This window comes from Oncorhynchus masou, chromosome 32 (genome assembly GCF_036934945.1).
Source record: "Oncorhynchus masou masou isolate Uvic2021 chromosome 32, UVic_Omas_1.1, whole genome shotgun sequence".
Classification (NCBI taxonomy): Eukaryota; Metazoa; Chordata; class Actinopteri; order Salmoniformes; family Salmonidae; genus Oncorhynchus; species Oncorhynchus masou.
Window position 1 is genome coordinate 79931942 of NC_088243.1, and position 144179 is coordinate 80076120.

The 144179-nt window shown below is 46.1% G+C and overlaps 5 protein-coding genes across 8 annotated transcripts in view; 2 read left to right on the top strand and 3 right to left on the bottom strand.

Annotated features, from left to right (window-relative positions):
• LOC135527277 (mucin-2-like) overlaps positions 1–4922 on the bottom strand; it is a 13523-nt gene extending 8601 nt beyond the window's left edge. The window contains exons 1-2 of the mRNA XM_064955869.1: positions 4489–4922; positions 366–2769 (exon numbers count right to left, since the gene is read on the bottom strand). Of these exons, the coding sequence (XP_064811941.1) occupies positions 366–2769; positions 4489–4922 (2838 nt within the window). The remainder of the gene's footprint in view (positions 1–365; positions 2770–4488) is intronic.
• An 8178-nt stretch (positions 4923–13100) lies between these two features.
• LOC135526658 (E3 ubiquitin-protein transferase RMND5B-like) lies at positions 13101–25632 on the top strand. Of its 2 annotated transcripts, none has more exons than XM_064955194.1 (10): positions 13101–13151; positions 14428–14600; positions 15247–15389; positions 15572–15709; positions 15837–15937; positions 16650–16816; positions 19639–19804; positions 21523–21625; positions 23445–23599; positions 23724–25632. In XM_064955194.1, the coding sequence occupies exons 2-10, from the start codon at positions 14462–14464 to the stop codon at positions 23785–23787; spliced, it is 1176 nt and encodes a 391-aa protein (XP_064811266.1). In that variant the 5' UTR covers positions 13101–13151; positions 14428–14461; the 3' UTR covers positions 23788–25632. The 2 variants fall into 2 exon arrangements, with proteins under 2 accessions (XP_064811266.1, XP_064811267.1); XM_064955195.1 differs by lacking the exon at positions 13101–13151 and adding an exon at positions 13158–13831.
• Positions 25633–27461: 1829 nt separating this feature from the next.
• On the bottom strand, positions 27462–92370 carry LOC135526660 (NEDD4-binding protein 3-A-like). Of its 3 annotated transcripts, none has more exons than XM_064955197.1 (10): positions 92184–92370; positions 47144–47434; positions 45818–45995; positions 39113–39322; positions 37684–37805; positions 35572–35758; positions 35406–35498; positions 34884–35135; positions 32825–33080; positions 27462–30886 (listed from the first exon to the last, which is right to left on the bottom strand). In XM_064955197.1, the coding sequence occupies exons 2-10, from the start codon at positions 47401–47403 to the stop codon at positions 30414–30416; spliced, it is 2031 nt and encodes a 676-aa protein (XP_064811269.1). In that variant the 5' UTR covers positions 47404–47434; positions 92184–92370; the 3' UTR covers positions 27462–30413. The 3 variants fall into 3 exon arrangements, with proteins under 3 accessions (XP_064811269.1, XP_064811268.1, XP_064811270.1); XM_064955196.1 differs by lacking the exon at positions 92184–92370 and adding an exon at positions 69362–69695; XM_064955198.1 differs by lacking the exons at positions 27462–30886; positions 92184–92370 and adding an exon at positions 69362–69914 and having other exon boundaries at positions 32073–33080; positions 47144–47436.
• Positions 92371–100411: 8041 nt separating this feature from the next.
• On the top strand, positions 100412–107659 carry LOC135526661 (forkhead box protein I3-B-like). The gene is made up of 2 exons (XM_064955199.1): positions 100412–101243; positions 105949–107659. Exons 1-2 carry the CDS (start codon positions 100652–100654, stop codon positions 106518–106520), a joined length of 1164 nt encoding a protein of 387 aa, XP_064811271.1. The 5' UTR covers positions 100412–100651; the 3' UTR covers positions 106521–107659.
• Positions 107660–131914: 24255 nt separating this feature from the next.
• Positions 131915–144179, bottom strand: part of LOC135527278 (uncharacterized PPE family protein PPE62-like) — a 37342-nt gene continuing 25077 nt past the window's right edge. Inside the window, exon 3 of the mRNA XM_064955870.1 lies at positions 131915–131967. Coding sequence (XP_064811942.1) covers positions 131915–131967 — 53 coding nt within the window. The remainder of the gene's footprint in view (positions 131968–144179) is intronic.

The following is a 144179-nucleotide window of genomic DNA, read 5'->3' on the forward strand; positions in this document are numbered from 1 at the left end:
TTTCCTCCAGGTGAAGCCCTGCGTTCAGGTGAGTAGGCAGGACTCTTTACTCCAGGTGAAGCCCTGCGTTCAGGTGAGGGGCCAGGACTCTTTACTCCAGGTGAAGCCCTGCGTTCAGGTGAGGGGCCAGGATTCTTTACTCCAGGTGAAGCCCTGCGTTCAGGTGAGGGGCCAGGACTCTTTACTCCAGGTGAAGCCCTGCGTTCAGGTGAGGGGCCAGGATTCTTTACTCCAGGTGAAGCCCTGCATTCAGGTGAGGGGCCAGGACTCTTTACTCCAGGTGAAGCCCTGCGTTCAGGTGAGGGGCCAGGATTCTTTACTCCAGGTGAAGCCCTGCGTTCAGGTGAGGGGCCAGGATTCTTTACTCCAGGTGAGGGGGCTGAAGTGTTTAGCTCAGATGAGGAGCGAGCAGCTTCTACTCCAGGTGAGGGGGCTGTGTACCCAAGCAGAGGTGAGGGGGTTTTATATGTTGGATAAGGTGAGACAGTTTGACTCTTCAGAGGTGAAGGGGTTTTATACTCAGGTGAGAGGTTTTTATATCTGGGTGGCTTTGGTGATGCAGCTATTTCTCTAGTCTCAGGAGGATGTACGATAGAGCTGTATATCCCTGTAATCTCAGGTGAGGAGTTGGTACCTCTGCTTCCAGGTGAGGAACCTCTACCTATGGAGTCAGGTGAGAGACGGTTCCATCTGTTCTCTTCGGTAGGGGTGGTGCTCTTCCTCTCAGGTGACAGGTGTGTTCTGCCTTGTGGCTCAGCTGAGGAGAGGAGACCATTGATCTCAGGTGTTGACACCAAGACCCTGGCTTCTGGGGAGAGGATGGAGTAGGTGATACCTGAGACCTGGGTGGAGGAGGAGTTGAATCGAGGGTCCAGGGACTTGGCCTTTACCTGTCCAGATACCTCAGGTGTGAAGTCTCTTCTCTTGATCTCAGGTGTGGAGGATGTGATTCTGATCGCAGGTGACTGCGCTGAGCTCCTGGGTTTTATAGGGGGGCTGGCATACCTTACTTCAGGTGAGGGGGTTCTTGATAGGGTCCTATCATAGCGTGTTTCAGGTGAGGGGGTTCTTGATGGGGTTCTATAGTACCTTGTTTCAGGTGAGGGGGTTCTTGATAGGGTTCTATAGTACCTTGATTCAGATGAGGGGGTTCTTGATAGGGTTCTATAGTACCTTGTTTCAGGTGAGGGGGTTCTTGAGGACGTTTTTATCCAGGTGTCTGAGGATGAGGAGGAACCTGAGTGGTATGAGCTAGTTGGGGAGGATGGATCTGATTTCAAATCAGGTGTGAGACTTGTTGACCTGAGTAGTTCAGAACTAGATGTGATACTAGCAAAACTGACTTCAGTTGTGACACTGGCTGACCTGAGTTCAGGTGTTACACTGGTTGATCTCAATTCAAGTGTGATGCTGGCTGATCTGAGTTCAGGTGTGGTACTGGTAGACCTGAGCTTAGGTGAGGAGGTGACAGGTTTAGGAGGGGTGTACCTGGGGGCAGGTGTTGAGATGGTGCTCTGGGCTTCCTCTGAGGAGCGCAGGTCTCTCTCTGCAGGGGACAAGTGAGGTATCAGCTCAGGTGTACTGATGGAGTCCACTAACTCAGGTCTACTGATGGAGTCCACTAACTCAGGTGCACTGATGGAGTCCACTAACTCAGGTGTACTGATGGAGTCCACTAATTCAGGTGTACTGATGGAGTCCACTAATTCAGGTGTACTGATAGAGTCCTCTAACTCAGGTGTACTGATGGAGTCCACTAACTCAGGTGTACTGATGGAGTCCACTAACTCAGGTGTACTGATGGAGTCCACTAACTCAGGTGTACTGATGGAGTCCACTAACTCAGGTGTACTGATGGAGTCCACTAACTCAGGTGTACTGATGGAGTCAACTAACTCAGGTGTACTGATGGAGTCCACTAACTCAGGTGTACTGATGGAGTCCACTAACTCAGGTGTACTGATGGAGTCCTCTAACTCAGGTGTACTGATGGAGTCCACTAACTCAGGTGTACTGATGGAGTCAACTAACTCAGGTGTACTGATGGAGTCCACTAACTCAGGTGTACTGATGGAGTCCACTAACCCAGGTGTACTGATGGAGTCCAATAACTCAGGTGTACTGATGGAGTCCACTAACTCAGGTGTACTGATGGAGTCCACTAACTCAGGTGTACTGATGGAGTCCACTAACTCAGGTGTACTGATGGAGTCCACTAATTCAGGTGTACTGATGGAGTCCACTAATTCAGGTGTACTGATGGAGTCCACTAACTCAGGTGTACTGATGGAGTCCACTAACTCAGGTGTACTGATGGAGTCCACTAACTCAGGTGTACTGATGGAGTCAACTAACTCAGGTGTACTGATGGAGTCCACTAACTCAGGTGTACTGATGGAGTCCACTAACTCAGGTGTACTGATGGAGTCCTCTAACTCAGGTGTACTGATGGAGTCCACTAACTCAGGTGTACTGATGGAGTCAACTAACTCAGGTGTACTGATGGAGTCCACTAACTCAGGTGTACTGATGGAGTCCACTAACTCAGGTGTACTGATGGAGTCCTCTAACTCAGGTGTACTGATGGAGTCCACTAACTCAGGTGTACTGATGGAGTCAACTAACTCAGGTGTACTGATGGAGTCCACTAACTCAGGTGTACTGATGGAGTCCACTAATTCAGGTGTACTGATGGAGTCCACTAACTCAGGTGTACTGTTGGAGTCCACTAACTCAGGTGTACTGATGGAGTCCACTAACTCAGGTATACTGATGGAGTCAGGGACCACGGATTCAGATGAAGGGCTGGAGTACCTATTCTGTGGTTTAGGTGACAAGTGGGTTTCTCTACACTGTGGTGAGGGGGCAGGTAAATGCTGGACCACTGATGAAGCTGAAACTCTACCTTCAGGGATAGTTGTTGTGGTGTTACTGTAGCCAGGTGAAGGTGTTGTAGTATTGCTGTAGCCAGGTGTAGGTGTTGTAGTATTGCTGTAGCCAGGTGAAGGTGTTGTAGTATTACTGTAGCCAGGTGAAGGTGTTGTAGTATTGCTGTAGCCAGGTGAAGGTGTTGTAGTATTGCTGTAGCCAGGTGAAGGTGTTGTGGTGTTACTGTAGCCAGGTGAAGGTGTTGTAGTATTACTGTAGCCAGGTGAAGGTGTTGTGGTGTTACTGTAGCCAGGTGAAGGTGTTGTAATATTTCTGTAGCCAGGTGAAGATGTTGTGGTGTTACTGTAGCCAGGTGAAGGTGTTGTAGTGTTACTGTAGCCAGGTGAAGGTGTTGTAGTATTGCTGTAGCCAGGTGAAGGTGTTGTAGTATTGCTGTAGCCAGGTGAAGGTGTTGTGGTGTTACTGTAGCCAGGTGAAGGTGTTGTAGTATTACTGTAGCCAGGTGAAGGTGTTGTAGTGTTACTGTAGCCAGGTGAAGGTGTTGTAGTGTTACTGTAGCCAGGTGAAGGTGATGTTGTGTTACTGTAGCCAGGTGAAGGTGTTGTAGTGTTACTGTAGCCAGGTGAAGGTGTTGTAGTGTTACTGTAGCCAGGTGAAGGTGTTGTAGTGTTACTGTAGCCAGGTGAAGGTGTTGTGGTGTTACTGTAGCCAGGTGAAGGTGTTGTAGTATTACTGTAGCCAGGTGAAGGTGTTGTAGTGTTACTGTAGCCAGGTGAAGGTGTTGTAGTGTTACTGTAGCCAGGTGAAGGTGTTGTAGTGTTACTGTAGCCAGGTGAAGGTGTTGTAGTGTTACTGTAGCCAGGTGAAGGTGTTGTAGTGTTACTGTAGCCAGGTGAAGGTGTTGTAGTGTTACTGTAGCCAGGTGAAGGTGTTGTAGTGTTACTGTAGCCAGGTGAAGGTGTTGTAGTGTTACTGTAGCCAGGTGAAGGTGTTGTAGTGTTACTGTAGCCAGGTGAAGGTGTTGTAGTGTTACTGTAGCCAGGTGAAGGTGTTGTAGTGTTACTGTAGCCAGGTGAAGGTGTTGTAGTGTTACTGTAGCCAGGTGAAGGTGTTGTAGTGTTACTGTAGCCAGGTGAAGGTGTTGTAGTGTTACTGTAGCCAGGTGAAGGTGTTGTAGTGTTACTGTAGCCAGGTGAAGGTGTTGTAGTGTTACTGTAGCCAGGTGAAGGTGTTGTAGTGTTACTGTAGCCAGGTGAAGGTGTTGTAGTGTTACTGTAGCCAGGTGAAGGTGTTGTGGTGTTACTGTAGCCAGGTGAAGGTGTTGTAGTATTACTGTAGCCAGGTGAAGGTGTTGTAGTATTACTGTAGCCAGGTGAAGGTGTTGTAGTGTTACTGTAGCCAGGTGAAGGTGTTGTAGTGTTACTGTAGCCAGGTGAAGGTGTTGTAGTATTAAAGATAATGCTAGGCACCTCAGGTGAGGAGTCATCTGTCCTCCATCCAGGTGTTGGTGCTGTTTTTCCTTGTTCTAGTATTGGGCTGATGTTCTTAGATGTCCACGATGATGATGAGTTGTTTAGTGCAGGAGCTAATGCTCCTGACTCCCAGCCTTCAGATAAATTATAACTATTCTCCCTCTGCGTTGGAGGACTGAGCTTCTCTGTAGAATCCTCAAGTCTCTCTGGTGCTGTGTGGTAAGAACTTGTCGAGTCGTTCAGCTCATCCACCACGCAGGGCAACACTGGGGGCAACTCTGAGCTCTGCCCTGGCCCTGCTGCCTCCCTCCTGGGTGGGGGGACGGGAGGGTGGACGAAGGCCCCTGTAGCTGGGCTACCGGAGAGTGACTCACAGTCGTCCCCAAAGATGTCACAGAGGCAGGTGGTCTCAGAGATGGCTGAGCGTTGGCTGGGGATGTTGGTGATGTCAAAGATCTCCACGTGGTTCGGGGTTCCGTCACGGTGGTGCAGAGAGAAGACACGAGGAGCGCTGCTGCGGAGGAAGGAGTAGCTGTCCCCCCGTAGGGTCCAGCTGTCCATCTCTACACCACTCAGGACTCACAGGGGACCAGACAATTTCTCCTGTGGTGTGTGTGTGTGTGTTTGTGTGTGTGTATGCAAGGGGGAGGGGCAGAGATACACAGTTTTGTTTTGTTTTCAAAGCAGCATTACCAACGTACTCACATACACTAGTAATTATCATACAAGTTACAAGCTATTCGGGTGAATTTGTAATTGAGAGGATACACATACAAATATTCATAGCATAATTTGAACTCATTTTGCCATTTTAATCATTCCATGAGGCCAATGAGGACCTAATCATTCAAATGTCACACTAACTTACCGGCTAACCAGTAAGTTAACTTAGTCATGTGTCTCAGAGAGACAGGCATGCACACATGCGTGTCTGGTTGGACATATGTATAGATATATGGGTATCTGTATAATTTGAAATAGCCTACACATTTAAAGTAATAACTAACTTTAGTAGAAAATAGCGATGAATGATTGTTTCATCAAAGTGTAATAACATTGTCATTCAGTATTTTTTAGCATTAGGACTTAGCAATTAGCATTGTTCAACCATAGAGTTCATTCAGGCATGTGCTCTTCTAACAGCTAGCATAGATCTCTGTCACACATGCTTCTTTTACAATAAAATGAAAATGAACTTCTTTCTGCAAGCATTTTGTAAAGTAATCAAGAGTTACAGGCAATGGAGAGTAATAATAGGCTACATGCTAAAAAGGTACCGATACATAAACGTTTTTGCTCTGTTTCATACATACCTTGTATCTAGTTTCTCCTCATTGCCATGCCCTGTGGCTGCACTCAGCTAGCTCACTCCCTCTCAGTATGTGTGTCACAGAGATTCTTCAGAGAAAGCCAGAGGGATCGCTACTGTACCTTTGGCTGGAGATGTCTGGGGTTCTCCCTTCCTAGCATGAGTTCTTCTGTGTTGGATTAACTCCCCTCATTCATTTCACTGCATCTATTCCACCTAGTCTAGTCAGTCCAGTCAGTCCAGCAATACTGCTATATAACTACTGCCTCCACCTTCAACATTATAGAGCTGCTGTTTCTGCTGCTGCAATACTGTGCTCTACCTTAATCCAGTACAGCCCAGTACAGTCTAGTACAGCCCAGTACAGCCCAGTAAAGTATAGCCCAGTACAGCCCAGTAAGGTACAGCTCAGTACAGTGCAGCTCAGCCTGAGCTGGTCTGAGCACAGACACTTCATAGACTCATAGACTCCAGATGAATTATAAAGAGACACTTATGAAAAGAGCAACAGGAGAGCCACCACTCTCTCTGCCCCTCTCTCTGCCCCTCTCTCAGCCCCCTCTCTCTGCCCCTCTCTCTGCCCCCTCTCTCAGCCCCCTCTCTCTGCCCCTCTCTCTGCCCCTCTCTCTGCCCCCTCTCTCAGCCCCCTCTCTCTGCCCCTCTCTCTGCCCCCTCTCTCAGCCCCCTCTCTCTGCCCCTCTCTCTGCCCCTCTCTCTGCCCCTCTCTCAGCCCCCTCTCTCTGCCCCTCTCTCTGCCCTTCTCTCTGCCCCTCTCTCTGCCCCTCTCTCAGCCCCCTCTCTCTGCCCCTCTCTCAGCCCCTCTCTCTGCCCCTCTCTCAGCCCCCTCTCTCTGCCCCTCTCTCAGCCCCCTCTCTCAGCCCCTCTCTCTGCCCCTCTCTCAGCCCCCTCTCTCAGCCCCCTCTCTCTGCCCCTCTCTCAGCCCCCTCTCTCTGCCCCTCTCTCTGCCCCCTCTCTCTGCCCTCTCTCAGCCCCCTCTCTCAGCCCCCTCTCTCTGCCCCTCTCTCAGCCCCCTCTCTCTGCCCCTCTCTCGGCCACTCTCTCGGCCTCTCTCCGCCCCTCCCCTCCGAAACAACTCAAGGATAAGGAATTGATGAGTCCAACCTTGATTTCTTAAATTGTTCCCCTCTCTCTAACAGGCTGGGGTTGGGAGTTTTGGTTTGGCAGCAGCTACCCTGTCTGATTCCGGTAGAGGGGAGGGGAGTAATAGTTAGCAGCAGGTGCTGTTCCAGCCAGGATGGGTGCCTCTGGAATCTGACACTTTGAGCCAGCTCAGTCACAGGGTCCTGGGTTATATATAGACCCACACTACCAGGAGGAGATGGTAGGGTACGTTTAGCTGCCTGGGGGCCAAAGTGACGGGACAAAGGGGATAGAGAGTAGAGAGAAAATGGAAGAGATGGGAGAGGAATAGAAAAAGGAAAGAGAGGGGAGAAGAAGAGGGAATGGGAAGAGAGGGGAGAAGAAGAGGGAATGGGAAGAGGGGAGAAGAAGAGGGAATGGGAAGAGAGGGGAGAAGAAGAGGGAATGGGAAGAGAGGGGAGAAGAAGAGGGAATGGGAAGAGAGGGGAGAAGAAGAGGGAATGGGAAGAGAGGGGAGAAGAAGAGGGAATGGGAAGAGAGGGGAGAAGAAGAGGGAATGGGAAGAAAGGGATGGAGAAGAGGGAATGGGAAGAGAGGGGAGAAGAAGAGGGAATGGGAAGAGAGGGGAGAAGAAGAGGGAATGGGAAGAGGGGAGACGAAGAGGGAAAGGGAAGAGAGGGGAGAAGAAGAGGGAATGGGAAGAGAGGGGAGAAGAAGAGGGAATGGGAAGAGAGGGGAGAAGAAGAGGGAATGGGAAGAGAGGGGAGAAGAAGAGGGAATGGGAAGAGAGGGGAGAAGAAGAGGGAATGGGAAGAGAGGGGAGAAGAAGAGGGAATGGGAAGAGAGGGGAGAAGAAGAGGGAATGGGAAGAGAGGGGAGAAGAAGAGGGAATGGGAAGAGAGGGGAGAAGAAGAGGGAATGGGAAGAGAGGGGAGAAGAAGAGGGAATGGGAAGAGAGGGGAGAAGAAGAGGGAATGGGAAGAGAGGGGAGAAGAAGAGGGAATGGGAAGAGAGGGGAGAAGAAGAGGGAATGGGAAGAGAGGGGAGAAGAAGAGGGAATGGGAAGAAAGGGATGGAGAAGAGAGAATGGGAAGAGAGGGGAGAGGAATGGGAAGAGAGGGGAGAAAAATGGGAAGAGAGGGGAAGAGAGGGGGATACAAAATGGCTACCTGGCCTACTAGACTCTTTGGTCTTTCAGGATGTTGGGTGCGTGTGTGTGTGTGTGTGTGTGTGTGTGTGTGTGTGTGTGTGTGTGTGTGTGTGTGTGTGTGTGTGTGTGTGTGTGTGTGTGTGTGTGTGTGTGTGTGTGTGTGTGCGTGCATGCGCGTGCGAGATGTGTGAGAGAGAGGTGAGAGGAAGTTTGTAGCCTCAAATGACTGGTTGGGTGTCAGCCAGCCAGGTCAAGGGTTAAAATTGCAGACCACCCAATGGCCGCTGTGTCACAGGCAGGCATCTTATGCACTGTGCTTGTGTGTTAGTGAGACTGTTTGGTTAACATTATCTGCAGTATGTTCACATGGTGTGTTTAGGTTCACATGTTGCACTACATGTTCAGCTGTCTGTTGCTGCTTTGCTTGGAAACCCAAGTTAATAACACCCCTCATGAGGTATTTCAGTTTTGAGATTTAAGTTGTGGCCAGTGAGAGATTTTACTTGGGAAGTTTCTACTCGTAGCTAGAGAGAATGTATAACAAGGTGTGTCAGTGTGTGTGTGGTCTGCCTGTCATGTTGGGGACAATCAGTGGTCCCTCTGGGACTAACCCAATAAAGCACCGTCCTCTTACTGATTCAGCACAGCCAGTAGAAACTCCTTGATCGCTGGTCTCACTCAAGACAACATAATGACAGTGGGCTTTAGTACGAAAAGGCACCCTAGTCCTTATATCGTGTACTACTTTTGATCAGAGCCTGTTCCATAGTAGTGTACTAATTTTGATCGGAGCCTGTTCCATAGTAGTGTACTACTTTTGATCAGAGCCTGTTCCATTGTAGTGTACTACTTTTGATCAGAGCCTTTTCCAAAGAAGTGCACATATTTTGATCACAGCCTGTTCCATAGTAGTGCACTAATTTTGATCAGAGCCTGTTCCAAAGTAGTGCACTACATAAGGAATAGGGAGCCATTTGGAATGCACAGTGACTGAGGGAGCATTATAGCAGTAACATTATGTCAGGGGGCAGAGAGATCTCATTCCCCTGGACATCTGGGCAGACTCTGTTTCTAACCACAGGCCTAGGATCAGTTTACTCTTCATCAGCTATGGACTTAAACATTAGGAAGCAAGTGCAACTGATCCTAGATCATCACTTAAGTATAAGCGGCGATGTCATCCTACACCCCTAACTATCCTCTCCAGCTATAATTTTATTCTGGACCAGCGACCTCAGCAGACAGACAGCCAGGAGACAGCAGTTGGTTTGGTTGCCATGGTTTGTCAGATTCTCCTACAGTAAACTGGCGTACATTATTTTATGACACATTATAAATACACATAGATATCACCAGGCAGAAGTTACACATAGTGTTAGAGAACAGTGAGCTCCTGTCACTATCTGACACAACATGGGAGGAACAGTGAACCACTGTAACTATAACACACAACATGGGAGGAACAGTGAACCACTGTCACTATCAGACACAACATGGGAGGAACAGTGAACCACTGTCACTATCAGACACAACATGGGAGGAACAGTGAACCACTGTCACTATCAGACACAACATGGGAGGAACAGTGAACCACTGTCACTATCAGACACAACATGGGAGGAACAGTGAACCACTGTCACTATCAGACACAACATGGGAGGAACAGTGAACCACTGTCACTATCAGACACAACATGGGAGGAACAGTGAACCACTGTCACCATCAGACACAACATGGGAGGAACAGTGAACCACTGCCACCATCAGACACACCATGGGAGGAGCAGTGAACCACTGTAACTATAGTACACAACATGGGAGGAACAGTGAACCACTGTCACTATCAGACACAACATGGGAGGAACAGTGAACCACTGTCACTATCAGACACAACATGGGAGGAACAGTGAACCACTGTCACTATCAGACACAACATGGGAGGAACAGTGAACAACTGTCACTATCAGACACAACATGGGAGGATCAGTGAACCACTGTCACTATCAGACACAACATGGGAGGGACAGTGAACCACTGTCACCATCAGACACAACATGGGAGGAACAGTGAACCACTATCAGACACAACATGGGAGGAGCAGTGAACCACTGTCACCATCAGACACAACATGGGAGGAACAGTGAACCACTATCAGACACAACATGGGAGGAGCAGTGAACCACTGTCACCATCAGACACAACATGGGAGGAACAGTGAACCACTATCAGACACAACATGGGAGGATCAGTGAACCACTGTCACTATCAGACACAACATGGGAGGGACAGTGAACCACTGTCACCATCAGACACAACATGGGAGGAACAGTGAACCACTGTCACTATCCGACACAACATGGGAGGAACAGTGAACCACTGTAACTATAACACACAACATGGGAGGAACAGTGAACCACTATCAGACACAACATGGGAGGAACAGTGAACCACTGTCACTATCAGACACAACATGGGAGGAACAGTGAACCACTGTCACTATCAGACACAACATGGGAGGATCAGTGAACCACTGTCACTATCAGACACAACATGGGAGGAACAGTGAACCACTGTCACTATCAGACACAACATGGGAGGAACAGTGAACCACTGTCACTATCAGACACAACATGGGAGGAACAGTGAACCACTGTCACTATCAGACACAACATGGGAGGAACAGTGAACCACTGTCACTATCAGACACAACATGGGAGGAACAGTGAACCACTGTCACTATCAGACACAACATGGGAGGAACAGTGAACCACTGTCACCATCAGACACAACATGGGAGGGAAATTGTGAGCCAGATAACTGTTTCCCCCTCAGACAGTAAACTCATATGGCTCTGTTTATTTCCTGTGCTCCTATCTTTGGGTTGTGATGCTAAACCAAGGCCAAGTCTCATGAGAGGGTATTTTAGAACCAACCAACCCCTTAGTGTTCATGACAAACAGGACTGAATAGAGGGTATTTAAGAACAAACCAACCCCTTAGTATTCATGACAAACAGGACTGAATAGAGGGTATTTAAGAACAAACCAACCCCTTAGTGTTCATGACAAACAGGACTGAATAGAGGGTATTTAAGAACAAACCAACCCCTTAGTGTTCATGACAAACAGGACTGAATAGAGGGTATTTAAGAACAAACCAACCCCTTAGTGTTCATGACAAACAGGACTGAATAGAGGGTATTTAAGAACAAACCAACCCCTTAGTGTTCATGATAAACAGGACTGAATAGAGGGTATTTAAGAACAAACCAACCCCTTAGTGTTCATGACAAACAGGACTGAATAGAGGGTATTTAAGAACAAACCAACCCCTTAGTGTTCATGACAAACAGGACTGAATAGAGGGTATTTAAGAACAAACCAACCCCTTAGTGTTCATGACAAACAGGACTGAATAGAGGGTATTTAAGGACAAACCAACTCCTTAGTATTCATGACAAACAGGACTGAATAGAAGGTATTTAAGGACAAACCAACCCCTTAGTGTTCCTGACAAACAGGACTGAATAGAAACCAGCAGGGTTACATTTCAAATCTGTCCTTTTTTCAACTGCCCTAGTTTGTTGTTCTTTTTGGGGTGTAATTGTGGTTTGTGAATCTGTCACCTAACTTGAAGCAATCCAAGTGTGTGTAAGGATTTATGTGCATGACTGTAATCTAGCCTATTGGGAGTTTCATTGCACCTTCTAGAAAGATCCCATGCAAAAAATCCCTCCAATCGTCTGTTGTGAAGTGTGATTATGCATGTTTAGATCATAAGGAGTGAAAGACTAGATCAATTGGAGTAAATTTGACCTGTACAGATATCCTAATGTCATGATAACATATGCCATTTAGCAGACACTCTTATCCGAAGCCATTTACAGTCAAGCTTGCATCAATGTTTACATATGGGTGGTTCAGGGAATCGAACTCACTGTAATGGCGTTGCAAGAGCCGTACTCGACCAACTGAGCTGCAGAGAACAACACTTATCTTACTTACTAGTGCTTCTCTAATCGGTGGTACACCCCTTGCTTGTATGACCACCATGCACCTACAGAAAAGTAGCCTCATTAATGTTTTAATCAAAATTACGGATTGCCTCTTATCCGCTCGTCGTCCCCTTATGCCATAGTTTGTACATCTCAATTGTCAGTAGAAACTGCATTTGTTTAAGCAAGTCAGTCATATCAGCTGTGTTTTTTTGAAAGGCAGTAAATGAGGCTGAATGAACTGTTTCGCTGCCAGAGAAGATTCCGCTGATAGCCAGGTGTAGCGGTGGTAAGGGTTCACTCCAGGTGTAGCAGTGGTGAGATGTTGGCTTTATGTAGGCACCGTTTGTCACTGTTATAGTGCCTTAATGTATTGTTTAGTGTTGTGTAGTGGCTTTGCTGGCAGGCATCTAAAAACAATTGGGGGAGTTTGCCCCACCAAGATTTACATGCTAAAATCGTCACTGATTAGCTTGATCACGGAATCCCTAGTGCAAGACTTTTCTTTATTCTCATACACTCAGTATGTGGTAATGCAAGTTATTGAAGTAACGGAATTGAGACCTTGAATTTATTGATTACATGAATAATTGAGACATGTCTTATGAGTGACTTTCAGTAATCTACATGCTTAATTGTGGTTTGTTTGTGTGTGTGTGTGTGTGTGTGTGTGTGTGTGTGTGTGTGTGTGTGTGTGTGTGTGTGTGTGTGTGTGTGTGTGTGTGTGTGTGTGTGTGTGTGTGTGTGTGTGTGTGTGTGTGTGTGTGCGTGTATGTGTGTGTTTTACATCAATGCTGGTCTGGGGTCATTACCAGATAGTTATATCACAGGTGGGAAATCCCCTGGGCAGCTCCAAGCCACACACCTGTCTTCACCATAGGTCTGCAATCTGGCCATAGATCTCCATTCATAACCGTCCATACAGCACCACCTGGGGTTCGCAATGAAGTTGTAGGCTATTGTGAGGCAATTTAATATTGGAATCATATGCTATCACTTTGAAACCTACATTTTACTTGTTTTATAGGCATACATGATTATGTATTAGAGGATGGAACTCTGAAAATATAGTATCTTTACACTCTGTAAAAACTGAAACGTTGAATCAAGTCTAAGAACCGTACATTCATGGGTAAAGTAACTACAGTACTTTTATTATGAAAATCCGAGACATGCTACACAGGAAGGAAGTTCCGCAGATCGAAGGACGACTGGTGGAGAATAGCTGTCACGACAGGCAAGTGGTGTTTATGTTGACGTTTTATGTTGTTATTTTAATGTATTTTGATATTTTCTGACATGTCGTTGATATATTTGAGAATTGAAAAAAGTATTTGGACAATCTGGCTATCTTTCTAACTATACAATCAATTAAAATACACCATTATAGACAAGTCAAACAAACAGCTTCGGTCCATGCTAGGTTTACATTACCGTTAGCTAGCTGTTTGTTTACGTTATGCGACAAACGTAGCAAGCTAACTTACTCAACAACATGTCTCAGTTGCCATTAGGATTTCTCGCTGTATGATAATCGCCATTGTAACTAAGTGGTGTTTGATATGACGTCTTATACAGCTAGATAACCAGCTACGCTAGCTGGCTTGGTACTGTTCATATTGTTGTGGATATAGCTAGTTAGCTTAGCTAGCGTAGCTAACTTGATATTTGCTACCATAGCTGTTATCAGAGATGTGTTGTCAGTTATGAGTAAGTAACAAGAACATTGCTGGTTATATTGATAGTCTTTAGCTAGCTACTTGACTCAAACAAAGTGTCAGCAAACGATTTGACTAGTAGCATACCGTTCAAACTCTGTTTTGCAGTCGAATGTCATTGTTTGAGGGCTTGAGGCTATGGACAGGGCCTATTAGCTTCAGCGAGCAAAGCAGTTCCAAAAGGAGCCACTGGTTTACAGTAGGTTTAGCTTCGTACTATAGCTTTTTTACATTTGTCAGATGAAAAATGAAAATGAAAAGTTTTTTTATTTTAGGAAGAGAAGAGGAAAGTTGCTAAGCAATGTTTTTCAAATGTATACAGCAGGAATGCCTAATTTGTCAATCAGACCAACACATCCAGGCCTAACAACTGTTCTGCACTTGTTGATTTAGAATAGACTGTTCTTCTTTCATATTTTCTGTTGCCTGTCAATGATTATGAATACTGTGCCATTGCACACTTTAGGCTCTAGCAAATCTGATTCAACTAATAAAGGATTAGTTAGGATTAAATCAGGTATACCAGTAGTGAAACAAAACTGTAGGGGTTATGGGAGGATTGCAAAATGTTGAGCTATTGTCTGTGACCTTGTTCAGTGGTTCTCAAACCTCTACTCGGGGACCCCTAGTTGTTCTATGTATTTGCTATATTCCAGAGCTAGCACACCTGATTCAACCTGTCAATGAATCATCAAGCCCATTGACTAGGTGATTCAGGTGAGCTGGTTCAGGGCTACAACAATATTGTGAAATGTCTGGTGTCAGGCCTAGTTCCATATGTCTTGTCTCTCCCAGGTGGTAGTGAATGTGGTAGAGTCCCAGTCTAGGTATGGAGCAGTGTGCGTGTGTGGAGAGGGAGCTGGAGAAGGTACTCCATAGGTTCGTCATGTACGGACACCAGTCAGAGGAACGTCTGGACGAACTACTACGCAGCGTCTGTGAGCTACGGGGACAGCTGGTTACATTCGGTAAGGCAGAGCCAGCTCCACGCTCTAGTTTAGAAGTAGTGTCCACTCAAGTCATCAAGTCATTTGCAGGTGCATGGTGCTAAATGAAAGAATGATAGATACCTGCACACACTGTTACAGGCCCCATATTTGAGGAATTTGATGCAGGAGTACAACTAAAGCACTTCAACAATATGCAATTGAAGTTATTTAAACAATTTGGCCCTAGAGAAATGAAATATTGTTTTGCTCCGGTTGCGTGCCTTGCGAGGGTTCCGGCACAGAATTGATTCATAGGTTTCTTTATGTGCATTCAACAGGACTGCTTTTAGCATTTTTTTTTAACCTTTTAATGTTCTGATTTGTTTGAACCTGATTGCTGTCTCCTTCAGAGCAGAGACATCACTTGAGTATCTTTCTAATTCTAGACATTCTGTTACATAGCATTGTTAAAATGTTCCCATGTAATGGGGTCGATAACCATAGAAATATGTAAGGGATAATCAACGAGGGTCTATGCATTCAAAAGCAAATATTCAACCATGGCATGGTGTAAGTCATTATATTTCTACGGCGCCAACATGGCTGCCATAGAGTTTTGTGTCATGTCAATCACAATGCAGAAACCTCAATGTACCAACTCTCTAAATATATGGCTCTCCTTCAGGGGTACAAGATGCAGATCTTTCGGTGCTATCGCAGACGATGGCCCAGTGTTGTAAGAACATTAAAGAAACGGTACAGCTGCTGGCCTCCAGACACAAGGACATCCACGGCAGTGTCTCCAAAGTCGGCAAAGCTATCGACAGGGTAACATTTTCCCAATAAATACTTTCATTATAGAATCTTTACATTTTTAGAAAAGATGAATGATGACACAACTCCCTTGCGGTTTATAAAATGTACCTTAAGCACACAAAGGAGAAATTTCAGTAGATTCTGTGTTTTATTTCCGGTTATCCTTTGGTTGTTTCCTGGTTGTGTTTCTGTAGAACTTTGATGCAGAGGTGAGTGCAGTGGTGGCAGAGACCGTGTGGGACTCACCTGAGAGACAGAAGTACCTGAGTGAGACCATTGTGGAACACCTGTACAGACAAGGCATGCTGAGTGTGGCAGAGGACCTATGTCAGGTAAACAACTGAGATGAAACAAAAGCCTGCACACCCTGTTGGTCCCCAGAACCAGAATTAAAGACATTTGGTGTATTTCATATGCATTAAAACTGCCTGGCTTCTCTGTTGTTTGTGTGTCTCACAGGAGTCTGGAGTAGTGATTGACATGAGCATGAAGCAGCCTTTCTTGGAACTCAACAGGATCCTGGAGGCCTTGAGGATGCAGGACCTCAGACCAGCACTAGAGTATGTCCTGTACCTCCTCTCTGTTATATACTGACCTCAGACCAGCACTAGAGTATGTCCTGTACCTCCTCTCTGTTATATACTGACCTCAGACCAGCACTAGAGTATGTACTGTACCTCCTCTCTGTTATATACTGACCTCAGACCAGCACTAGAGTATGTCCTGTACCTCCTCTCTGTTATATACTGACCTCAGACCAGCACTAGAGTATGTACTGTACCTCCTCTCTGTTATATACTGACCTCAGACCAGCACTAGAGTATGTCCTGTACCTCCTCTCTGTTATATACTGACCTCAGACCAGCACTAGAGTATGTCCTGTACCTCCTCTCTGTTATATACTGACCTCAGACCAGCACTAGAGTATGTACTGTACCTCCTCTCTGTTATATACTGACCTCAGACCAGCACTAGAGTATGTACTGTACCTCCTCTGTGTGCAGTTGAATGTGAATCAAACCCCTCTGATCATTTGCAGCCATTCAGTAACTGATTAACTTTAGAGTAGTGAACACAATTGAGATCTGAAATGCCAGGGTTCAAGGTCAATTAGAATTTCAGTTGACTTCCTGAATTGATTGAATTGGGGTCTATTCACTAGGAGCCAAACAGAAGGAAACGGGGAGGGACCTAACTGAATTTGTCCAATAGAAATTATTGTTTTCAATTTACAACTGTTTGCTACGGTGTTCACTAATGATTACAATCCAGGTGGGCAGTAACAAACCGGCAGCGCCTGCTGGACCTGAACAGTACCCTGGAGTTCAAGCTGCACCGCCTCTACTTCATCAGCCTGTTAAACGGAGGCATCACCAACCAGCTGGAGGCGCTACAGTACGCCAGGCACTTCCAGCCCTTCGCCTCACAGCACCAGAGAGGTAGGAACACAGACAGCCTGGCCCCTGTTCAGGTCAGCAGGGTGGGACAGATAGAAATTTAGGCAGCAGATATATGATGGTCTGAACGTAGGCACTAACAGTCCTTCACCTCAAAGCACCGGAGGTAGGGACAGACATACCCTGGCTGGGGCCTCCTGGTGGTCTTGAAGAGAGGTAGGGACAGACATACCCTGGCTGGGGCCTCCTGGTGGTCTTGAAGAGAGGTAGGGACAGACATACCCTGGCTGGGGCCTCCTGGTGGTCTTGAAGAGAGGTAGGGACAGACATACCCTGGCTGGGGCCTCCTGGTGGTCTTGAAGAGAGGTAGGGACAGACATACCCTGGCTGGGGCCTCCTGGTGGTCTTGAAGAGAGGTAGGGACAGACATACCCTGGCTGGGGCCTCCTGGTGGTCTTGAAGAGAGGTAGGGACAGACATACCCTGGCTGGGGCCTCCTGGTGGTCTTGAAGAGAGGTAGGGACAGACATACCCTGGCTGGGGCCTCCTGGTGGTCTTGAAGAGAGGTAGGGACAGACATACCCTGGCTGGGGCCTCCTGGTGGTCTTGAAGAGAGGTAGGGACAGACATACCCTGGCTGGGGCCTCCTGGTGGTCTTGAAGAGAGGTAGGGACAGACATACCCTGGCTGGGGCCTCCTGGTGGTCTTGAAGAGAGGTAGGGACAGACATACCCTGGCTGGGGCCTCCTGGTGGTCTTGAAGAGAGGGAGGGACAGACATACCCTGGCTGGGGCCTCCTGGTGGTCTTGAAGAGAGGTAGGGACAGACATACCCTGGCTGGGGCCTCCTGGTGGTCTTGAAGAGAGGTAGGGACAGACATACCCTGGCTGGGGCCTCCTGGTGGTCTTGAAGAGAGGTAGGGACAGACATACCCTGGCTGGGGCCTCCTGGTGGTCTTGAAGAGAGGTAGGGACAGACATACCCTGGCTGGGGCCTCCTGGTGGTCTTGAAGAGAGGTAGGGACAGACATACCCTGGCTGGGGCCTCCTGGTGGTCTTGAAGAGAGGTAGGGACAGACATACCCTGGCTGGGGCCTCCTGGTGGTCTTGAAGAGAGGTAGGGACAGACATACCCTGGCTGGGGCCTCCTGGTGGTCTTGAAGAGAGGTAGGGACAGACATACCCTGGCTGGGGCCTCCTGGTGGTCTTGAAGAGAGGTAGGGACAGACATACCCTGGCTGGGGCCTCCTGGTGGTCTTGAAGAGAGGTAGGGACAGACATACCCTGGCTGGGGCCTCCTGGTGGTCTTGAAGAGAGGTAGGGACAGACATACCCTGGCTGGGGCCTCCTGGTGGTCTTGAAGAGAGGTAGGGACAGACATACCCTGGCTGGGGCCTCCTGGTGGTCTTGAAGAGAGGTAGGGACAGACATACCCTGGCTCGGGCCTCCTGGTGGTCTTGAAGAGAGGTAGGGACAGACATACCCTGGCTCGGGCCTCCTGGTGGTCTTGAAGAGAGGTAGGGACAGACATACCCTGGCTGGGGCCTCCTGGTGGTCTTGAAGAGAGGTAGGGACAGACATACCCTGGCTGGGGCCTCCTGGTGGTCTTGAAGAGAGGTAGGGACAGACATACCCTGGCTGGGGCCTCCTGGTGGTCTTGAAGAGAGGTAGGGACAGACATACCCTGGCTGGGGCCTCCTGGTGGTCTTGAAGAGAGGTAGGGACAGACATACCCTGGCTGGGGCCTCCTGGTGGTCTTGAAGAGAGGTAGGGACAGACATACCCTGGCTGGGGCCTCCTGGTGGTCTTGAAGAGAGGTAGGGACAGACATACCCTGGCTCGGGCCTCCTGGTGGTCTTGAAGAGAGGTAGGGACAGACATACCCTGGCTGGGGCCTCCTGGTGGTCTTGAAGAGAGGTAGGGACAGACATACCCTGGCTGGGGCCTCCTGGTGGTCTTGAAGAGAGGTAGGGACAGACATACCCTGGCTGGGGCCTCCTGGTGGTCTTGAAGAGAGGTAGGGACAGACATACCCTGGCTGGGGCCTCCTGGTGGTCTTGAAGAGAGGTAGGGACAGACATACCCTGGCTGGGGCCTCCTGGTGGTCTTGAAGAGAGGTAGGGACAGACATACCCTGGCTGGGGCCTCCTGGTGGTCTTGAAGAGAGGTAGGGACAGACATACCCTGGCTGGGGCCTCCTGGTGGTCTTGAAGAGAGGTAGGGACAGACATACCCTGGCTGGGGCCTCCTGGTGGTCTTGAAGAGAGGTAGGGACAGACATACCCTGGCTGGGGCCTCCTGGTGGTCTTGAAGAGAGGTAGGGACAGACATACCCTGGCTGGGGCCTCCTGGTGGTCTTGAAGAGAGGTAGGGACAGACATACCCTGGCTGGGGCCTCCTGGTGGTCTTGAAGAGAGGTAGGGACAGACATACCCTGGCTGGGGCCTCCTGGTGGTCTTGAAGAGAGGTAGGGACAGACATACCCTGGCTGGGGCCTCCTGGTGGTCTTGAAGAGAGGTAGGGACAGACATACCCTGGCTGGGGCCTCCTGGTGGTCTTGAAGAGCTTTTTGACAAGGATGTTCATTAGGCACCAAACATACATGCATATATATATATATATTATTGAAACAGGGAGGAACAACCTGTCCAATAAGAAACCCTCATTTATGTTTTCTTGATAGCTTTCTTACAGGACTTCATAGCTTCTTTCTCTTACCAGCTGAGTAATGATCTGTTCCAATAGTCTGTGAATGGACACCTTCCTTCCTCCCTCCTCCATAACCCCTGTCTCCCCCAGACACCCTGAATAACACTGTCTCCTCTCCCCCAGACACCCTGAATAACACTGTCTCCTCTCCCCCAGACATCCAGATCCTCATGGGTAGTCTGGTATACCTGAGGCACGGCATAGAGAACTCTCCCTACCGCTCTCTGTTAGAGACCAACCAGTGGGCTGACATCTGTAACAGCTTCACCAGGGACGCCTGCGCTCTGCTGGGGCTGTCTGTAGAGTCACCTCTCAGTGTCAGGTTAGACACACACACACACACACAGCAGTATAACGCTGATAGTAAGATTCCTTGTCATTGTTTTTCACTGCATTATGTACAGTTGAAGTCGGAAGTTTACATACACTTAGGTTGGAGTCATTCAAACTCGTTTTTCTACCACTTCACAAATGTCTTGTTAACATACTATAGTTTTAGCAGGTCGGTTAGGACATCTACTTTGTGCAGGACACAAGACATTGTTCCAACAATTGTTTACAGACAGATTATTTCACCGTATCACAATTTGAGTGGGTCAGAAGTTTTACATACACTAAGATGACTGTGCCTTTAAACAGATTGGAAAATTCCAGGAAATGATGTCATGGCTTTAGAAGCTTCTGATTGACTGAAATGATGTCAATTAACCTATTGGAGGTGTACCTGTGGATGTATTTCAAGGCCTACCTTCAAACTCAGTGCCTCTTTGCTTGACATCATCGGATAATCAAGAAATCAGCCAAGACCCCAGAAAAAAAATTGTAGACCTCCACAAGTCTGGTTCATCCTTGGCAGCAATTTCCAAATGCCTGAAGGTACCATGTTCATCTGTACAAACAATAGTACGCAAGTATAAACACCATGGGACCACGCAGCTGTCATACTAGACTGTCTCCTAGAGATGAACGTACTTTGGTGCGAAAAGTGCAAATCAATCCCAGAACAACAGCAAAGGACCTTGTGAAGATGCTGGAGGAAACAGGTACAAAAGTATCTATCGACAGTAAAACGAGTATTATATCAACATAACCTGAAAGGCCACTCAGCAAGGAAGAAGCCACTGCTCCAAAACCGCCATAAAAAAGGCAGATTATGGTACGCAACTGCACATCGGGACAAAGATTGTACTTTTTGGTGAAATCTCCTCTGGTTTGATGAAACAAAAACAGAACTGTTTGGCCATAATGACCATCGTTATGGTTGGAGGAAAAAGGGGGAGGCTTGCTAGCCGAAGAACACCATCCCAACCATAAAGCACGGGGGTGGCAGCATCATGTTGTGGGGGTGCTTTGCTGCAGGAGGGACTGGTGCTCTTCACAAAATAGATGGCTTCATGAGGCAGGAAAATTAGGTGGATATATTGAAGCCACATCTCAAGACATCAGTCAGGAAGTTATAGCTTGGTTGCAAATGGGTCTTCCAAATGGACAATGACCACAGGCATGCTTCCAAAGTTGTGGCAAAATGGCTTAAGGACAACAAAGTCAAGGTAATGGAGTGGCCATCACAAAACCCTGACCTCAATTCTATAGAGAACTTGTGGGCAGAACTGAAAAAGCATGTGCGAGCAAGGAGGCCTACAAACCTGACCCAGTTACACCAGCTCTGTCAGAAGGAATGGGCCAATATTCACTCAACTTATTGTGGGAAGCTTGTGGAAGGCTACCCGACACGTTTGACCCAAGTTAAACAATTTAAAGGCAATGCTACCACATACTAATTGAGTGTATTTAAACTTCTGACCCACTGGGAATGTGATGAAATAAATCATTCTCTCTGCAATTACTCTGACATTTCACATTCTTAAAACAAAGTGGTGATCCTAACTGACCTAAGACAGGGAATTTTTACTAGGATTAAATGTCAGGAATTGTGAAAAACTGAGTTTAAATGTATTTAGCTAAGCTGTATGTAAACCTCGGACTTCAACGATATCTGTGATTTCCATGTATGTCTCTCTGTGTTGAATTCTTTGTCAGTTTTGCGTCAGGCTGCATGGCTCTGCCCGTCCTGATGAACATCAAACAGGTGATTGAACAGAGACAGTGTAGTGGAGTCTGGACACACAAGGACGAGCTGCCTGTAAGTCTCCCTCTCTAAGCTCTCTGCTTTTCTCTCATGACTTTCTCTGGGTGACTTTCTCTGGGTGGTGAATCCTCAGACTATTTATTAGCATTTAAAAGCAAGAATGTAAATCATAACTATTTTGAACTATTCATGAAATAGAAAATAAATCCAAAATAACATGTATAATAATACTACACTGCTCAAAAAAATAAAGGGAACACTTAAACAACACAATGTAACTCCAAGTCAATCACACTTCTGTGAAATCAAACTGTCCACTTAGGAAACAACACTGATTGACAATAAATTTCACATGCTGTTGTGCAAATGGAATAGCCAACAGGTAGAAATTATAGGCAATTAGCAAGACACCCCCAAAAAAGGAGTGGTTCTGCAGGTGGGGACCACAGACCACTTCCAGTTCCTATGCTTCCTGGCTGATGTTTTGGTCACTTTTGAATGCTGGCGGTGCTTTCACTCTAGTGGTAGCATGAAACGGAGCCTACAACCCACACAAGTGGCCCAGGTAGTGCAGCTCATCCAGGATGGCACATCAATGCGAGCTGTGGTAAGAAGGTTTGCTGTGTCTGTCAGCGTAGTGTCCAGAGCATGGAGGCGCTACCAGGAGACAGGCCAGTACATCAGGGGACGTGGAGGAGGCCGTAGGAGGGCAACAACTCAGCAGCAGCAGGACCGCTACCTCCGCCTTTGTGCAAGGAGGAGCAGGAGGAGCACTGCCAGAGCACTGCAAAATGACCTTCAGCAGGCCATGTGCATGTGTCTGCTCAAACGGTCAGAAACAGACTCCATGAGGGTGGTATGAGGGCCCGACGTCCACAGGTGAGGGTTGTGCTTACAGACCAACACCGTGCAGGACGTTTGGCATTTGCCAGAGAACACCAAGCTTTGCAAATTCCCCACTGGCGCCCTGTGCTCTTCACAGATGAAAGCAGGTTCACACTGAGCACATGTGACAGTCTGGAGACGCCGTGGAGAACGTTCGCTGCCTGCAACATCCTCCAGCATGACCGGTTTGGCGGTGGATCAGTCATGGTGTGGGGTGGCATTTCTTTGGGGGGCCGCACAGCCCTCAATGTGCTCGCCAGAGGTAGCCTGACTGCCATTAGGTACCGAGATGAGATCCACAGACCCCTTGTGAGACCATATGCTGGTGCGGTTGGCCCTGGGTTCCTCCTAATGCAAGACAATGCTCTACCTCATGTGGCTGGAGTGTGTCAGCAGTTCCTGCAGGAGGAAGGTATTGATGCTATGGACTGGCCCGCCCGTTCCCAGACCTGAATCCAATTGAGCACATCTGGGACATCATGTCTCGCTCCATCCACCAACGCCACGTTGTCCAGGAGTTGGCGGATGCTTTAGTCCAGGTCTGGGAGGAGATCCCTCAGGAGACCATCCGCCACCTCATCAGGAGCATGCCCAGGCGTTGTAGGGAGGTCACACAGGCACGTGGAGGCCACACACACACTAATACACACACACACATTTTGACTTGTTTTAAGGACATTACATCAAAGTTGGATCAACCTGTAGTGTGGTTTTCCACTTTAATTTTGAGTGTGACTCCAAATCCAGACCTCCATGGGTTGATAAATTTGATTTCCATTGATCATTTTTGTGTGATTTTGTTGTCAGCACATTCAACTGTGTGAAGAAAAATTAATTTAATAAGAATATTTCATTCATTCAGATCTAGGATGTGTTATTTTAGTGTTCCCTTTATTTTTTTGAGCAGTGTATAACCATTTTATAATGGATTATTAATGAAGGTTGTCATAGAAGGGTAATGAAGCGGTCCTGTCTCCCCTCCCTCCAGATTGAGATAGACCTGGGAAAGAAGTGCTGGTACCACTCTGTGTTCGCCTGTCCCATCCTCCGCCAGCAGACGTCAGAGAGCAACCCTCCCATGAAGCTCATCTGTGGACACGTCATCTCCAGAGACGCCCTCAACAAACTCACCAACGCTGGAAAGTGAGTCTGATCCAGGTTGACAGACAAACAGGCACTCAACCATTGACAGTCAGACCTGTGGAACTCTGTGGTTAAACTCTCCTGCCGGTCTGTATATGTCTAACTCTGTCCTCCATCTCCTCAGACTGAAATGTCCCTACTGTCCCATGGAGCAGAACCCGTCAGATGCCAAGCAGATCTTCTTTTGATCCCCCATCCTGTTTCCTGAAACCCCCTGGAAACCCCCAGGCAAAGTGGAGCTCCTTTGAGCTACGGTAGCGACCTGCTACCCCAGGACCCCTGTAAATCCCCCATCCTACCTCCTAAGAGAGAGAGATCTCAAAAGGATCATTCATTCATTGACACTCATTTGCAGCTGCCCGCAGAACTTACTATAGGCTAATTCTTGTTAAGGATGTGATGATGCGTTTATCATGGGGTATCAAGTTGAGTTGTAGAGTTTTTGGACGACTGCTCTGTTCCTTGTTTCTTTCCTCTATATATCCATCTGTAGGCTTTCCTCAGAACACAGAATCCTCTATATATCCATCTGTAGGCTTTCCTCAAAACACAGAATCCTCTATATATCCATCTGTAGGCTTTCCTCAAAACACAGAATCCTCTATATCCATCTGTAGGCTTTCCTCAAAACACAGAATCCTCTATATATCCATTTGTAGGCTTTCCTCAAAACACAGAATCCTCTATATATCCATCTGTAGGCTTTCCTCAAAACACAGAATCCTCTATATATCCATCTGTAGGCTTTCCTCAAAACACAGAATCCTCTATATCCATTTGTAGGCTTTCCTCAAAACACAGAATCCTCTATATATCCATTTGTAGGCTTTCCTCAAAACACAGAATCCTCTACATCCATCTGTAGGCTTTCCTCAACACAGAGTCCTCTATATATCCATCTGTAGGCTTTCCTCAACACAGAGTCCTCTATATATCCATCTGTAGGCTTTCCTCTGAACACAGAATGGTCGGTTGAATGGATGTTAGGTGATGTGACATTATGGTTTTTAGGAAGTTGTCTGATTTCAGGAGAGTATTTAAACTTCTATATTACAGAGGTAAAGCCAAGTGGCCTCTGAGAAAGTATATTCACATATATATTGTATTGAGAGGTTGTGATTGGCTGATAGGTTGAGGTGACCGTGGTTACAGTTTGTGAATGGAACACTGATTGTAAAAAAAAGAGTAAAATCTTGCCTATTGGCTATGATGTAATAAAGGCCCTGATTGGTTGAAAGTCACTATGGGTTACAGTACATGTATGTGTGATGATCAGCAGTTGTGATCATGGAGAGGTCGAGGGTCAATTGGCTGATTGATTTTGCAACTGCCTCCAATAACAATAATTTTCCTGTTTCTTGTTCTGTGTAGGCCGATCTATTTAACAAAAACAAATTCTACTACTGTGAAGTCTGATTTTGTTTTTATTTATCATCGCTAGAACCAAGTCTCCTGTAAAATAGTGAAACCTTAAGTAACTTTATACCTTTTTATGAAATATAATTCTGCCACAAAATAGCAACATCAGTATTGGATCCATGATCAAATCCTTCTCATTGGACCAAACAGATAGTTCCCAGCCCATGAAATGGTGATGTCATACCAGCCCATGAAATGGTGATGTCATACCAGCCCATGAAATGGTGATGTCAGCGAGGTCTGCACCAGCATATCTTTAACAGCCGACACATGGTAGCAGTCAGCCATTATAGCAACTCTGCACTGATCTCCAGTCAGAATGAATGATGGTGACAGGTCTTTATTTGTGCGTACACGTTCTTTTGTGTTTAGTTGATTTGACATTTTATTTCCTGCTTTTGGTTGACAATCATTCACCTCCTTTCCCAGAATAAGATCTGTTATGGCTTCTTCCTTGGGTTCTTTTTCTTGTCCAGCAGTCAGAGTTATTGAGTTGTCTGATAGGTTTGCCTTTTACCTGCTTCTTTATTCAAGTTTTATTGTACATATTTATTCTCTAACATGTTTCATATTATACTTGCATCTTGAAATGGAATAAAGACTTTATACTCCAACTCTGTTTTTATGTTTGTGAAATGTATCAGAGTTTGGTTGTTTTTCTGTTTGGTTAGCTGCAGTAAGATGTACTGGGTAGTTATTTTTTGGTGACAGCCAATACGAGCTACTATTATTGACTCACATGCTCTTCCTGCAGATGCCACCAGATGGCGGCCTTACCACACCAGATGACTCCATACTAAACAACGTGTCTCAGCCTGAGATTTTAGTTGCAGAAACATCTCCACCTGGGCGAGCTGTATTCACTTCACGCAAAAACTATCCTGTTGACTTGAACTAGCGTGTGGTATAGTTGTAAGTAATACTGTAAGCTGCCTAACATTGAATGCTTGAAATCCGAGCAGTGAGGGTTGCATGTGTAGAGTCCCTCCTACATACCGAGCAGCAACACAGAATCATGAGTTAATATCGTTCATCAACCCACACTCAGAAGACAATCGCCCTCTCACAGCCACCTATATGAGTTGTGGAGTTATATTAAGCCCTGGTTTATATAATGTTAGATGGAGGTTGGTGAGTCAGAGGGAGAGATGGTGTTTGGCTTGACCCCCCCCCCCCCCTCCCGGGAACATACACGTCAAGTCTAAAACAGGGCTGTTTGCTAAGTGCTCAAACCATGAACCTGGCAACTACACAAGTCAAATATGCTTGAGAGTGGGTGGCAGGAGGAGTCAATAATGGCTGGGATGGAGTGAATGGAAACCAGGTGTTTAATGAGTTGGATGCCATTCCATATATTCCGTTCATGCCATTACTACGAGTCCGTCCTCCCCAATTAAGGTTGCACCAACCTCCTGTGGTACATACAGATATTTTTCCATCAGGATTCTAAAAGAACACTGGGTGTTGGTGTGTCCAGCACTCAACTTCACAAAACCACACAGGGCAGCCACTCCCCTTCTCTTCAGCTTACCTTGTCTGGCTCCCATGGAAAGACCTGTTCCTTACGCTAACAAAGATCCTCCTCTGTTCACATCTAGGCTGACCTCTGCCCTCTAATGTCCAAACTCAGGGAGGGGGTATGTAAGGGCCAGGTTTGTACAGGGGAGTGACAGGGTGTGTGGTGATAAGGATCCAAGGCCGAGACATTGTAAAGGGGAATTTCCTAGCAGATTCCTCCAATCTGTAGTTCAGAGGGGCCACAAAAACTAATCTCTCAGTTAATAGTCTCCTTCACTACAGATATTGGGAGAATCTCAGTTGCATACTCCTCGTGTCCTCTCCACCTTCTCAAAACCCATTGGATGAATAAGCCAGGAGTCCTGCCCCTCTAACCTTCTCCTCCAATGGGTTTTGAGAAGAAGGCGAACAGTAGGCAATTGAGAGATTCTCCCATTGTCCAGTCCTGCACACAACAAATAGGTATTTAAAGTCCCAGGAGGATGGGGGAAAGGTAACCAAGTCTGAGAGGAATGTAGAGTTAAAAAAGGGGGTGTAAAAATGACAGAGTTGACATAACCCAGGATGAGTACTAACAACAAGGGGACTTTTTGTCTTGTAAAAATTGTTTAAAATTATGCAGTAATTGCAGTGTAAATTCAACTCAATTCAGTGGAATTAAAAAAATATTATTACACGTGTGTGAATTGTAACATCAAATTGACTCTGAAAATCTGACACTACTTGTAGAGTAACTTTAACACTATGTAGAATGGGACCAAATGTTATCTGAAACAGTGTTGAATTCACTCTTAGGAGTTAAATTAACACTTTTATGTTTACTGTGTAGTACAAGACTCTATGTTACCGGGTTCAGTGTCGTATAGCATAGTACAGTACATTATAGTATAGTATACCCTACCAGTGAATTACTACAAGGTGTAGATACAGGTTGTACTTTTTATTTAACCAGGCAAGTCAGTTAAGAACAAATTCTTATTTTCAATGACAGCCCGGGAACAGTGGGTTAACTGCCTGTTCAGGGGCAGAACGACAGATTTGTACCTTGTCAGCTCGGAGGTTTGAACTCACAACCTTCTGGTTACTAGTCCAACGCTCTAACCACTAGGCTACCCTACAGCCTCTACACTCTAACCACTAGGCTACCCTACAGCCTCTACACTCTAACCACTAGGCCACCCTACGCCCTCTACACTCTAACCACTAGGCTACCCTACAGCCTCTACACTCTAACCACTAGGCTACCCTACCCCCTCTACACTCTAACCACTAGGCTACCCTACCCCCTCTACACTCTAACCACTAGGCTACCCTACCCCCTCTACACTCTAACCACTAGGCTACCCTACAGCCTCTACACTCTAACCACTAGGCTACCCTACAGCCTCTACACTCTAACCACTAGGCTACCCTACAGCCTCTACACTCTAACCACTAGGCTACCCTACAGCCTCTACACTCTAACCACTAGGCTACCCTACAGCCTCTACACTCTAACCACTAGGCTACCCTACGCCCTCTACACTCTAACCACTAGGCTACCCTACAGCCTCTACACTCTAACCACTAGGCTACCCTACAGCCTCTACACTCTAACCACTAGGCTACCCTACCCCCTCTACACTCTAACCACTAGGCCACCCTACCCCCTCTACACTCTAACCACTAGGTACCCTACAGCCTCTACACTCTAACCACTAGGCTACCCTACAGCCTCTACACTCTAACCACTAGGCTACCCTACAGCCTCTACACTCTAACCACTAGGCTACCCTACGCCCTCTACACTCTAACCACTAGGCTACCCTACAGCCTCTACACTCTAACCACTAGGCTACCCTACAGCCTCTACACTCTAACCACTAGGCTACCCTACCCCCTCTACACTCTAACCACTAGGCCACCCTACCCCCTCTACACTCTAACCACTAGGCTACCCTACAGCCTCTACACTCTAACCACTAGGCTACCCTACAGCCTATACACTCTAACCACTAGGCTACCCTACCCCCTCTACACTCTAACCCCTAGGCCACCCTACCCCCTCTACACTCTAACCACTAGGCTACCCTACAGCCTCTACACTCTAACCACTAGGCTACCCTACAGCCTCTACACTCTAACCACTAGGCTACCCTACCCCCTCTACACTCTAACCACTAGGCCACCCTGCCGCCTGTTTTTATTACTTAGGCAACTGCTAACGTAAAACAAATAGCCCTCAAAGAAACTCTCCCACCACTTGATACATGTTTATTATAGAAATGTAGAACCAACATATATAATATTTATATATATATATATATATATTTATTTAACTCCAGTGGTTTAACACAAGTCACAGTACAGTATTTATTTTTCCCTAAACAAAACGTTGCTGTCAGATGAAAAACTATTTTTGCCATATATATATATATATATATATATTTTAACATGTATTGAAAGCAGTAACTCCCGTCAATGAACTCTGAATATTTAATGAATCTAGGACCAATAAAATGTATTCAAAATAACTTGAGAAAAGTTATGTAATTGTATGTTTGTTAATGGGGAAAGTATGGCAATTTTCTTCCATTTGCTGAAAAGTATCCGTTTAAGGTGATGAGGTTTTTTCTCCGACAGCAACAATAGATGATCAGTAATTAGTCCAATGGGATGCAGAATAACGGCCAGCGCTGTAATATCAGTCTATTCAGGCTATTTCCTCAAAGAGTACATGCTTCTGCAGCATTAGTATATCTAACTAACAACTATATACAGATCACAATATAGTGATTTGGGGACAGAAAATAGAATCACATGACAATAAATATAAATTTAAATATAAATTCCATTAAATGTCCTGAATACAGTATCACTACAGTATTACAGGTTTTCTTAAAGGGTCATTTTCCAACAACAAAAACAAGACTACAATTCCCCTTGTTGTTAATGGCAGAGCAGCAGCATCCGTGTGTTGGCCTCTGATGGTGGAGTGATGTTGTGTTTCTCCTCTGAGCCCAGCTCCCTGGACGCTCCCTGAATGAAGAGAGATGTTCATGTCATTTACATTAGGCCTACTCTACACACTACATACTTATTATCCAGTGACAATGACCGTACCTCACCTCACCGGGACAAAACCCAAATCCCTTTAGATCCTTTGGACAACGTTCTAGGTTGCATCTGAAACGGCTCCCTATTTCCTATGTAGTGCACTACTTTTGACAAGAGCCCCAATGGTCCTGGTCAAAAGTAGTGCACTATACAGGGTATAGGGTGCCATTTGGGACGCATACCTACCCTTACTTTCCCCCAGTCAGTGTTTGAACTTCAAGCCCACAGAACGGCTGTGCGGATCGGAACTATCAAACACACTGGTTTGATTATATACACACAGGACAAAATTTGAATAAGTAACATTTACAAATAGGTTTATTATTATTATTATTATTATTATTATCCTTTGTACATACAAGCAGCCCTCTAAAGTGAGGTTTAGTCGGTGTCGTGCTTGAAGGATTGTAAAGTGTTCTCGACTCTAATACGCTGTCATTGATTGGTGGACTGAAACAGGAAGTTGTCATTTATTGGTGGATTGAAACAGGAAGTAGGAAGTGGAACTTCCAAAAAACAGTACCAGAGAGGGTATCATTGTATTGCTGATTATATATGCACACTATTCAGTCTAGTTTACACAGGTATAGGAGTGCAGTGTTGTTTTGGAATTGGAACTGGGCCATCCACAAGGAAATAAAGATAAGGGGTGAGGATTTGGTTTGGAATGGGGCCCTCCTGTCCTTTAAAGTCTGTAAGAAGCCTGAGTATTCATCAAGGAGATAGGAAGAGGGGTTGAGTGTTTGGTTTGGAATGGGCCCCCCATCTAGTGTCCACTCAGTCAAATCTCAGACGACTCTATCCTCTCTATCCAGGGAAGACCAGGAGGAGGTATGATGTCTTCCTCTCCTCTTTCTCTCTCTCCTCCTCCTCTTCCTCTCCTCACCTCCTGCACTTCCCTCTCCAGTGACTCGTTACTGTAGTCTCCCATCTCTCGCCCTCCTCCTTCTCCTCTTCCTCCCCTCACATCTTGCAGTTCCCTCTCCAGTGTTCCTCCTCCTCCTCTTCCTCTGAGCAGGTATAGTTCTCTCTCCAGTGTTCCTCCTCCTCCTCTGAGCAGGTATAGTTCTCTCTCCAGTAGTTGGTTGTGGTGGTACATGTCCAGGTAGCTGGCCTGCAGCTCTCTCTGGTAGCAGATGACTTTCTCCTTCTCTGTCTGCCACGTCTGTCTCTCCTGCTCGAAGGCCGTAGCCTGGGCCTCGCTCTGACAACGCTCTAACAACAGCTCTGCTCGCAGACGCTCCTCTGTAGGACCTGGAGATAAAGAGAGGGAGGGAGAGAGAGAAGATAAAGAGAGGGAGGGAGAGAGAGAGGGGAAGAGGAGGAAGAGAAAGAGAGGGAGAGAGAGAGAGAGAGAGAGAGGGGAAGAGGAGGAAGAGAAAGAGAGAGAGAGAGGAAGAGGAGGAAGAGAAAGAGAGGGAGAGAGAGAGAGAGGGGAAGAGGAGGGAGAGAAAGAGAGGGAAAGAGAGAGAGAGAGAGGGGAAGAGGAGGAAGAGAAAGAGAGGGAGAGAGAGAGAGAGGGGAAGAGGAGGGAGAGAAAGAGAGGGAGAGAGAGAGAGAGAGAGGGGAAGAGGAGGAAGAGAAAGAGAGGGAGAGAGAGAGAGAGAGAGGGGAAGAGGAGGAAGAGAAAGAGAGGGAGAGAGAGGGAAGATAAAGAGAGAGAGGGAGAGAGAGAGAGGGGAAGAGGAGGAAGAGAAAGAGAGGGGAGCAGAGAGAGAGAGGGGAAGAGGAGGAAGAGAAAGAGAGGGGAGCAGAGAGAGAGAGAGAGGGGAAGAGGAGGAAGAGAAAGAGAGGGGAGCAGAGAGAGAGCGAGAGATAAAGACAATGTAATGATCACCAATTATCTTATTGGTCAACACAGTAACATTAGTCACACAAACACATGACAATCAAACATAATGTAACATAACTATCAAACATAATGTAACATTACAATCAAACATAATGTAACATAACTATCAAACATAATGTAACATTACAATCAAACATAATGTAACATAACTATCAAACATAATATAACATTACAATCAAACATAACATAAAAATTAAACACAACAATCAAACACAACAATCAAACACAACAATCAAACATAACATTTACATTTACATTTAAGTCATTTAGCAGACGCTCTTATCCAGAGCGACTTACAAATTGGTGAATTCACCTTCTGACATCCAGTGGAGAGACATCCCTCTCTCTCTCTCGCCCTCTCTTTCTCTTCCTCCTCTTCCCCTCTCTCTCTCTCTCTCTCTCTCCCTCTCTTTCTCTTCCTCCTCTTCCCCTCTCTCTCTCCCTCTCTTTCTCTTCCTCCTCTTCCCCCCCTCTCTCTCTCTCTCTCTCTCTCTCTCTCCCTCTCTTCCTCCTCTTCCCCTCTCTCTCTCTCTCTCCCTCTCTTTCTCTTCCTCCTCTTCCCCTCTCTCTCTCTCCCTCTCTCTCCCTCTCTAACATTAAATAACAATCAAACACACCAATCAAACACAACAATCAAACACACCATTCAAACACAACAATCAAACACAACCATCAAACACAACCATCAAACACAACCATCAAACACAACAATCAAACACACCAATCAAACACAACAATCAAACACAACAATCAAACACACCAATCAAACACACCAATCAAACACAACAATCAAACACAACCATCAAACATAACAATCAAACACAACAATCAAACACAACAATCAAACACACCAATCAAACACAACAATCAAACACAACAATCAAACACAACAATCAAACACAACAATCAAACACACCAATCAAACACAACAATCAAACACAACAATCAAACACACCAATCAAACACAACAATCAAACACAACCATCAAACACAACCATCAAACATAACAATCAAACATAACACAACCATCAAACATAACATAACAAAACAATCAAACATACTGTAACAATCAAACATACTGTAACAATCAAACATAACATGAAATTACAATCAAATATAACATAACATAACAAAACAATCAAACATAACATAACAAAACAATCAAACATAACATATAAAACATAACATGATAATAAATTATCTTTAACAGACAATTTTTATCAAAAGCGACTAACAGTCATGCTTGCATACATTTGAGGTATATGTGGCCCCAGGAATCAAACCCACAACCCTGGCGATGCAAGCGCCATGCTGAGCTCCAGAGGACCACATATCTATACCTGATGCCCCTCCTGATCCTCCAGACTCTCGTGTTCCACTCTCCTCTGCTCCACCTTTCTCCAGTTGTTGAAGTTGCGCCCCCTGTAGGGCTGTCTGCAGCGTGTCTATCTGTCCATCACGGCTCTGCAGCTCTCCTCTGGTCTCTCTCAGCTGGGTCTTCAGCTGGAACAGCTCTGACAGCTTGCTGGTCACCTCCGCCTGGGAATCACGCAGCTGTTGCTTCAACAACGAGATCTCACCCGACTTCTGACACACCTGAAAGGTAAGGAGGGAGGAGTGGTGAAAGAGGCTGTTAAATAAACCCTGCTCTTCACCAGCATCCCTCAGTCAAATCCTCCTCTCAATTCAATTCAATTCAAGGGGCTTTATTGGCATGGGAAACATGTGTTAACATTGCCAAAGCAAGTGAGGTAGATAATATACAAAAGTGAAATAAACAATAAAAATTAACCTATGCCTGTCCTCCGTCCTCTTAGTTCACGGACCCATCTCTATGTTTTTACCTTTTACCTACCTACAACTCTACATCCTCCGAACCCCTCACCGACCCCACTACATCCTCCTACCCCCTCACCTTCCCCACTACATCCTCCTACACCCTCACCTTCCCCACTACATCCTCCTACCCCCTCACCTTCCCCACTACATCCTCCTACCCCCTCACCTTCCACACTACATCCTCCTACACCCTCACCTCCCCCACTACATCCTCCTACCCCCTCACCTTCCCCACTACATCCTCCTACCCCCTCACCTTCCCCACTACATCCTCCTACCCCCTCACCTTCCCCACTACATCCTTCTACCCCCTCACCTTCCATACTACATCCTCCTACCCCCTCATCTTCCCCACTACATCCTCCTGCACCCTCACCTTCCCTACTACATCCTCCTACCCCCTCACCTTCCCCACTACATCCTCCTACACCCTCACCTTCCCCACTACATCCTCCTACCCCCTCACCTTCCCCACTACATCCTCCTACCCCCTCACCTTCCACACTACATCCTCCTACACCCTCACCTCCCCCACTACATCCTCCTACCCCCTCACCTTCCCCACTACATCCTCCTACCCCTTCACCTTCCATACTACATCCTCCTACCCCTTCACCTTCCATACTACATCCTCCTACCCCCTCACCTTCCCCACTACATCCTCCTACCCCCTCACCTTCCCCACTACACCCTCCTACCCCCTCACCGTCCCTACTACATCCTCCTACACCCTCACCTTCCCCACTACATCCTCCTACCCCCTCACCTTCCCCACTACATCCTCCTACCCCCTCACCTAACATACTACATCCTCCTACCCCCTCACCTTCCATACTACATCCTCCTACCCCCTCACCTTCCCCACTACATCTTCCTACCCCCTCACCTTCCATACTACATCCTCCTACCCCCTCACCTTCCCCACTACATCCTCCTACACCCTCACTTTCCCCACTACATCCTCCTACCCCCTCACCTTCCATACTACATCCTCCTACCCCCTCACCTTCCCCACTACATCCTCCTACCCCCTCACTTTCCCCACTACATCCTCCTACCCCCTCACCTTCCATACTACATCCTCCTACCCCCTCACCTTCCCCACTACATCCTCCTACCCCCTCACTTTCCCCACTACATCTTCCTACCCCCTCACCTTCCATACTACATCCTCCTACCCCCTCACCTTCCCCACTACATCCTCCTACCCCCTCACTTTCCCCACTACATCCTCCTACCCCCTCACCTTCCATACTACATCCTCCTACCCCCTCACCTTCCCCACTACATCCTCCTACCCCCTCACCTTCCCCACTACATCCTCCTACCCCCTCACCTTCCATACTACATCCTCCTACCCCCTCACCTTCCCCACTACATCCTCCTACCCCCTCACCTTCCATACTACATCCTCCTACCCCCTCACCTTCAATACTACATCCTCCTACCCCCTCACCTTCCCCACTACATCCTCCTACCCCCTCACCTTCCATACTACATCCTCCTACCCCCTCACCTTCACCACTACATCCCCCCACCTTCCCCACTCCACCCCCTCACCTGCCACTGAGTCTCCTCCAGAGTAGGGCTGGTTCCCTTCAGACTGCCCTGACCCTCTCTCTGTCTCCCCCCTTCCAGAGCTTCCAGTTCATCCTGCAGCCTGTTCTTCTCCTGCTGGGCCTTGTGCAGCTGCAGCTGCAGTGCATGCTGGGAATGCTGAGCATGCTGGGAAACCTGACGCAGCTTGGCGGCGTACAGATGCTTCAACTCCTCCAACTCCTTCTCCCACAGACGCTGTTTACCTTCAAACACCTACAGGGAGGGGGGGAAGGGGAGAAGGTGAGAGATAAAGGGGGGGAGAGAGATTGAGTGAGGGTGAGATAGAGGGGGAGGGTGAGAGAGGGGGGAGGGGGAGAAAAAAAAAGTAAGACAGTTATAGACGCACAACCACATGCCCGCCCACTCACACACACACGCATACATGCGCACACACGCACGCGCACACACACTTACACACACACACACTTACACACACACACACTTACACACACACACATACACACAAGCTGGTCTACTCATAACCTGTGCAATGGCTCCTTCACTCTCATCCAGGTTCCTCCTCATCTGTTTCAGCTCGTGTTCCTTCTCCACCAGCCTCTCCTCCAGATCACGCACCTGGACAGTCAACCAACCAATCAGTCATTCAACTAATGAAATCAACCAACTGATCCATCCATCACTCACTCACCACCTCCTCTACGGAGAACGACAGTTCGTAAGGGGGCGGAGCCTCCCCTCCGTATGGCGCCAGGCGGCTGAGCGTTGCCATGCTACGACACGACATGGCCATCTCCGTCATAGCAACCCCCGACGACCCCGCAACCTTTGATGCTCGGTCCAGAGAGCCAATGGTGTTGATGTGGCTCATGGAGGCACTGAGGGTGGTAACATACATCTTCATCATCATCATTACCATTATCATCGTCATATATATCCTCCGTTTCATCATCACTGATCTACAGAGAAACACACAGACACAGAGAGAGACACACAGACACAGAGAAAGACACACAGACACAGAGAGAGACACACAGACACAAAGAGAGACACACAGACACAAAGAGAGACACACAGACACAAAGAGACACACACACAGACACAAAAAGACAGACACACAGACACAGAGAGAGACACACAGACACAGAGAGACACACACACAGACACAGAGAGAGACACACACAGACACAAAACGACAGACACACAGACACAAAGAGACACACACACACAGACACAAAGAGACACACACACAGACACAAAAAGACACACACACAGACACAAAAAGACAGACACACACACACACACACACAGAGAAAGACACACAGACACAGAGAGAGACACACAGACACAAAGAAACACACAGACACAAAGAGGCACACACAGACACAGAGAGAGATACACGGGCACAGAGAGACACACAGAGACACAGAGAGAGAGACACACAGTCACAGAGAGAGAGACACACAGTCACAGAAAGAGACATACACACACAGACACAGAGAGAGACACACAGACACACAGAGAGACACACAGACACAGAGAGAGACACAGACATATGCACAGAGAGAGACACACAGACACAGAGAGAGAGACACAGAGAGACACAGAGAGAGACACACAGTCACAGAGAGAGACACACAGAGAGACACATAGAGAGACACACAGACACAGAGAAAGACACAGAGACACATAGACACAAAGAGACACACACACAGACACAAAAAGACAGACACACAGACACAGAGAGAGACACACAGACACAGAGAGACACACACACAGACACAGAGAGAGACACACACAGACACAAAACGACAGACACAAAGACACACACACACACACACACACAAAGACACACACACACACACACACACACACACACACACACACACACACACACACACACACACACACACACACACACACACACACACACACACACACACACACACACACACAGAGAGAGACACACAGACACAAAGAGACACACACAGACACAAAGAGGCACACACACAGACACAGAGAGAGATACACGGGCACAGAGAGACACACAGAGAGAGACACAGAGACACAGAGAGAGAGACACACAGTCACAGAAAGAGACATACACACACAGACACAGAGAGAGACACACAGAGACACAGAGAGACACACAGACACACACAGACACAGAGAGAGAGACACAGACATACACACAGAGAGACACACAGACACAGAGAGAGAGACACAGAGAGACACAGAGAGAGACACACAGACACAGAGAGAAACACACAGACATGGAGAGAGACACACAGACACAGAGAGAGACACACCGAGTGACACACACAGACACACAGAGACACAGAGAGACACAGACACATAGAGAGACACACAGACACAGAGAGAGAGAGACAGACACAGAGAGAGACACACAGACACAGAGAGAGACACACCGAGTGACACACACAGACACACAGAGACACAGAGAGACACATAGAGAGACACACAGACACACATAAAGAGACACACAGACACACACAGAGAGAGACACAGACATACACACAGAGAGAGACACACAGACACAGAGAGAGAGACACAGAGAGACACAGAGAGACACACAGACACAGAGAGAAACACACAGACATGGAGAGAGACACACAGACACAGAGAGAGACACACAGACACAGAGAGAGACACACCGAGTGACACACACAGACACAGAGAGACACAGACACATAGAGAGACACACAGACACAGAGAGAGAGAGACAGACACAGAGAGACACACAGTCACGGAGAGAGACAGACACAGAGAAACAGGAGTTGACCTGATGTGAGCCAGCTGTGGTCTGAAGGGAGGTCTGTATGGAGGAAGACTGTTCATGGAGTTATGACCAGAGTCTGACAGGTTCTCATCCTCCTGACTCAGACCACGCACTGAGGCCACCGCCTGTATCACAACATTAATACCAACTGTTATCATCATCATCACCAGCATCATCATCACTGTCATGATTACCAGCATCATCACCAGCATCATCATCACTATCATGATTACCAGCATCATCACTATCATCATCATCACCAGCATCATCATCACTATCATCATCACCATCACTATCATCATCATCATCACTATCATCATCACCAGCATCATCATCATCACCAGCATCATCGTCACTATCATGAATACCAGAATCATCACCAGCATCATCACTATCATCATCATCACCGGCATCATCACTATAATCATCATCACCGGCATCATCACTATAATCATCATCACCGGCATCATCACTATAATCATCATCACCAGCATCATCATCACTATCATGATTACCAGCATCATCATCACTATCATGAATACCAGAATCATCACCAGCATCATCACTATCACCATCAATATGAAGTATCATCATCACCAGCATCATCACTATCATCATCATCACTATCATCATCATCACTATAATCATCATCACCTGCATCCTCACTATCATCATCACCAGCATCATCATCACTATCATGAATACCAGAATCATCACCAGCATCATCACTATCATCATCACCAGCATCATCACTATCACCATCAATATGAAGTATCATCATCACTATCATCATCACCAGCATCATCACTATCATCATCATCACTATAATCATCATCACCAGCATCATCACTATCATCATCACCAGCATCATCACTATCATCATCATCACTATAATCATCATCACCGGCATCATCACTATCATCATCATCATCACTATAATCATCATCACCGGCATCATCACTATCATCATCACCAGCATCATCACTATCATCATCATCACTATAATCATCACCACCAGCATCATCACTATCATCATCACCAGCATCATCACTATCATCATCATCACTATAATCATCATCACCGGCATCATCACTATCATCATCACCAGCATCATCACTATCATCATCATCACTATAATCATCATCACCAGCATCATCACTATCATCATCACCGGCATCATCACTATCATCATCACCAGCATCATCACTATCATCATCACCGGCATCATCACCGGCATCATCACCAGCATCATCACTATCATCATCACCAGCATCATAATCACTATCAATATGAAGTATCATCATCACCATAATAATCCTGGTACATTGGACAGTATTGATACAGTCCCTTCCAGGCGTTTTTAAAGAACACTAGTAACAGACACTGTACAGGTTTCAGGACCAGACAGAAATCACCAGACTAAAACGGGCACCTTGGTTCCGCTGGAGGTGGGTCCTCCATGGCGGGAGGGTGAGGAGGAGGAAGAGGAGGTGGAGACAGCTCTAGGTGTGTGTGCGTAGGCCCGGTGGAGCCCATTGGACAGGCCCTGGTCTGAGTCCTCCATCTTAGCAGGGTAGAGGTTCTGCATGGAACTGAAGTTCTTGGGTGTGACAGGCTTGAAGGCAGACGGCCTGAGAAGAGACTGGAGGGAGAGAGGAAGACTAGAAGAGTTAGAAGGTGAAACTGTCAGGTAAGAGAGAGAGAGATGCAAGGTAGAGACAGACAGGTAGAGATGTATAGAGAGACAGACAGGTAGAGAGGTATAGAGAGACGACAGGTAGAGAGGTATAGAGAGACAGACAGGTAGAGAGGCATAGAGAGACAGACAGGTAGAGATGTATAGAGAGAGACAGGTAGAGATGTATAGAGAGACAGACAGGTAGAGAGGTATAGAGAGACAGACAGGTAGAGAGGTATAGAGACAGACAGGTAGTGATGTATAGAGAGACAGACAGGCAGAAAGGTATAGAGAGACAGACAGGTAGAGAGGTATAGAGAGACAGACAGGTAGAGATGTATAGAGAGACAGACAGGTAGAGAGGTATAGAGAGACAGACAGGTAGAGAGGTATAGAGAGACAGACAGGTAGAGAGGTATAGAGAGACAGACAGGTAGAGATGTATAGAGAGACAGACAGGTAGAGATGTATAGAGAGACAGACAGGTAGAGAGGTATAGAGAGACAGACAGGTAGAGAGGTATAGAGAGACAGACAGGTAGAGAGGTATAGAGAGACAGACAGGTAGAAAGGTATAGAGAGAATGACAGGCAGTGATGTATAGAGAGACAGACAGGTAGAGAGGTATAGAGAGACAGACAGGTAGAGAGGTATAGCGAGAGACAGGTAGAGAGGTATAGAGAGACAGACAGGTAGAGAGGTATATAGAGAGACAGGTAGAGAGGGGAGATGGTATGGATGTCATAAGGTGAATTCACCAATTTGTAAGTCGCTCTGGATAAGAGCGTCTGCCAAATGACTTAAATGTAAATGTAATGTATGCTGGAGGTATAGAGAGACAGACAGGTAGAGAGGTATAGAGAGACAGACAGGGAGAGAGGTATAGAACCAGGCAGGTAGAGAGGGGAGATGGTATGCTAGAGGTATAGAGAGACAGACAGGTAGAGAGGTATAGAGAGACAGACAGGGAGAGAGGTATAGAGAGACAGACAGGTAGAGAGGGGAGATGGTATGCTAGAGGTAGAGAGACAGACAGGCAGAGAGGTATAGAGAGACAGACAGGTCGAGAGGTACAGAGAGACAGGTAGAGAGGGGAGATGGTATGCTAGAGGTATAGAGAGACAGACAGGTAGAGAGGGGAGATGGTATGCTAGAGGTAGAGAGACAGACAGGCAGAGAGGTTTAAAGAGACGGACAGGTAGAAAGGTATAGAGAGACAGACAGGTCGAGAGGTACAGAGAGACAGGTAGAGAGGGGAGATGGTATGCTAGAGGTATAGAGACAGACAGGTAGAAAGGTTTAGAGAGACAGACAGGTAGAGAAGTATAGAGAGACAGACAGGGAGAGAGGTATAGAGAGACAGACAGGTAGAGAGGTATAGAGAGACAGACAGGTAGAGAGGTATAGAGAGACAGACAGGTGGAGAGGTTTAGAGAGACAGACAGGTAGAGAGGTTTAGAGAGACAGACAGGTAAAGAGGTTTAGAGAGACAGACAGGTAGAGAGGTATAGAGAGACAGACAGGTAGAGAGGTTTAGAGGGACAGACAGGTAGAGAGGTATAGAGAGACAGACAGGTAGAGAGGTATAGAGAGACAGACAGGTAGAGAGGTATAGAGAGACAGACAGGTGGAGAGGTTTAGAGAGACAGACAGGTAGAGAGGTTTAGAGAGACAGACAGGTAAAGAGGTTTAGAGAGACAGACAGGTAGAGAGGTATAGAGAGACAGACAGGTAGAGAGGTTTAGAGGGACAGACAGGTAGAGAGGTATAGAGAGACAGACAGGTAGAGAGGGGAGATGGCATGCTGGAGGTATAGAGAGACAGACAGGTAGAGAGGTATAGAGAGACAGGCAGGTAGATGGGAGATGGCATGCTGGAGGTATAGAGAGACAGACAGGTAGAGAGGTATAGAGAGACAGGCAGGTAGATGGGAGATGGCATGCTGGAGGTATAGAGAGATAAACAAGTAGAGAGGGGAGATGGCATACTGGAGGTGCAGAGAGACAGACAGGTAGAGAGACACAGACAGGTAGAGTATTAAAGGACATTCTCTGTCTGGATGTCCTTTTAATGAGATTTTTTAAAGAAGAGTCTAATGGTAAAATGTGTTATTGTTGTTAAAATAATGGATAAAAAAAGATAACTGCAGATGTACGTGTTTATTCCTATACAGTATGTTGTCGCAGTGATATCATACCTATACAGTATGTTGTTGCAGTGATATCATACCTTTACAGTATGTTGTCCCAGAAATATCATCCCTATATGTTGTCCCAGGGATATCATCCCTATATGTTGTCCCAGGGATATCATACCTATACAGTATGTTGTCCCAGGGATATCATCCCTATATGTTGTCCCAGGGATATCATCCCTATATGTTGTCCCAGGGATATCATACCTATACAGTATGTTGTCCCAGGGATATCATCCCTATATGTTGTCCCAGGGATATCATCCCTATATGTTGTCCCAGGGATATCATCCCTATATGTTGTCCCAGGGATATCATCCCTATATGTTGTCCCAGGGATATCATCCCTATATGTTGTCCCAGGGATATCATCCCTATATGTTGTCCCAGGGATATCATCCCTATATGTTGTCCCAGGGATATCATCCCTATATGTTGTCCCAGGGATATCATACCTATACAGTATGTTGTCCCAGGGATATCATCCCTATACAGTATGTTGTCCCAGGGATATCATCCCTATATGTTGTCCCAGGGATATCATCCCTATATGTTGTCCCAGGGATATCATACCTATAGAGTATGTTGTCCCAGGGATATCATCCCTATATGTTGTCCCAGGGATATCATCCCTATATGTTGTCCCGGGGATATCATAACCAAAGAGTATGTTGTCCCAGGGATATCATACCTATACAGTATGTTGTCCCAGGGATATCATCCCTATATGTTGTCCCAGGGATATCATCCCTATATGTTGTCCCAGGGATATCATCCCTATATGTTGTCCCAGGGATATCATCCCTATATGTTGTCCCAGGGATATCATACCTATATGTTGTCCCAGGGATATCATACCTATACAGTATGTTGTCCCAGGGATATCATCCCTATATGTTGTCCCAGGGATATCATCCCTATATGTTGTCCCGGGGATATCATACCTATAGAGTATGTTGTCCCAGGGATATCATACATATACAGTATGTTGTCCAAGGGATATCATCCCTATACAGTATGTTGTCCCAGGGATATCAACCCGATACAGTATGTAGTCCCAGGGATATCAACTCTATATGTTGTCGCAGTGATATCATACCTATACAGTATCTTGTCCCAGGGATATCATACCTATACAGTATGTTGTCCCAGAAATATCATCCCTATATGTTGTCCCAGGGATATCATACCTATATGTTGTCCCAGGGATATCATCCCTATATGTTGTCCCGGGGATATCATACCTATAGAGTATGTTGTCCCAGGGATATCATCCCTATATGTTGTCCCAGGGATATCATCCCTATATGTTGTCCCGGGGATATCATACCTATAGAGTATGTTGTCCCAGGGATATCATACCTATACAGTATGTTGTCCCAGGGATATCATCCCTATATGTTGTCCCAGGGATATCATCCCTATATGTTGTCCCGGGGATATCATACCTATAGAGTATGTTGTCCCAGGGATATCATACCTATACAGTATGTTGTCCCAGGGATATCATCCCTATATGTTGTCCCAGGGATATCATACCTATATGTTGTCCCAGGGATATCATACCTATATGTTGTCCCAGGGATATCATCCCTATATGTTGTCCCAGGGATATCATCCCTATATGTTGTCCCGGGGATATCATACCTATAGAGTATGTTGTCCCAGGGATATCATACCTATAGAGTATGTTGTCCCAGGGATATCATCCCTATATGTTGTCCCAGGGATATCATCCCTATATGTTGTCCCGGGGATATCATACCTATAGAGTATGTTGTCCCAGGGATATCATACCTATACAGTATGTTGTCCCAGGGATATCATCCCTATATGTTGTCCCAGGGATATCATCCCTATATGTTGTCCCGGGGATATCATACCTATAGAGTATGTTGTCCCAGGGATATCATACCTATAGAGTATGTTGTCCCAGGGATATCATACATATACAGTATGTTGTCCAAGGGATATCATCCCTATACAGTATGTTGTCCCAGGGATATCAACCCGATACAGTATGTAGTCCCAGGGATATCAACCCTATATGTTGTCGCAGTGATATCATACCTATACAGTATGTTGTCCCAGGGATATCATACCATTAAAGTATGTTGTCCCAGGGATATCATACCTGTACAGTATGTTGTCCCAGGGATATCATGCCTATATGTTGTCCCAGTGATATCATACATATACAGTATGTTGTCCCAGTGATATCATACCTATACAGTATGTTGTCCCAGTGATATCATACATATACAGTATGTTGTCCCAGGGATATCATCCCAATATGTTGTCCCAGCAATATCATACCTATAAAGTAAGTTGTCCCAGGGATATCACACCTATACAGTATGTTGTCCCAGGGATATCATACCTATACAGTATGTTGTCCCATAAAAATCACCCCTATAAGTTGTCCCTGTGATATCATACCTATAAAGTATGTTGTCCCAGGGATATCATCCCTATATGTTGTCCCAGGGATATCATACCTATACAGTATGTTGTCCCAGGGATATCATCCCTATATGCTGTCCCAGGGATATCATACGTATACAGTATGTTGTCCCAGGGATATCATACCTATACAGTATGTTGTCCCAGGGATATCATCCCTATATGTTGTCCCAGGGATATCATACCTATAAAGTATGTTGTCCCAGGGATATCAACCCTATATGTTGTCCCAGGGATATCATCGTTCCAGGGATATCATTCCTATATGTTGTCCCAGGGATATCATTCCTATACAGTATGTTGTCCCAGGGATATCATACCTCTACAGTATGTTGTCCCAGGGATATCATACCTATACAGTATGTTGTCCCAGGGATATCATACCTCTACAGTATGTTGTCCCAGGGATATCATCCCTATATGTTGTCCCAGGGATATCATTCCTATACAGTATGTTGTCCCAGGGATATCATACCAATACAGTATGTTGTCCCAATGATATCATACCTATACAGTATGTTGTCCAAGGGATATCATCCCTATACAGTATGTTGTCCCAGGGATATCAACCCTATATGTTGTCCCAGGGATATCATCCCTATATGTAGTCCCAGGGATATCATACCTATACAGTATGTTGTCCAAGGGATATCATCCCTATACAGTATGTTGTCCCAGGGATATCAACCCTATATGTTGTCCCAGGGATATCATCCCTATATGTTGTCCCAGGGATATCATACCTATACAGTATGTTGTCCCAGGGATATCATACCTATATGTAGTCCCAGGGATATCATACCTATACAGTATGTTTTCCCAGTAATATCATACCTATACAGTATGCTGTCCCAGGGATATCATACCTATACAGTATGTTGTCCCAGGGATATCATACCTATATGTTGTCCCAGGGATATCATACCTATACAGTATGTTGTCCCAGGGATATCATACCTATACAGTATGCTGTCCCAGGGATATCATACCTATACAGTATGTTGTCCCAGGGATATCATTCCTATACAGTATGTTGTCCCAGGGATATCATACCTATATGTTGTCCCAGGGATATCATACCTATATGTTGTCCCAGGGATATCATACCTATACAGTATGTTGTCCCAGGGATATCATACCTATACAGTATGCTGTCCCAGGGATATCATACCTATACAGTATGTTGTCCCAGGGATATCATTCCTATACAGTATGTTGTCCCAGGGATATCATACCTATATGTTGTCCCAGGGATATCATACCTATATGTTGTCCCAGGGATATCATACCTATACAGTATGTTGTCCCAGGGATATCATACCTATACAGTATGCTGTCCCAGGGATATCATACCTATACAGTATGTTGTCCCAGGGATATCATTCCTATACAGTATGTTGTCCCAGGGATATCATACCTATATGTTGTCCCAGGGATATCATACCTATATGTTGTCCCAGGGATATCATACCTATACAGTATGTTGTCCCAGGGATATCATACCTATACAGTATGTTGTCCCAGGGATATCATACCTATACAGTATGCTGTCCAAGGGATATCATCCCTATACAGTATGTTGTCCCAGGGATATCAACCCTATACAGTATGTTGTCCCAGGGATATCATCGTCCCAGGGATATCATACCTATACAGTATGCTGTCCAAGGGATATCATCCCTATACAGTATGTTGTCCCAGGGATATCAACCCTATACAGTATGTTGTCCCAGGGATATCATCGTCCCAGGGATATCATACCTATACAGTATGTTGTCCCAGGGATATCATTATTCTTCTTACCTTGTCATATTTCCCTCTCATGGGCAGTGAGTTCTTTGACACGTCCACCTCAGTTCTGTCTTTGTGGTAGATCTTGATGTGTTCCTCCTCATGTCCATGCTCTCTCTTCATGGACTGCATGCTGGAGAAGATGTCCTTCCTACTGCTGCCTGGGCCACTACCCGCTTTGGCCTCTTTCCTGGTGGGGATCATTATAAAGGTTTTCATTCAGGTTTCAAGTCAATTGATAACCTGTTCTCCTGAGCGATAACAGCTTGTTATGAAAAGTATTTATATTTGAGTGTGCAAGAAAGGTATTTCACTGTACTGAGTGAGGCATTTGATATTAAAACTTGAAACAAATGAAAATGATTTTGATTTCATCAAGCTACAACTATATTGTAATAGCCTACTTCCCAAATATAGTCAAAACCTCCTACCAGCTCACTGTGTGTGGCACCCACCTGGCAGTAGCACTAACACCACTATGGAATCACAGGTGATGTTATTACCCAAGAGCATCATTAATGCCTTCTATTTGAAACAGACAACTCTTTACCGCTTTGTCTGCACTTTATGGAATACATAGACTCTCTTACTATAAAACCCATCTGGGTGATGAAACACGGCAGCTATGTTATACCTATCAGAGAGCTCACTAACCTGGTGATGTTGATGAAACACAGCAGCCATTTTGTGCCTATCAGAGAGTTCACTAACCTAGTGATGTTGATGAAACACAGCAGCCATTTTGTGCCTATCAGAGAGCTCACTAACCTGGTGATGTTGATGAAACACAGCAGCCATGTTGTGCCTATCAGAGAGTTCACTAACCTGGTGATGTTGATGAAACACAGCAGCCATTTTGTGCCTATCAGAGAGCTCACTAACCTAGTGATGTTGATGAAACACAGCAGCCATTTTGTGCCTATCAGAGAGTTCACTAACCTGGTGATGTTGATGAAACACAGCAGCCATTTTGTGCCTATCAGAGAGCTCACTAACCTGGTGATGTTGATGAAACACAGCAGCCATTTTAAGAGCATCAGAGAGCTCACTCACCTGGTGATGTTGATGAAACACAGCAGCCATTTTGTGCCTATCAGAGAGCTCACTAACCTGGTGATGTTGATGAAACACAGCAGCCATTTTAAGAGCATCAGAGAGCTCACTAACCTGGTGATGTTGATAAAACACAGCAGCCATTTTAAGAGCATCAGAGAGCTCACTAACCTGGTGATATTGATGAAACACAGCAGCCATTTTAAGAGCATCAGAGAGCTCACTCACCTGGTGATATTGATGAAACACAGCAGCCATTTTAAGAGCATCAGAGAGCTCACTAACCTGGTGATGTTGAGGTAGTTGAGCAACTCTCTCTGGTTGAAGCCTTTCTTTAATATCCTGTTGGTCTGCCTGGGTCCCACCTGGGGCACGGCCCGGCTGCCTTTAGCTGGGGACGCGTCTGGGCGCTCCACTAGGCTGCCTACACTACCCATACTGAACCGGTCCAATAGGGCTGTGGACCGGGTAGGGGTCGAGATGGGATCACGGAATGTCTTGCTGGGGTTGCGGGTCAGAGGAAGGGTTTGGACCGACGTTGCCATTGGTTACAGGACAGGGTGGCCCCGCGGGGAACTCTTGAGGTAGAGGAGAGAAGAGGAAGAACGAGGTTGAAAAACAGAGAATGGATATAAACCAACTGTCATCTGATTCAGAACCCTGTAAAATAGCATAAACCATTATCACCATGACAACTTACTATTCACCTTCTAACTGTACTCTGTAATATCTTATCTCTGTAATATCTTATCTCTGTAACAATAAACCATCTTAACTAAGACCAAGTTGTTTACAGTATGTCTTTAGCTGTCTGTCTGTCTGTCTGTCTGTCTGTCTGTCTGTCTGTCTGTCTGTCTGTCTGTCTGTCTGTCTGTCCCATTCCCTCTGTCTTCCTCAGTATTTCCCTGTAGCCTTTCCCCTAGTTACCAGTCTGTTGTTGATGTGCATTCCAGTCATACTCCTCCTGTATTTTCCCCTGTCTGGCTTCATATCTCCTCTCTCAGAGCGTGACTTGACATGTGGCTCCTCTGTGATCAGCTGTGTGTGTGTGTGTGTGTCCCGAGGCAGTTTTGTGCAGTCAGTGACCCACCTAAAACCTTTAGAATAAACCCACCTAAGCTGTGATCTAGTCTTAATAAATGAGTCCCATAGTGCAAAGCCACACAGCACAACAACCGTATGGTTCAACCACGCTCAACTACTAGCTTATCAAAGAACCAAAACACTTTCCTAGTTATTAACACTTCAACATCCCAAATAATGCATCAACCTCCTGCCAGAGACACCTCATGCATTTTTGAAATTATAAAAATGAGAAGTAAGCTAAAAGAGAAGATCACAGATGTAGAGTGTAGTATGTATGTGTAATGTGTGGGTAGAGTGTGTGTGTGTGTGTGTGAGAGAGAGCCTCTTGGGGAAGAGGTGCAGATAACGTATGCACCACCAGAAGACTGTTATGTAACTATGTGTGTGTGTGTGTGTGTATTCACCCTCCGTGATGCTACTGACTACAGCAAATCCTAATCGTCTGATGAAGAGGCAGAGTGCTTTGAATCAGGCAGCAGGGAGAGACGAGGATGTTCCTTTATAATCAGGCAGCAGGGAGAGACGAGGATGTTCCTTTATAATCAGGCAGCCGGGAGAGACGAGGATGTTCCTTTATAATCAGGCAGCAGGGAGAGACGAGGATGTTCCTTTATAATCAGGTAGCAGGGAGAGACGAGGATGTTCCTTTATAATCAGGCAGCAGGGAGAGACGAGGATGTTCCTTTATAATCAGGCAGCAGGGACGGACGAGGATGTTCCTTTATAATCAGGCAGCAGGGAGAGACGAGGCTGTTCCTTTATAATCAGGCAGCAGGGAGAGACGAGGATGTTCCTTTATAATCAGGCAGCAGGGAGAGACGAGGATGTTCCTTTATAATCAGGCAGCAGGGAGAGACGAGGATGTTCCTTTATAATCAGGCAGCAGGGAGAGACGAGGATGTTCCTTTATAATCAGGGCAGTCCTGTAGTATCTACTTAATTCATTATTACCCTTCTGCTTTCTGATCCATTCAGTCAGTGCATCTTATTGACCTTCTAATCTACAGCCAGAACAGTGTAACCTACTACAACACACTGTGGTTATTCAGTGGTCATATTAATGACTATACAGAACAGTGTAACCTACTACAACACACTGGTTATTCAGTGGTCATATTAATGACTATACAGAACAGTGTAACCTACTACAACACACTGGTTATTCAGTGGTCGTATTAATGACTATACAGAACAGTGTAACCTACTACAACACACTGGTTATTCAGTGGTCGTATTAATGACTATACAGAACAGTGTAACCTACTACAACACACTGTGGTTATTCAGCGATCATATTAATGACTATACAGTATGTCATGCTTTAGTGAAATATGAGAGAGAGAGAGAAGCGAGGATGGAAGGAGGGAGAGAGAGAGAGAAGCGTGAACAGAGGGAGGGAGAAAGAGAGAGAGAGAAGTGTGAACGGAGGGAGAGAAGTATGGACGGAAGGAGGGAGAGAGAGAGAGAGATGTGTGGACAGAAGGAGGGAGAAAGAGAGAGAGAGAGGTGTGAACGGAGGGAGAGAAGTGTGGACGGAAGGAGGGAGAGAGAGAGAAGCGTGGACAGAGGGAGGGAGAAAGAGAGAGAGAGAAGTATGGACGGAGGGAGGGAGAGAAGTGTGGATGGAAGGAGGGAGGGAGAGAGAGAGAAGTATGGACGGAGGGAGGGAGAGAGAAAGAAGTGTGGACGGAGGGAGGGAGAGAGAAAGAAGTGTGGACGGAGGGAGGGAGGGAGAGAGTGAAGTGTGGACGGAGGGAGGGAGAGAGTGAAGTGTGGACGGAGGGAGGGAGAGAGAGAGAAGTGTGAACAGAGGGAGGGAGAGAGAGAAGTGTGGACAGAGGGAGGGAGAGAGAGAAGTGTGGACGGAGGGAGGGAGAGAGAGAGAGAAGTGTGGACAGAGGGAGGGAGAGAGAGAGAGAGAAGTGTGGATGGAAGGAGGGAGAGAGAGAAGCGTGAACAGAGGGAGAGAGAAGTGTGGACGGAAGGAGGGAAAGAGAGAGAAGCGTGGACGGAGGGAGAAAGAGAGAGAGAGAAGTGTGAACGGTGGGAGGGAGAGAGAAGTGTGTACAGAGGGAGGGAGAGAGAGAAGTGTGGACGGAGGGAGGGAGAGAGAGAGAAGTGTGGACGGAGGGAGGGAGAGAGAGAGAAGTGTGGACAGAGGGAGGGAGAGAGAGAAGTGTGGACGGAAGGAGGGAGAGAGAGAGAAGTGTGAACAGAGAGAGAGAGAGAGAAGTGTGGACGGAAGGAGGGAGAGAGAGAGAAGCGTGGACGGAGGGAGGGAGAAAGAGAGAGAGAAGTGTGAATGGTGGGAGGGAGAGAGAGAGAGAGAGAAGTGTGGACGGAAGGAGGGAGGGAGAGAGAGAGAGAGAAGTGTGGATGGAGGGAGGGAGAGAGAAGTGTGAACAGAGGGAGGGAGAGAGAGAAGTGTGGACGGAGGGAGGGGGAGAGAGAAGTGTGAACAGAGGGAGAGAGAGAGAGAAGTATGGACGGAGGGAAGGAGGGAGAGAGAGAGAAGTGTGGACGGAGGGAGGGAGGGAGAGAGAGAAGTCTGGACGGAGGGAGGGAGAGAGAGAAGTGTGGACGGAGGGAGGGAGGGAGAGAGAGAAGTCTGGACGGAGGGAGGGAGAGAGAGAGAAGTGTGGATGGAGGGAGGGAGAGAGAGCGAGAAGTGTGGACGGAGGGAGGGAGAGAGAAGTGTGGACGGAGGGAGGGAGAGAGAGAGAGAGAAGTGTGGACGGAGGGAGGGAGAGAGAAGTGTGGACGGAGGGAGGGAGAGAGAGAGAGAGAAGTGTGGACGGAGGGAGGGAGAGAGAGAGAGAAGTGTGGACGGAGGGAGAGAGAGAGAGAGAGAAGTGTGGACGGAGGGAGGGAGAGAGAGAGAAGTGTGGACGGAGGGAGGGAGAGAGAGAGAAGTGTGGACGGAGGGAGGGAGAGAGAGAGAGAGTGTGGACGGAGGGAGAGAGAGAGAGAGAGAGAGAGAGAAGTGTGGACGGAGGGAGGGAGAGAGAGAGAAAAGTGTGGATGGAGGGAGGGAGAGAGAGAGAGAAGTGTGGACGGAGGGACAGAGAGAGAGAAGTGTGAACAGAGGGAGGGAGAGAGAGAAGTGTGGACAGAGGGAGGGAGAGAGAGAAGTGTGGACGGAGGGAGGGAGAGAGAGAGAGAAGTGTGGACAGAGGGAGGGAGAGAGAGAGAGAGAAGTGTGGATGGAAGGAGGGAGAGAGAGAAGCGTGAACAGAGGGAGAGAGAAGTGTGGACGGAAGGAGGGAAAGAGAGAGAAGCGTGGACGGAGGGAGAAAGAGAGAGAGAGAAGTGTGAACGGTGGGAGGGAGAGAGAGAGAAGTGTGAACAGAGGGAGGGAGAGAGAGAAGTGTGGACGGAGGGAGGGAGAGAGAGAGAAGTGTGGACGGAGGGAGGGAGAGAGAGAGAAGTGTGGACAGAGGGAGGGAGAGAGAGAAGTGTGGACGGAAGGAGGGAGAGAGAGAGAAGTGTGAACAGAGAGAGAGAGAGAGAAGTGTGGACGGAAGGAGGGAGAGAGAGAGAAGCGTGGACGGAGGGAGGGAGAAAGAGAGAGAGAAGTGTGAATGGTGGGAGGGAGAGAGAGAGAGAGAGGTGTGGACGGAAGGAGGGAGGGAGAGAGAGAGAGAGAAGTGTGGACGGAGGGAGGGAGAGAGAAGTGTGAACAGAGGGAGGGAGAGAGAGAAGTGTGGACGGAGGGAGGGAGAGAGAGAGAAGTGTGAACAGAGGGAGAGAGAGAGAGAAGTATGGACGGAGGGAAGGAGGGAGAGAGAGAGAGAAGTGTGGACGGAGGGAGCGAGGGAGAGAGAGAAGTCTGGACGAAGGGAGGGAGAGAGAGAAGTGTGGACGGAGGGAGGGAGGGAGAGAGAGAAGTCTGGACGGAGGGAGGGAGAGAGAGAGAAGTGTGGATGGAGGGAGGGAGAGAGAGCGAGAAGTGTGGACGGAGGGAGGGAGAGAGAAGTGTGGACGGAGGGAGGGAGAGAGAGAGAGAGAAGTGTGGACGGAGGGAGGGAGGGAGAGAGAGAGAAGTGTGGACGGAGGGAGGGAGAGAGAGAGAGAGAAGTGTGGACGGAGGGAGAGAGAGAGAGAGAGAGAAGTGTGGACGGAGGGAGAGAGAGAGAGAGAGAGAAGTGTGGACGGAGGGAGGGAGAGAGAGAGAAAAGTGTGGATGGAGGGAGGGAGAGAGAGAGAGAGAGAAGTGTGGACGGAGGGACAGAGAGAGAGAAGTGTGGACGGAGGGAGGGAGAGAGAGAGAGAAGTGTGGACGGAGGGAGGGAGAGAGAGAGAGAAGTGTGGACGGAGGGAGGGAGAGAGAGAGAGAAGTGTGGACGGAGGGAGGGAGAGAGAGAGAAGTGTGGACAGAGGGAGGGAGAGAGAGAGAGAAGTGTGGACGGAGGGAGGGAGAGAGAGAGAGAAGTGTGGACGGAGGGAGGGAGAGAGAGAGAAGTGTGGACGGAGGGAGGGAGAGAGAGAGAGAAGTGTGGACGGAGGGAGGGAGAGAGAAGTGTGGACGGAGGGAGAGAGAGAGAGAGAGAGAGAGAGAAGTGTGGACGGAGGGAGGGAGAGAGAGAGAAAAGTGTGGATGGAGGGAGGGAGAGAGAGAGAGAAGTGTGGACGGAGGGACAGAGAGAGAGAAGTGTGGACGGAGGGACGGAGAGAAGTGTGGACGGAAGGAGGGAGAGAGAGAGAGAGAGAAGCGTGGACAGAAGGAGGGAGAGAGAGATAGAGAAGTATGGACAGAGGGAAGGAGAGAGAGAAACGTGGACGGAGGGAGAGAGAAGTGTGAATGGAAGGAGGGAAGGAGAGAGAGAAGCGTGGACGGAGGGAGGGAGGGAGAGAGAAGCGTGGACAGTGGGAGAGAGAGAGAAGTGTGAATGGAAAGAGAGAGAGAGAAGCGTGGACGGAGGGAGGGAAAAGCTACCAGGTTTAGAATGCCAATACCAAAGTAAGTAATGATCCAAGCCCTGTGCTCGTTGATGGAGTTTGTGTGTGTGTGTGTGTTACTGATGTCTACTGATGCAATAACTTGAGGGGGTAGGTGGTAGGGTAAAAAATCCTTTTAGGCCTTGGCCACAAATCTTGTGTGGACTGGATAAATGTTCCGTCCAGTTGTTTTCAGTAATTGGCCTCTACTTAATGTGCCTGGGCAAAGCCAGGAGGCAAACACAGATTTACACCCATCGGCTTCCCAAGGCAGGGTCCTTGACACACACACTCATATTCTCTCTCTCTACAACCTGTAGGCTCGTCTGTGTCTGGCCCGAAAAACCAGTTTGTACTGTAACAGAATAGTCCCCTGTCCTCTACTACCGCTATAACATGTCTCCTTAGAACTAGTGGACTATTATTTTCTCACACACACACACACACACACACACACACACACACACACACACACACACACACACACACACACACACACACACACACACACACACACACACACACACACACACACACACAGCTTCTAATTAACTTGGAAGGTTAATTGAAAGCTACAACATTGATTTATGTTCGTAACAAACTGTGTTGTTTTCGTTTCAAGGGTGTCAACTTTGGCAAACATGAACAGAACATCAAAGTTCAGTTGGTGGGGAGCTATAGGTAGAAGTAAAAAATGATTATTAGGTTGAGGTTAGGCTCTGTTCTCTACCAAACGGTGACGCACTGCAGTCTGTTGTCTCATTTGTTTGTTACTAGAGGAGAAGATGTTTCAAAGCTGAAAGATTGAAATTGATTCAGCAGCACCCTACTACATACCACTACTGGCTTGCCTCTGAAGCTAAGCAGGGTGGATCCTGGTTGGTCCTGGATGGGAGGCGGGCCAGTAGGAGGCCACTTAGAATTTCTCACATGGAATAGCCTTAATTTCTCAGGACAAGAATAGAATGACTAGTTTCAGAAGAAAGGTCTTTCTGGCAAATGTTGAGCCTGTAATCGAACTCACAAATGCTGATGCTACAGATACTCAACTAGTCTGAAGAAGGCCAGTTTTATTGCTTCTTTAATCAGAACAACAGTTTTTAGCTGTGCTAACATAATTGCAAAATTGTTGTCTAATGATCAATTAGCCTTTTAAAATGATAAACTTGGATTAGCTAACACAACTTGCCATTGGAACACAGGAGTGATGGTTGCTGATAATGGGCCTCTGTACACCTATGTAGATATTCCATAAAACATTAACCGTTTCCAGTTACAATAGTCATTTACAACATTAATAATGTCTACACTTTATTTCTGATTAATTTGATGTTATTTTAATGGACAAAAAATTTGCTTCTTTTTCAAAAACAAGGGCATTTCTAAGTGACCCCAAACTTTTGAACGGTAGTGTATATATATCCCAAAGCCCCAGGGCAGGGATTGGGGACATTGCCCAGTGTAGGGTGCTGTCTTTAAGATGGTATGTTAAACAGGTGTCCTGACTCTCTGTGGTCACTAAAGATCCCATGGCACTTATTGTAAGAGTAGGGGTGTTAACCCTGGTGTCCTGGTTAAACTCCCAATCTGGGAATTCCCAACCTAATACCATGGTCACCTAATCATCCCCAGCTTACAATTGGCTCATTCATCCCTGCAACTATTCCTCAAGTCGTTGCTGTAAATGAGAAAGTGTTCAGTCAACTGACCTGGTTAAATAAATAAAAAGCCTTGAAGAACGCTTCATTTCTGTTGGATGTCCACTATGATATGATTACACCTGACTGACCCTCCTATGTGTCTGTCTGTGAAAATAACATCCAGTTAAACACTTATACAACCACTTGAATTGGGGAAAGTCAACCACTACTAGCCAGTTCACTACTGCTGTATAAGACAGACTGAAGCAGAGAGAGGAGATCGGACAAATTCCAGAGATGCTTTACACAACACAAGCTCAGACATGTCCATTACCCACGTACACAGACTCAAAGCCTGGTTTATACACAGACTCAAAGCCTGGCTTATACACAGACTCAAAGCCTGGCTTATGCACAGACTCAAAGCCTGGCTTATACACAGACTCAAAGCCTGGCTTATGCACAGACTCAAAGCCTGGCTTATACACAGACTCAAAGCCTGGCTTATGCACAGACTCAAAGCCTGGCTTATACACAGACTCAAAGCCTGGCTTATACACAGACTCAAAGCCTATCCTATACACAGACTCAAAGCCTGGCTTATACACAGACTCAAAGCCTGGCTTATACACAGACTCAAAGCCTGGCTTATACACAGACTCAAAGCCTGGTTTATACACAGACTCAAAACCTATCCTATACACAGACTCAAAGCCTGGCTTATACACAGACTCAAAGCCTGGCTTATACACAGACTCAACGCCTGGTTTATACACAGACTGAGAGCCTGGCTTATACACAGACTCAAAACCTGTTCACATTAGTGGGCATACTGTAGCATGGCCTGCTTTGTGGGTCACATCTAAAACAGCCCCATACACACTGATATGTTTTCCCTCTTACACACGCACAGGCACACGCTGCCAGCCAGCCTGCTGTGAGATGCTGTGGGTCCACTGGGGTTTGACTCAGCAAGGCACTCCTCTTTGCCAGCTGTCACATACAAACCTGAGGAAATTACATACTGGAGCTGTAATTAATGACAGTGGATGTCACATTAGAGGTGTACATGGAAAATTTCAGCTCTATAAAAATGAGATTTTCCTCTTTGTATATCTGGAAGTATAACTGTTTCTCTTGTGGTAAAAAGTGATGTCAGAGAACCTTGTTAGGCATCAGAGTAACATACATATCTACTAGAGGTCGACCGATTCATCAGAATGGCCGATTTCAAGTTTTCCATTTTTTTTAAACAATCGGAAATTGGTATTTTTGGGTGCCGATTTGCAAAAAAAAATAAACAACACACATATCTACCCTGCATCAGAGTAACACACATCTACCCTGCATCAGAGTAACATACACATCTACCCTGCATCAGAGTAACACACATCTACCCTGCATCAGAGTAACACACATCTACCCTGTATCAGAGTAACATACACATCTACCCTGTATCAGAGTAACACACATCTACCCTGCATCAGAGTAACACACATCTACCCTGTATCAGAGTAACATACACATCTACCCTGTATCAGAGTAACACACACATCTACCCTGCATCAGAGTAACACACACATCTACCCTGTATCAGAGTAACATACACATCTACCCTGTATCAGAGTAACATACACATCTACCCTGTATCAGAGTAACACACACATCTACCCTGCACCAGAGAAACACACATCTACCCTGCATCAGAGTAACACACATCTACCCTGCATCAGAGTAACACACATCTACCCTGCATCAGAGTAACATACACATCTACCCTGTATCAGAGTAACACACATCTACCCTGCACCAGAGAAACACACATCTACCCTGCACCAGAGAAACACACATCTACCCTGCATCAGAGTAACACACATCTACCCTGCATCAGAGTAACACACATCTACCCTGCATCAGAGTAACATACACATCTACCCTGTATCAGAGTAACACACACATCTACCCTGCACCAGAGAAACACACATCTACCCTGCATCAGAGTAACACACATCTACCCTGCATCAGAGTAACACACATCTACCCTGCATCAGAGTAACACACATCTACCCTGCATCAGAGTAACACACATCTACCCTGCATCAGAGAAACACACACATCTACCCTGCATCAGAGTAACACACACATCTACCCTGTATCAGAGTAACACACATCTACCCTGCATCAGAGTAACACACATCTACCCTGCATCAGAGTAACACATCTACCCTGCATCAGAGTAACACACACATCTACCCTGCATCAGAGTAACACACATCTACCCTGCATCAGAGTAACACATCTACCCTGCATCAGAGTAACACACATATCTACCCTGCATCAGAGTAACATACACATCTACCCTGCATCAGAGTAACACACATCTACCCTGCATCAGAGTAACACACATCTACCCTGTATCAGAGTAACATACATATCTACCCTGCACCAGAGTAACACACATCTACCCTGTATCAGAGTAACATACACATCTACCCTGCATCAGAGTAACACACATCTACCCTGTATCAGAGAAACACACATCTACCCTGTATCAGAGTAACACACACATCTACCCTGTATCAGAGTAACACACATCTACCCTGCATCAGAGTAACACACATCTACCCTGCATCAGAGTAACACATCTACCCTGTATCAGAGTAACACACATCTACCCTGTATCAGAGTAACACACATCTACCCTGCATCAGAGTAACACACATCTACCCTGCATCAGAGTAACACACATCTACCCTGTATCAGAGAAACACACATCTACCCTGTATCAGAGTAACACACACATCTACCCTGTATCAGAGTAACACACATCTACCCTGCATCAGAGTAACACACATCTACCCTGCATCAGAGTAACACATCTACCCTGTATCAGAGTAACACACATCTACCCTGTATCAGAGTAACACACATCTACCCTGCATCAGAGTAACACACATCTACCCTGTATCAGAGTAACATACACATCTACCCTGCATCAGAGAAACACACACATCTACCCTGCATCAGAGTAACACACACATCTACCCTGCATCAGAGTAACACACACATCTGCCCTGTATCAGAGAAACACACACATCTACCCTGTATCAGAGTAACACACATCTACCCTGCATCAGAGTAACACACACATCTACCCTGTATCAGAGTAACATACACATCTACCCTGCATCAGAGAAACACACACATCTACCCTGTATCAGAGTAACATACACATCTACCCTGCATCAGAGTAACATACACATCTACCCTGTATCAGAGTAACACACATCTACCCTGTATCAGAGTAACACACACATCTACCCTGTATCAGAGTAACATACATCTACCCTGCACCAGAGTAACACACATCTACCCTGTATCAGAGTAACACACATCTACCCTGCATCAGAGTAACACACATCTACCCTGTATCAGAGTAACATACATCTACCCTGCACCAGAGTAACACACATCTACCCTGCATCAGAGTAACACACATCTACCCTGTATCAGAGTAACACACACATCTACCCTGCATCAGAGTAACACACATCTACCCTGCATCAGAGTAACACACATCTACCCTGCATCAGAGTAACACACATCTACCCTGCATCAGAGTAACACACATCTACCCTGCATCAGAGAAACATACACATGTACCCTGTATCAGAGAAACACACATCTACCCTGCATCAGAGTAACACACATCTACCCTGCATCAGAGTAACACACATCTACCCTGCATCAGAGTAACACACATCTACCCTGCATCAGAGTAACATACACATCTACCCTGCATCAGAGTAACACACACATCTACCCTGCATCAGAGTAACACACATCTACCCTGCATCAGAGTAACACACACATCTACCCTGTATCAGAGTAACACACACATCTACCCTGTATCAGAGTAACATACACAACTACCCTGTATCAGAGTAACATACACAACTACCCTGTATCAGAGTAACATACACATCTACCCTGTATCAGAGTAACACACACATCTACCCTGCATCAGAGTAACACACATCTACCCTGCATCAGAGTAACATACACATCTACCCTGTATCAGAGTTGGTCCGCTCAGATGTAATATGGCCGACAGATGGTTGAGCAGTGTCTAATGGTGTAATGACTGAGTCTGTATACTGACTGTGTAGTGCTGCAGGGCACAGCAGGAGAGATCAGAACACAGCACTAACCCTCTAATCAGCAGGTTAGTCATTATACAGTAGATGGGAGACATAGACTGCATCCCAAATGGCACCCTATTCACCAATAGGGCTCTAGTCAAAACTAGTGCACTATATAGGGAATAGGGTGCCATTTGGGACACAAAACAGACATATGTACATACTGTCACAAATCCTTTTTCCATTTACTGAATGTGAAGGATGACATGACAGGCTGGTATGTGTCTGTATCCAACTTGGTCATTTAATAAATTGCCTCTATTGTGTAAAATAGGACCCATCATTCTTAATGTGTAATATTGTATTGTCAAAACTATGTAAAATAGAACCCATAATTCTTCATGTGTAATATCAGGGTCAGAACAGCCTACTATGTCTTATAGCCTATAATTACAACACAGCAGTCTTTCTATACAGACTCCCCACTGAACTGTCTGCTTCAATCCAGCTGAGGCTCAATGGGCCCGATTCTCCAGATACAGGCTCTATTGCAAGGCTTGTTCAAGTCCACACTGGGACTATTCTGCTGGAGACACACACACACACACACACAGCAAATACCCATCACACACACACACACACACACACACACACACACACACACACACACACACACACACACACACACACACACACACACACACACACACACAGAGCAAATACCCATTTGCTTTGTTAATGTCAACATATGTATCCCAAGCCAATACAGGACATTGAATTGATACTCTTTCCCAGACACACTGACACATTTTCAAATTCTATTGGTGGAATTATTAATGGATCCTTGTATTGTTTGACCATTGTGGTCCAGGCTGAGCATGATCCAGTCTCTGTGGAAACCAACTGAATTATTGGAAGCCAGAGAACAGTACTAACGAGACAGGGGTTAACCAGGGTAAAGGGCTCCATGACCAGGCTGGAATCATCTATTGATTACTATCTGACGGCGCAAACACACACCGTACGGACACACACATGGAAACACACACACACACATTGATTGATGGCATTTGACTGATGTTTTACTTAATAATGTTTTACAGAGATACAAAGAGAGAGTGTAAAAACACTGTATATATATAATATGACATTTGTAATGTCTTTATTGTTTTGAAACTTCTGTATGTGTGATGTCTACTGTTAATTTTTATTGTTTATTTCACTTTATATATTATCTACCTCACTTGTTTTGGCAATGTTAACACATGTTACCCATGCCAATAAAGCCCCTTGAATTGAATTGAGAGAGAGAGAGAGAGAGAGAGAGAGAGAGAGAGAGAGAGGAGAGAGATTGAATTGAGAGTACAGAGAGATTGAATTGAGAGCGAGAGAGAGAGAGGGAGAGAAAGAGAAAATCCCCTGCATTATCATTAACAACAGACTTGTACATTTCCTCAATGAAAACAGTGTACTGAGCAAATGTCAAATTGGCTTTTTGCCAAATTACCGTACAACAGACCATGTATTGACCCTGCAAACCCTAATTGACAACCAAACAAACCAAAACAAAGACAACATCTTCTCATGCTTTGTTGATTTCAAAAAAGCCTTCGACTCAATTTGGCATGAGGGTCTGCTATACAAACCGATGGAAAGTGGTGTTGGGGGTAAAACATACGACATCACAAAATCCATGTACACAAACAACAAGTGTGCGGTTAAAATTGGCAAAAAACACACAAATTTCTTCACACGGGGTCGTGGGGTTAGACAGGGATGCAGCTTAAGCCCCACCCTCTTCAACATATATATCAACGAACTGGCGCGGGCACTAGAAAAGTCTGCAGCACCCGGCCTCACCCTACTAGAATCCGAAGTCAAATGTCTGCTGTTTGCTGATGATCTGGTACTTCTGTCACCAACCAAGGAGGGCCTACAGCAGCACCTAGATATTCTGCACAGATTCTGCCAGACCTGGGCCCTGACAGAAAATCTCTGTAAGACAAAAATAATGGTGTTCCAAAAACGGTCCCTAGAACACACAAAAAACTATACATACCCTGGCCTAAACATCAGCGCCACAGGTAACTTCCACAAAGCTGTGAACAATCTGAGATACAAGGCAAGAAGGGCCTTCTATGCCATCAAAAGGAACATAAAATTCAACATGCCGATTAGGATCTGGCTAAAAATACTTGAATCAGTCATAGAGCCCCTTGCCCTTTATGGTTGTGAGATCTGGGGTCCGCTCACCAACCAAGACTTCACAAAATGGGACAAACACCAAATTGAGACTCTGCATGCAGAATTCTGCAAAAATATTCTCAGTGTACAACGTAAAACACCAAATAATGCATGCAGAGCAGAATTAGGCCGATACCCACTAATTATCAAAATCCAGAAAAGAGCCGTTAAATTCTACAACCACCTGAAAGGAAGCGATTCCCAAACCTTCCATAACAAAGCCATCACCTACAGAGAGATGAATCTGGAGAAGAGTCCCCTAAGCAAGCTGGTCCTGGGGCTCTGTTCACAAACACAAACACACCCCACAGAGCCCCAGGACAGCAGCACAATTATACCCAACCAAATCATGAGAAAACATAAAGATAATTACTTGACACATTGGAAAGAATTAACAAAAAAACAGAGCAAACTAGAATGCTATTTGGCCCTAAACAGAGACTACACAGTGGCAGAATAGCTGACCACTGTGACTGACCCAAAATTAAGGAAGCTTTGACTATGTACAGACTCAGTGAGCATAGCCTTGCTATTGAGAAAGGCCGCCGTAGGCAGACATGGCTCTCAAGAGAAGACAGGCCATGTGCACACTGCCCATAAAATGAGGTGGAAACTGAGCTGCACTTCCTAACCTCCTGCCCAATGTATGACCATATTAGAGAGAATTATTTCCCTCAGATTACACAGATCCACAAAGAATTAAAAAACATATCTACTGGGTGACATTCCACAGTGTGCCATCACAGCAGCAAGATTTGTGACCTGTTGCCACAAGAAAAGGGCAATGTTGATTAACACATGCTACCCATGCCAATAAGGCCCCTTGAATTGAATTGAGAGACAGAGAGAGAGAGAGAGAGAGAGAGAGAGAGGATGGGGAGGAGGGGGGAGGCAGAGAGAGACAGAGAGAGAGAGAGAGAGAGAGAGAGAGGAGGGGGAGGAGGGGGGAGGTAGAGAGAGAAAGGGAGGATACAGAGAGAGAGAGACAGAGAGTGAGAGAGCGGGGGATACAGAGAAAGAGAGATAGACAGGGAGAGAGAGAGAGAGAGAGAGGGGGATACAGAGAGAGAGAGAGAGAGGGGGATACAGAGAGAGAGAGAGAGAGGGGGGGGGGCAGAGAGAGAGAGAGGGGGTGAGATAGAGAGAGAGGGGATACAGAGAGAGAGAGAGAGAGAGAGAGAGAGAGGGGGGGCAGAGAGAGAGGGAGAGAGAGGGAGAGAGGGGGATACAGAGAGAGAGACAGAGAGAGAACAGAGCAGAACAGAACTCAGGGGAATCGTCCACTAGTTCTTGGGGAACATTTCTGCTGTCTCATCTCTCAGTTTAGGGGTATTATGCTTCCAACACTCTGACAGCATCACTGAGCAAAATGTTACGCAGCATCATCTGGATATGTATGTAACAAAAGATCAACATTCCCCTTCTACTACCATTTCTGTCAAGCCGTCTACACATACAGTTTGATGCATACGTTGGAAATGAATGTAATTCTGGTGTACCAAAATGCAATGACACTGTCAGTGTGTTGGAAACCTTAGAGGACAGGAAACTATTCTGTTACAGTACAAACCGGTTTTAGGACCAGACTCACAGACGAGCCTACGGGTTGTAGGACCTGTGTAGAATGACTGGATTTCTCGTTAACACTACTTTTACCACTCAGAAATGTAGGGAATGTGACTTCACCCCTTCACCTATCACACCTCTCTACACAAACAAGCGAGGTCTACCTCTGAACTCCTGGGTGTGTTGAACATGGCTTTACTGAGGTCTGCATATATCGAAATAGTTTACAAACACAATGATATGGTGCTGTTAATGTGACTACAGGACTAACACAATGTGATGGTGCTGCTGTTAATGTGACTACAGGACTAACACAATGTGATGGTGCTGCTGTTAATGTGACTACAGGACTAACACAATGTGATGGTGCTGCTGTTAATGTGACGACAGGACTAACACAATGTGATGGTGCTGCTGTTAATGTGACGACAGGACTAACACAATGTGATGCTGCTGTTAATGTGACTACAGGACTAACACAATGTGATGGTGCTGCTGTTAATGTGACGACAGGACTAACACAATGTGATGGTGCTCCTGTTAATGTGACTACAGGACTAACACAATGTGATGGTGCTGCTGTTAATGTGACTACAGGACTAACACAATGTGATGGTGCTGCTGTTAATGTGACTACAGGACTAACACAATGTGATGGTGCTGCTGTTAATGTGACTACAGGACTAATACAATGTGATGGTGCTGCTGTTAATGTGACTACAGGACTAACACAATGTGATGGTGCTGCTGTTAATGTGACTACAGGACTAACACAATGTGATGGTGCTGCTGTTAATGTGACTACAGGACTAACACAATGTGATGGTGCTGCTGTTAATGTGACGACAGGACTAACACAATGTGATGGTGCTGCTGTTAATGTGACGACAGGACTAACACAATGTGATGGTGCTGCTGTTAATGTGACTACAGGACTAACACAATGTGATGGTGCTGCTGTTAATGTGACGACAGGACTAACACAATGTGATGGTGCTGCTGTTAATGTGACTACAGGACTAACACAATGTGGTGCTGCTGTTAATGTGACTACAGGACTAACACAATGTGGTGCTGCTGTTACTGTGACTACAGGACTAACACAATGTGATGGTGCTGCTGTTAATGTGACTACAGGACTAACACAATGTGATGGTGCTGTTGTTAATGTGACGACAGGACTAACACAATGTGATGGTGCTGCTGTTAATGTGACTACAGGACTAACACAATGTGATGGTGCTGCTGTTAATGTGACGACAGGACTAACACAATGTGATGGTGCTGCTGTTAATGTGACTACAGGACTAACACAATGTGATGGTGCTGCTGTTAATGTGACGACAGGACTAACACAATGTGATGGTGCTGCTGTTAATGTGACTACAGGACTAACACAATGTGATGGTGCTGCTGTTAATGTGACTACAGGACTAACACAATGTGATGGTGCTGCTGTTAATGTGACGACAGGACTAACACAATGTGGTGCTGCTGTTAATGTGACTACAGGACTAACACAATGTGATGGTGCTGCTGTTAATGTGACGACAGGACTAACACAATGTGATGGTGCTGCTGTTAATGTGACTACAGGACTAACACAATGTGATGGTGCTGCTGTTAATGTGACTACAGGACTAACACAATGTGATGGTGCTGCTGTTAATGTGACTACAGGACTAACACAATGTGATGGTGCTGCTGTTAATGTGACTACAGGACTAACACAATGTGATGGTGCTGCTGTTAATGTGACGACAGGACTAACACAATGTGATGGTGTTGCTTGTAATGTGACGACAGGACTAACACAATGTGATGGTGTTGCTTGTAATGTGACGACAGGACTAACACAATGTGATGGTGCTGCTGTTAATGTGACTACAGGACTAACACAATGTGATGGTGCTGCTGTTAATGTGACTACAGGACTAACACAATGTGATGGTGCTGCTGTTAATGTGACTACAGGACAAACACAATGTGATGGTGCTGCTGTTAATGTGACTACAGGACAAACACAATATGATGGTGCTGCTGTTAATGTGACTACAGGACTAACACAATGTGATGGTGCTGCTGTTAATGTGACTACAGGACTAACACAATGTGATGGTGCTGCTGTTAATGTGACTACAGGACTAACACAATGTGATGGTGCTGCTGTTAATGTGACTACAGGACTAACACAATGTGATGGTGCTGCTGTTAATGTGACGACAGGACTAACACAATGTGATGGTGTTGCTTGTAATGTGACGACAGGACTAACACAATGTGATGGTGTTGCTTGTAATGTGACGACAGGACTAACACAATGTGATGGTGCTGCTGTTAATGTGACTACAGGACTAACACAATGTGATGGTGCTGCTGTTAATGTGACGACAGGACAAATCAATAAGAAACTAACAGACATGTTATTTGCCTTCCCACTATTCTGGCCAGTAGGGAGAATGGAGGGGGGGGGGGGCTTTGTCCCTTTCAGTTAACACACACACACACACACACACACACACACACACACACACACACACTGGTGGCGAGTGATAGACAGTGTGTGGTGAGTGAGAGGCAGAGGATGGGTCCTGTTAAAACAACCCGTACACCTCTAGGTTCTACAGGGTTCTGTGGCTTTAGGGCTCGGCCTAATCACAGCTAAATAAGACAGATGTGTAGCAGCAACACGCAGGGTGAACTCAACACACACATACACAGCATCTTTGGTTCTCAGGGAAACAGGACTGAGATTGTCCTGGCGAGCAGACATATAATGAGCCATAATTCCCCCAACAAAATCAAGACTGTGAGCAGGAAATCACATCCCAGTCCCAGTAACAGGCTAAGTTAATAAAGGAAGGAACAGAACAGAAAGGACAAACATCTCATTAACTTAGAGAGTGTGAACATGAACCTGAACAGAGAGAGAGAGACAGACAGATAGATGAGAGAGAGAGAGAGATAGATAGATAGAGATTGAATTGAGAGAGGAGGAGTAGAGAGAGAGAGAGAGAGATTGAATTGAGAGAGGAGGAGTAGAGAGAAAGAGATTTAATTGAGAGGAGAGCGTAGAGAGAGAGAGAGAGAGAGAGATTGAATTGAGAGAGGAGGAGAGGGTAGAGAGAGAGAGAGAGATGTAGAGAGAGAGAGAGATTGAATTGAGAGGAGGAGAGGGTAGAGAGAGAGAGAGATTGGATTGAGAAAGGAGGAGAGAGTAGAGAGAGAGAGAGAGAGAGAGACAGAGAGAGAGAGAGAGAGAGAGAGAGAGACAGAGAGAGACAGAGAGAGAGAGAGAGAGACAGAGAGAGAGAGAGAGAGAGAGAGAGACAGAGAGAGAGAGAGAGAGAGAGACAGAGAGAGAGAGAGAGAGTAGAGAAGGGGTGTTGTGTCTGAAAAGGACTCCATTGTTTCCTGCTGCAGGGGAACAGGTTCACATAGGAGTCAGTGTTCTGTGATTACAGCATTAGACACTGATCTGATAGAGTGGAGTGTTTCCCACGTCAACCGGCTACACTAAGGCCCATACCTGAACTAGCAAACCTTAGCCTCTATCACCTCACACTGTCAGAAGTATTAGAGAGAAATGGAGGGGAAGTGAAACAGAGAGAGAGGAAACATGAGGATCTGTGTTGTAAACATTGATACTGATCTGTGTTGACCTTGCTGTACTGGTCTTGTTGTATGAATCACAGAGAGCCCACAGAGAGCCCACAGAGAACCCACAGAGAGCCCACAGAGATTCCACAGAGATCCCACAGAGAGCCCACAGAGAGCCCACAGAGAGCCCACAGAGAGCAGAGGATGAGACCGGTGGGAACAGAATGGTTGCAGACACCACAGGACTTTGAGAGAGAACCGCCTTCCAGATGGTAGACACAGGGCCTGACTTCTAATCTCACTTGTCATCACGCTTCAGGGAATAAATGGGTGAACAATCACTGGGGGAATTCCTAGCGTAACACGAGCCTACTGACGTAACCCTATAAAACGCCAATGTAGCCCAAATGAACGGAGGACAATTGGCAGGCAACAGCGAGACTTGTGACAGTGTATAAAATACATTAAGATGCACAACAGGAGTTCAACTTTAAACCTCATTATTAGCTATTGAGGTCTAAACATCTCTCCATGGGCTTAAGAATCCACTATTAACAACTGTGCTATTGGCAACAGCAGTTATACCAACAGAGGCAACAGCAGTTATACCAACAGAGGCAACAGCAGTTATACCAACAGAGGCAACAGCAGTTATACCAACAGAGGCAATAGGGGTTATAACCAACAGAGGCAACAGGGTTTATACCAACAGAGGCAACAGGGTTTATACCAACAGAGGCAACAGCAGTTATACCAACAGAGGCAATAGGGGTTATAACCAACAGAGGCAACAGGGTTTATACCAACAGAGGCAACAGGGTTTATACCAACAGAGGCAACAGCAGTTATACCAACAGAGGCAATAGGGTTTATACCAACAGAGGCAATAGGGGTTATAACAAACAGAGGCAACAGGGGTTATAACCAACAGAGGCAACAGGGTTTATACCAACAGAGGCAATAGGGTTTATACCAACAGAGGCAACAGGGTTTATACCAACAGAGGCAACAGGGTTTATACCAACAGAGGCAACAGCAGTTATACCAACAGAGGCAACAGGGTTTATACCAACAGAGGCAACAGGGTTTATACCAACAGAGGCAACAGGGTTTATACCAACAGAGGCAACAGGGTTTATACCAACAGAGGCAACAGCAGTTATACCAACAGAGGCAACAGGGTTTATACCAACAGAGGCAACAGGGTTTATACCAACAGAGGCAACAGGGTTTATACCAACAGAGGCAACAGCAGTTATACCAACAGAGGCAACAGGGTTTATACCAACAGAGGCAACAGCAGTTATACCAACAGAGGCAACAGGGTTTATACCAACAGAGGCAACAGGGTTTATACCAACAGAGGCAACAGGGTTTATACCAACAGAGGCAACAGGGTTTATACCAACAGAGGCAACAGGGTTTATACCAACAGAGGCAACAGCAGTTATACCAACAGAGGCAACAGCAGTTATACCAACAGAGGCAACAGGGTTTATACCAACAGAGGCAATAGGGGTTATAACCAACAGAGGCAATAGGGTTTATACCAACAGAGGCCACAGGGTTTATACTAGCAGAGGCAACAGGGTTTATACAAACAGAGGCAACAGGGTTTATACCAACAGAGGCAACAGGGTTTATACCAACAGAGGCAACAGCAGTTATACCAACAGAGGCAATAGGGTTTATACCAACAGAGGCAATAGGGTTTATACCAACAGAGGCAACAGGGTTTATACTAGCAGAGGCAACAGGGTTTATACAAACAGAGGCAACAGGGTTTATACCAACAGAGGCAACAGGGTTTATACCAACAGAGGCAACAGCAGTTATACCAACAGAGGCAATAGGGTTTATACCAACAGAGGCAATAGGGTTTATACCAACAGAGGCAACAGGGTTTATACCAGCAGAGGCAACAGGGTTTATACCAACAGAGGCAACAGCAGTTATACCAACAGAGGCAACAGCAGTTATACCAACAGAGGCAACAGGGTTTATACCAACAGAGGCAATAGGGGTTATAACCAACAGAGGCAATAGGGTTTATACCAACAGAGGCCACAGGGTTTATACTAGCAGAGGCAACAGGGTTTATACAAACAGAGGCAACAGGGTTTATACCAACAGAGGCAACAGGGTTTATACCAACAGAGGCAACAGCAGTTATACCAACAGAGGCAATAGGGTTTATACCAACAGAGGCAATAGGGTTTATACCAACAGAGGCCACAGGGTTTATACTAGCAGAGGCAACAGGGTTTATACAAACAGAGGCAACAGGGTTTATACCAACAGAGGCAACAGGGTTTATACCAACAGAGGCAACAGCAGTTATACCAACAGAGGCAATAGGGTTTATACCAACAGAGGCAATAGGGTTTATACCAACAGAGGCAACAGGGTTTATACCAGCAGAGGCAACAGGGTTTATACCAACAGAGGCAACAGGGTTTATACCAACAGAGGCAACAGGGTTTATACCAACAGAGGCAACAGGGTTTATACAAACAGAGGCAACAGGGTTTATACCAACAGAGGCAACAGGGTTTATACCAACAGAGGCAACAGCAGTTATACCAACAGAGGCAACAGGGTTTATACCAACAGAGGCAACAGGGTTTATACAAACAGAGGCAACAGGGTTTATACCAACAGAGGCAACAGCAGTTAAACCAACAGAGGCAACAGCAGTTATACCAACAGAGGCAACAGGGTTTATACCAACAGAGGCAATAGGGGTTATAACCAACAGAGGTAACAGGGTTTATACCAACAGAGGGAATTTGCATATGTTCTTTCCTGCTAGTCAGTGAATGAGGATGTTGTTGTGATAAATACAAACTACTGCCTCAGTAATGGCGTCACCCACTCAGCTCGGGATCAAAGATTAAGTGAAAAATTGGCCATTCATTTCATTCACAAATGAGCTTCCTGGACTAAAAGTTATTTCCAATGACTCCCCATTACCCTCACAGCTTTAAAAGTCTTGTTTACTAAAGCCACAACATAAACATGTCTGCAGGATCTTTACTGGTCTCCTCTAAACTCAACTCTGTGATGTGTATTATTAGTTTAACTGTACAGATCCATATTTTCATTTCTAACCTGATTTTTTATTCACTGTCAACTGTACAGTGACGTGTCTTAAAACACATTGAAATAACACACTATGAACTCTATTCTACTACAACTCGTGCCTGCGACACTACAGTACTGCATCCGTAATGGTACCTTGTCAATCTGACTTTATATAATTAAATAAACTAAATAACATTGTTCACCTGTCAGTGAATTCAGCTGTGACTTCAGTTCTGTCCTCCTGGTCCCACACACAGCCTCTCTCTCTCTTCTCACGGTCTCTCTCTCCCGTAAACACACACACACAGCCTCTCTCTCTCTTCTCACTGTCTCTCTCCCGTAAACACACACACACAGCCTCTCTCTCTCTTCTCACGGTCTCTCTCTCCCGTAAACACACACACACAGCCCCTCTCTCTCTTCTCACTGTCTCTCTCCCGTAAACACACACACAGCCTCTCTCTCTCTCTTCTCACTGTCTCTCTCTCCCGTAAACACACACACACAGCCTCTCTCTCTCTTCTCACTGTCTCTCTCCCGTAAACACACACACACAGCCTCTCTCTCTCTTCTCACTGTCTCTCTCTCCCGTAAACACACACACACACAGCCTCTCTCTCTCCCGTAAACACACACAGCCTCTCTCTCTCTTCTCACTGTCTCTCTCTCCCGTAAACACACACACACACAGCCTCTCTCTTCTCACGATCTCTCTCTCTCGTAAACACACACACAGCCCCTCTCTCTCTTCTCACGGTCTCTCTCTCCCGCAAACACACACACAGCCTCTCTCTCTCTTCTCACGGTCTCTCTCTCCCGTAAACACACACACACAGCCCCTCTCTCTCTTCTCACTGTCTCTCTCCCGTAAACACACACACAGCCTCTCTCTCTCTCTTCTCACTGTCTCTCTCTCCCGTAAACACACACACACAGCCTCTCTCTCTCTTCTCACTGTCTCTCTCCCGTAAACACACACACACAGCCTCTCTCTCTCTTCTCACTGTCTCTCTCTCCCGTAAACACACACACACACAGCCTCTCTCTCTCCCGTAAACACACACAGCCTCTCTCTCTCTTCTCACTGTCTCTCTCTCCCGTAAACACACACACACACAGCCTCTCTCTTCTCACGATCTCTCTCTCTCGTAAACACACACACAGCCCCTCTCTCTCTTCTCACGGTCTCTCTCTCCCGCAAACACACACACAGCCTCTCTCTCTCTTCTCACTGTCTCTCTCTCCCGTAAACACACACACACACAGCCTCTCTCTCTCTTCTCACTGTCTCTCTCTCCCGTAAACACACACACACAGCCTCTATCTCTCTTCTCACTGTCTCTCTCTCCCGTAAACACACACACACAGCCTCTCTCTCTCTTCTCACTGTCTCTCTCTCCCGTAAACACACACACACACACACAGCCTCTCTCTCTCCCGTAAACACACACACACACAGCCTCTCTCTCTCTCTCTCTTCTCACTGTCTCTCTCTCCTGTAAACACACACACACACACACACACACACACACAGCCTCTCTCTCTCACGTAAACACACACACACACAGCCTCTCTCTCTCTTCTCACTGTCTCTCTCTCCCGTAAACACACACAGCCTCTCTCTCTCCCGTAAACACACACACACAGCCCCTCTCTCTCTTCTCACGGTCTCTCTCTCTCGTAAACACACACACAGCCCCTCTCTCTCTTCTCACGGTCTCTCTCTCCCGCAAACACACACACAGCCTCTCTCTCTCTTCTCACTGTCTCTCTCTCCCGTAAACACACACACACAGCCTCTCTCTCTCTTCTCACTGTCTCTCTCTCCCGTAAACACACACACACACAGCCTCTCTCTCTCCCGTAAACACACACACACACACAGCCTCTCTCTCTCTTCTCACTGTCTCTCTCTCCCATAAACACACACATACAGCCTCTCTCTCTCCCGTAAACACACACACACAGCCTCTCCCTCTCTCGTAAACACACACACAGCCTCTCTCTCTCTCTTCTCACTGTCTCTCTCTCCCGTAAACACACACACACAGCCTCTCTCTCTCCCGTAAACACACACACACAGCCTCTCTCTCTCCCGTAAACACACACACACAGCCTCTCCCTCTCTTGTAAACACACACACAGCCTCTCTCTCTCTTTCCCTCTGTCTCTCTATCCCATAAACACACACATGTAACGGTTTTCATGCGGTGAAAGAGAGTCGGACCAAAATGCAGCGTGTAGATTGCGATCCATGTTTAATGAACAAAACGTAACACAAATCTAAATATAAACACTACAAAACAAAGAACGTCCTTGCGTCCTAGCGTCCTTGGATAGTCCACCCTTGCCGCCGACCATGGCCTAGTAGTCCTCACCCAGAACCCCACTGGACTGAGGAGCAGCTCGGGACTGAGGGGCAGCTCGGGACAGAGGGGCAGCTCGGGACAGAGGGGCAGCTCGGGACAGAGGGGCAGCTCGGGACAGAGGGGCAGCTCGGGACAGAGGGGCAGCTCGGGACAGAGGGGCAGCTCGGGACAGAGGGGCAGCTCGGGACAGGGGCAGCTCAGCACTGAGGGGAAGCTCGGGACTGAGGGGAAGCTCGGGACTGAGGGGAAGCTCGGGACTGAGGGGAAGCTCGGGACTGAGAGGAAGCCCAGCACTGAGAGGAAGCCCAGCACTGAGAGGAAGCCCAGCACTGAGAGGAAGCCCAGCACTGAGAGGAAGCCCAGTACTGAGAGGAAGCTCAGCCAGGTAGTTGAATCCGGCAGATCCTGGCTGGCTGGCAGTTCTGGCAGATCCTGGCTGACTGGCGGATCTGGAAGAGTCTGGTTGACTGGCAGATCTGGAAGAGTCTGGTTGACTGGCAGATCTGGAAGAGTCTGGTTGACTGGCAGATCTGGAAGAGTCTGGTTGACTGGCAGATCTGGAAGAGTCTGGTTGACTGGCAGATCTGGAAGGGTCTGGCTGACTGGCAGATCTGGAAGAGTCTGGCTGACTGGCAGATCTGGAAGAGTCTGGCTGACTGGCAGATCTGGAAGAGTCTGGCTGACTGGCAGATCTGGAAGAGTCTGGCTGACTGGCAGAGTCATGCTGACTGACAGCTCTGGCTGCTCTATGCAGACTGACAGCTCTGGCTGCTCCATGCAGACTGGCAGCTCTGGCTGCTCCATGCAGGCTGGCAGCTCTGGCTGCTCCATGCAGACTGGCAGCTCTGGCTGCTCCATGCAGGCTGGCAGCTCTGGCTGCTCCATGCAGGCTGGCAGCTCTGGCTGCTCCATGCAGGCTGGCAGCTCTGGCTGCGCTGAACAGGCATGAGACTCCAGCAGCGCAGGAGAGGAGGAAGGCTCCGGCAGCGCTGAACAGGCGGGAGGCTCCGGCAGCGCAGGAGAGGAGGAAGGCTCCGGCAGCGCTGGAGAAGCGAGGCACACAGTAGGTCTGATGCGTGGCGCTGGCACTGGTGGTACTGGGCCGAGGACACGCACAGGAAGCCTGGTGCGGGGAGCTGCCACCGGAGGGCTGGGGTGTGGAGGTGGTACTGGGTAGACCGGACCGTGCAGGCGCACTGGAGCTCTTGAGCACCGAGCCTGCCCAACCTTACCTGGGTGAATACTCCCGGTTGCTCTGCCAGTGCGGCAAGGTGGAATTGCCCGCACTGGGCTATGCAGGCAAACCGGGGACACCGAGCGTAAGGCTGGTGCCTTGTAAGCCGGCCCAAGGAGACGCACTTGGGGCCAGATGCGTAGAGCCGGCTTCATGGCATTTGGCTCGACGCTCAATCTAGCCCGGCCAATACGCGGAGCTGGAATAGAATGCACCGGGCTATGCACCCGCACTGGAGACACCGTGCGCACCACAGCATAACACGGTGCCTGCCCGGTCTCTCTAGCCCCCCGGTAACCACAGGACGTTGGTGCAGGTCTCCTACCTAGCGTCGCCATACTCCCTGTGAGCCCCCCCCAATAAATTTTTGGGGCTGACTCCCGGGCTTCCAACCTTGTCGCCGCGCTGCCTCCTCATACCTGCGCCTCTCAGCTCTCGTCGCCTCTGGTTCTTCTTTGGGGCGGCGATATTCTCCAGGCTGATCCCAAGGTCCTTCTCCGAATAATTCCTCCTCCCATGTCGATACCTCCTTTTGTTGCTCCTTGGGGCGGCTATACTCCCCTGGTTTAGCCCAGGGTCCTCTCCCGTCGAGGATTTCCTCCCAAGTCCAAAAGTCCTTTTTACGCTGCTCCTGCTGCTGCCTTTGCTGTTTCTCCTGTGGCTCGTGCCTGTTGACACGCTGCTTGGTCCGTTTGTGGTGGGTGATTCTGTAACGGTTTTCATGCGGTGAAAAAGAGACGGACCAAAATGCAGCGTGTAGATTGCGATCCATGTTTAATGAACAAAATGTAACACGAATCTAAATACAAACACTACAAAACAAAGACCGTAACGAAAACCGAAACAGCCTATACTAGTGTAAACTAACACAGATACAGGAACAAGGACACTGAGGACAATCACCCACGAAACACACAAAGAATATGGCTGCCTTAATATGGTTCCCAATCAGAGACAACGATACACACCTGCCTCTGATTGAGAACCACTTCAGACAGCCATAGAGTTAACTAGAACACCCCACTAAGCTACAAACCCAATACCAACACACCACATACAAAAACCCCATGCCACACCCTGGCCTGACCAAATAAATGAAGATAAACACAAAATACCTCGACCAGGGCGTGACAACACACAACTTTGCTCTCGCTCATTCCGGCTCTACCACCTGACTTCCTCTCTCTAGTGCTCTGTGATGGGACGGAGGAGCTGACCTATAGGCCAGACACGACTACTAATCCTCTAAACTCCTTTCCACCTCTCCTCCTCCCTCTCTCCTCTCATCTCCTTTCCACCTCTCCTCTTCTTTCCACCTCTCCTCCTCCCTCTCTCCTCTCATCTCCTTTCCACCTCTCCTCCTCCCTCTCTCCTCTCATCTCCTTTCCACCTCTCCTCTTCCCTCCCTCCTCTCATCTCCTTTCCACCTCTCCTCCACTCATCTCCTTTCCACCTCTCCTCTTCCCTCCCTCCACTCATCTCCTTTCCTCCTCTCATTTCCTTTCCACCTCTCTCCTCTCATCTCCTTTCCACCTCTCCTCTCCTCTTCCCTCCCTCCTCTCCTCCTCCCTCCACTCCTCTCATCTCCTTTCCACCTCTCCTCCTCCCTCCACTCCTCTCATTTCCTTTCTACCTCTCCCCCTCTCTCCACTCCTCTCATTTCCTTTCCACCTCTCCCCCTCTCTCCACTCCTCTCATTTCCTTTCCACCTCTCCCCCTCTCTCCACTCCTCTCATTTCCTTTCCACCTCTCCCCCTCTCTCCACTCCTCTCATCTCCTTTCCACCTCTCCTCCTCCCTCCACTCCTCTCATCTCCTTTCCACCTCTCCTCCCTCCACTCTAGAGGTCGACCGATTATGATTTTTCAACGTTGGTACCGATACCGATTATTGAAGGACTAAAAAAAGCCGATACTGATTAATCGGCCAATTCTTTTCAATGACAATTACAACAATACTGAATGAACACTTAACTTAATATAATACATCAATAAAATAAATTTAGCCTCAAATGTAACGCACTTCTATGAGTAGTGGGTGCGGAGTCAGGCGCAGGGAACAGAGGGTAAAGGACAATAGTTTTTTATTCCGGCCCAGGAAAACGGTCACGCCAAAACACCAGGTGCAAAACAAAGACCGGCCCAAAAACAGGTCTCAACCAGTCCGGAGAAAAACAAGAGAATCACACAAACACAACTATCAACAGAGGAAAATAAGCCCGCACAATAACAGGCGGGCATCACCGGCTTCAATAGCCCAACTAAAACCTAAACAAGAAATAGGTGAAACCAATAAGACAAAACCAACCAGAAAAGGGAAAAGGGATCGGTGGCAGCTAGTAGACCGGTGACGACGACCGCCGAGCGCCACCTGAACAGGAAGAGGAGCCACCTTCGGTGGGAGTCGTGACATCAAGTAAATAATGAAACATGTTCAATTTGGTTTAAATAATGCAAAAACCAAGTGTTGGAAAAGAAAGTAAAAGTGCAATATGTGCCATGTAAGAAAGCTAATGTTTCAGTTCCTTTGCTCGGAACATGAGAACATATGATAGCTGGTGGTTCCTTTTATCATGAGTCTTCAATATTCCCAGGTAATAAGTTTTAGGTTGTAGTTATTATAGGAATTATAGGACTATTTCTCGCTATATGTATTTCATTAACCTTTAACTATTGAATGTTCTTATAGGCACTTCAGTATTGCCAGTGTAACAGTATAGCTTCTGTCCCTTTCCTCGCCCCTACCTGGGCTTGAAACAGGAACACATCGACAACAGCCACCCTTGAAGCATCGTTACCCATCGCTACACAAAAGCCGCGGCCCTTGCAGAGCAAAGGGAACAACTACTCCAAGTCTCAGAGCGAGTGACGTTTGAAACGCTATTAGCGTGTACCCCGCTAACTAGCTAGCCATTTCACATCGGTTACACCAGCCTAATCTCGGGAGTTGATAGGCTTGAAGTCATAAACAGTGCAATGCTTAAAGCATTGCAAAGAGCAGCTGGCAAACGCACGAAAGTGCTGTTTGAATGAATGCTTACAAGCCTGTTGCTGCCTACCACCGCTCAGTCAGACTGCTCTATCAAATATCAAATCATAGACTTAATTATAACATAATAACACACAGAAATACGAGCCTTAGTTCATTAATATAGTCAAATCCGGAAACTATCATTTAGAAAATAAAACGTTTATTCTTTCAGTGAACCGTTCCGTATTTCATCTAATGGGTGGCATCCATAAGTCTAAATATCCCTGTTACATTGCACAACCTTCAATGTTATGTCATAATTACGTAAAATTCGGGCAAATTAGTTCGCAATGAGTCAGGCGGCCCAAACTGTTGCATATACCCTGACTCTGCGTGCAATGAACGCAAGAGAAGTGACAAAATTTCCCTAGTTAATATTGCCTGCTAACATGAATTTCTTTTAACTAAATATGCAGCTTAAAAATATATACTTCTGTGTATTGATTTTAAGAAAGGCATTGATGTTTATGGTTAGGTACATTCGTGCAACGATTATGCTTTTTTCGCAAATGCGCTTTTGTTAAATCATCCCTCGTTTGGCGAAGTTGGCTGTCTTTGTCAGGAAGAAATAGTCTTCATAGTTCGCAACGAGCCAGGCGGCCCAAACTGCTGCATATACACTGACTCTGTTGCACAGAACGCAAGAGAAGTGACACAATTTCCCCAGTTAAAAGAAATTCATGTTAGCAGGCAATATTAACTAAATATGCAGGTTTAAAAATATATACTTGTGTATTGATTTTAAGAAAGGCCTTGATGTTAATGGTTAGGTACACACTGGTGCAACGACAGTGCTTTTTCGCGAATGTGCTTGTTAAATCCCCCATTTGGCGAAGTAGGCTATGATTCAATGATAAATTAACAGGCATCGATTATATGCAACGCAGGACAAGCTAGATAAACTAGTAATATCATCAACCATGTGGAGTTAACTAGTGATTATGTTAAGATTTATTGTTTTTATAAGATACGTTTAATGCTAGCTAGCACCTTACCTTGGCTCCTTGCTGCACTCGCATAACAGGTCGTCAGCCTGCCACGTAGTCTCCTCATGAAGTGCAATGTAATCGGCCATGATCGGTGTCCAAAAATGCCGATTACCGATTGTCATGAAAACTTGAAATCGGCCCTAATTAAATCGGCCATTCCGATTAATCGGTCGACCTCTACACCAGAGGTCTCTTCGCAACAGTACTACATAGAGCCATGGCTACATGGAACTCTATTCCACACCAGGTACAGTGTCTTGCAAAAGTATTTGACCCCCTTGGGGTTTTTCCTATTTGGTTGCATTACAACCTGTAATTTAAAAGGACTTTTATTTGGATATCATGTAGTGGACATACACACAATAGTCCATATTGTTGATGTGAAATGAAAAGAATAACTTGTTCTAAAAATAAATTAAAAACGGAAAAGTTGTGGGTGCACCCCTTTGCAATAAAGCCCCTAAATAAGATCTGGTGCAACCAATTACCTTCAGAAGTCACATAATTAGTTAGATTGCACACAGGTGGACTTTATTTAAGTGTCACATGATCTGTCACATGATCTCAGTATATATATATATATATATATATATATACACATCTGTTCTGATAGGCCCCAGAGTCTGTAACACCACTAAGCAAGGGGCACCACCAAGCAAGCGGCACCATGAAGACCAAGGAGCTCTCCAAACAGGTCAGGGACAAAGTTGTGGAGAAGTACAGATCAGGGTTGGGTTATAAAAAAATATCAGAAACTTTGAACATCCCACCATTAATCCCCACAATGAAGCATGGTGGTGGCAGCATCATGCCGTGGGGTTGTTTTTCCATCGGCAGGGACTGGGAAACGGGTCAGAACTGAAGGAATGATGGTTGGCACTAAATAAAACATTATTGAGGAAAACCTGTTTCAGTCTTCCAGAGATTTGAGACTGGGATGGAGGTTCACCTTCCAGCAGGACAATGACGCTAGGCATACTGCGAAAGAAACACTCGAGTGGTTTAAGGGGAAACATTTAAATGTCTTGGAATGGAGTCAAAGACCAGATCTCAATCCAATAAGAATCTGTGGTATGACTTAAAGATTGCTGTACACCAGTGGTACCCAACCAACTTGAAGGAGCTGATTTGCTTTGAAGAATTGGCAACAATCCCAGTGGCTAGATGTGCCAACCTTACAGAGACATACCCCAAGAGACTTGCAGCTGTAATTACTGCAAAAGGTGGCTCTACAAAGTATTGTAACGGCTTTCTTCTGTTGAAGGAGGAGCGGACCAAAATGCAGCGTGGTATTTACATTTTACATTACATTTAAGTCATTTAGCAGACGCTCTTATCCAGAGCGACATCCCACAAAACCCCAAGACAAAAACACACCACAATAACCCATGTCACACCCTGGCCTGACCGAATAAATGAAGAATAAACATAATATATTTCGACCAGGGCGTGACAGAACCCCCTCCCTAAAGTGTGGACTCCCGGACACACATCAAAACAATAGGGAGGGTCCGGGTGGGCGTCTGTCCATGGTAGCGGCTCCGGCTCTGGCGCGGGACGTGGAACCCACTCTATAAATGTCTTAGTCCCCCTTCCTCGCGTCCTAGGACAGTCCACCTTCCCCGCCGACCATGGCCAGTAGTCCTCACCCAGAACCCCACTGGACTGAGGGGCAGCTCGGGACTGAGGGGCAGCTCAGGACTGAGGGGAAGCTCAGCACTTAGAGGAAGCTCGGGACTGAGGGGAAGCCCAGCACTGAGAGGAAGCCCAGCACTGAGAGGAAGCCCAGCACTGAGAGGAAGCCCAGCCAGGTAGTTAGATCCGGCAGATCCTGGCTGGCTGGCGGTTCTGGCAGATCCTGGCTGACTGGCGGATCTGGAAGAGTCTGGTTGACAGGTGGATCTGGAAGATTCTGGCTGACAGGCGGATCTGGAAGAGTCTGGCTGACTGGCGGATCTGGAAGAGTCTGGCTGACTGGCGGATCTGGAAGAGTCTGGCTGACTGGCAGATCTGGAAGAGTCTGGCTGACTGGCAGATCTGGCTGCTCCATGCTGACTGGTGGCTCTGGCTGCTCCATGTAGACTGACAGCTCTGGCGGCTTCTTGCAGACTGACAGCTCTGGCTGCTCCATGCAGACTGGCAGCTCCTTGCAGACTGACAGCTCCTTGCAGACTGGCAGCTCCTTGCAGACTGGCAGCTCCAGCTGCTCCATGCAGACTGACAGCTTTGGCTGTTCCATGAAGACTGACAGCTCTGGCTGCTCCATGTAGACTGACAGCTCTGGCTGCTCCATGTAGACTGACAGCTCTGGCTGCTCCATGTAGACTGACAGCTCTGGCTGCTCCATGCAGACTAACAGCTCTGGCTGCGCTAAACAGGCGGGAGACTCCAGCAGCGCTGTAGAGGAGGAAGGCTCTGGCTGCACTAAACAGGCGGGAGACTCCAGCAGCGCAGGAGAGACGAGAGGCTCCGACATCGCAGGAGAGGAGGAAGGCTCCGGTAGCGCTGGAGAGGCGAGGCGCACTGTAGGCCTGATGCGTGGTGCTGGCACTGGTGGTACTGGGCCGAGGACACGCACAGGAAGCCTGGTGCGGGGAGCTGCCACCGGAGGGCTGGTGTGTGGAGGTGGCACAGGATGGGCTAGACGGTGAAGGCGTAATGGAGATCTTGAGAGCAATGTTGGCACAGGACGTGCAAGGCTAGGGATGTGTACAGGAGGCCTGGTGCGTGAGGCTGGCACCAACTTCACCAGCCGACTAACACGCACCTCAGGACGAGTATGGAGCGCTGACACAGGTGCCATCAAATCCCCGACACGTTCCGTCGGGCGAATTCCATGCAAAAAGCACCAACACAGCAACTCCCTCATTTCTCTCTCCTCCAATTTCCCCATTAACTCCTTCACAGTCTCTGCTTTGCTCACCTCCAACACCGGCTCTGGTTCTGGTCTCCTCCTTGGCTCCTCACGATAAACAGGGAGAGTGGGCTCAAGTCTGACTCCTGACTCTGCCACACTCTCCCTGAGCCCCCCCCAAGAAATTTTTGGGGCAGACTCTCGGGCTTCCATCCGCGTCGCCGCGCTGCCTCCTCATACCAGCGCCTCTCAGCTCTCTCCGCCTCCAGTTCTTCTTTGGGGCAGCGATATTCTCCAGGCTGATCCCAGGGTCCTTCTCCGAACAATTCGTCCTCCCATGTCCATTCCTCTCTTTGCTGCACCTGCCTGTTACCACGCCGCTTGGTCCTGTTGTGGTGGGTGATTCTGTAATGGCTTTCTTCTGTTGAAGGAGGAGCGGACCAAAATGCAGCGTGGTATTTATGAGACATGTTTAATGAAGAACGAAAAAACCCGAACAATACAAAAACAACAAACGGAACGTGAAAACCTAAACAGTCCTATCTGGTGAAGACACAGAGACAGGAACAATCATCCACAAAACACTCAAAGAATATGGCTGCCTAAATATGGTTCCCAATCAGAGACAACGATAATCACCTGACTCTGATTGAGAACAGCCTCAGGCAGCCATAGACTAACGCTAGACATCCCACAAAACCCCAAGACAAAAACACACCACAATAACCCATGTCACACCCTGGCCTGACCGAATAAATGAAGAATAAACATATTATAGTTCGACCAGGGCGTGACAAGTATTGACTTTGGGGGGGGGGGGGGGGTGAATAGTTATGCACGCTCAAATTTTCTGTTTTGTTTTGGGCTTATAACACAATAAAAAATATGTTGTATCTTCAAAGTGGTAGGAATGTTGTGTAAATGAAATGATACAGAACACCCCAAAATCTATTTTAATTCCAGGTTGTAAGGCAACAAAATAGGAAAAATGGCCAAGGGGGTGAATACTTTCGCATGAATGTATGAAAATACATCTCAAATAAAATATTACATATTGTACAGTCACCTCATACATGCTTCAACAGGGCCACCATTGATTGATATTCAATCAATCCCTATACCAGTCTGCTGTTCCCACATGCTTCAAGAGGGCCACCATTGTTCATGTTCCCAAGAAAGCTAAGGTAACTGAGCTAAACGACTATCACCCCGTAGCACTCACTGTCATCATGAAGTTTGAGAGACTAGTCAAGGATTATATCACCTCCACCCTACCTGACACCCTAGACCCACATCAATTTGCTTACTGCCCCAATAGGTCCACAGACGACGCAACCACACTGCACACTGCCCTAACCCATCTGGACAAGAGGAATACCTATGTAAGAATGCTGTTCATCGACTATAGCTCAGCATTCAACACCATAGTACCCTCCAAACTCGTCATTAAGCTCGAGACCCTGGGTCTCGACCCCGCCCTGTGCAAAAGGGTGCTGGACTTTCTGACAGGACGCCCCCAGGTGGTGAGGGTAGGTAACAACATATTTCTTTGGCTGGATTGGGCTCTGAGCACCGTTCTCAGATTATGCTTTTTCTGGCAAAGTTTTTTTTAAATCTGACACAGTGGTTGCATTAAGGATAAGTCTTTAATTCTGTGAATAACACTTGTATATTTTATCAATGTTTATTATGAGTATTTCTGCAAAATCACTGGATGTTTTGGAATCAAAACATTACTGCACGTAACGCGCCAATGTAAACTGAGATTTTTGAATATAAATATGCACATTATCGAACAAAACATACATGTATTGTGTAACATGATGTCCTATGAGTGTCATCTGATGAAGATCATCAAAGGTCAGTGATTCATTTGATCTGTATTTCTGCTTTTTGTGACTCCTATCTTTGGCTGGGAAAATGGCTGTGTTTTTTTGACTTAGCTATTACCCAACATAATCATATGTTGTGCTTTTGCTGTAAAGCATTTTTGAAATCAGACATGATGGGTAGATTAACAAGATGTTTATCTTTCATTTGCTGTATTGGACTTGTTAATGTGTGAAAGTTACGTATTTCTGAAAAATATTTTTGAATTTCGCGCGCTGCCTTTTCACCGGAATGTTGTCGAGGGGTTCCGCTAGCGGCCTGCCCTAGAAAGGTTAAAGTCTTCTTCTCCAGAACCGCTGGATCGATTGGCACCATATTTTCCAGGACTCCAGCTCAAACAATATGGCTGCTATGAGCCATTGAGATTGAATAAACGTTTTTCCTGTTCAACAGCGCCACCATGCGGCCAAACTGAACCATACTTTACAGGTTAGCTAGTATATCCCTGAGCATGTGTGCCAAATGGCATCACTCAGAGTCAAACAGATCAAGCGATATAAACATGTGCCCGTTATAGCGCCACCGTGTGGTCGATATGAATGTGCTTGCAGGTGTTGAGTCTTGACAGTTTTTGGAGCATGTGTACCAAGTTTTGTTACAATACAAATATCTGTGTCTGATTTATATGTCTTTATGAGCCTGACCACACCCATGTGAATGTTTATTGGTCAGTAGTGGCCATGTTGTTTGACATACTAATCTGGAAAATATTGCGTTGTGAAACCTTGGCCCATAGATGCGATATATTAAGTTTTGTGCAGACTGGTCATTCAGTGCCAGAGGATTAGCGATGTAAGTGCGGAATTTACAGGTCCTGAAGCAAATGTATTCCCTGTGAGGAGAGGGACCTAAGTACTGAATTTCAGAACTCTATGCTACACGGGGTGAGGGGCCTGAGCTTTTAAAGTTTGTATTTTCAATCGCTTGTGATAGAGCCACAATGTGGCCAGTTGGCATGGCATTGCATGACAGGGTGTGGCCCTTGGCCCTTTACCATCATGCCAGGTTGCATGATGGTAAAGGCTTTACCTTACCATGAGAATGTTCATCTTTTCACCAATATTTGGTGGAACCAGAATAATAATACTACAATAATACTACAATAAATACAATAGGGTTTCACCCAGGCTTGCTGCTTGAACCCCTAATTACAACGACCTAATATTAGAAACCTCATGAAGCAGTTTTTAAGTAGGGGTGTAATGGGCATTCAAACAACAACAGGTGCTTTGTGCACCTGCAACTGAGCAGCACCGCAATGATTAACCTGGGTGTGTCTGTGCCCTGTAACAGAGAGTCAAACGAGAGAGAGAAAACAGCTCAACTCAAGCTTGTTTTCCAAGTCACTTCCAAGAAGTGGTACATTCAGTATTAACACCAGCAGGCAAGTCTTCAATCACAGCGACAGACGGGTTTCTCAGCGGGATAAAGGCAGGACGTCAGAGGAGCACAGCAGTAGAGGATGACACTCTAGTGAAAGCAGTTTAATCTCCTCACAGTCACCAAGCAGCACAATACTTCCCTAGGCCACACACACACACACACACACACACACACACACACACACACACACACACACACACACACACACACACACACACACACACACACACACACACACACACACACACACACGCGCAAACAAGAACACTATTTAGCCCTAAACAGAGAGTACACAGTGGCAGAATACCTGACCACTGTGACTGAACAAAGATTAAGGAAAACTTTGACTATGTACAGACTTAGTGAGCATAGCCTTGCTATTGAGAAAGGTCAACATAGTCTGTCTTTTCTTGAGAGCCAGGTCTGCCTATGTGCACACTGCCCACAAAATGAGATGGAAACTGTTTACATTTACATTACATTTAAGTCATTTGGCAGACGCTCTTATCCAGAGCGACTTACAAATTGGTGAATTCACCTTATGACATCCGTTACTCTAAAGCCCACAAAAAACTATGCATACCTCGGCCTAAACATCAGCGACACAGGTAACTTCCACAAAGCTATGAACGATCTGAGAGACAAGGCATCGTCAAAACAAACATAAAAATCGACATACAAATTAGGATCTGGCTAATAATACTTTAATAAGTTATAGAACCCAATGTCATTTATGGTTGTGAGGTCTGGGATCCACTCCCCAACCAAGAAATCACAAAATGGAACAAACTCCAAATTGAGACTATGCATGCAGAATTATGTACAATTATCCTCTGGCTACAACGTAAAACACCAAACAATGCATGCAGAGCAGAATTACGCCAATATATTGTCATGACAGGGCCCTCGTTGGATATAGCAAGCACCAACTATCGCTCTCTCACCACCTCTCTCTTCCCCTACACCCAGGCTCTGTTATCTCAGGTCATAAATTCCTGGAGGAGACTCTCTCCGTCATGCAGTATAGAGAGAGTTAGTTCAGTTCACAGTAGAACAAAGGAACTTCTTCTACATCACAGAACTTGAGAACTGAACAATGTCTATGTTTTGCAGAATGTGTAAACGGTCGGTGGAGAATCTGAGGCTTGCATCTAATTATTGTATAAAATGAATGAGTAAAGATTAAACTATTTGTGAAATTGGGTAATGTAATTTTAAACCGTTAATGTAAGAAAATTGTATTTCTGTTTAAAGTTTCACTAAGTCATTGTGTCGCCCCCATGAGCACAGACATTGATCTGGCATCATGGGATAGCCTTTTCTGCTGTTCCAAATAAAAAACACAACTAGAGAAGACCATTTCAGACCATGCCTACCTTGATTACCGAGAGGGCTAAGGTTTGAGTAGAGACAATGCGTACCTTCAGTATAAGCTGTTGTAATGGTTGCTAAACTCTGAGACTATCAATACTGACAGAATAAGAGCAAATCTTCGATACCAAGTACTATTCTACAGCTAGAATTTATGTCGACTGAATGCGAAGACCGACAACCACCGAAACATCGATTCTATAAGAACAGAAAACTTTCCAACAGAAAAGGACGATTCCAACAGAGATCACGATGACACACTGAGCGTAAATATATATATTGATTACAATTATTCCCGAATGGGTGAGCGTTCATGTGCAAAGGATTAGTATTTCAATGATTATAATTATCAACTGTGTAGTGACTTTTGTCTTTCGCACCCTTCTCAGTCCCTTTGTCTACCAAGTCGCCATACCAGTTTGGCCCACTAGGGCACATCACCTATCATTTCTTTGTAACCATACCTACTGTTTGTTTGTTACCCATTTCTGTGATTATTTAGTTAGTTAGTAAATAAATGATTAAGATTGATGTATGTTTGATTCATAGCAAAGACTGGGTTCGTGCAGGTAACCAACAATTTACGATGTTTGGAATGAGACTAACGTGAGGTAAATAATAATTAATTAATTAGAAGACTGATCAGATATTAAAATATCTGAAAAGTTATATTAGGAACATTGTAACTTTGTAATCTATAGATTTTACTTGGTGCACCGACTTCCTAGTTAATTACATTTACATGATTAGTTTAATCATGTAATAATAATAATTACAGAGGATTGATTTGATAAAAATAATAGTCTTCACTTTAATGATGCCAAAGACACGACAATACACTAATTATCAAAATCCAGAAAAGAGCTGTTAGATTATACAACATTGCAATTTATTGCCCTGGCCACATCTGCAGTCCTCATGCCTCCTTGCAGCATACCTAAGGCTCGTTCACGCAGATGAGCAGGGACCCTGGCCTCATCTGCAGTCCTCATGCCTCCTTGCAGCATACCTAAGGCACCGTCACGCAGATGAGCAGGGACCCTGGCCACATCTGCAGTCCTCATGCCTCCTTGCAGCATGCCTAAGGTACGTTCACGCAGATGAGCAGGGACCCTGGCCACATCTGCAGTCCTCATGCATCCTTGCAGCATACCTAAGGCACCGTCACGCAGATGAGCAGGGACCCTGGGCACATCTGCAGTCCTCATGCCTCCTTGCAGCATACCTAAGGCACGTTCATGCAGATGAGCAGGGACCCTGGCCATATCTGCAGTCCTCATGCCTCCTTGCAGCATACCTAAGGCACAGTCACGCAGATGAGCAGGGACCCTGGCCACATCTGCAGTCCTCATGCCTCCTTGCAGCATACCTAAGGCACCGTCACGCAGATGAGCAGGGACCCTGGGCACATCTGCAGTCCTCATGCCTCCTTGCAGCATACCTAAGGCACGTTCACGCAGATGAGCAGGGACCCTGGCCACATCTGCAGTCCTCATGCCTCCTTGCAGCATACCTAAGGCACGTTCATGCAGATGAGCAGGGACCCTGGCCACATCTGCAGTCCTCATGCATCCTTGCAGCATACCTAAGGCACGTTCACGCAGATGAGCAGGGACCCTGGCCACATCTGCAGTCCTCATGCCTCCTTGCAGCATACCTAAGGCACGTTCACGCAGATGAGCAGGGACCCTGGCCACATCTGCAGTCCTCATGCCTCCTTGCAGCATACCTAAGGCACGTTCACGCAGATGAGCAGGGACCCTGGCCACATCTGCAGTCCTCATGCATCCTTGCAGCATACCTAAGGCACGTTCATGCAGATGAGCAGGGACCCTGGGCACATCTGCAGTCCTCATGCCTCCTTGCAGCATACCTAAGGCACGTTCATGCAGATGAGCAGGGACCCTGGCCACATCTGCAGTCCTCATGCCTCCTTGCAGCATGCCTAAGGCACGTTCACACAGATGAGCAGGGACCCTGGCCACATCTGCAGTCCTCATGCCTCCTTGCAGCATGCCTAAGGCACGTTCACGCAGATGAGCAGGGACCCTGGCCACATCTGCAGTCCTCATGCCTACTTGCAGCATGCCTAAGGCACGTTCACGCAGATGAGCAGGGACCCTGGCCACATCTGCAGTCCTCATGCCTCCTTGCAGCATACCTAAGGCACGTTCACGCAGATGAGCAGGGACCCTGGCCACATCTGCAGTCCTCATGCCTCCTTGCAGCATGCCTAAGGCACGTTCACACAGATGAGCAGGGACCCTGGCCACATCTGCAGTCCTCATGCCTCCTTGCAGCATGCCTAAGGCACGTTCACGCAGATGAGCAGGGACCCTGGCCACATCTGCAGTCCTCATGCCTCCTTGCAGCATACCTAAGGCACGTTCACACAGATGAGCAGGGACCCTGGGAACATCTGCAGTCCTCATGCCTCCTTGCAGCATACCTAAGGCACGTTCACGCAGATGAGCAGGGACCCTGGGCATCTTTCTTTTGGTGGAGTCAGTAGAAAGGCATCTTAGTGTCCTATTTTTTCACAACTGTGACCTTAATTGCCTACCGTCTGTAAACTGTTAGTGTGTTAACAACCATTCCACACGTGTATGTTCATTCATTGTTTATTGTTCATTGAACAAGCATGGGAAACAGTGTTTAAACCCTTTACAATGAAGATCTGTGAAGCTATTTGGATTTTTACAAATTATCTTTGAAAGATAGGGTTTTTTAATGTTTATTTCACTTTAATGTATGTATTTTATTGCTATGGCAATGGAAACATATGTTTCTCATGCCAATAAAGTCCATGGAATTGAATTGAGAGCAGCAGTGTCCTGACAGGGTGGTTAGTGTGTTGATTAGCAGGCTGTGTGTACAGACATACACTGTACACACACACACACACACACACACACACACACACACACACACACACACACACACACACACACACACACACACAGGCTACACACACACACAGGCTACACACACACACACACACACACACACACATACACACACACACACACACACGCTACACAGACACACAGTAATACAACAGTCAGCTAGTGGTACTGCTGCTGTGCTGAGAGGAGAGAGGCAGCAAGAGGTGCTGATGTTGTGCTGAGAGAAGAGGGACAGCTAGTGGTACTGCTGCTGTGCTGAGAGGAGAGGGGACAGCTAGTGGTACTGCTGCTGTGCTGAGAGGAGAGGGACAGCTAGTGGTACTGCTGCTGTGCTGAGAGGAGAGAGGCAGCAAGAGGTGCTGATGTTGTGCTGAGAGAAGAGGGACAGCTAGTGGTACTGCTGCTGTGCTGAGAGGAGAGGGGACAGCTAGTGGTACTGCTGCTGTGCTGAGAGGAGAGGGACAGCTAGTGGTACTGCTGCTGTGCTGAAAGGAGAGGGACAGCTAGTGGTACTGATGCTGTGCTGAGAGGAGAGGGGACAGCTAGTGGTACTGCTGCTGTGCTGAAAGGAGAGGGACAGCTAGTGGTACTGGTGCTGTGCTGAGAGGAGAGGGACAGCTAGTGGTACTGATGCTGTGCTGAGAGGAGAGGGGGACAGCTAGTGGTACTGCTGCTGTGCTGAGAGGAGAGGGACAGCTAGTGGTACTGCTGCTGTGCTGTGCTGAGAGGAGAGGGACAGCTAGTGGTACTGCTGTTGTGCTGAGAGGAGAGGGACAGCTAGTGGTACTGCTGCTGTGCTGAGAGGGACAGCTAGTGGTACTGCTGCTGTGCTGAGAGGAGAGGGGGACAGCTAGTGGTACTGCTGCTGTGCTGAAAGGAGAGGGACAGCTAGTGGTACTGATGCTGTGCTGAGAGGAGAGGGGACAGCTAGTGGTACTGCTGCTGTGCTGAAAGGAGAGGGACAGCTAGTGGTACTGGTGCTGTGCTGAGAGGAGAGGGACAGCTAGTGGTACTGGTGCTGTGCTGAGAGGAGAGGGACAGCTAGTGGTACTGATGCTGTGCTGAGAGGAGAGGGGGACAGCTAGTGGTACTGCTGCTGTGCTGAGAGGAGAGGGACAGCTAGTGGTACTGCTGCTGTGCTGTGCTGAGAGGAGAGGGACAGCTAGTGGTACTGCTGTTGTGCTGAGAGGAGAGGGACAGCTAGTGGTACTGCTGCTGTGCTGAGAGGGACAGCTAGTGGTACTGCTGCTGTGCTGAGAGGAGAGGGGGACAGCTAGTGGTACTGCTGCTGTGCTGAAAGGAGAGGGACAGCTAGTGGTACTGCTGCTGTGCTGAGAGGAGAGGGACAGCTAGTCAAATCAAATCAAATTTATTTATATAGCCCTTCGTACATCAGCTGATATCTCAAAGTGCTGTACAGAAACCCAGCCTAAAACCCCAAACAGCAAGCAATGCAGGTGTAGAAGCACGGTGGTTAGGAAAAACTCCCTAGAAAGGCCAAAACCTAGGAAGAAACCTAGAGAGGAACCAGGCTATGTGGGGTGGCCAGTCCTCTTCTGGCTGTGCCGGGTAGTGGTACTGATGCTGTGCTGAGTGGAGAGGGGGACAGCTAGTAGTACTGCTGCTGTGCTGAGAGGAGAGGGACAGCTAGTGGTACTGCTGCTGTGCTGAGAGGAGAGGGACAGCTAGTGGTACTGCTGCTGTGCTGAGAGGAGAGGGACAGCTAGTGGTACTGCTGCTGTGCTGAGAGGAGAGGGACAGCTAGTGGTACTGCTGCTGTGCTGAGAGGAGAGGGACAGCTAGTGGTACTGCTGCTGTGCTGAGAGGAGAGGGATAGCTAGTGGTACTGCTGCTGTGCTGAGAGGAGAGGGACAGCTAGTGGTACTGCTGCTGTGCTGAGAGGAGAGGGATAGCTAGTGGTACTGCTGCTGTGCTGTGCTGAGAGGAGAGGGACAGCTAGTGGTACTGCTGCTGTGCTGAGAGGAGAGGGATAGCTAGTGGTACTGCTGCTGTGCTGAGAGGAGAGGGACAGCTAGTGGTACTGCTGCTGTGCTGTGCTGAGAGGAGAGGGACAGCTAGTGGTACTGCTGCTGTGCTGTGCTGAGAGGAGAGGGATAGCTAGTGGTACTGCTGCTGTGCTGTGCTGAGAGGAGAGGGATAGCTAGTGGTACTGCTGCTGTGCTGAGAGGAGAGGGACAGCTAGTGGTACTGCTGCTGTGCTGAGAGGAGAGGGACAGCTAGTGGTACTGCTGCTGTGCTGAGAGGAGAGGGACAGCTAGTGGTACTGCTGCTGTGCTGAGAGGAGAGGGACAGCTAGTGGTACTGCTGCTGTGCTGAGAGGAGAGGGACAGCTAGTGGTACTCCTGCTGTGCTGAGAGGAGAGGGACAGCTAGTGGTACTGCTGCTGTGCTGAGAGGAGAGGGACAGCTAGTGGTACTGCTGTTGTGCTGAGAGGAGAGGGACAGCTAGTGGTACTGCTGCTGTGCTGAGAGGAGAGGGACAGCTAGTGGTACTGCTGCTGTGCTGAGAGGAGAGGGACAGCTAGTGGTACTGCTGCTGTGCTGAGAGGAGAGGGACAGCTAGTGGTACTGCTGCTGTGCTGAGAGGAGAGGGACAGCTAGTGGTACTGCTGCTGTGCTGAGAGGAGAGGACAGCTAGTGGTACTGCTGTTGTGCTGAGAGGAGAGGGACAGCTAGTGGTACTGCTGCTGTGCTGAGAGGAGAGGGACAGCTAGTGGTACTGTTGCTGTGCTGAGAGGAGAGGGACAGCTAGTGGTACTGCTGTTGTGCTGAGAGGAGAGGGACAGCTAGTGGTACTGCTGCTGTGCTGAGAGGAGAGGGACAGCTAGTGGTACTGCTGCTGTGCTGAGAGGAGAGGGACAGCTAGTGGTACTGCTGCTGTGCTGAGAGGAGAGGGACAGCTAGTGGTACTGCTGCTGTGCTGAGAGGAGAGGGACAGCTAGTGGTACTGCTGCTGTGCTGAGAGGAGAGGGACAGCTAGTGGTACTGCTGCTGTGCTGAGAGGAGAGGGACAGCTAGTGGTACTGCTGTTGTGCTGAGAGCTTGTAGCATCATACCCAAGAAGAATCAAGGCTGTAATCGCTGCCAAAGGTGCTTCAACAAAGTACTGAGTCTAGGGTATTGTGTGTAAATTGAAAACTAATACTACATAATAAAACTAAAGCCCCTTCCCTCAGCTGTTTATCAAAACAAGTGGAGGGTGGCTGTTCTTTTCTTCCCCGAATCCCGGATTGCCCCTTTCATTTCATGACTAAAGTAACAGTGTATTGAAATTACAAGCTGTGCCTTTAATAAGCTACCTTGCTGGTTAAACTTTTTTCCCTTCTCATCAATAGATTTGCAAGAGCAAATAGCTGTCTAAGAGACAGGGAGATATCAACCATAGTCTCGCCTAGCTGTCTCTCCTTAAATCTTCAGGGGAGGCATTTCTGGAGAGAGTGAGGAGTCCCACCAGAGACAGCACGTAGTTCGTCACTTCTCACCTGACAGTGTGTGTGTGTGTTTGTGTGTTCCATCAATCAGCAGTACTCTCTCAGCCCTCTACTCCCAAAGCTCATTACCTCACCATGACCAGGCTTGTTGTCAGTGAGAACCCCTTCAGCTAGCTATCTATCCAGCCAAGCTACAGGTCAATATATTCAGGTTCTGTCAATCAATAGAAAACATAGCTGTTGTGTGCCTTTTGAGATAGAGAGCGTGTGTGCGAGCGAGAGAGAGATAGAGTTGGAAAGTAAGATACAGAGAACGAGAGAGAGAGAGAGTATTCTGTGAGTGCAGTGTACACATTGTACCCAAACATTAACAGCAGACCACATCACAGTCTGACTCTGAACACTGCAGGGAAACAACAGACCACCGACAGCTGCCAGAGGAGATGAATGGAGCCAAAAACACTAAGGCTGACACACACACACACACACACACACACACACACACACACACACACACACACACACACACACACACACACACACACACACACACACACACACACACACACACTTCACCAGAGAGGAGGTGTGTTGTTGTAGAGGTCAGGCTCAAATAAACTGCTTTGTTGGACCATCAAAAATACATTAAATGGAACCTATCTGGCAGAAATGCAACGCGTCTACTTTTCTAGCATGATACGCGGACCATTAATATTCAAATGTATAAATTGCCATTTTCCAGGTGCCAATAATGTCAACAGGGCTTCAGGTGATTCGAGTCCACAAAGCTGGAGGGACGTGGGCTGCACTTCGCTCCCTTCATCTATTTGCTCAATAAAACCGGTCGGGAATCCTGTAAAATTGGCAGGTTGACTGAGTACGCCACAAATGAAGTAGGGGGTCCGACGCATTCCAGGCCACGGCAGTGAGTTGTGAATATGAGTTAAACAAAGAGAACGGAGTATTCATGTAACTAACTGGTTATAAATTGCAGCTTTAATTTCTGCGATATTTGCTGTACAGTGGCGATTAGCCTCGGTTGCGGTGTATTTCACATTTGATTAACTAGATTAATCGGCCCGTGCATGTTCGACAGGGACGTCGGTATGCGGGTAAAGTTAACTGCAAAAACTTCTGAATAGTATGTCAATTAGCCAGTGATCTAACCGGTGTATAACGTCAGTTTTAAGAAGAACGTAGGTCAACCTTTACGAAAAAAAGATTGCAATCAGAGTACAGTATAACTGCAGAATGCATTATAACTGCGGTATGCTGCAAATACTGCGTCCAAAATAACAGTTGTGTTTACTTCAGTCATTTTGCAGTGTAACTGCGGTGACAGTGCTGTATAACTGCACTTAAACAATCTACTTCTACAATTACTGCGTCCAAAATACCACAGTCGACTGCAGTTACTGCACTTTTACTTCAGTTTCAAAACGGCAATCTTTATTTGTTAGGGAAAACTAGTAAACATTTGTGGTTGTGGGAGCAGCGTGTATTCTAGCTGCTGCAAGTGCAAGACAAGAAAATACAAATTGGCGCTTACCATATTTTGCATGCAGATTCTCTCAGGCAATAGATGTTTCGTGTGGTAGCCAATCAACTGAATAGCTATCAAGTCTGTTGTTTCAAGTTGACATCTCTCGGGACTTTGCAGAGAAGGCAGATTTCGCTATGGCCACTGCAGAATGAACCACTGCCGCCTGCTCGTTGTCTCTTTCCCTCTGTGTGATTTGAACTGACTGCGCAGAGGTTAGCGAAGGGGGAGGCATAGGGAGAAGGGAGAGAATCGAACCCGGCCTGTCCTGTTCTGGCGCTACGAGTATAAACTGGAACACTGGCGCCACTTAGCGGCAGAATCAATTCAATTCAAGGGCTTTATTGGCATGGGAAACATGTGTTAACATTGCCAAAGCAAGTGAAGTAGATAATATACAAAAGTGAAATAAACAATAAAAATTAACAGTAAACATTACACATACAGAAGTTTCAAAACAATAAAGACATTACAAATGTCATACATACACATAAACATATATATATATATATATATATATATATATATATATATATATATATATATATATATATATATATATATATATATATATACAGCGTTTTAACAATGTACAAATGGTTAAAGGACACAATCGAAAATAAATAAGCATAAATATGGGTTGTATTTACAATGGTGTTTGTTGAATCATTCATTGACAGCCATTTGGGAAAGGATCATCTCTACATACTGTACCATAGAGCAGGGTTTCCCTAATTCGCTCCCGAATCGCGGCAAAGGTAAGAATCTCTGGATTAAATATCTAATGTTAGCTAAATTTAGTCATGAATAAATTGGCTAAATTTCTTTACATTTACATTTCTGTGAACTGTCTTGTGTACGTTTTAAATTGACACAATACCTGTTAGCAAAGATGTCAGCTAGAGGTGATGTGCAGAAGCTTGCAGGGATTTGTAGTCTTGCATGATATCTACTTTGATGCTAATTAGCGTTTTCGATTCTGAGAGTAAATAGAGCCAAATATATTGATAAAAGTCACCTTGTCCGAGAGAGATTTAAATGGTTATCAAAACGTCACGCCAGGGTAAGTCTACACAAAACACAGGCATTATTTCTAAAATTCCCTATGGGAAAAATGAATGAAGGAAAAAAAAACGGTTGGAAGCATTTCCCTGTTTGACCACTAGGGTCCACACAATACACAACCTATGGAGATCCTATAGTTCACTATTCTATATGCTTTCTATGTAGTTCTATTACAAAACCTACCAAACACACCCAAATAAAGTGGGATAAAGTTCAGAAGACTGGTGACCAGAGTCGAGTAAACAAGGTCAGGAACCCCCCTCCCCTGGTGTTCCTCACTGACACACAAACATATGCACACGCAAACACCAGACTAGACTGGTGGGAGGAACTATAAGAGGACAGGCTCGTTGTAATGATATGAATGGAACAGAGTTAAACATTTGGTTTCCATATGTTTGATGTAGGACCATTCCAGTCCAGTCTTAACAATGAGCCCCTCCTTCTATAGCTCTTCCCACCATCCTGCTCTGACACACACACACACACACACACACACACACACACACACACACACACACACACACACACACACACACACACACACACACACACACACACACACACACACACACACACAGTGTGTGTATCAATGTAGCTGTGTGTGTTTCATAATGGAGTGTTTCTGGTGAGGGTCAGTTCCAAGGCTGTTCTGAGCAGTCCTACACCCTCTTGGTGCTGAACCAAGGCAAGGTCTACAACATTCAGATACGTCACCAAGGCAACATATAACACCTGGGCACCAGTCTCATGGGTAGCGAGGTAAACAAACAGCCTCCTCTCTGCTCCGTCAAGGGATTCCCTCACAAACAAGAATTCAACTTCTTTTTTTGAAATGATTTTATTGAACAGATAGTGAGAGGATGACTGTGGGAAAAGATAGAGGTCTTGTGAAAGAGCATGAGGTGGGATTTGAACCAATACCGAGACTGATGGAGGCTGCGTCATTACCACGAGACCAGCCCAGGGAATTCAAGACTGTTCAGCTAACATGCTGACCAGAAGGACACGTCGCGTCGCATGCGTCTCAAAATACATTTACAAATCCATGTTAGTCAACTATTGTACCCACACTGCTCGCACGCGCCAACAAGCATCTGCGATGCCAAGGGCTAAAATAGAACTCCATTCTATTTCTGACACAGATCGCACTGAAAGTCCTACCGCTCCCATCTCCTCATTGGTTTATAGAAGCTGGTACCCACATGCCATCTCCTCATTGGTTATACCCACGTGGGTGAACGAAAGACACTGTTTTGCCGGTTGACGTGGTAATACTAAGTTTAGATGCCGATCATCATACAAGTTCGAAGATGAAAAAGCCTGGAAGGAGGAGAGATGACTAGAAACGATTCAGTTGGCCTTTTTATGTGTGGATTCATTTTCGGAGTAGAGGACCTTGTGCATTTCAGGTAAAATAACAACTCAATGTTTATGTCCTAGCAACAGCAAACTAGCTAAATAGGACAAATTAGCTAGCAAGTGCAAGCTAGCTAGCTAAATTGCCATACATGTTTAATGCTTTTCGACCTGTCCCCAAATTAATGTAATTGGTTCAGAGTTTGTTTTGATATATTACCCTGCGTGTCGTGATCACGTTTGGTGTGGGGGGACAAAATAAATGTATGAACGATAGCGCACAATGGCGCAGCCGGTTTGGGTTCCGTGTTAGCATACAAATGCAATTAAACATTGGTCTATCTTTCAGGCACTTTTATCTAAAGGATCGTAGACTTTACAAACAGATCTGGGGCGAGGCTGTAGGGTTTATTGGCTGTGCAAGGAGAAACACCACCCACTTGATGCCTTAACACATCATAAACTAACCAATGGGCCTTTCCATTCTATGCTGCAGCAGTTTTCCAGGAGTGAAGGAGATGATAGACCACACACACACACACCTCTGCTGCTCATAAACATGGAGAGAGAACCTGGAGCACAGAGCCAGTGCTGCCTGCTGCACCCTGCACCTCTCTGACCAGAAGCAGCAGTGCAGGAGACACAGTGTGTGTGTGTGGTAGGGAGATGCACAATTTAAAAAAATATGACATAAAGTAGCTTTTATTGTGCAGTATTCAATTCACAGTTGAAGGTTTATTTTTATGTTATAAGGTTAATGTTTGAAGTTGCACATCAAGTTAAATGTAGTGAAGTTGTATACATTACACTGATCTTGATCGATCATTTTCCAGTTTTGATCATTAAACTCAGAGAATAAAGGTAAAATAAAATAAATGTATGTTTGGACTATTTCCTGTTGAGCCTATCCAGTTTCATAACCCACCCACTAACTCCACTCTCATCTTCTCTTAATCTTCTCCTTCTTCACATTTCCATTTTCTCCTTCTTCCTCCTCCTTTTCCTCCCACTCCTCTTCTACATCCCCCTCCTCTTCTACCCCCCCTTTTCCTCCTCCTCTTCCTCCCCCTCCTCCTTGACTTCCCCCTCTTCTTCATCTTCCTCCCCCTCTTCCTACTCCTCTTCTACCTCCTCATCTTTCTCCCCTCCACTTCTACCTCCCCCTCCTCATCTACCTCCTCCTCTTTCTCCCCCTCCTCTTCTACCTTTTCCTCCCCCTCCTCATCTACCTCCTCCTCTTTCTCCCCTTCCTCTTCTACCTCTTCCTCCCCCTCCTCATCTACCTCCTCCTCTTCCTCCCCCTCTTCTTCTTCCTCCTCTTCTACTTGTACCTCCCCCTCTTCTTCATCCTCCTATTCTTCCTCCTCTTCTTCTTCTTCTTCTTCTACCTCCCCCTCTTCTTCATCCTCCTATTCTTCCTCCTCTTCTTCTTCTTCTTCTTCTACCTCCCCCTCTTCTTCATCCTCCTATTCTTCCTCCTCTTCTTCTTCTTCTTCTTCTACCTCCCCCTCTTCTTCATCCTCCTATTCTTCCTCTTCCTCTTCTTCTTCTTCTACCTCCTCCTCTTCTTCCTCCTCTATATATTATTTACCTTTACTTCGCCATGTTCATCCTCTCCTTCTCCTCTCCTCCCTCACTCCTCAGCCTGAGGTCCAGGCTTGGGCCAGGTCAGCCCCTGTTCCACTCTGTTCAGAGAGGCCATCTTTTCTGGGTGTCTGAAGCACACGATCAGGTCACACTGTCTCAGCTGGGTCCGACCTGAGATACACAACAGAAGAACATCTAATATATCCCTGTTCAAACTAAATCCAATCCAATACAAAAGGAGAGTTCAATGATTTTCTTCTTATAGGAAACAAACAAGAAACCCCATAAGAGAATCAAGAGGGGAAATGTCTACCAGTTCATTATGTATAATAAGATACAGATGATAATCTCTGAGATTAAGATGTCATATTATTATGTGTCCCAATTGGTACACTATTCCCTATACACTGCCCTACTTTTGACCAGGCTCCATATGTCTCTGGTCAAAACTAGTGCACTATGTAGGGAATAGGGTGCCTTTTTGGGACATAGCCTCACTGTTGTAGTGATGAACGCTTGTTTGCCAACTATCCGTCTCCCTTGGCAGAGACACAGCTTCATGTCTTCACATCTAATCATCTCATAATCAGTCTGCCTGTCATAGCCTAGACACATCTCCCCATATCTAACACGTCAACTGGGGGCCCATCCTATCCAAAGGCCATCGATAAGCCACATGCCAGATTCTGACACGGTGAACATCTGAACATCATGGTTGAATTGCACAGCGGTTCGTTGGCTAGCGGGTCGAAATTATATTTTGGACGCGCAGGAGGACGCATTTCAGAGTTAACACAACAGTTTCATTACTCGATTTGCATAGTATCTACACATTAGAACGCTGATTGAGTTCCAAATTACACCCTATTCCAATAGTGCACGACTGTTGACCAGAGCCCTACAGACATATCTACATGCCAGTCTGTCCAGACACTCAGACATGGAGTCCAGCCCCTTCAGAATGTGGTCCAGATCAGTAGTCACCCTGTTCTGTTCTCCTCTCTCTTCTCTCCATCTGAAGCCCCAGTCAACTAGATTACATTCAGTCAGTGCAACAGTAGTCACCCTGTTCTGTTCTCCTCTCTCTTCTCTCCATCTGAAACACCACACAGTCAACTAGATTACATTCAGTCAGTACAACATAGTCATGTCAACCTGCATGGTCACTGATTCACATAGAAATCCATATAGTAGCCTGATATATTCATTTGAATAAAGGTCAGAACATCAGACATTCCTAGTGAATCATGCATCTCTGGATCAGGACTGGTCCGCTGCACCACCAGGTCATAGGTCATCCAACTGCACTGAGAAACCACAGGCGAGACAAGAGGGACATGGCTGCCAGTGTCAGAAGTGGGTTCATACTGAGTATGACTTTAAAAAAACAAGGCAGAATTTAGAATGAATTACACCCATTAACTTTTCTAAATGGAATAGTATAGAGTGGGTAGTAAATGGATTATAAGGAGATAAGAAGTTAGGGTTTAAGTCTAACACCTCGATCACACCTACTGTGTCATTGCATTTTGGGCACACCAGAAGAACATTCATTTCCAATGGAACACTGCGTTTGCCCTGCAGCATTGCATTGCAGAGGCAGCTGCAGTGCGATCTGTGTGGTGCAAACGTTGGCATTATTGAACTGTGACAGTAAGTCAAACTGTATGCGTAGACGGCTTGACAGAAATCGTAGCAGAACGAGAATGTTGAATTTATGTTGCGCACATTTTGCGCAAAACCCTGTCTATGTGATCGAGCCACAAGTAAAGTAACATTATTTTTGCTACTAACTATTTTCCTTTATTCTTTCTGAAAATAACAGCTACATACATTATTATACAGAAAATCTAGATGTAAAAATATTAGAAAATTAAACAGCCTACAACATTCAAATGGTAGCGATTACCATAATACGACAACATACCTGATTGATTTTCCATGTCTTCGATCATCCTCTCTAAACCTTTGTTCAACTCCATAATATTTTTGCCACAGTCATTTTGATTGTCGCCAGATGAAGCCGGAGATTCCGCCATCTATAAACGTGCGATATTCATTTGAAGATTTGAATCATAAATTAATATCTCACCAAAACCAAGCAGAACTTAAGCACACTGAAAATGTTTCAGAAACATAGCATAATCAATGGATAAACAGCAACCTGGTACAACACAAGGATGTGCTTAAGCTTAAATGTATAAACTTCAAACATATATATTTTTGAATAACTTTGATTGACAGGTGCAACGTTACGTAGCCGTTAGCTGACGTCAGTTCCGTTGGCTGGCAAGGCCAACCATTCCAAATGTATCTAAAGTAAACTAAATATGAAGTCAGTGAGCTTGTCAATCTTGGATAAAATAACAAACCTTTGAGTACTTTAATTAAATAGGCACCTTCTTATTTAAAAAAAAATATTTACAAGTGAACGATATTGGGTCGTTATCTAGCGGCCTTGTGCTCTGGATGCTCTCCCACACTGAGGAACAAACGTGCTACCTCGTGCTGTGTGGACCACATTTTACTGGGTGCTAACACATTTTACTGAGTGCTACCACATTTTACTGGGTGCTATCACATTTTACTGGGTGCTACCACATTTTACTGGGTGCTAACACATTTTACTGGGTGCTACCACATTTGACTGAGTGCTACCACATTTTACTCGGTGCTATCACATTTTACTGGGTGCAACCACATTTTACTGGGTGCTACCACATTTTACTGGGTGCTATCACATTTTACTGGGTGCTACCACATTTTACTGGGTGCGACCACATTTTACTGGGTGCTACCACCTTTTACTGGGTGCTATCACATTTTACTGGGTGCTACCACATTTTACTGGGTGCTATCACATTTTACTGGGTGGTATCACATTTTACTGGGTGCTATCACATTTTACTGGGTGCTACCACATTTTACTGGGTGGTATCACATTTTACTGGGTGCTACCACATTTTACTGGGTGCTACCACATTTTACTGGGTGCTACCACATTTTACTGGGTGCTACCACATTTTACTGGGTGCTATCACATTTTACTGGGTGCTACCACATTTTACTGGGTGGTATCACATTTTACTGGGTGCTACCACATTTTACTGGGTGCTACCACATTTTACTGGGTGCTATCACATTTTACTGGGTGCTACCACATTTTACTGGGTGGTATCACATTTTACTGGGTGCTACCACATTTTACTGGGTGCTATCACATTTTACTGGGTGGTATCACATTTTACTGGGTGCTACCACATTTTACTGGGTGCTATCACATTTTACTGGGTGCTGTCACATTTTACTGGGTGCGACCACATTTTACTGAGTGCTACCACATTTTACTGGGTGCGACCACATTTTACTGGGTGCGACCACATTTTACTGGGTGGTATCACATTTTACTGGGTGCTACCACATTTTACTGGGTGCGACCACATTTTACTGGGTGGTATCACATTTTACTGGGTGCTACCACATTTTACTGGGTGCTACCACATTTTACTGGGTGGTATCACATTTTACTGGGTGCTACCACATTTTACTGGGTGCTACCACATTTTACTGGGTGCTACCACATTTTACTGGGTGCTACCACATATTACTGGGTGCTACCACATTTTACTGGGTGCTACCACATTTTACTGGGTGCTATCACATATTACTGGGTGCTATCACATTTTACTGTGTGCTACCACATTTTACTGGGTGCTATCACATTTTACTGGGTGCTACCACATTTTACTTTTCCCCACACGGAGGCGCCAGGTTCTAACAAAGCAACAAAGTTACGGCTGAACCACTACCCTTTCATGTGACTGAAATGCCAAAAATACACTTTACAAAGTTATGGCAACAACAGACACATTTGAGGGAGAGAAGAAAGACATATTTATAATGTTCCCCATCAACGCGGGCTCTAGAATTCAATAGCAAACTAGCCAACTATTTAAGTTCAGTGAACAGGCATTTGGAAATTGTATAGGCCGATTATCAGCAATCATACACGTTTCAAGAAATGTATATTTAATTCAATTTTTTTTATTTTCTTCACAACACAAAAATGGAATGAAACGCTTACTAAGAATATGGGTGTATATTCCTTTGGAGCCTGAAGAAACTGGTTGACAGACACTCCTGTCAGAATCCTCACCTGGCTAAACAACCAATCAGGAGAAACGGGTGTTGCCAGGGAAACAGATAAAACCTGTGCAACAGTTGACAGTGCTGACAGAGCGAGGGCAAAGAGTAAACAGGTAGAGGTAGATGGAGAGAGAGAGAGAGAGAGAGAGAGAGAGAGAGAGAGAGAGACACACACACACACACACACACACACAAGGAGAGTGAGCGACAGACGAGAGAGAAAGAGAGAGACCCCGTGGGCAGAACTCAGACACTGAAACAGTCATAATCTTCCAAGGACCAGAACAACACAGGTGAGAGAGAGGCAAGAGATTCTGACCATGGCGTCGTTCGAACCTCAGGGCCAGTCTCCTCCTTGCTGTGGCCCCCAGTTCCCCAGCTTGGGCCAGGAACCTCCAGAACTCAGCATGTACAGTGACTGCTACTATCCTCCGCCATCGCTCCCCAGCCCCCAGCGCACCCCCGACACCTCCTACGACTACAGCACCTCCTCCCCCAACCCTTACCTGTGGTTCAACGGATCCGGCATCAACGCTCCCCCTTACCTGGCCACTGCCGGGCCTCCGGGTAACCCGGGGCCCCCCTTCGTTCCCCAGCACTATGGAATGCAGAGGCCCTACCTGGGGTCCAGCGGGGCGGGGGTCCCTGGGGGGGAGCTGAGCTGGTTCTCTCTGCCCTCACAGGAAGACCTGATGAAGCTGGTACGCCCGCCCTACTCCTACTCTGCCCTCATCGCCATGGCGATCCACGGCGCCCCGGAGCGGCGGCTGACCCTGAGTCAGATCTACCAGTACGTGGCCGATAACTTCCCCTTCTACAACAAGAGCAAGGCTGGCTGGCAGAACTCCATCAGGCACAACCTGTCACTTAACGACTGCTTCAAGAAGGTCCCCAGAGACGAGGACGATCCTGGTAAGACGAACTACATTATGTGTTTGTTTTACAAAAAGCCCACAAAATAAAATAACCAATCAATCTAAGGTATGACAGTACTTGATGGTTGAATTATTCATTTTGAATCTAACCTTGGCACCCAGAACCAAATCTGTCTTGACAGAAAAATGTGAATCTGCAGTTAATCTTCAGTAAAGTCAAAATTCTACTTTTGTTGTGATGTGTCTCGACTTTAAGTAGCCATTGTAACTTGTCTTTAGAGTGTGTAACAGTCTAGTGATAGAATGGCTTGTCTTTAGAGTGTGTAACAGTCTAGTGATAGAATGGCTTGTCTTTAGAGTGTGTAACAGTCTAGTGATAGAATGGCTTGTCTTTAGAGTGTGTAACAGTCTAGTGGTAGAACAGCTTGTCTTTAGAGTGTGTAACAGTCTAGTGATAGAATGGCTTGTCTTTAGAGTGTGTAACAGTCTAGTGATAGAACAGCTTGTCTTTAGAGTGTGTAACAGTCTAGTGATAGAACAGCTTGTCTTTAGAGTGTGTAACAGTCTAGTGACAGAACAGCTTGTCTTTAGAGTGTGTAACAGTCTAGTGATAGAATGGCTTGTCTTTAGAGTATGTAACAGTCTAGTGATAGAATGGCTTGTCTTTAGAGTGTGTAACAGTCTAGTGATGGAACAGCTTGTCTTTAGAGTGTGTAACAGTCTAGTGATCAAACAGCTTGTCTTTAGAGTGTGTAACAGTCTAGCGATGGAACGTCTTTAGAGTGTGTAACAGTCTAGTGATAGAATGGCTTGTCTTTAGAGTGTGTAACAGGCTAGTGATAGAATGGCTTGTCTTTAGAGTGTGTAACAGTCTAGTGATAGAATGGCTTGTCTTTAGAGTGTGTAACAGTCTAGTGATAGAATGGCTTGTCTTTAGAGTGTGTAACAGTCTAGTGATAGAATGGCTTGTCTTTAGAGTGTGTAACAGTCTAGTGATAGAATGGCTTGTCTTTAGAGTGTGTAACAGTCTAGTGATAGAACAGCTTGTCTTTAGAGTGTGTAACAGTCTAGTGATAGAATGGCTTGTCTTTAGAGTGTGTAACAGTCTAGTGATAGAATGGCTTGTCTTTAGAGTGTGTAACAGTCTAGTGATAGAATGGCTTGTCTTTAGAGTGTGTAACAGTCTAGTGATCAAACAGCTTGTCTTTAGAGTGTGTAACAGTCTAGTGATGGAACGTCTTTAGAGTGTGTAACAGTCTAGTGATAGAATGGCTTGTCTTTAGAGTGTGTAACAGTCTAGTGATCAATCAGCTTGTCTTTAGAGTGTGTAACAGTCTAGTGATGGCTTGTCTTTAGAGTGTGTAACAGTCTAGTGATAGAATGGCTTGTCTTTAGAGTGTGTAACAGTCTAGTGATAGAATGGCTTGTCTTTAGAGTGTGTAACAGTCTAGTGATAGAATGGCTTGTCTTTAGAGTGTGTAACAGTCTAGTGATAGAATGGCTTGTCTTTAGAGTGTGTAACAGTCTAGTGATAGAATGGCTTGTCTTTAGAGTTTGTAACAGTCTAGTGATAGAACAGCTTGTCTTTAGAGTGTGTAACAGTCTAGTGATAGAATGGCTTGTCTTTAGAGTGTGTAACAGTCTAGTGATAGAATGGCTTGTCTTTAGAGTGTGTAACAGTCTAGTGATAGAATGGCTTGTCTTTAGAGTGTGTAACAGTCTAGTGATCAAACAGCTTGTCTTTAGAGTGTGTAACAGTCTAGTGATGGAACGTCTTTAGAGTGTGTAACAGTCTAGTGATAGAATGGCTTGTCTTTAGAGTGTGTAACAGTCTAGTGATCAAACAGCTTGTCTTTAGAGTGTGTAACAGTCTAGTGATGGCTTGTCTTTAGAGTGTGTAACAGTCTAGTGATAGAATGGCTTGTCTTTAGAGTGTGTAACAGTCTAGTGATCAAACAGCTTGTCTTTAGAGTGTGTAACAGTCTAGTGATGGAACGTCTTTAGAGTGTGTAACAGTCTAGTGATCAAACAGCTTGTCTTTAGAGTGTGTAACAGTCTAGTGATGGAACGTCTTTAGAGTGTGTAACAGTCTAGTGATAGAATGGCTTGTCTTTAGAGTGTGTAACAGTCTAGTGATAGAATGGCTTGTCTTTAGAGTGTGTAACAGTCTAGTGATAGAATGGCTTGTCTTTAGAGTGTGTAACAGTCTAGTGATAGAACAGCTTGTCTTTAGAGTGTGTAACAGTCTAGTGATAGAATGGCTTGTCTTTAGAGTGTGTAACAGTCTAGTGATAGAACAGCTTGTCTTTAGAGTGTGTAACAGTCTAGTGATAGAATGGCTTGTCTTTAGAGTGTGTAACAGTCTAGTGATCAAACAGCTTGTCTTTAGAGTGTGTAACAGTCTAGTGATGGAACGTCTTTAGAGTGTGTAACAGTCTAGTGATAGAATGGCTTGTCTTTAGAGTGTGTAACAGTCTAGTGATCAAACAGCTTGTCTTTAGAGTGTGTAACAGTCTAGTGATGGCTTGTCTTTAGAGTGTGTAACAGTCTAGTGATAGAATGGCTTGTCTTTAGAGTGTGTAACAGTCTAGTGATCAAACAGCTTGTCTTTAGAGTGTGTAACAGTCTAGTGATGGAACGTCTTTAGAGTGTGTAACAGTCTAGTGATAGAATGGCTTGTCTTTAGAGTGTGTAACAGTCTAGTGATAGAATGGCTTGTCTTTAGAGTGTGTAACAGTCTAGTGATCAAACAGCTTGTCTTTAGAGTGTGTAACAGTCTAGTGATGGAACGTCTTTAGAGTGTGTAACAGTCTAGTGATAGAATGGCTTGTCTTTAGAGTGTGTAACAGTCTAGTGATAGAATGGCTTGTCTTTAGAGTGTGTAACAGTCTAGTGATAGAATGGCTTGTCTTTAGAGTGTGTAACAGTCTAGTGATAGAACAGCTTGTCTTTAGAGTGTGTAACAGTCTAGTGATAGAATGGCTTGTCTTTAGAGTGTGTAACAGTCTAGTGATAGAAAGGCTTGTCTTTAGAGTGTGTAACAGTCTAGTGACAGAACAGCTTGTCTTTAGAGTGTGTAACAGTCTAGTGATAGAATGGCTTGTCTTTAGAGTGTGTAACAGTCTAGTGATAGAACAGCTTGTCTTTAGAGTGTGTAACAGTCTAGTGATAGAACAGCTTGTCTTTAGAGTGTGTAACAGTCTAGTGATAGAACAGCTTGTCTTTAGAGTGTGTAACAGTCTAGTGATAGAATGGCTTGTCTTTAGAGTGTGTAACAGTCTAGTGATAGAATGGCTTGTCTTTAGAGTGTGTAACAGTCTAGTGATCAAACAGCTTGACTTTAGAGTGTGTAACAGTCTAGTGATGGCTTGTCTTTAGAGTGTGTAACAGTCTAGTGATAGAATGGCTTGTCTTTAGAGTGTGTAACAGTCTAGTGATAGAATGGCTTGTCTTTAGAGTGTGTAACAGTCTAGTGATCAAACAGCTTGTCTTTAGAGTGTGTAACAGTCTAGTGATGGCTTGTCTTTAGAGTGTGTAACAGTCTAGTGATAGAATGGCTTGTCTTTAGAGTGTGTAACAGTCTAGTGATAGAATGGCTTGTCTTTAGAGTGTGTAACAGTCTAGTGATCAAACAGCTTGTCTTTAGAGTGTGTAACAGTCTAGTGATGGAACGTCTTTAGAGTGTGTAACAGTCTAGTGATAGAATGGCTTGTCTTTAGAGTGTGTAACAGTCTAGTGATAGAATGGCTTGTCTTTAGAGTGTGTAACAGTCTAGTGATCAAACAGCTTGTCTTTAGAGTGTGTAACAGTCTAGTGATGGAACGTCTTTAGAGTGTGTAACAGTCTAGTGATAGAATGGCTTGTCTTTAGAGTGTGTAACAGTCTAGTGATAGAATGGCTTGTCTTTAGAGTGTGTAACAGTCTAGTGATAGAATGGCTTGTCTTTAGAGTGTGTAACAGTCTAGTGATAGAACAGCTTGTCTTTAGAGTGTGTAACAGTCTAGTGATAGAATGGCTTGTCTTTAGAGTGTGTAACAGTCTAGTGATAGAATGGCTTGTCTTTAGAGTGTGTAACAGTCTAGTGACAGAACAGCTTGTCTTTAGAGTGTGTAACAGTCTAGTGATGGCTTGTCTTTAGAGTGTGTAACAGTCTAGTGATAGAATGGCTTGTCTTTAGAGTGTGTAACAGTCTAGTGATAGAATGGCTTGTCTTTAGAGTGTGTAACAGTCTAGTGATCAAACAGCTTGTCTTTAGAGTGTGTAACAGTCTAGTGATGGAACGTCTTTAGAGTGTGTAACAGTCTAGTGATAGAATGGCTTGTCTTTAGAGTGTGTAACAGTCTAGTGATAGAATGGCTTGTCTTTAGAGTGTGTAACAGTCTAGTGATAGAATGGCTTGTCTTTAGAGTGTGTAACAGTCTAGTGATAGAATGGCTTGTCTTTAGAGTGTGTAACAGTCTAGTGATAGAATGGCTTGTCTTTAGAGTGTGTAACAGTCTAGTGATAGAATGGCTTGTCTTTAGAGTGTGTAACAGTCTAGTGACAGAACAGCTTGTCTTTAGAGTGTGTAACAGTCTAGTGATAGAATGGCTTGTCTTTAGAGTGTGTAAAAGTCGTGTGATAAAATGATAGATTAACTGTGTTTAGTAATGATAGTAGATAATGCAGTCAGTAGTCCATGTGTCAACCCCAAACACATTCTAATCTACCCCCCTCTCTTTCCCTCACTCTCTCTCTTCCAGGTAAGGGTAACTACTGGACACTAGACCCAAACTGTGAGAAGATGTTTGACAATGGAAACTTCCGTCGTAAGAGGAAGAGGAAGTCTGATTTGCTGTCTGGAGGAGAGGGGGAGTCAGTAGGGCTGGAGACCGGTGATCCCAATGACCGGGGGAGTCCCCAACCCCCCAGCAACCATGGGATCGACATGTCCCCCACGCCAGAGAGAATCCCCTCCCCTTCCTCCTCAGGTACCGCCCCTTGCCTGAGCAGCTTCCTGTCTGAGATGTCTGGAGTGGCGTCTGGGGGAGCCAATGTAATCGGAGGAGATTCGCTGAACCATGCCCTGCCCATAACCCTTACCCTGGACGGGACCCAGAGGCCTACACAGCCTGGGAGTTTTGGTAGTTACTGCCCTAGCTCAGGTGCTTCGGAGTGGGCTTCCCAGCTACCGCCTCCTCCTGGCCTCTCCTCCTCGCCCACCCACTCCTCCCTGGGTTACAGCAGCCCCATCCTCAGCCAGTTCAATGGGCATTTCTACCCTGGCTTGGGCTCAGCAAGCATCCTATACCCACGGGAAGGCACAGAGGTCTGAAGAGACTGATAGAGAGGGAGACAAGGATGGGCAGAAGACAACGAGAGGTCTGAAGAGACTGATAGAGAGGGAGACAAGGATGGGCAGAAGACAACGAGAGGTCTGAAGAGACTAATAGAGGGGGAGACAAGGATGGGCAGAAGACAACTAGAGGTCTGAAGAGACTAAAGAAAGAAGGAGAGTGAGAAAGAGACTTCTACCTGAGACTGAACTGCCTGCACATACACACACACACACACACACACACACACACACACACACACACACACTAGTCCGTTAGCGCTGACAGGGCAGGGCTTAGTTGCGTGTGACAGCAGGATGAGCAGGGCCTGGTTCCCAAGGAAACAGCAGAGTCAGCCATGACACACAAATCTATAATTGCTGACTGTCATGACATTTTGTATATATTTGTATTTGTATTTAAGGTGTGTATTTTATTGGTTATGTATGTGTTTTTGTCTCTGAGTGCTTGCGTCTAAAACATTTGTTCAACATGTGCCATTGTAGAATAGTGATTTGCGATGGATGGCGCAGACCTGGGTTCAGATACATGTGTATTGAGTATTTGTTATTCAAATATTTTGTTCTGTGTATTTAAGTATTTTCAAATAAACAGCTCAAAACAAGTACTTTTAATTGAGCATTTGAATGGTTATTTGTGAAAAAAAAACAAATAGTCAACCAAATTGAATCTGAAAGTATTTTCAAATATTTATTTCATATACTCGTATTTGAGTATTTCCTACTACTTTCTAAGTGTATTTGAGTATTTCCTACTACTTTCTAAGTGTATTTGAGTATTTCCTTCTACTTTCTAAGTGTATTTGAGTATTTCCTACTACTTTCTAAGTGTATTTTAGTATTTCCTTCTACTTTCTAAGTGTATTTGAGTATTTCCTACTACTTTCTAAGTGTATTTGAGCATTTCCTACTTTCTAAGTGTATTTACAAATACATTTCAATATTCAGCTACTTGCTTTTGTTTTCAAATAAATTTGATCTGAATACTTGTTTTGAAATGTATTGAAAAGTAATTGAAATACCTTAAATAGCATTTGAACCCAGGTCTGGTATGGCTTATACCAACATTGGTCTGATGTTTGTTTTTGATAAGAATAATAAAATACAGCAAAACTTTCTCTGATGTGTCATCGTCTTACTCTTTTTAACTCAGAAATAAAAAAACAGCCTGGCTGGCTAGTGTTGTAAGGGAGTTATCTGTCTCAACAAATCTTTGTAAAAGATGGTTAACGACATCAAGCCTCCATTGAAAAATGACCCTCCTAAAACACACAGGTAGGACAGAAACAGCCCTGTCAGTGAAACGATGACCAGCGAACCAGGGAAAGCTGCTTCTCAGGGTAACTCAATCCTACGGTATGATAAGGATGTACAGATGGGAAGATGAACAGAGGGCTAACAGATTGTTGCAAAATCCTGAGAATCACTATACCTCACACCTTTCTCTTCTCTCTGCTCTCACACAATAACTCACCCCTCTCTCTCTTCTCTCTGCTCTCACACAATAACTCACCCCCTCTCTCTTCTCTCTGCTCTCACACAATAACTCACCCTCTCTCTGCTCTCACACCATACATCAACCATCTCTCTGCTCTCACACCATACCTCACCCCTCTCTCTGCTCTCATACCATACCTCACCCCTTTCTCTTCTATCTGCTCTCACACCATACCTCACCCCTTTCTCTTCTATCTTCTCTCACACCATACCTCACCCCTCTCTCTGCTCTCACACCAATCCTCACCCCTTTCTCTGCTCTCTGCTCTCACACAATAACTCACCCCCTCTCTCTGCTCTCACACCATAAATCACCCCCTCTGCTCTCTGCTCTCACACCATACCTCACCCCTTTCTCTGCTCTCTGCTCTCACACCATACCTCACCCCTCTCTCTGCTCTCACACAAAACTCACCCCTTCTCTCTGCTCTCACACCATACCTCACCCCTTTCTCTTCTCTCTTCTCTCACACAATAACTCACCCCCTCTCTCTGCTCTCACACCATACCTCACCCCTCTCTCTGCTCTCACACCATACCTCACCCCTTTCTCTTCTATCTTCTCTCACCATACCTCACCCCTTTCTCTTCTCTCTGCTCTCACACCATACCTCACCCCTCTCTCTGCTCTCACACCATACCTCACCCCTTTCTCTTCTATCTGCTCTCACACCATACCTCACCCCTCTCTCTGCTCTCTGCTCTCACACAATAACTCACCCCCTCTCTCTGCTCTCACACCATACCTCACCCCTTTCTCTTCTCTCTGCTCTCACACCATACCTCACCCCTCTCTCTGCTCTCACACCATACCTCACCCCTTTCTCTTCTCTCTGCTCTGACACAATAACTCACCCCTCTCTCTGCTCTCACACCATACCTCACCCCTCTCTCTGCTCTCACACCATACCTCACCCCTCTCTCTGCTCTCACACCATACCTCACCCCTTTCTCTTCTCTCTGCTCTCACACAAAACTCACCCCCTCTCTCTGCTCTCACACCATACCTCACCCCTTTCTCTTCTCTCTGCTCTGACACAATAACTCACCCCTCTCTCTGCTCTCACACCATACCTCACCCCTCTCTCTGCTCTCACACCATACCTCACCCCTTTCTCTGCTCTCTGCTCTCACACAATAACTCAACCCCTCTCTGCTCTCACACCATACCTCACCCCTTTCTCTGCTCTCACACAAAACTCACCCCCTTCTCTCTGCTCTCACACCATACCTCACCCCTTTCTCTTCTCTCTTCTCTCACACAATAACTCACCCCCTCTCTCTGCTCTCACACCATACCTCACCCCTCTCTCTGCTCTCACACCATACCTCACCCCTTTCTCTTCTATCTTCTCTCACACCATACCTCACCCCTTTCTCTTCTCTCTGCTCTCACACCATACCTCACCCCTCTCTCTGCTCTCACACCATACCTCACCCCTTTCTCTTCTATCTGCTCTCACACCATACCTCACCCCTCTCTCTGCTCTCTGCTCTCACACAATAACTCACCCCCTCTCTCTGCTCTCACACCATACCTCACCCCTTTCTCTTCTCTCTGCTCTCACACCATACCTCACCCCTCTCTCTGCTCTCACACCATACCTCACCCCTTTCTCTTCTCTCTGCTCTCACACAAAACTCAACCCTCTCTCTGCTCTCACACCATACCTCACCCCTTTCTCTTCTCTCTGCTCTGACACAATAACTCAACCCCTCTCTCTGCTCTCACACCATACCTCACCCCTCTCTCTGCTCTCACACCATACCTCACCCCTTTCTCTGCTCTCTGCTCTCACACAATAACTCAACCCCTCTCTGCTCTCACACCATACCTCACCCCTTTCACTTCTCTCTGCTCTCACACCATACCTCACCCCTCTCTCTGCTCTCACACCATACCTCACCCCTCTCTCTCTGCTCTCACACCATACCTCACCCCTTTCTCTTCTCTCTGCTCTCACACAAAACTCACCCCCTCTCTCTGCTCTCACACCATACCTCACCCCTTTCTCTTCTCTCTGCTCTGACACAATAACTCACCCCTCTCTCTGCTCTCACACCATACCTCACCCCTCTCTCTGCTCTCACACCATACCTCACCCCTTTCTCTGCTCTCACACAATAACTCAACCCCTCTCTGCTCTCACACCATACCTCACACCTTTCACTTCTCTCTGCTCTCACACTATACCTCACCCCTCTCTCTGCTCTCACACCATACCTCACCCCTCTCTCTGCTCTCACACCATACCTCACCCCTTTCTCTTCTCTCTGCTCTCACACAAAACTCACCCCCTCTCTCTGCTCTCACACCATACCTCACCCCTTTCTCTTCTCTCTGCTCTGACACAATAACTCACCCCTCTCTCTGCTCTCACACCATACCTCACCCCTCTCTCTGCTCTCACACCATACCTCACCCCTTTCTCTCTGCTCTCTGCTCTCACACAATAACTCAACCCCTCTCTGCTCTCACACCATACCTCACCCCTTTCTCTGCTCTCACACAAAACTCACCCCCTTCTCTCTGCTCTCACACCATACCTCACCCCTTTCTCTTCTCTCTTCTCTCACACAATAACTCACCCCCTCTCTCTGCTCTCACACCATACCTCACCCCTCTCTCTGCTCTCACACCATACCTCACCCCTTTCTCTTCTATCTTCTCTCACACCATACCTCACCCCTTTCTCTTCTCTCTGCTCTCACACCATACCTCACCCCTCTCTCTGCTCTCACACCATACCTCACCCCTTTCTCTTCTATCTGCTCTCACACCATACCTCACCCCTCTCTCTGCTCTCTGCTCTCACACAATAACTCACCCCCTCTCTCTGCTCTCACACCATACCTCACCCCTTTCTCTTCTCTCTGCTCTCACACCATACCTCACCCCTCTCTCTGCTCTCACACCATACCTCACCCCTTTCTCTTCTCTCTGCTCTCACACAAAACTCACCCCCTCTCTCTGCTCTCACACCATACCTCACCCCTCTCTCTGCTCTCACACCATACCTCACCCCTTTCTCTGCTCTCTGCTCTCACACAATAACTCAACCCCTCTCTGCTCTCACACCATACCTCACCCCTTTCACTTCTCTCTGCTCTCACACCATACCTCACCCCTCTCTCTGCTCTCACACCATACCTCACCCCTCTCTCTGCTCTCACACCATACCTCACCCCTTTCTCTTCTCTCTGCTCTCACACAAAACTCACCCCCTCTCTCTGCTCTCACACCATACCTCACCCCTTTCTCTTCTCTCTGCTCTGACACAATAACTCACCCCTCTCTCTGCTCTCACACCATACCTCACCCCTCTCTCTGCTCTCACACCATACCTCACCCCTTTCTCTGCTCTCTGCTCTCACACAATAACTCAACCCCTCTCTGCTCTCACACCATACCTCACCCCTTTCTCTGCTCTCTGCTCTCATACCATACATCACCCCTCTCTCTGCTCTCACACCATACCTCACCAATTTCTCTTCTATCTGCTCTCACACAATAACTCACCCCCTCTCTCTGCTCTCACACCATACCTCACCCCTTTCTCTGCTCTCTGCTCTCACACCATACCTCACCCCTCTCTATGCTCTCACACCATACCTCACCCCTTTCTCTTCTCTCTGCTCTCACACAATAACTCACCCCTCTCACTGCTCTCACACCATATCTCACCCCTTTCTCTGCTCTCTGCTCTCACACAATAACTCACCCCTCTCTCTGCTCTCACACCATACCTCACCCCTTTCTCTGCTCTCTGCTCTCACACCATGCCTCACCCCTCTCTGCTCTCACACCATACCTCACCCCTTACTCTGCTCTCTGCTCTCACACCATACCTCACCCCTCTCTCTGCTCTCACACCATACCTCACCCCTCTCTCTGCTCTCACACCATACCTCACCCCTTACTCTTCTCTCTGCTCTCACACAATAACTCACCCCCTCTCTCTGCTCTCACACCATATCTCACCCCTTTCTCTTCTCTCTGCTCTCTGCTCTCACACCATACCTCACCCCTTTCTCTTCTCTCTGCTCTCACACAAAACTCACCCCCCTCTCTGCTCTCACACCATACCTCACCCCTTTCTCTTCTCTCTGCTCTCACACAATAACTCACCCCCTCTCTCTGCTCTCACACCATACCTCACCCCTCTCTCTGCTCTCACACCATACCTCACCCCTTTATCTTCTATCTGCTCTCACACCATACCTCACCCCTCTCTCTGCTCTCACACCATACCTCACCCCTTTCTGCTCTCACACCATACCTCACCCCTTTCTCTTCTATCTGCTCTCACACAATAACTCACCCCTCTCTCTGCTCTCACACAATACCTCACACCTTTCTCTTCTCTCTGCTCTCACACAATAACTCACCCCTCTATTCTCTCTGCTCTCACACAATAACTCACCCCTCTCTCTTCTCTCTGCTCTCACACAATAACTCACCCCTCTCTCTGCTCTCACACAATAACTCACCCCTCTCTCTTCTCTCTGCTCTCACACAATAACTCACCCCCTCTCTCTGCTCTCACACCATACCTCACCCCTCTCTCTGCTCTCCCACAATAACTCACCCCCTCTCTCTGCTCTCACACAATAACTCACCCCCTCTCTCTGCTCTCACACCATACCTCACCCCTTTCTCTTCTCTCTCCTCTCACACCATACCTCACCCCCTCTCTCTGCTCTCTGCTCTCACACAATAACTCACCCTTCTCTCTGCTCTCACACCATACCTCACCCCTCTCTCTGCTCTCTGCTCTCACACCATACCTCACCCCTCTCTCTGCTCTCACACAATAACTCACCCCTCTCTCTGCTCTCACAAAATAACTCACCCCCTCTCTCTGCTCTCACAAATTAACTCACCCCCCTCTCTGCTCTCACACCATACCTCACCCCTCTCTCTGCTCTCACACCATATCTCACCCCTTTCTCTGCTCTCTGCTCTCACACAATAACTCACCCCCTCTCTCTGCTCTCACACCATACCTCAACCCTTTCTCTGCTCTCTGCTCTCACACCATGCCTCACCCCTCTCTGCTCTCACACCATACCTCACCCCTTTCTCTTCTCTCTGCTCTCACACAATAACTCACCCCTCTCTATTCTCTCTGCTCTCACACAATAACTCACCCCTCTCTCTTCTCTCTGCTCTCACACAATAACTCACCCCTCTCTCTGCTCTCACACAATAACTCACCCCTCTCTCTGCTCTCACACCATACCTCACCCCTCTCTCTGCTCTCACACCATATCTCACCCCTTTCTCTGCTCTCTGCTCTCACACAATAACTCACCCCCTCTCTCTGCTCTCACACCATACCTCACCCCTTTCTCTGCTCTCTGCTCTCACACCATGCCTCACCCCTCTCTGCTCTCACACCATACCTCACCCCTTTCTCTTCTCTCTGCTCTCACACAATAACTCACCCCCTCTCTCTGCTCTCACACCATACCTCACCCCTTACTCTGCTCTCTGCTCTCACACCATACCTCACCCCTCTCTCTGCTCTCACACCATACCTCACCCCTCTCTCTGCTCTCACACCATACCTCACCCCTTTCTCTTCTCTCTGCTCTCACACAAAACTCACCCCCTCTCTCTGTTCTCACACCATACCTCACCCCTCTCTCTGCTCTCACACCATACCTCACCCCTTTCTCTGCTCTCTGCTCTCACACAATAACTCAACCCCTCTCTCTGCTCTCACACTATACCTCACCCCTTTCTCTGCTCTCACACCATACCTCACCCCTTTCTCTGCTCTCACACCATACCTCACCCCTTTCTCTTCTCTCTGCTCTCACACAAAACTCACCCCCTCTCTCTGCTCTCACACCATACCTCACCCCTCTCTCTGCTCTCACACCATACCTCACCCCTCTCTCTGCTCTCACACCATACCTCACCCCTTTCTCTTCTCTCTGCTCACACACAAAACTCACCCCCTCTCTCTGCTCTCACACCATACCTCACCCCTTTCTCTTCTCTCTGCTCTGACACAATAACTCACCCCTCTCTCTGCTCTCACACCATACCTCACCCCTCTCTCTGCTCTCACACCATACCTCACCCCTTTCTCTGCTCTCTGCTCTCACACAATAACTCAACCCCTCTCTGCTCTCACACCATACCTCACCCCTTTCTCTGCTCTCACACAAAACTCACCCCCTTCTCTCTGCTCTCACACCATACCTCACCCCTTTCTCTTCTCTCTTCTCTCACACAATAACTCACCCCCCCTCTCTCTGCTCTCACACCATACCTCACCCCTCTCTCTGCTCTCACACCATACCTCACCCCTTTCTCTTCTATCTTCTCTCACACCATACCTCACCCCTTTCTCTTCTCTCTGCTCTCACACCATACCTCACCCCTCTCTCTGCTCTCACACCATACCTCACCCCTTTCTCTTCTATCTGCTCTCACACCATACCTCACCCCTCTCTCTGCTCTCTGCTCTCACACAATAACTCACCCCCTCTCTCTGCTCTCACACCATACCTCACCCCTTTCTCTTCTCTCTGCTCTCACACCATACCTCACCCCTATCTCTGCTCTCACACCATACCTCACCCCTTTCTCTTCTCTCTGCTCTCACACAAAACTCACCCCCTCTCTCTGCTCTCACACCATACCTCACCCCTCTCTATGCTCTCACACCATACCTCACCCCTTTCTCTGCTCTCTGCTCTCACACAATAACTCAACCCCTCTCTGCTCTCACACCATACCTCACCCCTTTCACTTCTCTCTGCTCTCACACCATACCTCACCCCTCTCTCTGCTCTCACACCATACCTCACCCCTCTCTCTGCTCTCACACCATACCTCACCCCTTTCTCTTCTCTCTGCTCTCACACAAAACTCACCCCCTCTCTCTGCTCTCACACCATACCTCACCCCTTTCTCTTCTCTCTGCTCTGACACAATAACTCACCCCTCTCTCTGCTCTCACACCATACCTCACCCCTCTCTCTGCTCTCACACCATACCTCACCCCTTTCTCTGCTCTCTGCTCTCACACAATAACTCAACCCCTCTCTGCTCTCACACCATACCTCACCCCTTTCTCTGCTCTCTGCTCTCATACCATACATCACCCCTCTCTCTGCTCTCACACCATACCTCACCAATTTCTCTTCTATCTGCTCTCACACAATAACTCACCCCCTCTCTCTGCTCTCACACCATACCTCACCCCTTTCTCTGCTCTCTGCTCTCACACCATACCTCACCCCTCTCTATGCTCTCACACCATACCTCACCCCTTTCTCTTCTCTCTGCTCTCACACAATAACTCACCCCTCTCACTGCTCTCACACCATATCTCACCCCTTTCTCTGCTCTCTGCTCTCATACAATAACTCACCCCCTCTCTCTGCTCTCACACCATACCTCACCCCTTTCTCTGCTCTCTGCTCTCACACCATGCCTCACCCCTCTCTGCTCTCACACCATACCTCACCCCTTTCTCTTCTCTCTGCTCTCACACAATAACTCACCCCCTCTCTCTGCTCTCACACCATACCTCACCCCTTACTCTGCTCTCTGCTCTCACACCATACCTCACCCCTCTCTCTGCTCTCACACCATACCTCACCCCTCTCTCTGCTCTCACACCATACCTCACCCCTTTCTCTTCTCTCTGCTCTCACACAATAACTCACCCCCTCTCTCTGCTCTCACACCATATCTCACCCCTTTCTCTTCTCTCTGCTCTCTGCTCTCACACCATACCTCACCCCTTTCTCTTCTCTCTGCTCTCACACAAAACTCACCCCCCCTCTCTGCTCTCACACCATACCTCACCCCTTTCTCTTCTCTCTGCTCTCACACAAAACTCACCCCCCCTCTCTGCTCTCACACCATACCTCACCCCTCTCTCTGCTCTCACACCATACCTCACCCCTTTCTCTTCTATCTGCTCTCACACCATACCTCACCCCTCTCTCTGCTCTCACACCATACCTCACCCCTTTCTGCTCTCACACCATACCTCACCCCTTTCTCTTCTATCTGCTCTCACACAATAACTCACCCCTCTCTCTGCTCTCACACAATACCTCACACCTTTCTCTTCTCTCTGCTCTCACACCATACCTCACCCCTTTCTGCTCTCACACCATACCTCACCCCTTTCTCTTCTATCTGCTCTCACACCATACCTCACCCCTCTCTCTGCTCTCACACCATACCTCACCCCTTTCTGCTCTCACACCATACCTCACCCCTTTCTCTTCTATCTGCTCTCACACAATAACTCACCCCTCTCTCTGCTCTCACACCATACCTCACCCCTCTCTCTGCTCTCCCACAATAACTCACCCCCTCTCTCTGCTCTCACACAATAACTCACCCCCTCTCTCTGCTCTCACACCATACCTCACCCCTTTCTCTTCTCTCTCCTCTCACACCATACCTCACCCCCTCTCTCTGCTCTCTGCTCTCACACAATAACTCACCCTTCTCTCTGCTCTCACACCATACCTCACCCCTCTCTCTGCTCTCTGCTCTCACACCATACCTCACCCCTCTCTCTGCTCTCACACAATAACTCACCCCCTCTCTCTGCTCTCACAAAATAACTCACCCCCTCTCTCTGCTCTCACAAATTAACTCACCCCCCTCTCTGCTCTCACACCATACCTCACCCCTCTCTCTGCTCTCACACCATATCTCACCCCTTTCTCTGCTCTCTGCTCTCACACAATAACTCACCCCCTCTCTGCTCTCACACCATACCTCAACCCTTTCTCTGCTCTCTGCTCTCACACCATGCCTCACCCCTCTCTGCTCTCACACCATACCTCACCCCTTTCTCTTCTCTCTGCTCTCACACAATAACTCACCCCTCTCTATTCTCTCTGCTCTCACACAATAACTCACCCCTCTCTCTTCTCTCTGCTCTCACACAATAACTCACCCCTCTCTCTGCTCTCACACAATAACTCACCCCTCTCTCTGCTCTCACACCATACCTCACCCCTTTCTCTTCTCTCTGCTCTCACACAATAACTCACCCCCTCTCTCTGCTCTCACACCATACCTCACCCCTTACTCTGCTCTCTGCTCTCACACCATACCTCACCCCTCTCTCTGCTCTCACACCATACCTCACCCCTGTCTCTGCTCTCACACCATACCTCACCCCTTTCTCTTCTCTCTGCTCTCACACAAAACTCACCCCCTCTCTCTGCTCTCACACCATACCTCACCCCTCTCTCTGCTCTCACACCATACCTCACCCCTTTCTCTGCTCTCTGCTCTCACACAATAACTCAACCCCTCTCTCTGCTCTCACACCATACCTCACCCCTTTCTCTGCTCTCTGCTCTCTGCTCTCACACCATACCTCACCCCTCTCTCTGCTCTCACACCATACCTCACCCCTCTCTCTGCTCTCACACCATACCTCACCCCTTTCTCTTCTCTCTGCTCTCACACAATAACTCACCCACTCTCTCTGCTCTCACACCATATCTCACCCCTCTCTCTGCTCTCTGCTCTCACACCATACCTCACCCCTTTCTCTTCTCTCTGCTCTCACACAATGACTCACCCCTCTCTATTCTCTCTGCTCTCACACAATAACTCACCCCTCTCTCTTCTCTCTGCTCTCACACTATAACTCACCCCTCTCTCTGCTCTCACACAATAACTCACCCCTCTCTCTGCTCTCACACAATAACTCACCCCCTCTCTCTGCTCTCACACCATACCTCACCCCTCTCTCTGCTCTCCCACAATAACTCACCCCCTCTCTCTGCTCTCACACAATAACTCACCACCTCTCTCTGCTCTCACACCATACCTCACCCCTTTCTCTTCTCTCTCCTCTCACACCATACCTCACCCCCTCTCTCTGCTCTCTGCTCTCACACAATAACTCACCCCTCTCTCTGCTCTCACACCATATCTCACCCCTTTCTCTGCTCTCTGCTCTCACACAATAACTCACCCCCTCTCTCTGCTCTCACACCATACCTCAACCCTTTCTCTGCTCTCTGCTCTCACACCATGCCTCACCCCTCTCTGCTCTCACACCATACCTCACCCCTTTCTCTTCTCTCTGCTCTCACACAATAACTCACCCCTCTCTCTGCTCTCACACCATACCTCACCCCTTACTCTGCTCTCTGCTCTCACACCATACCTCACCACTCTCTCTGCTCTCACACCATACCTCACCCCTCTCTCTTCTCTCTGCTCTCACACAAAACTCACCCCCTCTCTCTGCTCTCACACCATACCTCACCCCTCTCTCTGCTCTCACACCATACCTCACCCCTTTCTCTGCTCTCTGCTCTCACACAATAACGCAACCCCTCTCTCTGCTCTCACACCATACCTCACCCCTTTCTCTGCTCTCTGCTCTCTGCTCTCACACCATACCTCACCCCTCTCTGCTCTCACACCATACCTCACCCCTCTCTCTGCTCTCACACCATACCTCACCCCTTTCTCTTCTCTCTGCTCTCACACAATAACTCACCCCCTCTCTCTGCTCTCACACCATATCTCACCCCTCTCTCTGCTCTCTGCTCTCACACCGTACCTCACCCCTTTCTCTTCTCTCTGCTCTCACACAAAACTCACCCCCCCTCTCTGCTCTCACACCATACCTCACCCCTTTCTCTTCTCTCTGCTCTCACACAATAACTCACCCCTCTCTATTCTCTCTGCTCTCACACAATAACTCACCCCTCTCTCTTCTCTCTGCTCTCACACAATAACTCACCCCTCTCTCTGCTCTCACACAATAACTCACCCCTCTCTCTGCTCTCACACCATACCTCACCCCTCTCTCTGCTCTCACACCATATCTCACCCCTTTCTCTGCTCTCTGCTCTCACACAATAACTCACCCCCTCTCTCTGCTCTCACACCATACCTCACCCCTTTCTCTGGTCTCTGCTCTCACACCATGCCTCACCCCTCTCTGCTCTCACACCATACCTCACCCCTTTCTCTTCTCTCTGCTCTCACACAATAACTCACCCCCTCTCTCTGCTCTCACACCATACCTCACCCCTTACTCTGCTCTCTGCTCTCACACCATACCTCACCCCTCTCTCTGCTCTCACACCATACCTCACCCCTTTCTCTTCTCTCTGCTCTCACACAAAACTCACCCCCTCTCTCTGCTCTCACACCATACCTCACCTCTCTCTGCTCTCACACCATACCTCACCCCTTTCTCTGCTCTCTGCTCTCACACAATAACTCAACCCCTCTCTCTGCTCTCACACCATACCTCACCCCTTTCTCTGCTCTCTGCTCTCTGCTCTCACACCATACCTCACCCCTCTCTCTGCTCTCACACCATACCTCACCCCTCTCTCTGCTCTCACACCATACCTCACCCCTTTCTCTTCTCTCTGCTCTCACACAATAACTCACCCCCTCTCTCTGCTCTCACACCATATCTCACCCCTCTCTCTGCTCTCTGCTCTCACACCATACCTCACCCCTTTCTCTTCTCTCTGCTCTCACACGAAACTCACCCCCCTCTGCTCTCACACCATACCTCACCCCTTTCTCTTCTCTCTGCTCTCACACAATAACTCACCCCTCTCTATTCTCTCTCCTCTCACACAATAACTCACCCCTCTCTCTTCTCTCTGCTCTCACACAATAACTCACCCCTCTCTCTGCTCTCACACAATAACTCACCCCTCTCTCTGCTCTCACACAATAACTCACCCCCTCTCTCTGCTCTCACACCATACCTCACCCCTCTCTCTGCTCTCCCACAATAACTCACCCCCTCTCTCTGCTCTCACACAATAACTCACCCCCTCTCTCTGCTCTCACACCATACCTCACCCCTTTCTCTTCTCTCTCCTCTCACACCATACCTCACCCCCTCTCTCTGCTCTCTGCTCTCACACAATAACTCACCCTTCTCTCTGCTCTCACACCATACCTCACCCCTCTCTCTGCTCTCTGCTCTCACACCATACCTCACCCCTCTCTCTGCTCTCACACAATAACTCACCCCCTCTCTCTGCTCTCACACAATAACTCACCCCCTCTCTCTGCTCTCACAAATTAACTCACCCCCCTCTCTGCTCTCACACAATAACTCACCCCCTCTCTCTGCTCTCACACAACAACTCACCCTCTCTCTCTGCTCTCACAAAATAACTCACCCCCTCTCTCTGCTCTCACACCATACCCCACCCCCTCTCTGCTCTCTGCTCTCTGCTCTCACACCATACCTCACCCCTTTCCCGTCTCTCTGCTCTCACACAATAACTCACCCCTCTCTCTCTTCTCTCAGCTCTCACACAATAACTCACCCCCTCTCTCTGCTCTCTGCTCTCACACCATACCTCACCCCTTTCTCTTCTCTCTGCTCTCACACCATACCTCACCCCTTTCTCTTCTCTCTTCTCTCACACCATACCTCACCACTATCTCTTCTCTCTGCTCTCACACCATACCTCACCCCTCTCTCTTGCAGTCCTGCTGACTGGACAAGTCCTGGATTTAGGAAAGGAGATAAGGATGGAGATGACTTTTGAGGTGAGAGAGGGTTGAGGTACTTTTCCCAAGTGTAAGTTGTAGAATAAAGTAAGATATAGAGCTTGTTTGCCAGATAAAGTACAACTTGGAAACATCACCCATCAACCCCCCCCCCCCCCTCCCCTCCTCCACAGTGCTGACTGAAAGTTCAAATGAGCAATCACAGCGAGATGAGAAGATAATCCTTTATTGCTGCAAGGGAATTTGTCTCCCACACTAAAAACAAGTTTGGTTAATGTACTACATTGGTACATATTTTGTACATGACCATCTCCTTGGTATGAACAGGTTAAAGACGCTGTGGGCCTTTTTTAATGCTAAAAGGACAAGACATTGACTACAAAAAAAGTAATAGCAGTTGATATTTGAGTAGATGTTTTATTACATCTACTGAACCTAACACAAACTATACAAAGTAAATAGTTAGAATCTGTTGTACATTCAGGAGAAAATGTTATTATAGCTTTTGGTACGTATTAAGTATGTATAGTCTGTTCAATATATTTGTAGAGACATTTGTATCCAAATAACCACTTTTGATAAATTTCCGTCTGGCACCGTAGGCCTTTATTTACCCAGAAACACTGGCAGCATGACTGATGTACAGTGTCCACACAGAGAGGAACAGAAACACTGGCAGCATGACTGATGTACAGTGTCCACACAGAGAGGAACAGAAACACTGGCAGCATGACTGATGTACAGTGTTCACACAGAGAGGAACAGAAACACTGGCAGCATGACTGATGTACAGTGTCCACACAGAGAGGAACAGAAACACTGGCAGCAAGACTGATGTACAGTGTTCACACAGAGAGGAACAGAAACACTGGCAGCATGACTGATGTACAGTGTCCACACAGAGAGGAACAGAAACACTGGCAGCATGACTGATGTACAGTGTCCACACAGAGAGGAACAGAAACACTGGCAACATGACTGATGTACAGTGTTCACACAGAGAGGAACAGAAACACTGGCAGCATGACTGATGTACAGTGTCCACACAGAGAGGAACAGAAACACTGGCAACATGACTGATGTACAGTGTTCACACAGAGAGGAACAGAAACACTGGCAGCATGACTGATGTACAGTGTCCACACAGAGAGGAACAGAAACACTGGCAACATGACTGATGTACAGTGTCCACACAGAGAGGAACAGAAACACTGGCAGCATGACTGATGTACAGTGTCCACACAGAGAGGAACAGAAACACTGGCAGCATGACTGATGTACAGTGTCCACACAGAGAGGAACAGAAACACTGGCAGCATGACTGATGTACAGTGTTCACACAGAGAGGAACAGAAACACTGGCAGCATGACTGATGTACAGTGTCCACACAGAGAGGAACAGAAACACTGGCAGCATGACTGATGTACAGTGTTCACACAGAGAGGAACAGAAACACTGGCAGCATGACTGATGTACAGTGTCCACACAGAGAGGAACAGAAACACTGGCAACATAACTGATGTACAGTGTCCACACAGAGAGGAACAGAAACACTGGCAGCATGACTGATGTACAGTGTCCACACAGAGAGGAACAGAAACACTGGCAGCATGACTGATGTACAGTGTTCACACAGAGAGGAACAGAAACACTGGCAGCATGACTGATGTACAGTGTTCACACAGAGAGGAACAGAAACACTGGCAACATGACTGATGTACAGTGTTCACACAGAGAGGAACAGAAACACTGGCAGCATGACTGATGTACAGTGTCCACACAGAGAGGAACAGAAACACTGGCAGCATGACTGATGTACAGTGTTCACACAGAGAGGAACAGAAACACTGGCAGCATGACTGATGTACAGTGTCCACACAGAGAGGAACAGAAACACTGGCAGCATGACTGATGTACAGTGTCCACACAGAGAGGAACAGAAACACTGGCAACATGACTGATGTACAGTGTTCACACAGAGAGGAACAGAAACACTGGCAGCATGACTGATGTACAGTGTCCACACAGAGAGGAACAGAAACACTGGCAGCATGACTGATGTACAGTGTCCACACAGAGAGGAACAGAAACACTGGCAGCATGACTGACTGGGTAAATCATTTATTTATTCTGCCATTAGTTTTTCGGTGTCTTTTTCAAACCCAGTTTGGCCATGTGAGGATAATGTTGTCTGTATCCCAATGGTACCCTATTCCCTATAAAGTACACAACTTTTGACCAGAGCCCGATGTGTCCTGGTCAAAAGTAGTGCACTATATAGGGAATAGGGTGTCATTTGTGACTAAGCAGTGTGTAGCCTAAAGTAGGAAAGTTGTATTTTTCCTGCCTAGTCTTGATCCTTTTAACTCTCTGTTTGTCTGTCTGTCTGCGTGAGGGTGAGGTACATCTGTCAACCAACTGAAACACAACAGATACCACATTTGGGGTTCTGGAGTATAATCTTTTAGCAGTCTTCATATTGACACAGTTACGAAATAAATGCAAATTCATTTCAAAGGCTAATCAAACTGCTGACAGGGGCGACAGGGGCGACAGGGGCGACATGGGCGACATGGGCGACAGGGGTGACAGGGGCGAGAGGGGCGACATGGGCGACAGGGGCGACAGGGGCGACATGGGCGACAGGGGTCAGGGCTGAAGCAGTGTTTTTCTAAAGGAAATGTGGGCCCTGGTCAAAATCAGTGCAATCTGTAGGGAAAAGAGTGCCATTTATGACCAGCCTATATAATCTGTATGTTATGAGAGTATGCAGCCACACCCAATAATCACTGTATAGGTCATATGGCCCAGGATGGTACTGCTCAATGCTGCAGTAGGAGATATAGGGCATATGGCCCAGGATGGTACTGCTCAATGCTGCAGTAGGAGATATAGGGCATATGGCCCAGGATGGTACCGCTCAATGCTGCAGTAGGAGATATAGGTTATATGGCCCAGGATGGTACCGCTCAATGCTGCAGTAGGAGATATAGGGCATATGGCCCAGGATGGTACCGCTCAATGCTGCAGTAGGATTAAAATCTACACATCCTCAGATAAACCTACTGCCTGGATTGTGGCTGTCACCCCCACACATCACAATAGCACCTGTTTAACTAATAGAACACACACACCTGTTTCAGCATTACAGTGTCTCATAGAAAAATGGGAGTGGATGCTTGTTTCCCTTGTATCACAAGGTCATCAGACTGCTAAACAGCCATCACTAGAACATCAGAGGTGGTTGCCAATAGACATAGATTGGGAATCACTGGCCACTTTCAGAAATGATCACTAGCCACTTGAATGTTTCCGTATCTAGCATTACTCATCTCATATCTACAAACTGCACTCCACAGTATTCTACGGTATCTGTCACTTTTAAATTGTGTTTACATATTGCATCACCTGTCTCATATGTATATACTGTTGTCATGATGTTGGCCTGGGGGTAGGTTTATGACAGTCATAAATACCTCTTCCCCCCCTTTTCCTCTCTCTACCCTACTGATGTTACATTTGCAAAACCCCTTGGTTAACATAGAGATTCTGGGAACATCAGAAGGTGGGGGGGAATGAACTATATTCTGGTAATCCGACCAATTGAACACATGCGGTGGTACTTAATGAATATGATGTCAGTTCGGTTGTCATCTGAGACATTCTCATTAATGATAAGATGACATAAACTCTACAGTGTAAAGTCTACACATCAGAGTTATCAGATTCACATGGAATTGTTGATCAATTTAAATGTTTGAATATGAAATAATTCGTGATGGGAATAAATGTGATTTTAGCTTCTAAAATGCGAGAATTGGGTTTTCATGAGTGGATTAGGCCAGACTCAGTGGCCCGCCCACGTGAAGAGACATAGGTTGTAAACTAAGAAACACACCCCTTTTCTCCCTTCCTATATAAAGCCTTGACGACAATATAACCTTCTGTTCCGAGGATGTGAGGACGACGGTCTGATGTCAGAATGGTTCAGATAATAACTACAGAATGAAGCCACATCAGCGTGAGCTTTGGTTGCGAATGGTATGAACTTTGAACTCTTATTCACTACAGAAGTGATCTCTCCTATCCGTTGAGTTAGTAACAGCAGCTGTAAACGAGGGTTAGGAAGGAACAGACAGAGTCTATCACACAACGATGTTACTACAACGTATCCAATTGACAACCAGAGACATTCTTCAAAGGACAAAGGACTCGGTTTGGCAACACGGCCTTCCATCTACCACCAACCTACTGAAGCGCAGCTCAGAATAAATATTTATTGCATTTTCCTTTTCCAAATGGGTGGTCATTTAGAATGCATAAGATATTGTATTTACGATAGCAGAGCTTCGCACTTTGTTCCTCAGTCTTCCCGCTCTTTCACTCAAACCCAGCCCCTTTTCTTTTGTGTAACCAGCTGTCATATCTGTTCCGCCCGCTAGGGAAGTTTTCCTTTATGATGTAATTTGTAATCAAGTTATGATTAATTATGTGTATGTGTAATTCTGTGTGATTAGTTAGGTATTTAGTAAATAAATAATCAAACCCAATTTTGTATTGCTGATTCAGATAACCAGGAATTTTCAACTTTCAGATGAGACTGAATTAAGGTGACAATGAATATTGACTGCTACCGACCGGTCGGTCGGTCGGTCGGTCTGTGTGTGTGTGTGTGTCACTATTAAAAAATGTGAGAGGATTGAGAGAAAGACAGCAGCACTTTCAATGTCTTCAGTCCAAACAGACAGCATTCCGCCCTCCTTCCGAAACAAAACAACACGCACATACACCACGCACGCACGCACGCACGCACGCACGCACGCACGCACGCACGCACGCACGCACGCACGCACGCACGCACACACACACACACACACACACACACACACACACACACACACACACACACACACACACACACACACACACACACAAACACACAAACACACACACACATCTGTGTTTATTAAATCAGTCATGACCTATCTGTGCTGTTTAGTAAACTCAGAAAGGACATCAGGCTTGAAGGATTGTCCCACTCATCCTGTATTTTAGTTAGGAGAGGACACACATTCTCCCAATCCAATGTTGTGTGTAAACACACACACACACACACACACACTCCACACACACTCCTGACACACGCACAGAACATAAGGGGATTGCTTAAATGTCCTTGTAAATATATAATGTCCTTGTAATTGCATACACACTACTCTCCCTCCCTCCCTCCCCCTCTCTCTCTCTCTCTCTCTCTCTCTCTCTCACCACCTCTCTCTCCCTCTCCCTCTCTTTCTCTCTCTCTCTCTCTCACTCTCTATTGTCTTCTGTCTTCTCTTGATCAATCAATTGTGAGTAATGTATTGCCAGCATAATTCAACTTTTGTAAATCAGATATTTAGCCATAACTACCCGTCGGTAAGATAGAATCCTCAAGAGGATTCTGAGTGTCAATAATAAATACTATTGAAACAGAAACACAATTCTATCCAGACAATGTCTGGAACATAGAATGACTAAAACATAAAGAAAAGCTTGTTCTTAATTAAAACACAATTGCACCTTTTCTATTCAAAGCTGCTGCTATAAAATTCAGACCCGTATCCGGCCTATGTTTTCTGGTAAAAAACTAAGGTTAGAGCCATATTCCCATTCCAGCTCCATCTCTGGATTGCCATGCTCCAAGTCAAATATATATAGCCCTTCTTACATCAGCTGATATCTCAAAGTGCTGTACAGAAACACAGCTTAAAGCCCCAAACAGCAAGCAATGCATGTGTAGAAGCACGGTGGCTAGGAAAAACTCCCTAGAAAGGCAGGAACCTAGGGAGAAACCTAGAGAGGAACCAGGCTATGAGGGGTGGCCAGTCCTCTTTTGGCTGTGCCGGGTGGAGATTATAACAGAACATGGCCAAGATGTTCAAATGTTCATAAATGACCAGCATAGTCAAATAATAATAATAATAATCACAGTAGTTGTCGAGGGTGCAACAAGTCAGCACCTCAGGAGTAAATTTCAGTTGGCTTTTCATAGCCAATCATTGAGAGTATCTCTACCGCTCCTGCTGTCTCTAGAGAGTTGAAAATAGCAGGTCTGGGACAGGTAGCACGTCCAGTGAACAGATCAGGGTTCCATAGCCGCAGGCAGAACAGTTGAAACTGGAGCAGCAGCACGGCCAGGTGGACTGGGGACAGCAAGGAGTCATCATGCCAGGTAGTCCTGAGGCATGGTCCTAGGGCTCAGGTCCTCTGAGAGAGAGAATTAAAGAAAGAGAGAATTGGAGAGAGCATACTAAAATTCACACAGGACACCGGATAAGACAGGAGAAGTACTCCAGATATAACAGACTGACCCTAGCCCCCCGAAACATAAACTACTGCAGCATAAATACTGGAGGCTGAGACAGGAGGGGTCAGGAGACACTGTGGCCACTTCCAATGATACCCCTGGACAGGGCCAAACAGGCAGGATATAACCCCACCCACTTTGCCAAAGCACAGCCCCCACACCAGAAGAGGGATATCTTCAACCACCAACTTACCATCCTGAGACAAGGCCAAGTATAGCCCACAAAGATCTCCGCCACGGCACAACCCAAATCACAATATTCCATGTCCAAATTCCCACATGAAAAAACCTCCTTCTGAATAAACTAGATCCCTTTACAGAAACCAAAACAATCCTCCTGCATATCTGCTGTCCATCTCCTATCCTGGGCTTCAGTCTGCTGTGAATGATCTGACCCACCATTCTCTCTCCCTGGGCTTCAGTCTGGAGTGAATGATCTGACCCAGCGCTCTCTCTCCCTGCTATATACAACATTTAGGGGAAAATACAGTTTAAAGACAACAAACACACTGTGAGCGTGTGTGTGTATGTGTGTGTGTGTGAATCACTTTTTCCCCCTAAAATATTTGACATGTCAACATGGGGTAAACATAGGGCTAGAGCAGGGCCTGCTGGATAGAGTGAGAGAGGAGAGGGAGGTATGGAGAGAGTTAGAGATGGAAACAAATCAAATCAAATCAAATTTTATTTGTCACATACACATGGTTAGCAGATGTTAATGCGAATGTAGCGAAATGCTTGTGCTTCTAGTTCCGACAATGCAGTAATAACCAACAAGTAATCTTACTAACAATTCCTAAACTACTGTCTTATACACAGTGTAAGGGGATAAAGAATATGTACATAAGGATATATGAATGAGTGATGGTACAGAGCAGCATAGGCAAGATACAGTAGATGGTATCGAGTACAGTATATACATATGAGATGAGTATGTAAACAAAGTGGCATAGTTAAAGTGGCTAGTGATACATGTATTACATAAGGATGCAGTTGATGATATAGAGTACAGTATATACGTATGCATACTAACATTGAGTGGCTGCTGCCAACACACTGACACTGACTCAACTCCAGCCACTTTAATAATGGGAATTGATGGGAAATGATGTAAATATATCACTAGCCACTTTAAACAATGCTACCTTATATAATGTTACTTACCCTATATTATTCATGGCTGTTTAACAGTCTGATGGCCTTGAGATAGAAGCTGTTTTTCAGTCTCTCGGTCCCAGCTTTGATGCACCTGTACTGACCTCGCCTTCATGATGATAGCGGGGTGAACAGGCAGTGGCTCGGGTGGTTGATGTCCTTGATGATCTTTATGGCCTTCCTGTAACATCGGGTGGTGTAGGTGTCCTGGAGGGCAGGTAGTTTGCCCCCGGTGATGCGTTGTGCAGACCTCACTACCCTCTGGAGAGCCTTACGGTTGAGGGCGGAGCAGTTGCCGTACCAGGCGGTGATACAGCCCGCCAGGATGCTCTCGATTGTGCATCTGTAGAAGTTTGTGAGTGCTTTTGGTGACAAGCCAAATTTCTTCAGCCTCCTGAGGTTGAAGAGGCGCTGCTGCGCCTTCTTCACGATGCTGTCTGTGTGAGTGGACCAATTCAGTTTGTCTGTGATGTGTATGCCGAGGAACTTAAAACTTGCTACCCTCTCCACTACTGTTCCATCGATGTGGATAGGGGTGTGTACCCTCTGCTGTTTCCTGAAGTCCACAATCATCTCCTTAGTTTTGTTGACGTTGAGTGTGAGGTTATTTTCCTGACACCACACTCCGAGGGCCCTCACCTCCTCCCTGTAGGCCGTCTCGTCGTTGTTGGTAATCAAGCCTACCACTGTTGTGTCGGCCGCAAACTTGATGATTGAGTTGGAGGCGTGCGTGGCCACGCAGTCGTGGGTGAACAGGGAGTACAGGAGAGGGCTCAGAACGCACCCTTGTGGGGCCCCAGTGTTGAGGATCAGCGGGGAGGAGATGTTGTTACCTACCCTCACCACCTGGGGGCGGCCCGTCAGGAAGTCCAGTACCCAGTTGCACAGGGCGGGGTCGAGACCCAGGGTCTCGAGCTTGATGACGAGCTTGGAGGGTACTATGGTGTTGAATGCCGAGCTGTAGTCGATGAACAGCATTCTCACATAGGTATTCCTCTTGTCCAGATGGGTTAGGGCAGTGTGCAGTGTGGTTGAGATTGCATCGTCTGTGGACCTATTTGGGCGGTAAGCAAATTGGAGTGGGTCTAGGGTGTCAGGTAGGGTGGAGGTGATATGGTCCTTGACTAGTCTCTCAAAGCACTTCATGATGACGGAAGTGAGTGCTAAGGGGCGGTAGTCGTTTAGCTCAGTTACCTTAGCTTTCTTGGGAACAGGAACAATGGTGGCCCTCTTGAAGCATGTGGGAACAGCAGACTGGTATAGGGATTGATTGAATATGTCCGTAAACACAACAGAGTCTGTTATGCTGGCTGCTGGTTCAGCTTAGACTGGCGAGAACTGCTGGAGAGCACATACGCTTGTGAAAGGTTTCATCAATACGTCTACGGACGAGACTTCGAAGTAGAAACTGACCACAAACCAATGGTGTCAATCATGTCTAAGCCACTGAATGATTGTCCAATGAGAATCCAGAGAATGTTGACCAGACTGCAAAAGTATGATGTAAAGAGGATCTATACCCCGGGAAAGTTCCTGTTCGCCGCCGATACTCTTTCTCGAGCCGTCGACAAGAAGGAGAGCTACGACACACAGAGAAATACTGAGATTCAGGCCTACGTCGACATGATCATAGCATCACTTCCTGTGTCTTCTGAGAGAATGGAGCAGATCAAAAGAGAGACCGCAGCTGACCAAACAATGACAGAGTTGAAAGAAACAACATTGATAGGATGGTCCGCACAGAAAAACAACTGTCCAATGAGAATACAGGATTACTGGATGTGCAGAGCAGAGCTCACCGTTGTGGATGACGTAGTGTTCAAAGGCAACAAGATTGTCATTCCCATGACACTACGCAAAGAAATGCTACAGAAAATACACGAGGGCCACTTGGGTGAGGAAAAATACAAACGACGAGCACAAGAAGTAATGTACTGGCCAAGAATGAACCAGGAAATCATCCAGACCACTGCTTTATGCCAACTACCTCCAGCAATGCCGTAATCACCTACCTGAAATCAGTCTTTGCAAGACCTGGGGTTGCGTCTGAACTGTACTCGGACAATGGCCCGCAGTTCTCAAGTTCTGAATTCCGATCGTTCGCTGACGACTGGGGATTCCGACACAACACCTCCAGCCCCAACTACCCAAGGTCCAACGACTTAGCAGAGAGTTCACTCAAAATTGTCAAAGGCCTAATGAAAAAGGCACATGATGGAAATGAGGATTTCCTTTAAAAAATCTGATGATCTACCGCAGCGCACCGCTGCAGAACGGACTTTCACCTGCACAAATGTTAATGTGACGTCACATCAGAACCAACCTACCCATCCATGAGGACTTGGTAACACCCAGAGTTGCTCACAAATTCAAACTCGCGAAGGAAAAACAGGAGGACAAACAAAAACAGCGACACAACAAAAGTGCAAGACACTTACCTGAACTGAAGCCTGGAGATCATGTACGACTCCGAGACATCACTACAGGAACCTGGATGCAGCAAGGATGTGTGCAGAGAGAAGTTGCACCGCGATCCTATGAGATCCAAATGGAGCATGGATCACAACTGAGACGAAACAGAGTGGATCTAAGGCTTCAGCCATTCACTCAACGGACTGAGGATCATCAGGAGGATACTGCTGAAGCATCAAATGCCTTTAGAAATGGACAATTCAGTCAGAACACCCTGACTGACAACGCTGTCCAACTGTTTCAGAAAGCACTTCAGTAGAACAACCAAAAAGGACTGTCAGAGCCCCTGAAAGGCTTATGGAGAACTGCTAAATAAAATACTACAAAAAAGGGGCACCTGGACTGAATGTTTTGTTAATGTGAAAAGAAATATAGCCACAATAGAGTATTGTTGGACAGATTATATTTAGTTGAAAAAATAATATCAAAAGAATTGGGGGAAAGAAATGTGTGTTAATGAAAATGGCATGTTATGCAGGTTGAGTAAACAAATGTGATGTGACATGTGTAGTTACATAGACAAGGAGTTTTCTTTTAATGGAAAGAAGATGTGTTATGTGTTAATAACATTTAGACTACGTTACCCAGCAGGCTAGGTGGGTGGTTGAAGAATGCCTTGCATGGCTAAACATGGAGTTTTCTAGCTGAAGTATATGTTCATTAAAAGTAGTTAAACCTACGCCCCGGTTTGTCATTATATAAGGAACAAACATAACATGTGTGTGTGTGTGTGCGTGTGTGTGCACGTGTGCGTGTGTACGTGTGCGTGTGTGTGTGTGGTGCGCGTGCAGGTGCGTGCACAGTCGTGGCCAAAAGTTTTAAGAATGACACAAATATTAATTTTCACAAAGTCTGCTGCCTCAGTTTGTATGATGGCAATTTGCATATACCCCAGAAGGATATGAAGAGTAATCAGATGAATTGCAATTAATTGCAAAGTCCCTATTTGCCATGGAAATGAACTGAATCCCCCAAAAACATTTCCACTGCATTTCAGCCCTGCCACAAAAGGACCAGCTGACTTCATGTCAGTGATTCTCTTGTTAACACAGGTGTGAGTGTTGACGAGGACAAGGCTGGAGATTACTCTGTCACGCTGATTGAGTTCGAATAACAGACTGGAAGCTTCAAAAGGAGGGTGGTGCTTGGAATCATTGTTCTTCCTCTGTCAACCATGGTTACCTGCAAGGAAATACATGCCGTCATCATTGCTTTGCACAAAAAGGGCTTCACAGGCAAGGATATTGCTGCCAGTAAGATTGCACCTAAATCAACCATTTATTGGATCATCAAGAACTTCATGGAGAGCGGTTCATTTGTTGTGAAGAAGGCTTCAGGGTGTCCAAGAAAGTTCTGCAAGTGCCAACAGTAAAGCATCCTGAGACCATTCATGTGGGGGGTTGCTTCTCAGCCAAAGGAGTGGGCTCACTCACAATTTTGCCTAAGAACACAGCCATGAATAAAGAATGGTACCAACACACCCTCCGAGAGCAACTTCCCCCAACCATCCGGGAACAGTTTGGTGACGAACAGTGCCTTTTCCAGCATGATGGAGCACCTTGCCATGAGGCAAAAGTGGGTGGAAACGCCAACCGGATACTTCACATTTAAACATCCAGTGAAAAATCGGTCTCAATGTTCTAACTGTGGTAACGCTATTGCCTAGTTCATATGATATGACATGGTTAGCTCTTGATATTACAATACAGCAGTGGGCTGAGGCTGAGGCTGGCTCTGGTTGGGTGACACCAAGGACATACATACTAAACCAATATCTTACTGTGAGGAGAACACTCCCTATTAGATTACTAGTCACTATACTGTAGTTAGTGAGCAACCGCTCCCTCTCACACAGATGTCACAATTGGCACCATATTCCCTATATAGTGCACTACCGTTGACCGGAGCCCTATGAGGCCTGGTCAGAAGTTGCACACTAAATAGAGAAAAGGCTACTATTTGGGATGCATTCATTTACTACTATCCCACACTGTGTGATTTGTATTAGTTTGCAGCCTCTCTGTAATCAGAGGTCAAATGAATGAATGAATGAATGAATGGCAGTTTAATTATCATTTCTTTCTATCCTAGTGACTGCAGAAAGCTGGAGGAATGGAAGGATGAAGGGGTGGAGGAGTGGAGGAATGGAAGGATGAAGGGGTGGAGGAGTGGAGGAATGGAAGAGTGGAGGAGTGGAGGGATAGAATACTGGAGGAGTGGAGGAGTGGAGGGATGGAATAGTGGAGGAGTGGAGGAATGGAAGAGTGGAGGGATGGAATAGTGGAGGAGTGGAGGGATGGAAGAGTGGAGGAGTGGAGGAATGGAAGAGTGGAGGGATGGAATAGTGGAGGAGTGGAGGAATGGAAGAGTGGAGGAGTGGAGGAATGGAAGAGCGGAGGGATGGAATAGTGGAGGAGTGGAGGGATGGAATAGTGGAGGAGTGGAGGGATGGGATAGTGGAGGAGTGGAGGGATGGAATAGTGGAGGAGTGGAGGAATGGAAGAGTGGAGGGATGGAATAGTGGAGGAGTGGAGGGATGGGATAGTGGAGGAGTGGAGGGATGGAATAGTGGAGGAGTGGAAGAGTGGGGAGTGGAGGGATGGAATAGTGGAGGGATGGAAGAGTGGAGGGATGGAATAGTGGAGGAGTGGTGGGATGGAATAGTGAACGAGTGGAAGAGCGGGGAGTGGAGGGATGGAATAGTGGAGGGATGGAATAGTGGAGGAGTGGAGGGATGGAATAGTGAAGGAGTGGAAGAGTGGAGGAATGGAATAGTGGAGGGATGGAATAGTGGAGTGATGGAATAGTGGAGGAATGGAAGAGTGGAGGAATGGAATAGTGGAGGGATGGAAGGATGAAGGGGTGGAGGAGTGTAGGAATGGAAGAGTGGAGGAGTGGAGGGATAGAATACTGGAGGAGTGGAGGGATGGAAGAGTGGAGGAGTGGAAGAGTGGAGGGATGGAATAGTGGAGGAGTGGAGGAATGGAAGAGTGGAGGAGTGGAGGAATGGAAGAGCGGAGGGATGGAATAGTGGAGGAGTGGAGGGATGGAATAGTGAACGAGTGGAAGAGCGGGGAGTGGAGGGATGGAATAGTGGAGGGATGGAATAGTGGAGGAGTGGAGGGATGGAATAGTGAAGGAGTGGAAGAGTGGAGGAATGGAATAGTGGAGGGATGGAATAGTGGAGTGATGGAATAGTGGAGGAATGGAAGAGTGGAGGAATGGAATAGTGGAGGGATGGAAGGATGAAGGGGTGGAGGAGTGTAGGAATGGAAGAGTGGAGGAGTGGAGGGATAGAATACTGGAGGAGTGGAGGGATGGAAGAGTGGAGGAGTGGAAGAGTGGAGGGATGGAATAGTGGAGGAGTGGAGGAATGGAAGAGTGGAGGAGTGGAGGAATGGAAGAGCGGAGGGATGGAATAGTGGAGGAGTGGAGGGATGGGATAGTGGAGGAGTGGAGGGATGGAATAGTGGAGGAGTGGAAGAGTGGGGAGTGGAGGGATGGAATAGTGGAGGGATGGAAGAGTGGAGGGATGGAATAGTGAACGAGTGGAAGAGCGGGGAGTGGAGGGATGGAATAGTGGAGGGATGGAATAGTGGAGGAGTGGAGGGATGGAATAGTGAAGGAGTGGAAGAGTGGAGGAATGGAATAGTGGAGGGATGGAATAGTGGAGTGATGGAATAGTGGAGGAGTGGAGGGATGGGATAGTGGAGGAGTGGAGGGATGGAAGAGTGGAGGAGTGGAGGAATGGAAGAGTGGAGGGATGGAATAGTGGAGGAGTGGAGGAATGGAAGAGTGGAGGAGTGGAGGAATGGAAGAGCGGAGGGATGGAATAGTGGAGGAGTGGAGGGATGGGATAGTGGAGGAGTGGAGGGATGGGATAGTGGAGGAGTGGAGGGATGGAATAGTGGAGGAGTGGAAGAGTGGGGAGTGGAGGGATGGAATAGTGGAGGGATGGAATAGTGGAGGAGTGGTGGGATGGAATAGTGAACGAGTGGAAGAGCGGGGAGTGGAGGGATGGAATAGTGGAGGGAAGGAATAGTGGAGGAGTGGAGGGATGGAATAGTGAAGGAGTGGAAGAGTGGAGGAATGGAATAGTGGAGGGATGGAATAGTGGAGTGATGGAATAGTGGAGGAATGGAAGAGTGGAGGAATGGAATAGTGGAGGGATGGAAGGATGAAGGGGTGGAGGAGTGTAGGAATGGAAGAGTGGAGGAGTGGAGGGATAGAATACTGGAGGAGTGGAGGGATGGAAGAGTGGAGGAGTGGAAGAGTGGAGGGATGGAATAGTGGAGGAGTGGAAGAGTGGAGGAGTGGAGGAATGGAAGAGCGGAGGGATGGAATAGTGGAGGAGTGGAGGGATGGGATAGTGGAGGAGTGGAGGGATGGAATAGTGGAGGAGTGGAAGAGTGGGGAGTGGAGGGATGGAATAGTGGAGGGATGGAAGAGTGGAGGGATGGAATAGTGGAGGAGTGGTGGGATGGAATAGTGAACGAGTGGAAGAGCGGGGAGTGGAGGGATGGAATAGTGGAGGGATGGAATAGTGGAGGAGTGGAGGGATGGAATAGTGAAGGAGTGGAAGAGTGGAGGAATGGAATAGTGGAGGGATGGAATAGTGGAGTGATGGAATAGTGGAGGAATGGAGGGATGGAATAGTGGAGGATGGAAGAGTGGGGGAGTGGAGGGGTGGAATAGTGGAGGGGTAGAGGGGTGGAATAGTGGAGGGATGGTATAGTGGACGGGTGGAGGGAATGAATAGTGGAAGGATGGAATAGTGGAGGAGTGGAGGGATGGAATAGTGGAGGGGTGGAGGGATGGAATAGTGGAGGGGTGGAGGGATAGAATAGTGGAGGGATGGAGGGATGAAATATTGGAGGGGTGGATGAGTGGAGGGTTGGATGAGTGGCGGGGTGGAATAGTGGAAGGGTGGAATAGTGGAGGGGTGGATGAGTGGACGGGTGGAAGCCCACTTTAAAAAATACGACAGTTTACTATACAGTACTACAATAATTACTATAGAATTCTGGAGTAAACTGTAGTATACTGTAGCAATAGTATAATCCACTGAAGTATCCCTCGATCATGTGTAGTACATACTATTGAATGTTATAGTATACTGTTGGAAACTTTAGTAAATACTACAGTATTATCTGCAAAGAAACACTGTAGTAGTTACTACAGAAATGTCTGCAAAAACTCCAGTCCTCAAAAACACCACACATCTGAGCCATGTTCTGTTTTCCCCGCTACCATCCAGAAGGTGAGATCAGTACAGGTGCATCAAAGCAGGGACCGAGAGACTGAAAAACAGCTTCTATCTCAAGGTCATCAGACTGTTAAATAGCCACCACTGGCTGGATACCACCTGGTTACTTAACCCTGCACCTGAGAGGCTGCTGCCCTATATACATAGACATGGAATCACTGGCCACTTTAATAATGGAACACTAGTCACTTTAATATTGTTAATATAGTGATTTACTCATTTCATACTGTATTCTACTGTATTCCAGTTAATGCCACTTCGACATTGCTCGTCCTAATATTTATATATTCTTAATTCCATTATTTTACATTTAGATTTGTGTGTATTGTTGAGCATTGTTAGATATTACCATACTGTTGGAGCGAGGAACACAATCATTTTGCTACACTCACAATAACATCTGCTAAATATTTGTATGTGACTAAAACAATTTGTTTTGATTACCACACCCCCTCGGACCTTATTTCTTAAGTATACTACAGTCTTCAAAAACACTATAGTAAATACTACAGTAATGTCTGCAAAAACACTACAGTGCTTAATTACTAGTCTTCATAAACACTACAGTAAATAATATACAGTATACCTCAATCTGCAAAAACTCTATATATACTACAGGTTTATTTTACTACAGTATATATACTATAATTAACTGTAAATACTAAATCTACAGCCTCTTCTATATTATGACAGACCAGGTAGATCTACTGTCTCCATTATATCATGACAGACCAGCTAGATCTACTGCCTCAATTATATTATGAAAGACCAGCTAGAACTACTGTCTCTATTATATTATGGCAGAACAGCAAGATCTACTGTCTCCATTATATTATGACAGACCATCTAGATCTACTGCCTCTTATATAATTCTGACAGACCAGCTAGATCTACTGCCTCTTGAATATTATGACAGACCAGGTAGATCTACTGTCTCCATTATATTATGACAGACCAGCTAGATCTACTGCCTCAATTATATTATGAAAGACCAGCTAAAACTACGGTCTCTATTATATTATGGCAGAACAGCAAGATCTACTGCCTCAATTATATCATGAAAGACCAGATAGAACTACTGTCTCTATTATATTATGACAGACCAGCTAGTTCTACTCTCTCTATTAAATTATGACAGACCAGCTAGTTCTACTGTCTCTATTAAATTATGACAGACCAGCAAGATCTACTGTCTCTATTGTATTATCACACACAAGCTTGATCTACTGCCCCTTTTATATTATGACAGACCAGCAAGATCTACTGTCTCAATTATATCATGAAAGGCGAGCTAGATCTACTTTCTTAATTATATTATGGCAGACCAGCTAGATCTACTGGCTCAATTAAATAACGAAAGACCAGCTTGAACTACTGTCTTAATTATAGTATGGCAGACCAGCGAGATCTACTGTCTCTATTATATTATGACAGACCAGCTACATCCACAGTCTCTAATATATTATGATAGACCTGCTAGGTCTAATTTCTCATTCATATTATGGCAGACCAGCTCGATCTAATGTCTCAATTATATTATGACAGAACAGCTAGATCTACTGTCTCTATTATATTATGACAGACCAGCTACATCTACTGCCTATTTTATATTATGACAGTCCAGCTAGATCTACTGTCTCAATTATATTACGAAAGACCAGCTAGAACTACTGTCTCAATTATATTATGGCAGACCAGCTAGATCTACTGTCTCTATTATATTATGACAGACCATCTAGATCTACTGCCTATTTTATATTATGACAGAGCAGCTAGAACTACTGTCTAAATTATATTATGGCAGACCAGCTAGATCTACTGTCTCTATTATATTAAGACATACATGCTTCATCTACTGCCTATTTTATATTGTGACAGACCAGCTAGAACTACTGTCTCAATTACAGTATGGCAGACCAGCTAGATTTACTGTTTCTATTATATTATGACAGACCAGCTAGATTTACTGTTTCTATTAAATTATGACAGACCAGCTAGATCTACTGTCTCAATTATATTACAAAAGACCTGCTAGATCTACTGCCTCTTTTTTTATCATGACACACCAGCAAGATCTACTGTCTCAATTAAATTATGGCAGACCAGCCAGATCTACTGTCTCAATTATATTACAAAAGACCTGCTAGAACGACTGTCTATATTATATTTTCACAGACATGCTACATTTACTGACTCTATTATATAATGCTCGACCAGCTACATCTCCAGTCTCTAATATATTATGATTGACCTGCAAGGTCCACCTTCTCATTAATATTATGACAGACCAGCTAGATCTACTGTCTCAAATATATTATGACAGACCAGCTAGAACTACTGTCTCTATTTATTACTGACAGACCAGCTCGATCTACTGTCTCTATTATATTATGACAGACCAGCTTGATCTACTGTCTCTATTATATTATGACAGACCAGCTAGAACTACTGTTTCTATTAATTTATGACAGACAAGCTAGATCTACTGTCTCAATTATATTATGACAGACCAGCTAGATCTACTGTCTCTATTATATTATGACAGACCAGCAAGATCTACTGTCTCTATTATAGTATGACAGACCAGCTTGATGTAATGTCTCAATTATTTTATGACAGATCAGCTACATCTATTTTCTCTATTAAATTATCACAGACCAGCTACATCTACTTTCTCTACAAATTTATGACAGACCAGCTGGAACTACTGCCTCTTTTATATCATGACAGACCAGCTAGATCTACTTCTCAATTATATGATGACAGACCAGTTATATCTTCTGCCGATTTTATATTATGACAGACCATCTACATCTACTTTCTCTACAAATTTATGACAGACCAGCTGGAACTACTGCCTCTTTTATATTATGACAGACCAGCTACATCTACATTCTCAATTATATGATGACAGACCAGTTATATCTTCTGCCTATTTTATATTATGACAGACCAGCTAGAACTACTGTCTCAATTATTTTATGGCAGACCAGCTGGATCTACTGTCTCTATTATATTATGACAGACCAGCTAGATCTACTGTCTCAATTATATTACGAAAGACCAGCTAGAACTACTGTCTCAATTATATTATGGCAGACCAGCTAGATCTACTGTCTCTATTATATTATGACAGACCATCTAGATCTACTGCCTATTTTATATTATGACAGAGTAGCTAGAACTACTGTCTAAATTATATTATGGCAGACCAGCTAGATCTACTGTCTCTATTATATTAAGACATACATGCTTCATCTACTGCCTATTTTATATTGTGACAGACCAGCTAGAACTACTGTCTCAATTACAGTATGGCAGACCAGCTAGATTTACTGTTTCTATTATATTATGACAGACCAGCTAGATCTACTGTCTCTATTAAATTATGACAGACCAGCTAGATCTACTGTATCAATTATACTATGACAGACTAGCTAGATCTACTGTCTCTATTCAATTATGACAGACCAGCAAGGTCTTCTGTCTCAATTAAATTATGGCAGACCATCTAGATCTACCGCCTATTTTATATTATGACAGAGCAGCTAGAACTACTGTCTCTATTATATTATGACAGACCAGCTAGATCTACTGTCTCTATTATATTATGACAGACCAGCTAGATCTACTGTCTCTATTATATTATGACAGACCAGCTAGAACTACTGTCTCAATTATATTATGACAGACCAGCTAGATCTACTGTCTCTATTATATTATGACAGACCAGCTAGATCTACTGTCTCTATTATATTATGACAGACCAGCTAGATCTACTGTCTCTATTATATTATGACAGACCAGCTTGATCTACTGTCTCTATTATATTATGACAGACCAGCTAGAACTACTGTCTCTATTAATTTATGACAGACCAGCTAGATCTACTGTCTCAATTATATTATGACAGACCAGCTAGAACTACTGTCTCAATTACAGTATGGCAGACCAGCTAGATGTACTGTTTCTATTATATTATGACAGACCAGCTAGATCTACTGTCTCTATTAAATTATGACAGACCAGCTAGATCTACTGTCTCAATTATATTATGACAGACTAGCTAGAACTACTGTCTCTATTATATTATGACAGACCAGCTAGATCTATTGCCTCTTTTATATTATGACAGACCAGCTAGATCTAATGCCTGTTTTATATTATGACAGAGCAGCTAGATCTACTGTCTCAATTAAATTATGGCAGACCAGCTACATCTACTGCCTATTTTATATTGTGACAGACCAGCTAGAACTACTGCCGCTATTATATTATTGCAGACCAGCTAGATCTACTGTCTCAATTATATTACGAAAGACCAGCTATGACCAGTTGGAAATACTGTATAATTAATCTATAACAGACTAGCTAGATATGCTGTCTCTATTATATTATGAGAGACCAGCTCGATCTTCTGCCTATTTTATATAATGACAGACCAGGTAGAACTCCTGTCTCAATTATATTATGGCAGACCAGCGACATCTGCTGTCTCTACTATATCATGACAGACCAGCTACATCTACAGTCTCAATTATATGATGACAGACCAGCTTGATCTTCTGCCTATTTTATATTATGACAGACCAGCTAGAACTACAGTCTCAATTATATTATGGCAGACAAGCTAGATCTACTGTCTCAATTATATGATGACAGACCAGCGAGAAATACTGTCTCTATTATATTATGACAGACCAGCCCGATCTACTGTCTCAAATATATTTTAGCAGACCAGCTAAAACTACTGTCTCAATTATATTATGACAGACCAGCTAGAACTACTGTCTCTATTAATTTCTGACAGACCAGCTCGATCTACGGTCTCTATTATATTATGACAGACCAGCTAGATCTATTGTCTCAATTATATTATGGCAGACCAGCTTGAACTACTGTCTCTATTATATTATGACAGACCAGCTTGATCTACTGTCTCTATTATATGATGACAGACCAGCAAGATCTACTGTCTCTATTATATTATGACAGATCAGCTAGATTTACTGTCTCTATTATATTATGAAAGACCAGCTAGATCTACTGTCTCTATTATAGTATGACAGACCAGCTAGATCTACTGTCTCAATTATATGGTGACAGACCAGCTTGATCTTCTGCCTATTTTATATTATGACAGACCAGCTAGAACTACTGTCTCTATTATATTATGACAGACCAGCTAGATCTACTGTCTCAATTATATTATGGCAGACCAGCTAGATCTACTGTCTCTATTAATATTATGACAGACCAGCTAGATCTACTGTCTCAATTATATTATGACAGACCAGCTATATGTACTGTCTCTATTATAGTATGACAGACCAGCTAGATCTACTGTCTCTATTATATTATGACAGACCAGCTAGATCTTCTGCCTATTTTATATTATGACAGACCAGCTAGAACTACTGCCTCTATTATATTATTGCAGACCAGCTAGATCTACTGTCTCAATTATATTACGAAAGACCAGCTATGACCAGTTGGAAATACTGTATAATTAATCTATAACAGACTAGCTAGATATGCTGTCTCTATTATATTATGAGAGACCAGCTCGATCTTCTGCCTATTTTATATTATGACAGACCAGCTAGAACTACTGTCTCAATTATATTATGACAGACCAGCTAGATCTACTGTCTCTATTATATTATGACAGACCAGCTAGATCTACTGTCTCTATTATATTATGACAGACCAGCTTGATCTACTGTCTCTATTATATTATGACAGACCAGCTAGATCTACTGTCTCTATTATATTATGACAGACCAGCTAGATCTACTGTCTCAATTATATTATGACAGACCAGCTAGATCTACTGTCTCTATTATATTATGACAGACCAGCTAGATCTACTGTCTCTATTATATTATGACAGACCAGCTAAATCTACTGTCTCTATTATATTATGACAGACCAGCTAGATCTACTGTCTCTATTATATTATGACAGACCAGCTAGATCTACTGTCTCTACTATATTATGACAGACCAGCTAGATCTACTGTCTCTATTATATTATGACAGACCAGCTAGATCTACTGTCTCTATTATATTATGACAGACCAGCTAGATCTACTGTCTCTATTATATGATGACAGACCAGCAAGATCTACTGTCTCTATTATATTATGACAGACCAGCTAGATCTACTGTCTCTATTATATTATGACAGACCAGCTAGATCTACTGTCTCTATTATATTATGACAGACCAGCTAGATCTACTGTCTCTATTATATTATGACAGACCAGCTAGATCTACTGTCTCTATTATATTATGACAGACCAGCTAGATCTACTGTCTCTATTATATTATGACAGACCAGCTAGATCTACTGTCTCTATTATATTATGACAGACCAGCTAGATCTACTGTCTCTATTATATTATGACAGACCAGCTAGATCTACTGTCTCAATTATATTATGACAGACCAGCTATATCTACTGTCTCTATTATATTATGACAGACCAGCTAGATCTACTGTCTCTATTATATTATGACAGACCAGCTAGATCTACTGTCTCAATTATATTATGACAGACCTGCTAGAGCTACTGCCTCTATTATATTATGACAGACCAGCTAGAGCTACTGCCTCTATTAATTTATGACAGACCAGCTAGATCTACTGTCTCTGTTATATTATGACAGACCAGCTTTATCTACTGTCTCTATTATATTATGACAGACCAGCTAGATCTACTGTCTCTATTATATTATGACAGACCAGCTAGATCTTCTGTCTCTATTATATTATGACAGACCAGCTAGATCTACTGTCTCTATTATATTATGACAGACCAGCTAGATCTACTGTCTCTATTATATTATGACAGACCAGCTAGATCTAATGTCATCTATTATATTATGACAGACCAGCTAGATCTACTGTCTCTATTATATTATGACAGACCAGCTAGATCTACTGTCTCTATTATATTATGACAGACCAGCTAGATCTACTGTCTCTATTATATTATGACAGACCAGCTAGATCTACTGTCTCTATTATATTATGACAGACCAGCTATGACCAGTTGAAATACTGTCTCTATTATATTATGACAGACCAGCTAGATCTACTGTCTCTATTATATTATGACAGACCAGCTAGATCTACTGTCTCTATTATATTTATGACAGACCAGCTAGATCTACTGTCTCTATTATATTATGACAGACCAGCTAGATCTACTGTCTCTATTATATTATGACAGACCAGCTAGATCTACTGTCTCTATTATATTAAGACAGACCAGCTAGATCTACTGTCTCTATTATATTATGACAGACCAGCTAGATCTACTGTCTCTATTATATTATGACAGACCAGCTAGATCTACTGTCTCTATTATATTATGACAGACCAGCTAGATCTACTGTCTCTATTATATTATGACAGACCAGCTAGATCTACTGTCTCTATTATATTATGACAGACCAGCTAGATCTACTGTCTCTATTATATTATGACAGACCAGCTAGATCTACTGTCTCTATTATATTATGACAGACCAGCTAGATCTACTGTCTCTATTATATTATGACAGACCAGCTGGATCTACTGTCTCTATTGTATTATGACATACCAGCAAGATCTACTGTCTCTATTATATATTATGACAGACCAGCTAGATCTATTGTCTCTATTATATTATGACAAACCAGCTAGATCTACTGTCTCTATTATATATTATGACAGACCAGCTAGATCTACTGTCTTATATATTATGACAGACCAGCTAGATCTACTGTCTCTATTATATTATGACAGACCAGCTAGATCTACTGTCTCTATTTTATATTGTGACAGACCAGCTAGATCTACTGTCTCTATTATATTATTGACAGACCAGCTAGATCTACTGTCTCTATTATATTACGAAAGACCAGCTATGATCAGTTGGAAATACTGTCTCTATTATATCTATGACAGACCAGCTAGATCTACTGTCTCTATTATATTATGACAGACCAGCTAGATCTTCTGTCTCTATTTTATTATGACAGACCAGGTAGATCTACTGTCTCTATTATATTATGACAGACCAGCTAGATCTACTGTCTCTATTATATTATGACAGACCAGCTAGATCTACTGTCTCTATTATATGATGACAGACCAGCTAGATCTACAGTCTCAATTATTTGATGACAGACCAGCGAGATCTACTGTCTCAATTATATTATGGCAGACCAGCTAGATCTACTGTCTCAATTATATGATGACAGACCAGCGAGAAATACTGTCTCTATTATATTATGACAGACCAGCCTGATCTACTGTCTCAATTATATTTTAGCAGACCAGCTAAAACTACTGTCTCAATTATATTATGACAGACCAGCTAGAACTGCTGTCTCTATT

Bases quoted from the DNA above. Each gene is read 5' to 3' on its own strand.
- LOC135526658 (XM_064955194.1), top strand. From the start codon at position 14,462: ATGGAGCAGTGTGCGTGTGTGGAGAGGGAGCTGGAGAAGGTACTCCAT. The intron at 15,938-16,649 runs GTATGTCCTGTA...ATTACAATCCAG, and splicing joins GACCTCAGACCAGCACTAGA to GTGGGCAGTAACAAACCGGC. The intron at 19,805-21,522 runs GTTAGACACACA...ATTCTTTGTCAG, and splicing joins GAGTCACCTCTCAGTGTCAG to TTTTGCGTCAGGCTGCATGG.
- LOC135526660 (XM_064955197.1), bottom strand. From the start codon at position 47,403: ATGGCAACGTCGGTCCAAACCCTTCCTCTGACCCGCAACCCCAGCAAG. The intron at 45,996-47,143 runs GTTAGTGAGCTC...GATCCCCACCAG, and splicing joins AACTACCTCAACATCACCAG to GAAAGAGGCCAAAGCGGGTA. The intron at 30,887-32,824 runs GTATAGATATGT...CTTTATCTCCAG, and splicing joins AGGATCAGGAGGGGCATCAG to GTCCTACAGAGGAGCGTCTG.
- LOC135526661 (XM_064955199.1), top strand. From the start codon at position 100,652: ATGGCGTCGTTCGAACCTCAGGGCCAGTCTCCTCCTTGCTGTGGCCCC. The intron at 101,244-105,948 runs GTAAGACGAACT...TCTCTCTTCCAG, and splicing joins CAGAGACGAGGACGATCCTG to GTAAGGGTAACTACTGGACA.